General features: G+C 37.1%; 23 protein-coding genes and 1 non-coding gene across 40 annotated transcripts; 13 read left to right on the forward strand and 11 right to left on the reverse strand.

Moving 5' to 3' along the window:
* Nucleotides 1-24,713: 24,713 nt before the first annotated feature.
* Nucleotides 24,714-26,078, forward strand: LOC143186662 (uncharacterized). Its single transcript, XM_076390370.1, has 7 exons — nt 24,714-24,809; nt 24,874-24,971; nt 25,022-25,082; nt 25,139-25,197; nt 25,259-25,400; nt 25,515-25,593; nt 25,675-26,078. The coding sequence occupies exons 1-7, from the start codon at nt 24,714-24,716 to the stop codon at nt 25,992-25,994; spliced, it is 855 nt and encodes a 284-aa protein (XP_076246485.1). The 3' UTR covers nt 25,995-26,078.
* A 4,578-nt stretch (nt 26,079-30,656) lies between these two features.
* Nucleotides 30,657-35,778, forward strand: Pka-c3 (Protein kinase, cAMP-dependent, catalytic subunit 3). The gene is made up of 5 exons (XM_076390910.1): nt 30,657-30,790; nt 33,245-33,407; nt 34,153-34,416; nt 34,742-35,072; nt 35,148-35,778. Exons 1-5 carry the CDS (start codon nt 30,700-30,702, stop codon nt 35,292-35,294), a joined length of 996 nt encoding a protein of 331 aa, XP_076247025.1. The 5' UTR covers nt 30,657-30,699; the 3' UTR covers nt 35,295-35,778.
* Nucleotides 35,779-35,902: 124 nt separating this feature from the next.
* On the forward strand, nt 35,903-38,410 carry LOC143186663 (sodium channel protein Nach). The gene is made up of 8 exons (XM_076390371.1): nt 35,903-36,361; nt 36,427-36,643; nt 36,714-36,975; nt 37,056-37,196; nt 37,417-37,494; nt 37,579-37,806; nt 37,877-38,052; nt 38,183-38,410. The coding sequence occupies exons 1-8, from the start codon at nt 36,067-36,069 to the stop codon at nt 38,331-38,333; spliced, it is 1,548 nt and encodes a 515-aa protein (XP_076246486.1). The 5' UTR covers nt 35,903-36,066; the 3' UTR covers nt 38,334-38,410.
* Nucleotides 38,411-41,708: 3,298 nt separating this feature from the next.
* LOC143186880 (carbohydrate sulfotransferase 11) lies at nt 41,709-46,337 on the reverse strand. Its single transcript, XM_076390703.1, has 5 exons — nt 45,995-46,337; nt 43,579-43,959; nt 42,819-43,103; nt 42,473-42,708; nt 41,709-42,408 (listed from the first exon to the last, which is right to left on the reverse strand). Exons 2-5 carry the CDS (start codon nt 43,888-43,890, stop codon nt 42,243-42,245), a joined length of 999 nt encoding a protein of 332 aa, XP_076246818.1. The 5' UTR covers nt 43,891-43,959; nt 45,995-46,337; the 3' UTR covers nt 41,709-42,242.
* Nucleotides 46,338-47,629: 1,292 nt separating this feature from the next.
* On the forward strand, nt 47,630-51,713 carry LOC143186758 (inactive hydroxysteroid dehydrogenase-like protein 1). Of its 3 annotated transcripts, none has more exons than XM_076390511.1 (5): nt 47,630-47,922; nt 49,434-49,597; nt 49,697-49,933; nt 50,591-50,934; nt 51,282-51,713. In XM_076390511.1, the coding sequence occupies exons 2-5, from the start codon at nt 49,438-49,440 to the stop codon at nt 51,489-51,491; spliced, it is 951 nt and encodes a 316-aa protein (XP_076246626.1). In that variant the 5' UTR covers nt 47,630-47,922; nt 49,434-49,437; the 3' UTR covers nt 51,492-51,713. The 3 variants fall into 3 exon arrangements, with proteins under 3 accessions (XP_076246626.1, XP_076246625.1, XP_076246627.1); XM_076390510.1 differs by having other exon boundaries at nt 47,846-47,985; XM_076390512.1 differs by lacking the exon at nt 47,630-47,922 and adding an exon at nt 48,025-48,154.
* Nucleotides 51,714-52,864: 1,151 nt separating this feature from the next.
* Crc (bZIP transcription factor crc) lies at nt 52,865-58,631 on the forward strand. Of its 2 annotated transcripts, XM_076391632.1 has the most exons (3): nt 52,865-53,025; nt 53,650-53,967; nt 57,398-58,631. In XM_076391632.1, exons 2-3 carry the CDS (start codon nt 53,745-53,747, stop codon nt 58,246-58,248), a joined length of 1,074 nt encoding a protein of 357 aa, XP_076247747.1. In that variant the 5' UTR covers nt 52,865-53,025; nt 53,650-53,744; the 3' UTR covers nt 58,249-58,631. The 2 variants fall into 2 exon arrangements, with proteins under 2 accessions (XP_076247747.1, XP_076247748.1); XM_076391633.1 differs by lacking the exons at nt 52,865-53,025; nt 53,650-53,967 and adding an exon at nt 54,970-55,884.
* Nucleotides 58,632-60,572: 1,941 nt separating this feature from the next.
* Nucleotides 60,573-63,765, reverse strand: LOC143187400 (putative E3 ubiquitin-protein ligase RNF144A). 2 transcript variants are annotated; one of them, XM_076391630.1, is made up of 5 exons: nt 63,690-63,765; nt 61,758-62,327; nt 61,519-61,681; nt 61,125-61,447; nt 60,573-61,042 (listed from the first exon to the last, which is right to left on the reverse strand). In XM_076391630.1, exons 1-5 carry the CDS (start codon nt 63,717-63,719, stop codon nt 60,806-60,808), a joined length of 1,323 nt encoding a protein of 440 aa, XP_076247745.1. In that variant the 5' UTR covers nt 63,720-63,765; the 3' UTR covers nt 60,573-60,805. The 2 variants fall into 2 exon arrangements, with proteins under 2 accessions (XP_076247745.1, XP_076247746.1); XM_076391631.1 differs by lacking the exon at nt 63,690-63,765 and adding an exon at nt 63,058-63,149.
* Nucleotides 63,766-64,184: 419 nt separating this feature from the next.
* Nucleotides 64,185-73,929, reverse strand: Wde (Fibronectin-III type domain-containing protein windei). Of its 5 annotated transcripts, none has more exons than XM_076390812.1 (15): nt 70,971-71,207; nt 70,198-70,535; nt 70,012-70,122; nt 68,206-69,870; nt 67,636-68,000; nt 67,295-67,555; nt 66,793-67,122; nt 66,564-66,732; nt 66,308-66,498; nt 66,150-66,236; nt 66,004-66,061; nt 65,857-65,930; nt 65,645-65,744; nt 65,404-65,573; nt 64,185-65,326 (listed from the first exon to the last, which is right to left on the reverse strand). In XM_076390812.1, exons 2-15 carry the CDS (start codon nt 70,460-70,462, stop codon nt 65,231-65,233), a joined length of 3,942 nt encoding a protein of 1,313 aa, XP_076246927.1. In that variant the 5' UTR covers nt 70,463-70,535; nt 70,971-71,207; the 3' UTR covers nt 64,185-65,230. The 5 variants fall into 5 exon arrangements, with proteins under 5 accessions (XP_076246927.1, XP_076246926.1, XP_076246925.1 ...); XM_076390813.1 differs by having other exon boundaries at nt 64,191-65,326; nt 68,206-69,105; XM_076390811.1 differs by lacking the exon at nt 70,971-71,207 and adding an exon at nt 73,848-73,929 and having other exon boundaries at nt 68,206-70,122.
* Nucleotides 73,930-75,961: 2,032 nt separating this feature from the next.
* Nucleotides 75,962-80,559, forward strand: Cka (Connector of kinase to AP-1). Of its 2 annotated transcripts, none has more exons than XM_076390975.1 (11): nt 75,962-76,454; nt 76,976-77,079; nt 77,183-77,368; nt 77,458-77,647; nt 77,778-77,942; nt 78,022-78,151; nt 78,299-78,420; nt 78,542-78,720; nt 78,809-79,143; nt 79,239-79,550; nt 79,634-80,559. In XM_076390975.1, exons 1-11 carry the CDS (start codon nt 76,188-76,190, stop codon nt 79,801-79,803), a joined length of 2,160 nt encoding a protein of 719 aa, XP_076247090.1. In that variant the 5' UTR covers nt 75,962-76,187; the 3' UTR covers nt 79,804-80,559. The 2 variants fall into 2 exon arrangements, with proteins under 2 accessions (XP_076247090.1, XP_076247091.1); XM_076390976.1 differs by having other exon boundaries at nt 75,963-76,454; nt 77,458-77,626.
* Nucleotides 80,560-81,044: 485 nt separating this feature from the next.
* Red (LysM peptidoglycan-binding domain-containing protein red) lies at nt 81,045-82,598 on the forward strand. Its single transcript, XM_076390622.1, has 5 exons — nt 81,045-81,263; nt 81,367-81,636; nt 81,751-81,897; nt 81,975-82,102; nt 82,190-82,598. The coding sequence occupies exons 2-5, from the start codon at nt 81,460-81,462 to the stop codon at nt 82,428-82,430; spliced, it is 693 nt and encodes a 230-aa protein (XP_076246737.1). The 5' UTR covers nt 81,045-81,263; nt 81,367-81,459; the 3' UTR covers nt 82,431-82,598.
* A 1,380-nt stretch (nt 82,599-83,978) lies between these two features.
* On the reverse strand, nt 83,979-85,506 carry LOC143187057 (E3 ubiquitin-protein ligase RNF180-like). 2 transcript variants are annotated; one of them, XM_076391005.1, is made up of 3 exons: nt 84,900-85,009; nt 84,569-84,757; nt 83,979-84,421 (listed from the first exon to the last, which is right to left on the reverse strand). In XM_076391005.1, the coding sequence occupies exons 2-3, from the start codon at nt 84,752-84,754 to the stop codon at nt 84,263-84,265; spliced, it is 345 nt and encodes a 114-aa protein (XP_076247120.1). In that variant the 5' UTR covers nt 84,755-84,757; nt 84,900-85,009; the 3' UTR covers nt 83,979-84,262. The 2 variants fall into 2 exon arrangements, with proteins under 2 accessions (XP_076247120.1, XP_076247119.1); XM_076391004.1 differs by lacking the exon at nt 84,900-85,009 and adding an exon at nt 85,369-85,506 and having other exon boundaries at nt 83,986-84,421.
* Bet3 (blocked early in transport 3) lies at nt 85,410-86,238 on the reverse strand. The gene is made up of 2 exons (XM_076391003.1): nt 86,111-86,238; nt 85,410-85,907 (listed from the first exon to the last, which is right to left on the reverse strand). The coding sequence occupies exons 1-2, from the start codon at nt 86,147-86,149 to the stop codon at nt 85,410-85,412; spliced, it is 537 nt and encodes a 178-aa protein (XP_076247118.1). The 5' UTR covers nt 86,150-86,238.
* A 140-nt stretch (nt 86,239-86,378) lies between these two features.
* On the reverse strand, nt 86,379-94,932 carry Pdss2 (Decaprenyl diphosphate synthase subunit 2). 2 transcript variants are annotated; one of them, XM_076390997.1, is made up of 6 exons: nt 94,898-94,932; nt 87,904-88,258; nt 87,689-87,817; nt 87,421-87,622; nt 86,921-87,343; nt 86,379-86,841 (listed from the first exon to the last, which is right to left on the reverse strand). In XM_076390997.1, the coding sequence occupies exons 2-6, from the start codon at nt 88,239-88,241 to the stop codon at nt 86,686-86,688; spliced, it is 1,248 nt and encodes a 415-aa protein (XP_076247112.1). In that variant the 5' UTR covers nt 88,242-88,258; nt 94,898-94,932; the 3' UTR covers nt 86,379-86,685. The 2 variants fall into 2 exon arrangements, with proteins under 2 accessions (XP_076247112.1, XP_076247111.1); XM_076390996.1 differs by lacking the exon at nt 94,898-94,932 and having other exon boundaries at nt 87,904-88,579.
* On the forward strand, nt 89,348-94,564 carry LOC143187049 (iron-sulfur clusters transporter ABCB7, mitochondrial-like). Its single transcript, XM_076390992.1, has 11 exons — nt 89,348-89,604; nt 91,446-91,697; nt 91,761-91,968; nt 92,051-92,217; nt 92,283-92,561; nt 92,629-92,803; nt 92,891-93,048; nt 93,124-93,287; nt 93,356-93,485; nt 93,558-93,833; nt 93,900-94,564. Exons 1-11 carry the CDS (start codon nt 89,425-89,427, stop codon nt 94,149-94,151), a joined length of 2,241 nt encoding a protein of 746 aa, XP_076247107.1. The 5' UTR covers nt 89,348-89,424; the 3' UTR covers nt 94,152-94,564.
* Nucleotides 89,881-91,393, forward strand: LOC143187236 (SET domain-containing protein 4-like). The gene is made up of 3 exons (XM_076391328.1): nt 89,881-91,133; nt 91,194-91,258; nt 91,329-91,393. Exons 1-3 carry the CDS (start codon nt 89,881-89,883, stop codon nt 91,391-91,393), a joined length of 1,383 nt encoding a protein of 460 aa, XP_076247443.1.
* LOC143187058 (uncharacterized) lies at nt 94,814-95,869 on the forward strand. Its single transcript, XM_076391006.1, has 3 exons — nt 94,814-95,082; nt 95,257-95,439; nt 95,555-95,869. Exons 1-2 carry the CDS (start codon nt 94,965-94,967, stop codon nt 95,421-95,423), a joined length of 285 nt encoding a protein of 94 aa, XP_076247121.1. The 5' UTR covers nt 94,814-94,964; the 3' UTR covers nt 95,424-95,439; nt 95,555-95,869.
* Nucleotides 95,825-96,190, reverse strand: LOC143186664 (uncharacterized). Its single transcript, XM_076390372.1, has one exon. It carries the CDS (start codon nt 96,053-96,055, stop codon nt 95,825-95,827), a length of 231 nt encoding a protein of 76 aa, XP_076246487.1. The 5' UTR covers nt 96,056-96,190.
* Nucleotides 96,191-96,376: 186 nt separating this feature from the next.
* LOC143186665 (inosine-uridine preferring nucleoside hydrolase-like) lies at nt 96,377-97,022 on the reverse strand. The gene is made up of 3 exons (XM_076390373.1): nt 96,831-97,022; nt 96,461-96,749; nt 96,377-96,405 (listed from the first exon to the last, which is right to left on the reverse strand). The coding sequence occupies exons 1-3, from the start codon at nt 97,020-97,022 to the stop codon at nt 96,377-96,379; spliced, it is 510 nt and encodes a 169-aa protein (XP_076246488.1).
* A 785-nt stretch (nt 97,023-97,807) lies between these two features.
* Kap3 (kinesin associated protein 3) lies at nt 97,808-101,903 on the forward strand. Of its 3 annotated transcripts, none has more exons than XM_076390991.1 (16): nt 97,808-97,903; nt 98,022-98,139; nt 98,227-98,395; nt 98,473-98,676; nt 98,752-98,888; nt 98,958-99,285; nt 99,352-99,530; nt 99,608-99,877; nt 99,948-100,166; nt 100,240-100,405; nt 100,469-100,594; nt 100,657-100,755; nt 100,876-100,961; nt 101,038-101,224; nt 101,305-101,395; nt 101,476-101,903. In XM_076390991.1, the coding sequence occupies exons 1-16, from the start codon at nt 97,878-97,880 to the stop codon at nt 101,612-101,614; spliced, it is 2,544 nt and encodes an 847-aa protein (XP_076247106.1). In that variant the 5' UTR covers nt 97,808-97,877; the 3' UTR covers nt 101,615-101,903. The 3 variants fall into 3 exon arrangements, with proteins under 3 accessions (XP_076247106.1, XP_076247104.1, XP_076247103.1); XM_076390989.1 differs by having other exon boundaries at nt 97,809-97,903; nt 98,227-98,389; nt 100,657-100,761; nt 101,476-101,902; XM_076390988.1 differs by having other exon boundaries at nt 97,810-97,903; nt 100,657-100,761; nt 101,476-101,899.
* A 176-nt stretch (nt 101,904-102,079) lies between these two features.
* On the reverse strand, nt 102,080-105,912 carry LOC143187050 (ribonuclease P protein subunit p40). 2 transcript variants are annotated; one of them, XM_076390994.1, is made up of 6 exons: nt 105,784-105,912; nt 105,544-105,688; nt 105,081-105,245; nt 102,994-103,119; nt 102,728-102,911; nt 102,080-102,657 (listed from the first exon to the last, which is right to left on the reverse strand). In XM_076390994.1, exons 1-6 carry the CDS (start codon nt 105,901-105,903, stop codon nt 102,315-102,317), a joined length of 1,083 nt encoding a protein of 360 aa, XP_076247109.1. In that variant the 5' UTR covers nt 105,904-105,912; the 3' UTR covers nt 102,080-102,314. The 2 variants fall into 2 exon arrangements, with proteins under 2 accessions (XP_076247109.1, XP_076247108.1); XM_076390993.1 differs by lacking the exons at nt 102,080-102,657; nt 105,544-105,688; nt 105,784-105,912 and having other exon boundaries at nt 102,727-102,828; nt 102,994-105,194.
* Nucleotides 105,913-106,061: 149 nt separating this feature from the next.
* Nucleotides 106,062-106,134, forward strand: Trnam-cau (transfer RNA methionine (anticodon CAU)). The gene has a single exon. It is a non-coding gene; the product is annotated as a tRNA-Met (tRNA).
* Nucleotides 106,135-106,328: 194 nt separating this feature from the next.
* Nucleotides 106,329-108,370, reverse strand: LOC143187051 (RNA-binding protein NOB1). Its single transcript, XM_076390995.1, has 6 exons — nt 108,203-108,370; nt 107,933-108,065; nt 107,639-107,850; nt 107,076-107,541; nt 106,660-106,994; nt 106,329-106,589 (listed from the first exon to the last, which is right to left on the reverse strand). The coding sequence occupies exons 1-6, from the start codon at nt 108,272-108,274 to the stop codon at nt 106,329-106,331; spliced, it is 1,479 nt and encodes a 492-aa protein (XP_076247110.1). The 5' UTR covers nt 108,275-108,370.
* A 121-nt stretch (nt 108,371-108,491) lies between these two features.
* Fadd (fas-associated death domain protein) lies at nt 108,492-110,135 on the forward strand. Of its 3 annotated transcripts, XM_076391001.1 has the most exons (6): nt 108,492-108,771; nt 108,923-109,369; nt 109,452-109,586; nt 109,653-109,783; nt 109,852-109,969; nt 110,045-110,135. In XM_076391001.1, coding segments are annotated over exons 2-6 (717 nt in total). In that variant the 5' UTR covers nt 108,492-108,771; nt 108,923-109,038; the 3' UTR covers nt 110,047-110,135. The 3 variants fall into 3 exon arrangements, with proteins under 3 accessions (XP_076247116.1, XP_076247114.1, XP_076247115.1); XM_076390999.1 differs by lacking the exon at nt 110,045-110,135 and having other exon boundaries at nt 109,852-110,004; XM_076391000.1 differs by lacking the exon at nt 110,045-110,135 and having other exon boundaries at nt 109,455-109,586; nt 109,852-110,004.
* On the reverse strand, nt 110,068-111,893 carry Eif4e4 (eukaryotic translation initiation factor 4E4). The gene is made up of 4 exons (XM_076391002.1): nt 111,835-111,893; nt 111,261-111,439; nt 110,866-111,183; nt 110,068-110,790 (listed from the first exon to the last, which is right to left on the reverse strand). Exons 1-4 carry the CDS (start codon nt 111,862-111,864, stop codon nt 110,676-110,678), a joined length of 642 nt encoding a protein of 213 aa, XP_076247117.1. The 5' UTR covers nt 111,865-111,893; the 3' UTR covers nt 110,068-110,675.
* Between the last annotated feature and the right edge of the window lie 264 nt (nt 111,894-112,157).

A 112,157-nucleotide genomic window follows, 5' to 3' on the forward strand; every position in this document is an offset into this window, starting at 1 on the left:
TGGACCAGGGACTCCCTGTAAAGATTGAACAATAAAAACTAGTTATTTACACAAATTTAGGTGGACCATTTACCAACGACCGAATCTCTGCATTGAACCTTCATCAAAGGAATCATAAAAAGGAAAACCTGTTGAAAGGCTTTCTTACGTATTTGCAGAACTAACGAGTGCAATTTTCCGATAGTTGCGAGGAATTTAACTGCTGTTTGCTCAAGGAAGCAGTTTCCCTCCATCCTCAAGTTATTCCTACTGGCTTCCTTAATCGATCACGCTCGAATCGCTGCATATAAATCCATTATCCCCGACTGCTTCAGTTACTCAATTAAGTGCCGCCTGGCTTCTACGATAATACGATCACTTGAGACAACGTCGAGCGAGAAACGAATAGGAGCTCGCAGATGCTCGCGTGGATTCGCGCTTTTTCGCATCGGAGAGGAATAGACACCAGGGTCCAGGGATTGGCTCGAATTTCCGGCTCAGCGAGCCGGAAGTGATTTCTCTGGGCTACATCGGCCACGCGCCTCCACGTGGAAATGACCTGCAGAGTATGGCAGAACGTCATTTCCGGCGCTGTCGAGTTACGACGGTTCCCTGCGTTATGTAAATACACCTTCCCCCTACGAATTTCAGCCAAGTCCTTTCCCTTATCCCCCGGAAAAATAAGAATTTCACGGCAGCGCCTTCTTCCTGTCCTTTATTCTGTCGTCGTTACCTTCCACGACGAACGGGACGCAAGTAAAATACGCTTCACAAGGTTGTAAACCACGCAGCTCGGGCCTTGTTTGAAATTAGTTTGCAAAAGGTTGAAGTAAGAATGGGATTCTGGTGGCTTTGGTTCCTTGGGACATAAATGAGGATATATTTTAAGAAGAAAAACGAATTAAGAGCTAAGGGATTGGGAAATTGAGAAATGAAGAGATTAAAGAATTGAGGAATTCGAAAATTGAAAGTGGAGATATTGGAAAATTAGGAAATTAGAGAATTGAGGAGCTGGAAAAGTGGACACAGAGATATTTAGAATTTGAGGAAAAGGGAGATTGAGAATTTGAAATTTGGAGAAGAGGAAAACTGAGAAATTAATAATATTTAATATAATAATATTTCGATATTTGGAATTGAAGGAATCCCTTGACTGTGCCAGCTGCCAGGTGGTTACTCAATCTCGAAGCTACTTAAAACATCATTTCGGTCCCGGTTAAACAAGGGATTCAAAATTGACTGTAACAGGATCTCAATGAGAAGGATCCACCCTCAGCCCTCACTGAAACTACAAGAGATAATGAGAGTATTAACAAGGCAGCAGGTGCTCAAGGTATCATACACATTATCAATATCAGCCCATCAAGATCATAACAACTTCCAGATTCCTAAAACCCAGTCTTTCCTTCAACCCTCCTCCCCCCAAATTTAAAGACACAGACTCCTTTAAAGCCCCCAAGATCCCAACTTCAATCTGGAAGGAAATTCTTCCCAAACTTCGATCCAAAAACGGCGTTTAATGAAATTTCTATGATCCACTTGTCAATCGAGGAGCTTCGAGGGCCAGCTGAAAGGAGACCTCCACACAGAAGGATTCCACCTTTCACACGAAGGAACGCGGCGCGCTGGCAGCCTCAAAGGACCTCTGAGGCGAACAGCGGTGCCGTGACAGTACCTAAAACAGCGTTGTTCAGAGCTGTTCCTCTAGCCTATCTGCAGCGTCGAATCCCGCCTCTACCGTCTCTCGATTAACGGGCAAATTGGATCCTGGCCTCGAACCGCCCCGGGTACAGATGCATCGCTTCGATCCACTGCCATTAATTTCGTCTCGGCCTCTCCTGATTACCTTGCGCTCCGAGGATTACCTGGCTCTGTCGAGTTCACGGCTCTCCTGTCAGCCAGAAAGAATCCTCCAGGTCCAGCTGACCACAGACTTATTGTGACTACTCGAACCTCCCCCGCGACCTCATTAATGGAATTGCTCGCTCCTGGTTAACATTATCAATTTCCTTGCCAGTTGGCTACCTACGACTGACTCAGCTTCCTGGGCCATCTTTCCCCTTTTTGCTGGGGGGATTATGGGAGGAGAATGACTGGAGGAACAGGTTGCTGATTAAGCTATGGAAGCTTCTTTTTTGGGAGACTTTTTGTGGGGTGTTTGAGGTCTGAAAGGTTTTTGAGAGAAGTTTGTGGGTGGGGGTAGTGTGTTTTAGGGAAGTCTGGACTTTTGTGAGGCTGGACTGGTGTTGCCATCTGTGCTGAAGAAGACGTCGGTAGGGACTACGACTTTGGTAGTGTAGCGTGGTGATGGTAGACTGTTTTACCTAGCGCTTCGTGGTTAGCATTGGTCGAGATTATGTGATTTTATCGAAATTTTTGACTGTCTTAGCGAAATTTGAAAATGTGTGAAATGGTATAACATAGTTACCTTGTCAGGAACGAAGAATCGATCAGTCGTGGACTTGAAAGCAGCGTGATACACAGGACACTTCTTTTCTTCTTTTTCCTCTAAATCTGTATCGTAATCGTCATAATCATCGTCGACCAAGATGATTTTGTCAAAGAAAGTGTAATCCCCTGATTTTGCGAAAATTCGTTTGAATTTCTTCTGTGACTCGTAGGCTAAGTTACCGACGTCTGTATGATAATCACTGGGAGCTGAAGAGAAATTCTCGCTTGATACATCATTGACTCTACTCTTCCACTAAGCTTGAACAGTGAAAAAATTTCTAAACAATTTTACCTGGTCCCGTGTCTTCTGGAGTCTTCTCGAAGCGTCGTGCATAAGTACCAAAAGGCGCAGGTAAAATAGAACCAAAGCACTTTGTCTTATCCTGCGGCCTGTACGATGCAGGACCAGGTGCATCAGTCTCCACTTTGTCATCGAATCTCTAGAACACAGGCAACTAGAATCCTTCCTAAAGTATGCAAAAATTTTGTAGAAGTCCCACCTTAGCAGTACGTCCAAAGGGTGGTGGTTCCACAGCGTAAGGGTCACACTTGCAAGGAACCTTGAAGAACCTATCGAAAGGACCCTTCACGTGGTAGCTGTTCGGAGCTGGAAAATTCTACGCGTGAAGATTTCCACTCAACATCTTCAGTTAAAAACTTCGAGGAAAATACTTCTAGCCTCTGTCACAACTGGAACTTACTTCACGCATTTTTCTTCTATATAGAGCATCCAGAAAACGTAGCTGTCTGGAGGTCCCTCTTTTGGCTTCCCTTATTTTCTCGTCGCGAATCTGAGCAGGAGTTTTCTTCTTCTCGTGTTCGTAATCCCCTGGACCAGGGGTAAGAGAGGGTCGCGATGTGGTCCTGCCTGTCATCCTGCTCCAGAAGTTCCCCTTATACAGCAGAGTGGTTTGATTTGTTTCCTGGAGATTGAAGAAATTAGGAGAAGTTTGGTAATGAAGAAATAGTTTGATAAATTTCGTACCCCTCGACGAATATTGTAGAAAAAAGGTGGCTCGTGTTGTATGGGGGGATTTTTGATAAGCACTCCATGCTCGTTGATAGTGTAACCCCCATCGTCTTTAGCAGGGACTGAGACAGAGGAGGGTAAAATGGAACGAGGGGGATGAACTAGCCAGAGCTGTAATTTGTAATTAATGTTATATGATATTTCTACGTGCTACGAATTTTTGAGAAGTCAATATATGATATTGCAGTTCTATTTAAAACTGATTTAATGAGTAATAATACTGTAATTATAATATTGAGAGATTTACTTTCCCTGGGGGACCTCTCCAAGTACCAGGATGGGTTCTCTTCTTTGGGCACTCATGAATCACGTCTTCAGATAAGTCATACTTCGCTGGTCCTGGTCCTTCATGGATTTTATCCTTGAATCTGGCATCGGTGAAGTCGATACTGACGCCTCCCTAAAATTATTACTACTTTCGTTACTACTACTGTTTCTATAGCTTCTCTAGATTCAATATTAGGCGAAATTTTTGGAGACTACGTTCTGATATGTGTCGCTGTGGTTCCTTCAGGTTATAGCACCCAGGCCCAGGAAATCGCTCTGCATCCTTCGATATGGTTACGGTTTTCCTCTTTGCTCCGCATAGAAAGGGATAAACGTCAGCTGAAAACGAGTGACATTTAATATGTCATTAATACTGTAGGTTATAAGTATTTATACTCAAAAGTCTTGGAGGACAAGTTACGCCAGTGGCATCGTAAGTTCCTGGACCAATTTCAGGGGAAGTCTGAGTGATCAATTTTGGAAATCTCTCTGTCCTATCGTAAGCCATTCTCTACCTGTCTTAAGTGAAACCAAACGATATATAGGAAACTGTAGCTAAGTGTGAACTATGCTAATGAAGATGTAAAGACAATGGACAACCTCATGTCCCTACATCGAACGATGGTTCATTGTACTATAGTAATTAAAATAGTATGCTGCAGGCAAGTGCCCTCAAGCATTTCTGAGAAACTGACCGTCATTGATAATAAATCGATTCGTGATGAAAAAGATTACTTATTTGTGGCAATTGTTTTAGTTTAGAGTTGGACAATTTGCACTTGAATTTTAAACAAAGAAGAAAATTTATATAGGTACCTAATGGTCAAAGATGGAGCAGAAGGTAGACCAGAGAGCAAAGGGTAGGCTAGAGTGGAGTTCAGAAGTCAGGGAGTCCCTCCAGAGGATCGCCTGAACGATCCACACCCTCCCGAGACTCCAGAGCGAATGACCAGAAAAAGGAGAACCAGTCACTGTATTTCGAGATTAATCGAACGAATAATACTGTACGAGAAGTTAATAATTTCCACATTCGTTAATTAACAATTACAAATATCAATAATTTGCACATGCACACACTGTGTGTGATGTTATTAACAATATGTGTACCAGAAATTGTTGCTGAGACGATTATTTTATAAAAAATATCCATTTTTCGCGATATCGAAATTCCTACCACCCGAAGAATTTCTGTGATTGGTTCCCCATTTTTCCAGAGAGAATATAAATACCCCTGCAGGAGCATGAGTATCTCACTCGTCGTGGGTCCTCTGGCGGGTGAGGACCCTCCTCGGGATCCTGGAGGGACCCCTGGGCCTTGGACCATCATGGACCCTTGGACATCTGGACTCCCCTGACCAGTGGACAGCTTGACCAGTGGACAGCTTGACCAGTGGACAGCTTGACCAGTGGACAGCTTGACCAGTGGACAGCTTGACCAGTGGACAGCTTGACCAGTGGACAGCTTGACCAGTGGACAGCTTGACCAGTGGACAGCTTGACCAGTGGACAGCTTGACCAGTGGACAGCTTGACCAGTGGTCAACCTGGACTACTGGTAAGTTTTTCTCACATTTTAAATTTATTTTTTCTATTGCCCCAATTTTGTGTGTACCCTGGGCCCTCTCTTCTGTTTCCCTATTTTATATGTACTCTGCTCCACCCTATCCTCTAATGATAACTTTCCTTCTTTATTAGTGTTTATGGTTTAATATTTATTTATTATTTTATAACTTCATATGGTTTAGATAATCATCGAAAGAAGATATCAAGAAAAAATGAATCCTTCACTTGATTCCATCTATCTCCCTGTGCCTGTGGGTCTCCACTTACAGCAATCTCCTCGTGGTGAGACCTGGGCAACCGGTTCCATTCGAGCTAATAGCTGCGAATTGTAAATAACTATAAGATTCTAATTACAAAATAAGTTTCAGGTATTCTATGTAGTTGTAATCTATTATACATACATCCTATATCCTTTCTTAATTAAATTCTGTTCTATACGTTGTTAGTAGTTATCTTGCTTATATTAAACTCATGATGTAATTTTAATCTTTTTCATTCTGTACGTTAACTGTGTAACAGTTTCGTTAATATTCTCATGGAAAAATGAATATTGCAATTCTTTTTACATTCAAAATAGTTCCTGTAATATCTGATTTTAATTCCTACCACTTGTAACGCTGTAATCTTAGTTCAGACTGAATCGATAACGTCGGGTACGACAGGAAAATAACAGGAACAGTACTCGTGAAGTCGTGATTGTGAAAAGAGAATGCATTGTTCGTCGTTGCCTATATACTCGTCCGTCGGTGCTCTGAAATCCATTCTCAGCGAGTAACTTTATCATGTTCGAGTAATAGAGGGCACTACTTGGCGCCATAGCAACTTAGTTTTTCAAATACTGTATTTTTAACAAATATCTGTACGTACTCTAATTAATTAATACACGCTGAAGAAAATTTGTTACAAACAAATATTATAAAATCACTATAATAAAACTACATCACCAATAGCTATAATATAACATAGTCCTATAGTCCACATTTTACAATATTACTATTTATTTAATAATCTCAATACCAAAGCCATCTACTTACCTACTTGCCCATCAAAAACTATAGTATCAACCCATTACGACACAAATTAATTTTTCTCAGACGCAATTGAATGGTAGCCAAAACATCATACGCCACATTTCAAATGAAAGATTCTCTTTTCCTTATCACACAAACAACTTCACGATTCTTCCCAAACCACTCATTATTCCACCTAGCCTTGTCGACGAAAAAGGGTGAACCGAGACGTGAGAAAACGTGTTCTCGCGTCGGCGACGATCGAAGCGGTTTTAATTAAGAGCATCTCCATTCTCAGGTAGAAAAGCGTTCGCTTCTCTCTTCGGCCGAAGCCAGTACACCGTGGAAAGGAAGGATACTTAGGAAATCAGCGTTACGAAGTAAAAGTCAGCAGAGCGTGAACGGGGGGTCCTACGACACAGGATGTTCTCTCCTACCTTCCGTGTCTTTCGCGCTACCAAGCCCTCCTACCGTAATATCGTCTATTCGTGGAAAGATACCAGCAGTGCCGTTTGGAAACAATGCCACAAACTCGTAAATACGTGCGAACCACGCTATCTGCCTCGCCACCGTCAACCTCGCTTCTGCAGGCCGAACTCGCTAAGGCTAAGGCGTTAAAAGTAGCATTGTTCAAGCACCTACTTCCAATGTTCAAGTATTTAAAATTCAAAGCAAGACAAGACTCATTTTTCCAAACCAAGCCAAGTACTAGATTATCTTAATAGCTAGAATATTTAAACAAACTTGAAACCATTCAATCTACTCGAAGGTTTGAGTAGCTCGGTTGCATTCAAGCTTGAATGCAGTGATATTATATTTTCAATCTGTAGAATAAGTTTGACTTTGTCCAAGCTTCCTCAAATATTATCCAAGCAAACTTTATTACTAAAGTCTTATAATGTAAGAATACGTAGTTAAGTTTGTAGAGAGTATCAGGCTTGCTTAGATAATCAAGTTTAGTTGTATGATTAACTTTACTTAAACATTCAAGTGCCTACACGATTTGGTTCGACCGATTGAAATCTAGCTTAGCTCAGATTGTTTCCAAGAAACTTGGACAGCTCTAGTTAAAAGCCTCCAACGTCCACCTATTCATCTACCCATCTGGTTTCCACTTTTATGACTAAAATATCGTAAAAGCAGGAGATTATTATTTCGATGCGTTAAAGTAACAATTACCGCCTCGCTCGCACAATACCTCATTAAAGCTTTCCATCCGAGTTTTATTCCACGAGCCTCGTATTTGCGCCAGGTAACGGTACCCTCCAAATTAGGCGACCGTTGCTCTGTACACTCTAACAAACGCGCTTTTTGTTAATCGGCCGCTTCTTCATCTTCGACCGTGACTGTGCTCGCACCGACACGCTTTGCTGGTGCCCATTACCGGAAACGGTAAATCGTTTCCTCCTAAATTACGGAGGCGAGAAACCGCCAGCACCTCGATGCCATGGAATAGATTACGCGGAAGAATCGTCCATGATACTCTGACGCACTAGACGTTCGAGCACTGTCTGATCGCGGACTAATTCTACTGAATTATCGCGTGTTATTCGTGACCCACGAGAAGACCCCTGAAAAGGATTGTCTCTAGTGGTAAAGGAATGTTACTTTCTAATACTTCTTCAGCAAGTATTCAATCAAGTTTCAGTTTAACTTTGAGTATTAATGACATGTTGGTAACTCGAAGTACAGAAGATGAGTGTAATTTGGAATAGTTTACAGCTGTTGCTGCTACTTTTAATATTTTCCCTTAGCGAACTTCTAACAGAGGTCGAAAGCCCTCGAAGTTTTCTATAATTCCAAGTTCCTCTTACGGAAACGAGCTAGAAACAGCACAGAGCAAAAACCAACTAAGAATAAAGAGTAGACGAAAAGCAAGCAAAAGGAGTAAGGAAAGGCAAAAATACAAGAAGAAGAAAAGAGGAAGTAATGGCTAATTAAAATGAAATAAAATTAGCGTTACTGTTCACGTATCCAGACACCTACCTTACTTGTAAACCGCATAAAACAGCAGCTTAAGATCAAACACCTGAAAATATGGTTTGATACTCGCGCTGGCTTCAACTCACCGATTCAAATATACAATATAAATATACCATCGACTCTGTACAGAGACAGGGTTATAAAATCCCCGACCGGATGTTCTGGGAATAGAGTCAACAGAGTATAATACGAAAGTCGATAAAAAATCAGGCCCATCAAGGGGAGAGCCCTCAGGGGCAAGTGCATGCCGTGACAGAGCCGTGTTCGAGGCACGAGCTATCGCGAGTCGCTTCGGTACCCCCGAGTGGCTACGCGCGCTGCTCACCAGATAGAAGGAGGAAAAAGGGTCGGGGAAAAAAGGCAGGTGGCGGAGGACGGGACGAAGGAGCACGCAAAGACGTGGAAAGGAACAATGACTCGCGGTGGTGCCTGGCGTTTATAAGGCCGTATCGGCCGACTGCGGGGTGGGTTGAGCTCGTAATTAGTCATAGTGCGATGCGCTAACAGCGGCACTCTGCAAGAGTGAGCCTCGCTCGTTCGTTCGCTCGTTCCTTTCTTCGTGAGCTGCTAACCTCGGAAGCTCGGCTAAATCACCCAACGGGTGGCCCGAAAAGACGCTACCTGTTCCATGCTTCGTGGTGCTTCAATGAACTACAGGGCGATCGGTTTAACTGGACACCCTCCGAGCGGTGGCTGCATTTAATGGAAATACTGTTGGCATTGTAAGTGTAACGCTCATTAGAGAGTTTCTGGTTAAAGTGAAGAGGCTACAGGAGAATCTTGAACTTCTCTTGAGTGGATACTATCTCGATGAGAGCTCGACACTCCTATGCACTACTATGGAACTTGGAGCTTAGAAGTGTTCTTCCATTTTCGGTGACACTGATTTATGAAGAAACAAAATTGAAGACACTAATTGTTTCTTACATTTCCTCTGATTTCACCTTATGACGAAGCTTCTACAGAAGCTCAAACCATCATCTCATACTAAATTAAAATTGAAACTGTGTTACAATATCTATCTACTAAATTGAGCTGTCCATTAAAGTCAAATTAGTAGAAGCAATGTACAGGATTCAAGGAGCGAAGAAACGTATAATTTGAATGCTGCAGTACATGTGTAATGGTTCAAACGAAGATATTCAATTAGTCTGGGCATTCTACGCAGCCTAATTTTTCCGGGGATGCAGGTACCCAGAGACGTCATCCTGAAGTTCCCTTAACGACTTCACGTCACGACAGATGCTCGCTGGCAAAGCAACGATGCTATGATCAAAGAATTCGCGGTGCACGTGTAACGGGCCTCAGCAGTCGCATCTGTCGCGGACGACGACTTGATTTATGCTTATCCTAACTAACGGATCGCTGGAAACTTCATAATCAACCTTCATTTACGCGAATCATCGTTTTTTAGTCCGTCCTTCTTGCTATTTATAATGGACACCACTCCAGACGATTCTGGAGCTTATTTAAGCTTCTTATTCCTGTGATCACTATGAAGCTACAAAGAAATGTAGGAGCAGGGGCATTCACGAACCCTGATTCCCTCTTAATTTTCAAGACTTCAAAATGCTGAGTAAATTGAATATTAACTTAAAAACTTGAGTGCAGCTGGTGCATAATAGATCGTGCATCACACGTTGCAAAGTTATTCAAAATATCGACTGAAAAATAGTAAAAAGGAACCACCAATACCAAAAAGAAAAAATGATCGTAAAAATTCTCCTGACCCACATACTACTCATAAAGCTCTGACTATCCTAAACAAGAAACGTTTCTATCATCCCCTGCAACCCTGCACAGTGTACCTCCAATTCTGAGTCACCCTGTATGCCTCCAAAATATTAAATATGCCACCAGAGTCTTCCCATCGAAGGGGTGAACCTCTCCCAGAATCGTTAAAACGTTGAAAGCTTCTCCCTGCGACTGGTCACGGTGGCGTTCCAAGGACACCCCGTAGACATGCACCTGCAACGATGGAAGACGCACCACCTCCTCGGCGCTTGAGACAGCGAAGGGTTGCATCGAGGTGGTACGTTCGCGGTAGAATCCAAGGATCGGGGGGGAGGTGGTGATCGCGGGGTTAGGGGGAGAAAAGGGGGAGAGAAGGAGAAAAGAGGAGAGACGAAAAGCGGCAGAGCGAAGCCACAGGCGGCCAGCCGTGTCTCCGGCGAACTCGGTCGGCGGCTCTCTTGCCAATCCTGGCATTTCCACTTCTATGTGTGTTTATGCACCTTCCACCGTGCACCGTCCCATGCGCCCATCGGCCGTGGGGCTCCACTTACGTCGAGCACACATCACGCGCGATATGTGTGTTCTACAACGATGGCGAACAAACGACGGTGCGCTGACCTTTTCCCGCGCTGGATGCCGAAGCACGCGCGGAAAAATCCAGCCTCGTGACTTCCTCCGGCACCCTGACACGCTGGAAATTATCCGCAAATATTTTCAAACGAATACCGAGGGACCTGGTCTGTTGACTCTGCCTGGAGGTTAACGAGGAGAGCCTAGTGCTGCTTCGAGGCGAAGAATTGAAACCTGAATCGAAGTTAGGTAAACGTCCCAGTAGGTGATCTTGTTACGATATTTGAACGTTAACCCTAATTTCATTTCGAGCTTGAGAAATGGTGTCAGTAAATAGTAAGTACATTCAGCCACTGGGATACTATTTATGTATGGAGACACTTGTCCATTTTTTGGGACATTCGACAGAAGTGTTCAGGTGTTGAGGTGTTTCCTTGTCATGGTTTAATTTTCACGAATTTTTCTGCGATACAGAACGTAATAGAAACTTATTTAGAGGCTCTACGTTCACTTCGATCTCGAATTACAAGGAGGAAGTCACTCTTCAAGCAAATGGGGATATTAAGTCACTCCACTTCTACGATCCCTCAAGTATCGAAACGCATTTGAAAGTCACCTGAGTGGCAAGAAGATACTCGAGTGAAGATCCCAGCGAGTTGCAACGCTAGAAACAACTTGCAACGCAGGAGCTATTGGTCTGTGGCTCACCTCGCGTGGATCATCAATCGAAAACATCAACCGAGAGCCGGTTTACTGACAAGATTAAGATACGTAAGAGCCCCAGGCGTCGCAATTTGTACCGAGGAGCTGTGGACGTCTCGACTATGACGGTACACCTCAGATAGTTATCAGAAAGCTGGAAGGATCGGAATTATTCGTTTCGATGGACAGGTATACCGGTGAGCTATCATGAAACACGCTTAAGTAGATAGAGATTAAAACAAACGAGCCCTCTATAGAGAAGAGGATAGTAAGCATTTCGACGGTGGGTCGCTCGATTGAATCGGTTCAATACCACGGGAGGACAGCGTGTCAAATAAAGGCGATTTCTTTTCTGACCCTCTATCTCATTTCGCAGCTGCGGGCTTCACCTGCGAAACGGTCCGCTGCCTGTAAGCCATCGCTGCAGGTCTCTTACCTGTTGAAGCGAGCCAAACACTGCTCGTCGTCCAACACCTGTTACAAAGTTTCTTGGATGAGTCAAGTTTTCCGCTCACAAACGATCTACGAATATTGACATTAGGTGAATGTATCACAAGCCTTCCTATGCTGTCGTTCTCTGACTTAGAAGCTAGCCATTAAAGGTTATAGCTACTGTAGTAGAACTTTAGACCACTGTTTTAATGACTTAAAATTTAGGGGTAGGTACTCAAAACGATCATTTTAAAATTATTGCTAGAATATTTCAAATTTAGAGGTACGTAGGTACTCACAATAACCTCCTTCAAATTATTGCTAGAACATTACATTAGCTCAGTTCATGATGAAATCGATTGATCTTGAAGCCCTGCCTCCTTTCGAAACTAGCAATCAAGCGGAAATAGGCAATTGAGATAGTATCTGTGCATCCAATTCACTTTTAAAGACTTCACCTAATAACAGAAGCACAAGGTGTTTCCAAGCACTGTGAATGCTGTAAATCAGAAATGAATTTTCAAGCCTTAATAACACTCGTTCAGTTGGACTTTCAGCTGACAAGAGGAACACGTCGCCTCGAGCCACGGCATATTTGTCAAGGGATTTCAGGAGCACGATCGTTGGGTCAGGGTCGAGAGAACCGGCACGATAGTCGACTTCCGTCAGCCCGTACGGTCGACAAAGAGGAATTTGTAATGTGGCGGAAATGTTGTTCCCAGAGGGGTAAGCCGTAAACGTGGCCGTCACGTACGTACATCGCCGACACAAAGGAGACGCTTCCCTGAAGAGCGCGACGTACCGACGGCGACGGATTCGTTCGTTTCGATGAAAAGGTCGCTTCAGTTGCGCCCGTTTAGAATTCAGAACGTATCGCCTTAAGGTCATAAAGAAACGAACGACGAGGGCCAGCTCTGGCCACCGTGATCCAGCGAGGATACCAGAAGGACTGTGAGAGCTCGATATTATTTACAGATACGAGCATCTCTGTCGACTCGAAAATTAAATGGTAAGATGCGCGTCGCTGTTAAGCTATCTGCTTGCCACGCTGTTGCGCTACAGTTAATCAGAGGATGAAGCTGGGTGTCAGGGATCCTTATCTGACACCGTTAAAAGTTGCAGCTAAGAAACTCGACCATCGTCCCACCTGGTTTTCGTCGTTCACCGCGAGAGAATGCCCGACCGTTTTCGGGACCGCGGCCACGGGAGTATCAGATACAAGATAGTCGTTAGATAAAGCAGCCGCACACTGGGAAACCAGTTTTTCGTACGTAACGATTATAGGCCGACGAAGGAGATGACGTGAACTCGCGAAGATAACTCACACCTCAGCCTCCTTTTTCTACGTTTTCGTTGCGTGGTAGACGGGAACGTCCACTTTGCCCAGGATTCCGGGCATTGAGATCGTGCTCGTTTTGAACTTAAATACAGAACACATCAGGGAGATTAACACGCCCCTGAGGTGGCTGTTGGTTCTGAGGTAAATAGGGTGCACGTAATGTCTCTCGATCCTTACAGAAGAGAGCATTTTGACTTGCAGAAATATTATGCAAATGAAATGAAAGATTATGTGGTTAAGAAGATTGTCTTCTCTAAGTTGAATGGTGCAAATGCATTCTGCAGTTGGAGAAAAAGTACTGAAAAAAATTCTCTTGAAAATTGTGAAGAAATGAGAATCCATACAGCTTTATAGAAGCTTCGGTTTTATTGTTAATTTGTTGAGTGGGAATAAAGCTGTGAGTTGACCAGACTAGCTTACAATAATAGCGACTAGGCCTTATCAGCCAAACCCTCCAGTGACTCAGAGCTAACAAGACACCTCGCTCAAAGATATAGACGTGACCCAAAATTCTACAGAAATCCTAAAAACTACAAAGCCTTTGAGTCTATATGGTATACATAGCAAATTTGAAAAATCTCCTTGATCTTCCTTAACTTAAGAGTCCTACATAATCCACTCCCTCTGTTCCAAGATCCCAAAGAAAGAATAAACCAGTGTTAGAAGCTCCAGAAACATAGAACTTGCAATTAGAAATTGGAATCTCTTTCTGAGGACAATATTAGGATCTTCAAATCTTCTTATGAATAGAAGTGGATGAGTAGAATAAGACATTTCTTGCTTAAGGAGTTTTAACTAAGGCCTGACAGTCCCTGAAGACACAAGCTTCAGCGAGCACAAGTGACGAGCACAAGTTCATGAGCCAATTCAGCCTTCTCAATAAAAGAAAATCTGTACAGAGTCCTGCCATTGGGGGTACCTAAGACAAGGCCGCGTCTCGAATTGCATCCACGAGCATTAAATCCGCATTACCCGACTCCCGTGAGTACGTCGATGGTGTCCCAAGCGAGCCAAGGAGCTTTCTTCTCCGCGATACCGGGATCTCCACGGTGGCGCGATGAAAACCAGTTTCTCGTGAAAAGCGACTACGGGGAGGATGCGGAGTGTAGGCCAGGAGACTCGACCAGACGTAATATCGCGTCTCGAATTCCCCCGGCGGGGCTTTTTATTTATAACGTCAACGCTCGGTGCCATCGTCGCGAGGCATATGGTCGGATCGATCCCGAGGACCGTCCCAGGAGCACCTGTCCGAAAACACGGGGCAGCTTGCTTTTTCCCTCGACTTTGGCGCGTGGCCAAACTTTCTTGACGCTCCTCCGTCTGGCGAAGGTGCCGTTTTGGGGCAGCTCCAAACTCTCCTCGGTCTAATACGTTTCGAGCTTGTTGTTCCATTCGTTTTCGATGTTTCCATAAACCACTGTCGACGTGCATTGACGGCCTTGGGTCATTGTCAGAACAGTAACGCGTCGCGGTTTGACGTCACCGTGCTCGCGGTTTCGACCCAAGCTTAATCGCGGGATATAGAGTTACGCGTGAATCACCTACGCAGCTGCGATAGGCGCAGAACTTTGTGACGTGGGCTTGTTTACTTGGCTGTGGGCTTTTTGTGATTCGTTCTTGGTCTAGTGGCGGAGAGAATTGTACATTGGGAGTCATACTTTGAGGAGGGGGAGATAATGACGAAAACTGTCGGTGAAGTATCAGGAGAGATAAGTCTAATTTTTGTATCTATTATTTCAGTGGTTAGATGGCAAAGCCTGATATGCCATTTTTTTAGTTTTCAGTAGAGTAATTGAAAATTAAGTAGACCAATAGGTAAACCCACTTGGCATGAATGGCCACCTTCTTTTTTTCTTAAACTGTTTAACATTCAGGTATCATCTTTTATAGAGTAATAGATCTCATCTAGGTACACCTGTGAAGGTATGTAAATATCTCAGTAAAAAGTGATGTGTCAGGTTTCAAGGATTAGATCATCTTCAGAGTCCATCCATTTCCTCTTCCAGCCACTCCAATTCGATAACCCTCCCAGTTTTCCAAAGTCAAAATCCGAAGAATTCCACGAATAAACTTCATTATCCAAAGATCCGCGGTCGGGTCTAGGCTCGAGCCTCGCGTTTCAGAACGAAGGAATTCGAATCCCAACCATCTGCTCTAGCGAACTCTAGTGCTTCAGATGCCCCTCTCCTACTTCCATCCCTCTGCGCCTCCTCAGCTTCTCTCTCTGTCCCTCTTCCATCTTCTCGTCTCTAAGGCCAGCGTTACGGTGCTGAATGTCCGGTTAATGCACCTGCGTACTCCGCAGCTCGCGAGCGGAACACCGCGAAGAGGACGGAGGGAAGGAGCACGAAGAGTAGAACGCGGAGGACAATCGTGACGGTACAAGTTGCTTCCAACGAGACGAGCAAGGTGAAAACGCGAAACGAGGAGAAAATGGTCGACCACGTGGGCCAGCTCTTATCGTGTTGGAAACAGAAATGCGCGCATCGTCGACCGTGCACACTCAGTTAAATAAAAAAAAAACTTCGAATTATTCCTTCCTTATGAAACGCACTTACTGCCAACGTGGACCCATTTCGCCGAGCCGAGGATTGACAAGTCGTCGAGTTATCGAACCCTGCCTCAGCCGTGAGCCTTATCAGGCTTACTTCGATCCTTCTTTTCATAACTTCCTTAGTTTATGCGATGATATTATTGGATTCCTCCTGGTGGCTTTTAGCTGAAGATAGAGGAAAGATTCTTCGGCTAATTCCCCGCCGTTCTACCGCTTCTTCCTCGATTCTTCCTCCTTGCACCTCTGCCTGCACCATGCACCAATTCATAAAATCCCTGGAGCGAGCCTAAGCGCTCCACTAACTCCGTCGACGAGTCGCTGACCTCGGGATTCAGCCGTGCGCATCAGCTGCATTTCTCCATGCGCATAGACCAGTTGCGCTGCGATGGTCATGGTAATCTACGGGGGAAGCAAAGCGGTGCCGCGAAATAAGGAAACGCTGAGGGAAAAAAAAGACCAGAAAATAAACTCCTAGAATCTTCGAAGAGGATCACCTGAATCCCAGAACGTCTCAATCCGAAAAAGAGCCACCAGTTGACGCGAAGATTAATTACAGAAAAGATTAATCACGGGGACAAGTTCGCTAAACAGCGTAACTTATTCGTTAATAGCCAGACGCATTTATCATTCCAGCGCGGAACGATCTGGCATCGAGTAATTACAGGGATAATTGCAGCAGGTAATTTGGTGAAACGCGCGAGTGAATTCTCGCGCGAATCGAAGAAAGGATGTGCTCCTTTCGCAGTGCCTGACCTTTCTAAGATGATAGGCAGAAGCAAGGGAGGAACGACAGCCATGACCGCGGGAGGACAAATGGGGCCAAATGGGCTGTCCAGAAGGACACAAGGGGGGAAAAAACGTCTGAAGAATTGCCTGTCGTAATCCATGTCCATCGCGCGCTTCGGTTCGCAGAGGTTCTTGGCTTGTTCGAAGCCACCGTGTAAATTCTATCAAAGTCTATCTTACTCTACGAGCTGGGTACGATCATGCCCCACTCCAGCCACGACTACACGTGAAAAGTCACGCTCTGCTGGATCCAGGTATAGCCTAGCCTCCGATATACTGGGTGGCTCTTCCACGATTGCTCGCCAAGCCCTTCCAACTCGATCGTGAGATTCGTTATCACAGCCTCCCACGGAACGAGTGCTACCGATCCCGAGGAGACCCAAGAACCGCTTCGAAACGACTCGCCAAGGCGAGGCCTGTACATAGTTTAACTGCCCGGGCCTGAATCACGCGATCGACATTTTATTGGCGGCATAAACCGACTCGGGGTTGAACGTTATTAAATAAACCGTGGAAACGCATTCCCACGGGCCGCGCCGACTCGCTGGAGCGGTAAGTATGCTTCGGTGCACGTGAAATCGTCGGTGCCGCGTTAATTGTCCGCGATATTAATACCGAAGCAGAAATCCTGTTGCAATTAAAGAAAGACGAGCCTGGATCCACCGTTTGCTGGAGGATCCATCCTCATTCCTCTAACTAAAACTCTCCCCTCTATGCCCGCAGAGTGCGCAGAGGAACAGGAAGCTGAGAGCCAAAAACACAGCTCAGGGCCCGCTGTGCCACGTGCCCCAACATCGGCGCCGATCATGCTCGCTGGAAAACCATCGGGCCCTTATTTCTCGATCACTCTGTACAGGTCTGCGTGTGTATGCCTGGCACATGGACAGGTGGGCTTCGCTGTGTGCTCGTCCATTCCCGAGCTGAGTCACACACAAACACCGGCAGGTCTCTCCTCTTGTCTCTCCCACCTTGACTCTCCCCTCCTCGGTCCCCTCCCCTCTCGCCCCTGCTCGCTCCCTTCGTGTCTATCCCTCCCGAGATCGTTCCACACCCCTCCCCCGCGTTCCTCACCTGTGGCTCTGGTTCCTGCGGCCGCAGGGGCCGCAGGCTGACTCCCCAGGTCGACTGACTGAGCTGACTCTGTCTCTACGGCTGGCTGGCTCTCGGCGTAGCCACCCAGCCGGTCGACCAGCCGCCTTCCTTCTCCTGCGTGTGTACCGCAGGTCGGCTGGAGTTTACCTGGCGTTACCTGCCAGCCTGCAGCCTCAGTTCACTCACGTCACTTGGAGCAACCGGTTCGCGGAGTCCTCCCCGGCTGCGCTCCTACGACTTTAAAAGCCTCCGCTCGGCCCCTGCGTCCTTCTTCCCTTTGCACCGTAACCGCCGCGTCTTCCTCCTTCCACGGTCCCTTCTTCTCCCTCGGCGATCTCCCTTTTGCCTCGTACTCGCGTGACGTTTTCATCGGGACGAAACGATACCTCGTGGTGACTCGGAGCCAGAAAAAAAATCCGCGGGCCCGACTGGCGACTGGCTCGCGGAGAGGAGGGACTTCATTGTGGACGCTGGAACGGAGCAACAAGTGAAATGTTGATGGAACACGACGAGAGAAGGTATTACCGACAGTGAGGGAAGAGGGACCAATGGCGAGCGATCTTCCTCGGACCTGGACTCGACTTTCCGCAAGTATCACTGAGAGATTATTTCTTCCTGTAGAATCTAGAACCTAGGACCTAGAATCTGGAATGCCATTTGCTGGAATCTAGGCTCTGGGTTCTAGTTCTCGACGCAATTTGTCTTGCTATATCTTTAACACTTTGAGTACCATCGTAGCCTAGTGGAGTCTCAAAGGTATTTAAATTGCCCATTGTATGTATTAGGGTCTCAGAGATCTTTTACCTAGAGACCTGTCCGCGTTATCAAACAAGACCTCATGATCTTTACTCCATTCCATGATTCACAGGCTTTATTCTTCCTGATACCTACATCTGGGGCTCAAAATGTTAAGTGGTAGCAAAAATGTCACTCAGACGTCGCACCTCAGAGATCCATCGACTCTGCTCAACTAAAATCCCTTCGATATTCGAGTCCCTCAGAGTTTAGAGACCCAGTACCCCAGCTCGTCCACAGTTTCTTCTACCCATATTTTCCAGTTGCTCCCGCTAGCCAGGCACAATGTGGCTAGGATTTTATCGTCAGCGTCGACCGGGTGAAATCTATTTGGTTCGGGGCACGGTTCTCGGTTTCTCTTTCCTGTGTACCTAAGATTTTCATCGGGTCACTGTCCTCGCTACGGTCACCGTTATTCCCCGACTCCGACCTCGCCGCGAAAAAACACCGCCGCCCGCTGTAAGATTGCGCAACGAGGCCGTCGTCGCGCTCTGAACGAGACGTTTCGAAAGTCTCGAGCGATTTCGCGATCCCGAGAAGTGCAGGCCGATCGCGGCCATTATCGCGGAAGGGTCCTCAACCTTCCCGTGGCGATACAGCAGAGGACGAAGGAGGCCCGTCGTCGAACCTTGGCTAATGAAGAAATCGATAGTAACCGGTTATTTGCATACCATCGCGCGTTAGCTTTCACGCGTGCCCCGTATCCCGGAATGCGCGGAGAGCACGGATCTATCGATTTATCACTTCGCAGGAATTCACCCGCGTAACGCGAACCTCTGCGATCCCCGTGAGCGAATCTATGTCATGATTTAATATGGTTTCGAAAGTGGCGAGGCGCGAGGTATCCAGTTGCTCGAGGCTCCTTTGGTATTTTATTGTTTTCTGCCTGACTCCCTTCTCTCTACCCCCTCCTCCCGCCTCGATCGCCCTTTTCTTCGATTGCCTCATTTCCTCGGCCCAGATATCGGTTACCGTGAAATCCTTTTGTTGGCGCACCGAAAAGCGCCACGGCTTTTTCGTCAGAATCCAGCGCAGTTTCTTTCACAACCTGTCGGCGGATCGATAGTGCTCGATAAGATACCGGAAAGAGAGCCTGGTGCAAGCGTAGCAGAGCTATAAACCTAGTCTTTGGAAAAATGCTATGATTCATCTAGTGTCCGATCGTAAAACTCGTTTCCTGCTGTCATGGTAATTGGAAATGGTTAGGGATCGAAGGTAAGAGGATAGGAGCTGGGGAAAGCGTGGTCGTGAAATCTGCGGGGGTGTTGACATGGTTCAGGTGTCCAGAGAGATTTGACAGTATTTTTGTTGGGTTAAAGTCCCAGACCTTGCTCAACTCACTATATACTGCCTCTATTGCGAGTTAGTCTCTTTGGTTTGAAATTTCTAGGTGTAAAAAGCAGAAGAGAATTAGTAAATAGGGTACAGAATTTTCAACAAATTAGTCACAGTGTATATGACAAATGAAGTTTATTTTTAATTGACTTCCTCACTCAGCAATATTAGCTAGGATCACGTTACAGTGACTCACTGATAATTATGAGAACTCTTGTGTCGTATGTTTCTTGTAATCTCTATTCTAAATGACATATTCATTTTTATTCTCGTCACCATTGGTTGCCACCAAATTCTCTCCACATTCTAATACCAAAAAAGCATCAGTTGATATGTCAATGCCCTGCAGCAATCTATCTTTCTCTCTCTGCATTCTTTTTACCAGATTTCGAATATCATTAAGAATTATTTAATCAAAGTTCCGTGCATGCTCGTTGCGCAACAGAGACGAATAACAACGTCGAGGAATCGCGGCAGCTTGACGAAGGTCAGTAAAGAGCCGACCAGAAGCGTAATGGAACGAGTGGAGCGTGAGGGGCCATGGAAAATGCAGGCTAACGCTTCGCCTGCATATTCAGAGTTATTACCGACGCGATCGACGTCCCCGGTTTTTCTTCTCGATCACGTGCCATCGATTCGATCCGAGCCGTCTATCGGGAAACGTGCTGGAACGTGCGGCAAATCGCTAGAGTAGCGGGGGCCCCGAGAGGGGAGTTCGTGATCGATGCTTAACCCATTTAACCACTCGCTCCAATCGCCCTGAACATTCCAATTTTCCAATTTGCCTCCGCCAACGATTCCTGTCGCTCGTGAAATTGATGCAAATGTTTTCTCGAACAGATCCCGCGATCGCTGGGTGCTCTATGACCCCCCCGAGGATCTGGAATACTGGGTTAAGCGATGAATTACGAGCCTGAAGAGTTGTCGAGAGTTTTGAAAAATCTCGGCTAGCGAAACGCGAACGGAGAGCCTCGATTCTCTTGGGAACGACTCGGTGGATGGGGCACCAAGTGAAACCAGCGGTTTTCTATACGACTTCTATAACCAGTTTCGAACACGTATTTATTACGGCTTTTCCTTATTTGCTTTCAGTCACGGGAGCTAATCTTCGTTATAAACGTCGGTGGCCAAGATACTTCGCTTTTTGTCTCGGGTACGATCGTACAGGCTTCTGCTATCGTGTAATGAATGTAACTATGGTCGGGGCCCTTGAAGTAAGAGGAAAATATCGATGAATTGTCAGGTACAGATAAAATACTCCAAAAATTTTATCTAAGTAGAATCTCATTCATTTGGAGAGATATCATTCACTGTGATATCTATCACAGACAAAATTCCTGCTTGGGGAGGTCCTCCTACAAATTACTCATCCAGAACGAAGTAACTCTGAATAGAGCATTGAACCCATTACTCTGAAGTGTATTCATTAGCCACCAAAATGAAATTTAAGTAGAAACGCAATCTCAACTAATCCCTCTTAGATATGCCTCTCTCATGCCTTCAATATTTTAATAATATTCAAACCCCCACGGAAGAAATATCACTGAAAAGCCCACAGCAACAACAGTAAACCTTTTTCCATCCAAAACGTTCCGCTACGCGCTCCAGCTCGCCAATGTGCCTCGTAAAAAGCAGAAAAAACCACTGCACAGTGGAAATGATCGATAAAGCAACAGACCGCTACACATTTCACGCCGTTTCCCGTTTCCAAGATGATAGGACGTCTCCAATAAAAATAAACTACCTCAGTTTCTTTCTGTTCTCTGTAACCAGAAGCTCGAATACCTCTCGATCCCGTCGATTCTCTCCCAATGTAATTACTCGCCTCGCCTAGTCCCTTGGACGCTGTCGAAAGACTGTTATTTCCATGCCACGACTCTGTCTCGATGGATTCGAAACGCGGCGTGAGAACCGGAATGATAGCATGACCGGAAGAGCGGCTTGAGAACCCGCGGAGACGCTTAGATAGTCGCTGAAGAATCGCAGGTACGAACAGCGCACTGAGAAGATTCGAATCGTGAGAACCAGACGGGAAAACGCGGACGCCCGGGTTCCCTCGCATACCAGGCCCCGCCATCTTTATAATAAATCACTCCAGGCCGCGCTCTGATTGAATTAATGCTTGTAAATTAACTGGCTGACGAGAACGATTCAATTGGTGGCAGAAAAAAAAAGAAGGCAGTTCGATAGAAGCCTCTCGAGGCAGGTTTTTTCGTGAGTCCCTCCGCCATTCACCATCGATCTCTTAAAGGCGGTGACAGTGCACTGCTGGGATGGGCCTGACGAAGTGTGACCGTGGGAAATCGTGATTTATTTTACAGAGAGAGAAGAAATCTGGGAGACGTAACGGGAAGAGGATCGAAAATTGACGGAGGGAAATACAAAGACTCTAGTATGGGGGATTCTTTCAGAATGGGGGATTGAAAAATTCGTGGGCGCGGGAGAGAAAGGTGGGAAATCGTTGGAATCGGAGAACGAGCGTGGAGAACGATCGGAGAACGAATCGTGGCGGTAGATCCAGCGGACATTGGCTTCCGGGAAGGATCGTCGTTCCGTGACGGAAGAGCAAGAAAGGGGAAAGAAGTGGACGGAGCCGAGTCATGAATTATCACCCTGGAATCTGCTTCTTTTCGTCGAGTTCTTGCATACTCGGGCCCCGATGGCCCGCAAAGTGGCGCGGATTTTACCGACTCGCTAAGTTATAGCTCGACACGCTTCGCGAATCAAACGGTGGGGATGAAATTGCATAATCGAACCGGTCGTTGACCTTCGGCTGTCTGCCTGGTCGCGGCATTGGACAAAGGATACGATTCTCCACAGTCGCCGAGGGAGCGTCCAGGCTTGGATTCTGTAAATGGCACTGGAAGAATTCACGGGGGATTTCAGAAACGGGCCCGTGGAGCTCCCGTGTCATACACAGCGTCCGGCCACGCAACTGGCTCGAGAGGGCCCCTGGCCCACTGTCATCGCTTGCCAAACAATTTGTGTTTCACTTGCTGGGGTCTGGTGCACGCTGTTCCACTTTGGAGAACTAATGTTCCCTCGTTACGAGCTCCTGGGACAGTGGAGGATTTATTGTTAGGAGAAGGACATCTTTCTGGGGTTGACTCGGGTAGTAGCTTAATTTAGTGTCATGAGTGCAAGGTACTATAATAATCAAGAAAAATCTTATGGTCTATATCAGAGTTTCTCAAGGGGTTAATATATGGACCTCTAGGAATTCTAATATATATTGAGAGAAAAAATAGGAAGTAGAGATAGTATAAAAGACTGAAAACTCCTGCTCTGTATGTAAATACTATGCAGAAAAGTTCTAAGAAGAAGATAGGTAAAGGCAAGTACGTATATCATGGTTAATCTTCACACTTCTAGAGAGTCTGGAAAAACGATAGAGTAGAAGGTAAATTTACATAGGTATGTAATAAGAGGTAGGGACATTATTGAGACCCAGACCTAGGTACATAAAGTATCTGCACTCATAGTCAGACTTCCATTTCCACTTGCCACTTTACACCTCCATTAATCTGATCTCAATAATTCCTCAACTCTCTTATTCAAGATTACAGCTCCCGGGACCCGGAAGTATAGTCCACACAGGGATGCCAGATGCTGGGACAAAATATCTTCCAATCATGTCATAAAATAGAAGAGTGGAGGTACCACACCATATTTTCTTATTGTATTAAATCAATGCTTAGAATGTCTACACTCTATAAGCTAATATGCTCTGTAGAGTCCAAATAATTTAGACTCCTTTAGTGACATGATGATGACGTTTCCTGCAATACCCCACTCTTCTGCCCTATGACATCACTGGAAGACATTCTGTCCCAGTATCCGGCAACGCTGAGTCCACATTTCTGGAACCAGGAAACACAGACGAACCGAATTACCTCCAGAACCTAGTGATCGTTAAAATCGCCACATTCCACATTCTTCGATAGCGAGTAAGAACCGCGAACTGGCTGAATCGTGAATCAGCATCGGTCGGTGTAGCGAAACGCTTAACGACCGAGCAAAAACCAACTAACTTTTTAGCGATAACGTTTATGTTCATGGTTCGTTTCTCGCGAGCCACGGTGGCGAGATCTCGTGCACGTGGCGTAGTCCTCGGCCTGGCAACAGCCCGAACGACCTTCCAAGCATCCGTGGATGAGGGACGCGGTCAGAGGCGCATTTGTCCAGCGAAATGTCTGTCCAGAAAGGGGAGGAGAGAGGTCGAGGGGCAGGGACCGGAAGCGCAGCTCGCGCGTTGGCAAAAGAAGCAAGGTGTCCGAGGGAAAAAGGCTGCGACAGGATCGATTCGCGACGCGGCTCTGCAACACCTGTCGCGCGGTGACCAAGTAAGTGCATTCTTCCTTTCATTGCCGCTGAGGAAAGCACGGGGGACGTTTGAGGAATCCATTCCGAGCCTGTTTAGCTTGTCATCCCATTAACGGGGGGTTTAATAAGATGTTGAGGTAACGTGGATAATTGTGTCTTATTTAGTTCCTGAATTGGGTCTCCCTGGGGGAGCTGTTAACGATTGGGTGAATGCCTGTTTCCATTGAACCAGTCGATGCAGCAGGTTTTTGAGCGAGTTAAAGGATTCAAGGAAATTGCATTTCATTCTGTTGATTCTGCGTTCAATTTGTACGCTGGGGATTTGCTTTTTTTATATGTATAATAAATTCTTTTTTATAGACCCATTCGACTGGTTTATGGTTCACAAAAGTCATTGAGAATTCTTCGCGCTAGAACGTTAAGTGTCCTAGCAAATGAATCTAAAGCGGTCGATAGTCGAGCTACAACATGCCTGTCCAAGAACCAACGAATCATAATACCAACGTTTGATTACCTGTTGCATCACACCTGTTGCTGCCCGTGCTCGGACCACGTGACGACAGTGGCCGTGAAAAGATTTTCTCGATTGTCTTGGCGTCGTATCGATCGCAAGGGTCGAGCATAAACGACCGGAAATGGCGGTGTCAATGTATCGTGCCCACCGAAAGCAACCACGCAACGACCTGTTCTTTCATTTAAATGTATGCATGGGATCATGAGGGTAACACCGTTCCACCTCATAACTAAAATTACTACCACAACAGACACCATGGCGATGTTTTCCATCAACCAAGACGTCCTCATCGATTTTCCTAGTTCTACTTGGGGTTGCTTATCGCCATGCAGGTGGATTACCCTGAAACGTGTGATATCTCCCCCGTAAGCTGGCGATACTCCCTTTTTTCCACGCCATCGCACATGCTGGTAAGTCGGGACAACTGTCACGCTGTTTTATCGTGGATCGTTTAACTAAAAATATCTGTGACTGTCACATGTCACATTTCAAAAAAAAAAAAAAAAAACAGAAGTTGAGGCTTCCATTCAGAACTAAAATACAGAATTTATATTTCTAGAAAGAAAAATTTTGTCTCTTAATAAAAGGGGTTTAAGGGATTTAACAAAAGACTGTTCCTGCCTCGTGAGAAGTCCTCTGAACTACATTACCTCTGACACGTTTCAGAGGACTTCTCATAGGACACGAAGAGTCCTCAATACAGAAAAGGAATCGCTGAAGAGAGACTCCTAGGTTTCAGGCGACTCCAGGACCTCTGGCCCCAGAAAATCGACTCTTTTTCGATCCTCGTGTCGATAAAGCGCCTCGCCGATCGTGCTCGCGTCCTCGCAGGAATCTCTCGATCTCATTGTTCGTGGGCAGCAGGGCAGAAAGCGGCGCTTCCGGTTTCAAGTCGGCTTGCGCACGACAGACAGGCCCTGCTTGCATCCTGACTCCGTCCAGGTAAACACCTGCGCCCATATTTCACGGGTAAAAGGATCAAGGTCGAGAAACGAAATGCCTTCGCTCCGTTACTTTCCTCTCTGGCTCTCCTTCTAACCGTCGCCTGCTTTACAGGCGACCATTGTGCAACGAGGAACGATGCACGGGAAAACCAGCGAAAATAACGCCATTGAATGCTACCTGCGGTTGACGTGTGAGTAAGGAAAAATAACTGTTGCAGTTCGATAGAATAGAATCGCGCGGGAAAATGCGTAATTATGAATTACTTTTGCAGGTAACGGTATTGTTTGGGCCGATGGAAAATTGTCATGGCGCAGGAAGGGAACGAGCCTCGAAACCGGAAGTCACCGTGGGACCGCTCGGGAACTCGAAAATATCGTACAGTGGCTTCAGGTTCTGTGGGAACCATCGCTTGACACGCACGCGTGGATACTCGTGTCCCCTGTTGCGTGCAATATCCGCTATTTGAACGGTAAAGCTGCTGCTGGTAACTCGTTTGCATCGTTAGAAAAATCGCTGATCGGGAAATACGAGAGAGTTGTTTCGACAGTTTTATTAACATCAGAAGTTATTATCGTTAGAGTACAGCGATAAAGATATGAGATAGAGATTAACTATAATTAAACTACCAATTATGGAAATTGTAATGCTGACAGTATTAGTAAATACGTACTAGTGTTTCTACATTTCTGCTTCCTGTTGTATTAGTAATATCAGTGAGCCGTTACTCTTAACCTTTAACAGTGGTTACGGTAGCCAAGCAACAATTACATTGTAATTACAATACTGCCGGTAGTAAGAGACATTCAAATTAACTATTCACGAGTAGCACGCGTCTATCCGCTTCCGAGTACGTGTGCAACCTACACACAGGTACGCCCATGCCTCTGATGTGAGGATAGTTTTATGATTCACGAAAGTCATCTTTATGGGCAGGTGAGTAACGCCGCGGTAACAATGGGGAAAGGTGGACGACAGATGAATCCTTCACCCTTTTTACTCAGTTGAACGCGCTCGGCTACATTTTATCACGTACCGAAGATAACGAGTCACTCGTGCGGCCTTTCACCGACGATCGATCGTAACAGAACGCATTCAAACGCGATTCAAAAGAATCCTTGATTAACACGTTCGCCAGCAACGCTTGAGAATAAATGAGTTTGGTGGCAAAGAATACCAGAAACGAGGAAACTGGTTCTCGGCTTTCACTGTAAAATTAAATCCTAAGACTAAAATGAATCTTACGTGTGCGTGGTAAAAAATAGCGGAGCAGTCAGTAGATGATATCACAGCCTTTCGAAAGAAGTGTCACAAGTCGAAAACATAAAATTCTTGAAAAGAGCAAGAAAGAATTTCAGATAAACTTGAAATAGTATTTCTTAATACTGTAAGTGAGAGTAGGATTACAGAAGAGGTGTTGAACATTTTTATTTTATCTTGATTCTGCAAGCAAAAATAGGACAAAGATCAAGAAAAACAAAATTGTTAAAGGTACACTGAAGTGTGCCTGAAATGTGTCTGACTTATGACTAGGAGAATTCTACTTCCAGCGTGCAATAGCTCGAGGACTCGAAGACGCAGCAGTGTTAGTAGAATCAGACAGTAGAATATTCCTAGTCAGACACTTCAAGCGTTCCTTTAACAATTAATATCTCAGGAATGAAGCCTCGTACACAATTTTACTATTCTTCATTTCTGTCTTACTTTGACACGTAGAATCACTTTTTAAAATTCTTAACACCTATTGCTCAACACCATATATATATCTTCTAAAAAAATGAATATTCTCAAGTGTAAGAAAAGTCCTTCACGAATTTTATCCCAAGATTTCACACAGTTTCGTCACTATCTCTCCTATAAAAGCCTGACTCTCAGAATCCCACTAAAAACTTGAAGAAAGCATGTTAAGAAACATGACTCATGTGACTTCCCCGTCAGCAGAAAATAATCTACTAAAACGACTTCTGGACGCAGACAGGCGTCACAGAATCAATGTCTACACAGTTTCCAATTTCTAAGCTCATAGAAATGAAGGCTTGATTCACATCCAGAAGTCGTGGGCGAACGATGGACGTCATTGGAACCTGCAACTTCCTCGACGCACTGTCCTTGGACGGGAAGCGATATTTCTGCGGCGAGGGGAAGCGAATCGCCCTCTCTTCCGTCAGTGTCAATGCTAGGACAGTACGAAATTATTCGAAGTGGTCGAGAGCTGTCGCTGCTCCTCCAGACACGCCATATGTCCAAATGTAAAAATAATCGCAAAAGCATCGTCGTCTGCGTTGGCGTGTCTCCTCTTCGAGAACCTCCGTCACCCCGATTTTATGTATCCCCTAGTATCATTCGCGGATTTCCTTAGGGACATTAATCTTTGACTGACACGGTCGCAATGAAACAGATAAATATTGACTTGAGCGTGGAATTGAGAAAGTGGAGAATTTATTAGAGATACTGTGGCGCAGCGCTGTGGATGTTGGTTGTTTGCTGTAATAAAAAAGCAATCGTTTATTGTTGATATATGAAGGCTCGAGCAGAGGAATAAAAATCACTTTGCTGACGCGATGACTTAAACAATTGTAATTTGTAGAGAGTTAGAGACTAATCGATCGATATTTAATCAAAGTGTTTGCGAAACAATTATTAATCATGTAGAATAATTTATAAACAAAACAAATAGCGCATCAGGAAATACACCAAGTCGTAATTGGAGCGTCAGATCTTGGCAGCGCACGAGCCTATGAAATAGGCACCCGGAAGCTATTATTTTCATTTCGGCTGCTAATGACCGACCCGTCAGAGTGAAAACTCGCGTCATCCTCTGGACATGATAACACACTCTCATTGGTAATTGCAATGCTTCTCCAGTCGTGACTGATTTGTGGAAAATTGTTCTTCTAGCAACATAGAAATTATGTAATCAGGGATTTCACCACTAATAATCGCGATCCTGGTTTATTTGCATCTCGATCATACGCGACGGTTTATTATTATTAGAAACGTAAATATTAAAGTGTCCTGCATCATCGTTATTTATAGCTGTTGCACGATATTCGGAGCGGGAAGTACAAATTGGTATCGCGTGTCCTCCCTCGAGGTCGACTGGCCCACCAACAATTATAACCCTTAATTGGTGGGGTGGGGCTCTGTGGACATGAAAATTAGTTGTTTTCATTTATCACTAGTTCGTATGCAAAGATGTGGGATTAATCGACTGTGGATCTCTATACATTCGTGAGAATCTTAAATTTCTAGAAATATAGGAAGTATTTCTGACAATTGTCTGAGTAAAAAATCTTCTAAAAATTGAATTTATTACTTATTTCAGTGAAAGTAATAAATTCAATTCTTGTAGATTTTTACTTAGACCATGAGAGTGAAATCAATTTTTATTTAGGTTCCATTTCCTCAAGGTGGGTTTATGCAACACATTTGCTCGTTTCACATGCAGTCTAGTGTTTAAATTGCCATTTATTTAGCAATCTCATGCTGTCCCTAAAACCCTATTTCTCAAAATCAAGAGTTCTCCCAGAAGACCAGAGAAAAAGGGCCGATTTCGCTCTGCCAAATAATGCAGAAAGCAATTCCCCACAAAGAGTCAGAAAATTTGCAGGAACCGGCGACACGCGACGGTGATAGCAGACAGGAGTCGTCTTCCATCGCCAGGCGTTGGACGCCGACAGCGATATGCAGCTGGACGGTGGCCAGAGTCAAAAATAAGCCGAATTTCGACGGATTCGCCAATCATCTCGACCACTTCGCGCCTCTGTTCGAGAACACGCTGACTTATCGCCGATACGCGATTCTCGTAACAGAGTATCGGACCTGGTGCCGCGCTAGCTTACGATCCTCGAATTCCGCGAATCATCACTATTTCTGTGTTGGCAGCCAGAGTACCACGTGTGTCCCACGCCTCTGTCTCGACACCCCCGCCCCCCGAAATAAACATCGATGTCGAAGTAAAAAAAGAAACTGACAAGGTCCCCCCGAGAATCGAAGCCACGTCATCTGGCCCCTGATTCACCTGGAATCGATTCAATCGACCCTCCTGAATCCTCCTGTATAACGGGTCCACGCTGACGACACGATCTCTCCTTCGACCCCGTATTTTTAAATCCTCTTTTATCTCGCGCCGAACCGTGGATCTTCCGCGATCGCCGCCTATAAATCACTCTGCCTTCTCGTTGCTCCGAGGCTCTCTCTCCGCCAGAGAGATGCGAGTCCCGGTGAGAGTTCCCCCTCGACCGAAGGAAGACAGAGAGGCGAGGAGGTGGGAGTGAAACTGGTGAAAAGGGATGGAGGGGTGCAGGGAGGGGGTGGGGGCAAGAGAAGGATAGACAGGCTTTTGAGACCCCTCGATGGTGACCAGTTTAGTTCTGCTTGGCATTCGAACCGCACCGAGAGATCATGTGACAAGACACGAGGGTTCCCCGCATCTCGATCACCAGGATCATCAGGAGCGAGGCTGCAGTCCAGCGATCGAGTGGATCTTGACTAGGTGTCTCTGTGTACCTGTGCTCCGCCTCGTAGTTTATCAATCTGAATCGACACTTCCCCAACACCGTTCCTTCTTCTATTTATTTTTGATACTGTGGAATCAACGTTGCATTTGAACGCAGGGCCCAAAGTGCAGAGTGTTGAACCCGCAAAAAGTGGCCCAGGGTATCCACTGTCGCTCCTTTCACGTTCTCCGAGGAACCCACCAAGGATGACCGGTCGTAAACGGCAGCCTCGCCGCGGCACGTAACACGTGCGCTCGCATCAACAAACGTCACGGGTAAAAAACGCCAGCATAAATTAGCCCAGAAGAGGAAACGAGTAAAGACGCGGTTTCTGCGCCGCTGCGGCTAACGGGCGCGCTGCAAGTGACACTTGTGAAATCGACGCACACATTTTCACCGCTCCCAGCGAGAAGCAGAGGAGAAGAGGGTCGTTGACAGCGCGTCGCGCGACAAATATACCGGGACGCTCGACCGTGGTGGCATCGTTCGCGAAGACTCGAGGGAAGGAACACGTTTCTGACGAGCCAGCGACAGGCACCTGTCGCGGATCGAAGCCTCCTGGTTCGCGGCTCTGTCCTGGACGTCCGACGCTCTTCTGTGCTGTGGTTAATTCGAGAGGTAGACTTTGTCGGAAGGGTCAGGAAGAGCAGATATGAGGTCGCTCGGCCCGTTCGCGATCTAAGAATACCGCGAGAGTGGATCGTTGAACCAGGGCTTCCTTTCTTTCCACGTGTCGGCAGACCTCGGTGAAATAAATCAGAAACTTTCTCCTGACTCGACGCTGCAGTAGCGAGCGAACTATGTCGGGGGACACCACGTCGGATGAGGAAGGCTCGCAGGAGGACACTCCGCGGTATGACGTCGATGATTTGGAGATCATCAAGACCATTGGTGAGCGAGAATGTAACGAGAACACAGCTTTCAGCTTGGGAGAGTTTAACACAGTGGAGAGCGGGGTATTTTTGCTTGGACTGTCCTCAGTGGCTGACAATAGTCTTCTAAAGAGTGGCACAGGCTGGGAAACAGATCGTAAGAAATTTTATATCGACTGTCTTATCCATTAGATAGAAAAAGAAAGCTGTTGCTGTCATATGAGTGTTTCCAGTGATTGTATCCCAGTCTCTGTCGATATTAAATATAAAAATGTCTCGAGTCCTGTGCTGTTGATTAATAAAGAGATCTATCCTCTGATCGAAGTTGTGGGTCATGGATCTTCATTGTGTTAAGCTACTTTAGCTGAGCTTTCTATTCGCCTAGGGACTCAAGATAGCTTCGACTCGGATGTAGGTCCTCTAGAGGCTGCTATTTGTGTTTCCTGCGTGTACCATATTTCGGCCTAAATATTTATGCTTGCCCCTCGAAAATAGTGTGGACTAGTAGCTGTTTTAATTTAGATTCTGCTAGGTGCCGTTGTCTTTGAGAGCACATCAAAGAAGCGAACCACCCTCGATGCGAGGAAGTGGGCCACTGGAGAGTGAGAGGCCAGCGAGTGTATATTTAACTGCTCGTTAAGTCAGAGTTCCACGGGAGGCTGTGGCAGTAAACTACAGGTGTTTCGTTCAGAGATTTTCGAAGGTTCTTGCGAAAGAATCGTTCGAATGACTGACATTGGTCGATCGAAATACAAACCGAGCGTCGCCCATTTAAATCCCTGAAATTCCCGCGCCGATTTATTCGGGCCAGGCGAAGTTTCCATCGAGTGAAATCCAACACTGCCTTCTGACTATTACCACTAATATACGATATTGCGCAACGGGACGCGTACATCAAACGATCGGTAAATAAATCCGCGGGAACATTAATCCTTTATCGTTCCATTTGCCTCGGTCGCGCTTTGGATTAAATTCAGACCGTGGGGCTCGCGCGCGCGCGCGAAGATCGATCAGGACAGATGTGCAGACACCGCTTCCTTGAGACGTAAAACAAGTTTTGGACGCACACCAAAATCCTCTCGAGTGTCCATACGGGAAAAATGAGAGTATTAAGGGGAACGTCTGGCGTGGACGAAATTCGAGCGGCCTCTGCTAGGAGATGAATGGGCTATTCGGTTCCAAAATACCAAAAAGATGTGCACTAAATAATATTCACGCGTTGACTACTGTGGGAATCGTCCATGAACAGGAATGTAGACTTTACTAGTAGAAGAAGTGAATCTCAATATCTGTCATAAAATGCTTTTTTTTTTGTGGTATGATAGGTACATAAACAGTCATGGCATAATTACTCGTATCTATAATTTAATCCTTGGTCTAGAGCTTGATAAATGAATAATCGTACAGCCTCCTCATTAAAAATTCAAGGTTCACTGATAACTGACTTGTATCATGGGATACGGTTTTGAGGTCAACTCATGTAACTCACTTTGTCTTGTCAAAGCTGTGAATGAAAGTCCGTGAAAGCAAAACTCGTTTGGTGTAAATAATTCCATGGCACAGTGAATATAATAAGAAACTCTTAACGAGGGAATTGTATTAGCATAAAAGAAAGTGAGAAAAAAAAGTGGAAGACTCTCCTGCTAATTCAATAATTAACTAATTACAAACAAATCTAATTAAAAATGTTCTATTTCTTCTCAGTATTTCCCTCAATAATTTCTTAATTTTCTTAATAAACATTCACACAAAGTCTGTCCCTTTATCATTGCCACCTGTTCCCCTTTCTGGCATCCACTTCGAACACCCGAGAACGATTTCGCTCCTCACTCCCGCGGCTGTTGCCAATTTCCCGCAACGATGCTTTCGTATGCAAAGTACTGTCTCGTTTCTCGATAAAAAGTCTGGGTGAGGCAATTCAGCAGTTAATTTCGGCGCAGGACCAGTTAATTGGTCACGGTACGCCGAGCAGACCAACTTTGGTCACCTGCACACGTATCGTGGGAAAAGTATATTAAACAGAGCGAGCAGCACGCGGATCAGTCGCGCGACTAAAGAGAGCGTTGATAATTAACGACCACCTGAGTGATCGATAAGACGATGCAGCCACGTTTTCCCTTGCACGCCACTTCGAATCGTGGCGCGAGAGCTATCGATACTCGAGCAAACGAGACTGGCTAACGTGTGAATCGGAAATCTTAGCGAGCGAACGATTCATTTGAATTGCAAAACGCGGGGCACGACTGAAGGAAACGGTCTTGAAATGCAGCACCGCGAAGACAGGCGCGTCGTAAATGTCAGAGGCGTGAATAACGTTAATAACGTGATCGTTCGATGGCGTTATCTTTGCATTGAAAGGTTGCCTTCGTCGACGGTGTATTGTATTCTTGCCTCACATATATAATTAATGGACACGTTAGCTATGCAAAACACTGCTCCGATTTTTCTTTTAATTAACGAATATGATCGACAGGTACTGGTACCTTCGGGAGAGTGGTCCTCTGCAGGCACCAGGGCAGTCCACTAGCTCTGAAGATCCTCTCGATGGTAGATGTGATAAGGTTGAAGCAAGTGGAGCACGTGAGAAACGAGATCACGGTTCTGAAAGAAGTCAAGCATCCCTTCATCGTGAACATGTAAGTTCGCTTTCCCCTGTTTTTAATTCAATGTGAGGAATCTATGAAATTCTCTCGACCGCGATCCACGGTGTCTATGAACGGTAACAAGACTGTCAGGCGCGAGGAAGTGTATCAAATGCGTGTCCACAATTAAGAAAGTTAGTTTGTTGGTTGATCCAAAGAAATTACTGAAAAGAAAGCGTAACTAAGAAGAAAAGCAGTCGAGTTGTTTTCTTCCTATTTTTTTGTGTCTAATTTTACGTACAGTGATATAATATTGTACAGGTATTGAAGCAGTTTAGAATTTATACATGAAGACTCAGTGATATTAGGAATTAGGTAATACTGATACCTAGGTACTACTAGGGATTAGGTACTGCTAAGAAGTAGGTACTACTAGGAAGTAGGAGCTTTTAGAACCTGTAGGTAGCTAGAAAATATGAATTATTAGGAATGAAGCACTACTAGGGACTACTAGGGACTACTAGGGACTACTAGGGACTACTAGGGACTACTAGGGACTACTAGGGACTACTGGGGACTACTGGGGACTACTAGGGACTACTGAGGGCTACCAGGGACTACCAGGGTTCTGTCAGGAACCACTAGGGTTCTGCCAAGAACTACTAGGTACTACTAGGCACTACTAGGCACTACTAGGCACTACTAGGTACTACTAGGAATTTACCAGATTACCAAACTCTCAAAATAACTTCAATCTCCACATCAATAACACCTCTGCTAAACCTTGACCTCTTTCCAGGCTCTGGAGTGGAAGAGATGAAGCAAGAGTCTACATGCTGCTAGAATTCGTAGCTGGCGGTGAACTTTTCTCCTATTTGAGAGCGGCTGGTAGATTCTCCGGACCCACCAGCTGTTTCTACGCAGCTGAAATAGTCTGCGCGTTGGAGTATCTTCACAGCAAACACATAGTTTATAGGGATCTCAAACCAGAGAACCTCCTTTTGGATAGTCAGGGCCATCTCAAGATCACAGACTTCGGCTTCTCCAAGAAACTCACAGACAGGTAGAATACACGCTATCCTTTGACATTGCAAACAGAAGCAAACATGCTAATATTTTATTATCGTTTACATTTACACTCAACAAAGTAGTAGCTCTCCACGCGACACATAAATAAGTATATTTATTCTTTGAATCTCCAGCACACTTTTGATATCATCTCTCACAAACGCCTCGATAGTATCTCCATGTCACGTCGACAGCGTAGCCATTTAATTATAGAGAAGATGCATCGATAACTGCACACGATAAACGTTTTCCTCGTTCCTTGTGACATTGTAGCAGAACATTGCTTCATTTATTGTTATATAAGCATTTATTGTTTGTAGGACATGGACTTTGTGCGGGACGCCCGAATACTTGGCGCCAGAAATAATCCAGAGTAAAGGACACAATAAAGCAGTGGACTGGTGGGCACTTGGAGTCCTAATTTACGAAATGTTGGCTGGATTTCCGCCATTCTTCGACGACAACCCATTCGGGATTTATGAGAAGATTCTCAGTGGGAGGATAGAGTGGCCCAAGCATATGGACCCTATTGCCAAGGACCTGATTAAAAAGCTTCTGGTAGCTGACAGGACGAAGAGGCTAGGGAACATGAGGCAAGGAGCTGAGGATGTTAAAAGACATCGTTGGTTCAAACTAGTGGAGTGGCCATTGGTAATTAACTTAATAAATAAAGAAAATTTTATAGCTTTATTTACAGAGTGGCTTTAATGTTCTTTATGTTAATAGGTGCCCCAGAGGGCATTGACTCCCCCAATAAAGCCAAGAGTGAAGGCTCCAGGTGATCCCAGCTGCTTCGACGATTACCCTGAAACTGACTGGCGTTCGCAACCTCCATTGCCACCAGACCAACTGGCTCTGTTTCAAGATTTCTGAATGGGTCATTTTGCATATCTGCCTTTAGGGAATCGAATTTACTTGGAACGTGTATAAATCTCGATGAAGTATAAGTTCTCGCCCCCTCCCCTTGTAAATAGTTATCCTTTTGTATATCGTTGCGAACTATTTATTTATACGAGTTGTGTAGAATAGATATTTCACTGTTTTTTTTTGTTAACCTTTGACTAGTAGTGTCTGTTGTCGCAAATGACCCAGGCACCACTTTTTCGAGAGTTAATCGCTGCTTCATCGACAGGATTGTAAATAAAATAGAAAGTGAAGTCAAAGGGCGTATCAGGGTTTCGAGTGATAAGGGCCATGAAATGGTATTTGTGTGTTCCTGCGAGTACGTAAGAATAGAAAGTGTTTTTACAGAGAAGTGATATAAGTTTTTTCTAAGAGGATCTGTGTAAAATACTGTAACAACCTGTATGTGATATGAGTCAGATAGTAATTAAACTGTGCATTTTTTAAACCTCGAGTAGTATATGTGACCAAATCTATTGTTTAAGTAACATAAATCTTCTAAATATGGGAAAATCGATACTCCTCGTATCATTAATCGAGATGGAATCTGCGTACGTGTCAGCTACGCCTCCACGATTAATTTTAAATGGGAGAATAAATAATTGAAGCTAGTCCTAGACACGCGAGGCTATCCAACTTCGATAAAACGCAGCATTCTGCGTACAGAACAATCAGTACGACTTCTGGAACAAATTTGAAACGGTCTACATTTACTTAAAGTTCTTGTAAGTGATTCCCAACGATGTCCAAGCACTTCAGCACCAGAAATCAAGAATTCTTGTACTTCAATGACAGTAGCACTAAAATTCAGAAGCGATCAATCGGCAAAACGATTCAAGTCGTCAATGCGAAAGTTATTCCAGACCTGGTAGATTCTCCAAAGAAAAAGGAAAAGGTACCCACTGTTCAAGACGTTCTGAACGACTTTTTCGAAAGCACGTCAGTGCATGGACTGCAGTATTTTGGAAAAATTGACATCAAAGTTGGATTCTGTGGGAAAATCTTCTGGGCTTGCACCATTCTTACTGGATTCGTCTGTGCGCATTTTTTTGGATGCACGAGGATGTAAAAATACGTGAAGTTAATTCTAATAATATTTTAGGTTTAAGTCTAATGGTGATGCAGTTCCTGAATCGCTACAGTGACAATCCCACTAACACCTACATCAAATCGTTTTACCATCCCATTTTCAAGGCTCCCTTTCCAGCTATCACCATTTGTCCATCGACACCAATCCCTCTTCACAGACGTTTGGCGATTTTTGAGGGAATGAATTTACCAGATAATGTGAGCCAGGACCTTGCAATGAATATCTTAAAGTGTGTATTTAAAGCAAAGTTATTTTCAGAAGCTTGAATTTTTAAAAATTGATAAAAAAATTTAATTCAGATATGGTCACTACATAACACTCCCCTATTTATCGAATACATACGACATGATCTACACTCTGGAATCGATCCTGCAGGCGAATAAATGGTCTCTGACAAACTTTTTAAAGATTTTGAAACCCTGTGACGATATTGTTGAAAGTTGCTGGTGGAACAGCGAACATATTGATTGTGACGAGTCAATAAAGTTATCTTACACTTCCTATGGACTCTGCTGCTCCTTCAATTATCTTCTAGAGGAACTTGTTGGTCGAGAAAAGCGAGTATATTAATAACAGATGATTTATTAAGACGTTATAGAAATTTTACTGATTCTTTATTGGTTTTCTACTGGCTCAGAAAGCAACCAACACCAGAACCCTTGACTTCCGTTGACTTCGGTCGCAGAAGTGGCCTGAAACTTCTTATCAAGAAGGATGTTCTCACCGTTGAGGACGATTCTGATGAAATCAGTAAAGCTGTGTCCAACAACGATGGGATGGTGGTACGAAATAATTATGAGACTGCAAGCAATATTTGGTATCTAGATTCCTGGTAAACTCAGTGAAAAATAAAAAATTCAGCTATTAACAGTATTAATATTAATGTAATTTTTATATGATGAAAGGGTCACTCGAAAATTCAATAATTAGAGAATTGAATAATTCTCAAGATTAGAGAAAACAGAAAATTTGTATTCATTTCTTCATTCATTTCTTGAACAGTTACTCCTTCATCACAGCGTAGACTATCCAGGACTCAACACCAATTCCTATATTTTGCAAAAGGGTCGAGAATTACAGGTGACACGTTAAATATACTTTTAAATCAATAATTACTGCAATTCACATCAAGTACTTATATTATCTACTTTTAATTATCCACAGATCACTGTAAGGCCAGAGATGATCAAGAAACCAGCAGGCTTGTATCACCGCAACAAAAATAACGAAGTAGTTCCCGTGTGCATCCCAAATAACAAAAATATTCTAGATTACTTCCCCGTTTATCGATATTCAAATTGCTACGCGAATTGTAGAATCAAAAGCATGCTCTACTTCTGTGGATGTTTACCATTTATCTACGATTACTTAACTGATTTCTATCCCGTCAAAGTAGGTTGAGTGTCCTCCTGTGTCTGCTCATTCAGATTTTTAAATGATTATCAATATTATACAATTTTAGCGTTGCAACATAAATGGTCTAGTCTGTATCCAGAAACACTCGAAAATGATAGGCATTGTTCGAGACATCCAGTTCGAGAATTTTACTTGCTCTTGTCGTGCACCTTGCGAGGAACTTGTTTACGAGGGCTCTCTGAACTCCATCAATTTGAGGAAGACTCACTTGGCAGCGAGCTAGTGAGTTTGTCTTTAGAATTTTAGAAATTCTTTTTAGAATTGCAAAACTAAAATTAAAACTTGTAAATATATTAGACAGTCGAATTGCAATTGAGTTTAGTAAATCTTGAATTTACTTTCAATTTCCCAGCTCAAACGTAACTACCGATCACGCTGTTCTGCGGCTCTACATGAGCTCTCAGGTCTACCAAGTCATTGAGACAATACCAGCAGCTGACGAGTTCTATCTACTAGGTAAATTGAACAAATATCCTTTTTTAAAAATCTACAAGTTCAATTAGATAAATATCTATCACCCTTTCTTTATTTTTCAGCATCCATAGGAGGAATATTCAGCCTCTTCCTCGGCTGCAGCTTCCTGAGCGTCGTGGAGATCCTCTACTTCATCAGCTTGATGTGTCGCGCGGTTTTCCAGAGTCGAAAAATCGAATCTCCACCCAAACCGAAAACAACACGCCACGACAATTTTATAAACCCTCGTCCAGCTTTCTACTAATCACCAAGAAGTTTATGTGAACATTTTCTTAGCTATTAAACGTCTCCTTCTCTCCTCCACCGAGTTTTCCTAACCATTTTCCCCTCACGCAAGAAAATACAGGTCAATTGATTTTTCTGCGGCCATAATTCACTCAATTTCGGACAGTCTATTGTGTAACAAGCCCCCACGTACACAGAGCAGCGAGAATCTGGAGCAATTAGATCTATTTCGAGCGCTCACTGGAACGCCACCGTGACGTTTACACCTCTGCTCGTAAAAACATTTACTACAGCGAGTTTTGCTTTGAAGTTCCCTCTGTGAGTGTCGTACAGCAAAAAGCTTTTCGATGCAAATCGTAAAGCAGTCGGTGACAGAGTCGCTTAATCGTCACGTGTCTTTGACGCGTAGGTCGCCCACGTTGATGCAGGAAGTCCTCCTTCATGTAGCACAGTTGTAAAAGAAACTTTACTGTGCCTCGATAATTAAATGCTCGATGTTTTAACATGAAGCTACAAGACAAAGCGTGGGAGGGACGAAACAAGCGATCTTTATTGCGAACAGGTTCCAAAAAGAGGAAAAGAATGACGATACATCTAGAACAGACGTTGAACGTTCCCCACGAGTTCTATTTATAAAGTAAAAATGTTCGAAACTTTCGCGAATCGAATAAATCGGTAACTCGATCCACGATAAACGCCAGCTGCTTACGCAACCACCAGGGAAAAACTTCGGTTTTGCTCAGACGAGGGCTGTACACGCTAGGATAGAGATGCTCGTACATATAACGTCTATTTTCGGAAGTGGCTATCGAAAATACCGATTTAGTTCATCTGCACCGCCTGTACCCTGTACATCGTTGTGGAAAAGAGCTGGAAGCACCTCGAGAAGCTATTTTCGACTAAACGCCCACGTGTTAGCGCCCATCGCACCGTGTACCGAAATGTTTTCTATCTTCGAACATCGAGTGTCCATTTTTCTTTTCTCGCCCTCGAATGAGGTCTTTCTGCTTCACTACTCGCCTGACAGACGCCACAGAGGAATTCTGAAGTTGACAGAGAGGCACAAGCCATTATAATTTTTCTTTATAATGATATCTTCTATACATGATAATGAGGTATAAGAGATCTTTATAAATGTCTCTTTGACCATTTTCCTCGCCTTCGTCTCGAATCAGACTTCATTTAGGAATAAAGCTACTTCGTCTCTAGCTATCATGGAAAAGTAAATGCATGAGATGTGAACCAGGTGGAAAGACAATAACAAGAAATTTCTACAGGGTACACTTGTTTCGTTCATTTTGGAGCTTTCGTACAAAATTGTGGGAGAGAGTAACAATTAATCGGATGAAGAAACTGGCGTGTATCCTGAGCGATGGATCGAGAGGATGTCTGTTCTATCGATGTGTTCCCTTCGTGGTTACTTCACTCCTGAAACCGACACAGGAAGCAGACTGTATAATAGAAAAGATAATGAAGATCTGTCGTGCGAACGAGAAGTCGCTTTTGTCTCGGAGACTTCAACGATGACTACAATAAGAAGCAAACTCTGAAGTAGCCATTGTTATCTGACAGAGAAAACAAACTTACCATGCTGAGGAATGTATCCTGTGGCTAAAAAAGTCCCGAGTAAAGCAGCCAAAGGCAAATCAGTAGAAGGATCAGGATGAAGTACGTGGTCAGGATGTTCTTCGTCTCGTGGGCTGGCTGTGGCATTTTTTAGGCTTCAGGGAAAATTCACTGCACTAGAGGGACCAAGAAAATTTCAACTTTTTAATATCCACATTCTACAAAAAAGTGTCATCTTAAGATTGTCTTTACTCACGAGCCCTATTAATACTGATTTTTGTATTTTATGTTTTGGATCGACTGGTCAAGCAGCCAGCAACAATTGTCAAATCAATTTCTTCTCAGATTCGAAGACTGTCGTTCTAAAGCTAGCTTATCACTGTAATCCACAGAAGCTAGAGTCAGGGGTAAATAAGCACCGAGCCACTTTGCGTTCAACCGTCGACTAGCCTTCTCGACGCAGGACTCGAAGAATCCCGAAATTCCTCCAGGAACCGTGTCGAGTCCCCACCAGTCTCGACCACGTTGCACCTTCCCTTGTAACTTCTGCTCCAGGATTGGTAGCCCAGGTCCCACCACCATCCACTGGTGCGAAACCGACGAATTCCGCCACCTCGAGTTATATTAAGCATCGTGAATATCCGATACAGCTTCGGTGGAAAAAGCTGCGTATCGATTCTCGATCTTCGACAAAACGCTGGTTCAAGGTCACTCGAATGACAACACTTTAAAACAGAGTTCATCGACCCTTGGTAAGCTTCCAGTAGGAAGCACAGTTTGTGTCTGACTTAAAAATTTCAGAACGAAAGTCTGATAATTACTATAATCACGCAGCTTATATTGTATATTCATAAGTGTCATGGTCGATGAAGCACAAGTCAGCCAGGCGCCATCATTAGCGTTAATTTAATTCTAACGAGGCACAACAGGCGCCCAACTTTTATTTTCGCTCGACGCTTCCGACGCCGACGCACGCGTCCTCACGTGCAACGCCACGATATTTCACACGTGAGGGAATTCCACGAAATCGAGGGCGCACCTTCAAGGACGCGTCAGTGGTTCGCTAAAATTGGAAGTATAAACCGATAAACGTGGGATGTAAATCGTTACCCCGAATAACACACTCGAAGTCCTTCGACGTGATTGATGGCCAGGCCTATTTTCGTCCTCGCCACTCGCTGAGCTTTTACGTTCGATTAAGCCGTAGTCTGCTCCTCTTTAACTAATACGCGCTATCGTCGTCCATCATTTCCAGGCCTGCGTCTAATTTTAACGTGTGAACCGAACCATCTCGATGGACAGTGCTTAAAGGCGTTACGTCATTTGTCAAGGGACACGTGACTTCAATGCCTGTACAGGCGAGTATTTATAGTCCCATACTTTGTTGAAGTTGAAGACAAAGAAGAAGTTTCGCAAGATTAGTACTCTATGGTATATAAACTTCTCGATGGACGAGTGGAACGGAGCCAAGATTGTGTGAAAATGGTGATGATTATCAAGAGTGATTTATTATACGTATGTACTTTGTATGACTAGCAAAGCTCTAAGAATGTTTATACTTTGGTCTTTTATGACAGGATTTTAAGGGAATGTTTATTTCTCAGAACTGCAGCTCCTATATAAAATAGTTCTTTATTATAATTACAGATGCAAAAAGACTGGTAACTTACAGTGTAGAGGACTATTGGATAGTTAAAGGACTCGTACACGTTTCTACGATATAGGTACTGAAATATGGCATGTCTCAGGAAGTATGACTTACGAGGCACTCGACTGGTCCAATCAGTGCCAAGAATAAAGAGTCCACGTTCTGGAGACAATTATTCCATTGGCATCGAAAGCGATCCATGCAGGCGTTTTTATATCCCTACATTCTTGGCACCAGATTCGCTTTAAAAATAAAAAGTAGCAACGATAAAGAATCCATGGAATGACTGACCACGGAACGCTGGAAATTAATTTTATTCCACTAGTCTATACTAGACTCCTCTAGGTTCCAGGAAGTAACTCAGAGAAGCATCTCTTAAAAACAAGATTCTCGACAAATATCGCAGTCACAGGAAAACCTAACTCTATTTGCTATGTACAGAGACTCCGCTGTTTGCAGATCGAAGCGTATTTTTCTGAGGAATTTAATGAAAGGAAAATCATGCTAAGGAGAAACCCAACACGTCCTCCAGCGAGTAGTCAAACAGCCTTAAGTCTAGTTTGTACAAGTTGGCTAACTTCCTCAGCTGCTTGTATGTCAGTGTGGAATAATATTTCTCCAGCTTCTTCGCTGTTGGCTCTCTGCTGGGTGGCTTGGCTGGAAAACTGAAAGAAAAACGATATTAATAGTCTGTCTTAGATTAATAGGTTTTTTTATGGGAGTACCTACTTGACGAATTCGACGCCCATTCGTTCCAACACCTCTGTCGCGTCCTCCACCAGGCTCTCGTACTTGCTGACGAGGTTGTAATTGACTAAGCATGGCTGGCACAGCTCTGATATGGGATTCCAGTGTTCGTTTCGGGTCTCGTTTGAAGAAGTGTCAGTCACAAATTCGACGAACTCTCGAAAAGTCACGTCGTCGCCATTTTTTAGAGACTCCTCGGTTGCGTTCTTCCTGTACCTCTTTAAAAAGAATTTCTCTGTTTAATATAGAATAGAAAATGGATAAAATACAAATTGAAATACGAAATAACAATATTGTAAAATATTTGGACGTTATCCAAAAAATGTACCTTAATGATTTTTTTGCCAAAACGAGTCTGAAAGTACTTCGAGCTCTTCTGCTTTGCCTCCAGCTTGTTCCTGTATGCTGACAGCAGCCTTTCCAGAGGGTGCCTCACTACTATCAGCTTATCATAGGTAGCCAACATTCGTTCGATCTCAGGTAAAGAGTAGTTGCTCAGCCTCTGAAAGGTGCCTGAAGAGTGAGCTTGGTCAGCTGGTATCTCCAGGGGATCATTACCTGGCCATTTACCTGTGGCCACCATCAGCACTCGCTTCCAGTTTGTGCAGGCAACCTGAAGACAAAGGAGCACATAAGAATCCACAGAAATCCAATAAAAATTAAGTGAACTATCTCTGCTCCCAAAAACAAAAATTAAGAAATACTGCAAGAGTTTTCCAGTCTCATAAACACCCACATTTTATTCAATTCTATCCCAAAATTCCCTTCCAGTTGTTTCATCATATACCATTTTTAAACTACTCTATATTCAGAGACCAAAACAACCATTAAGACGGAAAAATCAATATTTATTATGCACATGAAAAATGCATCATCAATCAAAAGACCTGGCATTAACATCTAAAAAAATTAAAAAATAAAGTTAATTGCTTTGGCCTGTGAACGAGTCAGTTAATGGCCAAGTAATAAACCCCTCCTTCCGCGAAAAAACGGTAACAAGTGAAGCTTGGTCACTGAAAAAGTCGTAATATTTGCCCTTCCATCAATTCTGATCGACGCACTCTCAGACAGCTCATTCTTGTTTTCACCTTCGGCACGTAGCAGTAGAGCAACTCGTGCTGCTCGTCCACGAGGATATTCCTAAAGGACTCTGCGCTGGAGACCTCGTTTTGGACATCGCCGAGGACCTCCTCGCAATTGTACTGCAGCCTCTCTTGACGTTCGACCAGAGCTGACCTAGCCAGAGCGTTTGGCCCCGTCCAGGAGTACTTGAAGTTTTCCGCCTCGAAGAGTCTTCTTTTCTCATCGTTCGTCAAGGTACGATCTCCTGCTGTGTTCCCATTTGCAGAGGAAACAATGAGGAGAAGCAGCACTGCCCCCCAAACACGGCATTCTGTCATCGTCCTCCCTGTCCACCCGGGACATTGAATTGTTCTCGCGAGGAATGCGATTTCTCACGAAGGCTTCCTCTGAAACGAGGAGGTACAACATGAGAGTGAGATAAGTGGTCCTATTTTGGTAGCGTGTTCTACACTTCTTGAGAATGGAATAAGGTCATGGATTGTGAAACAAAGTTACCTAAGACATGTTTTTAGCTTCAATATTACCTCGTGGGTTTGTGTTTTCTTCAAACCTTGTTCTTCAGAGAAATCACTCTTTTAATGGCTTTACTTTTTCCTGAGAATATAAGTTCTATGTTCTAGAGCTCGATCAAGGCTTCAGATAGAGTTCCCGCACTAATTCCTTCCTTGGGTATAGTGGAGCAAATTGGGAGGTGAAAGAAGAAAGAATGGTAGTCCTATTGTTCCTAGACGTATACTAATAAGACACCCATTATTTCTTCCCTTATCTCTCAATTTTCCCCGCTATATCCAAGGAGGGAATTAATGCAGCAAATTTCTTAAGTCGAATTTTTTTGAAGACATGATTTACAATTGCAGGTATATTTATAGAACCTTTTTCCATTTTCAGCAATTATAGAACACCTATTTTGTGTCACTATATGTGTAAAACAGAATATCAAAAGCTTCTGAGAAATCTCAATAGGAATATCTTCCTATTGAGACCTGGATATTTCTTCTACTTCTTCCACAGAAATAACGCTATGAAATAACAGAACTTGAGTAGGTGCTATTAACTCTGTTTTGCACGCCTAAAAGAGGTCTTCGAATTTAGGTCTGTGGAGATTGACAGCGCAAGAAACGAAGCTATGCACAACAATTTTATTCAACCGCTAGTTCGTTTGATTAACCGTTATTGGTATCGATTCCCTCGCTTATCAATGTTACCCTAATAAAATGGACATTTGTTAGCTTGCAAATACTCAAAGATTAATTTGAAGTAAATAGAAGAATATTGATGACACTATTCGAGCACAGTGGAACGTTTTGCATGGCGAACGGAAAGGCAGAGGTCTAATAATCAGGTCGAGCGTCTTCGTTTCATATGCTGTTCCAATTGAAGTCCTTTAAAGCCTGTTCTGAATGGACAGTGCACGGTACGTTTGACATCTGGATATGTAGAGCATGCCTTTCCTTTAATGCAGCTGTAAACTGGACGACATCCAAGTCGACCACTAATTTAAGGTCAGCATATTCGCGAAAGTAGAATCGAACGATCTTCAGAGATTCGTAAATTCCTCTGTTCCCAGAAAAACAGTAGTCAAAAATATGAGTCATTTTTCTTGGACTCTGTGGGCCATGTCATCGACGAAACAGTCTGACAAGATAGAAGGCGAATTGTGATAACACTATCAGTTTCTGTTGCGAAAGTAGCCAGTGTGTTGATAGTCATGAGGGGACACGAGACACTTAATGTTTATATGTAGTTATTATCATCACCAGATGTACTGTGCTCGAATATTTTGGCAGAAATTTATAATTTTGTATTTTGTTATTCGCCAAAGCTATCTTATATCTTTCAGTGAGATATTCAAATTTTTATATTGAATTTCGTTCGTGGAGGTATCAGTGGCACTCAGCACATCCTGTTCACAAAATTCTCAATTGCAATCACGAGAGAGCGATCATCGAATGAAAACTGTTTGAGTAGTTTCAAACGACCATTGATATTCTCTCGGCAATTAAATAATCGATTGTAGAGCTCACTTGAATGCTGACCTTGTCACTGAATGGAACAATCAACGAGGCATTAGCGAGTCCTATCGTAGCCCCACGCAAAAATGAATCATTTCTTTGCACAAGGCATCCTTCATTCACTATCTCGAATCACGAAGAGCCACAAAATCGTATTAAAAATTCCACAAGCATTCAAGCAACGACCAAAACTGCCTAATCGAAAATACTCCACATTGTGAAATGGAATTTCGATCATGCAATCTCCACTTCACCTTGAGCCTCGATGATAATCAAATAGGGAAGGGACTTATCGATATCGCCAAACACAATCAAACTATGGCTGTATAATAATCACTGATCAGTCAGCACTATTCACCCAGAAAGTCACAAGACACCACACTGTCCTCAAAAGATGAAAGAAACTCACCAGTTTGGAGCACGAAACTTGGTCCACAGGCTGTCAAAATCTACGTGGCATGGAGTGAACGATGGAGCTCCAGACACGCGATGCCCAGCGACTCGACGCTCCCCAAAAATACATGGAGACCCCAGCGATGGTTGGATGTGGTGAGCAGTGTTCCAGAAGCGAGCAGGTCATTTGCCCGAGTTTCTGTTTGCCCCGAATCCCGCTCAGTTCCTCGTTGTCAGGCGGTGAGGAAGTTGGTCAACGAAAATTCACCAAAAACGCCAGGGACTCGAAGGTGAACGCACACTGCGAAGACTTGAGTCGTTCGAGCCGATGGCCACTCGGCTATTGCCTCAGAGACCTTCTGACATAAGAATGGAACGTGGTACCAGTTTGTGGAAGTGAAAGAAGCTGCGCGCGCCTCCGTGCATTTTATCTTCGTTTCTTCAGCAGCGACCACTGCCGACCTTCCTTTCTCACCTGTTCTCTGGCTGCTCCACATACTCCGAGACTTCAGAGACCAGGTGTGCGAGGCACTTTTGGCAGATTCTCGCGAGAGATGATTTTTCGCTTTGACAGATGGGGAAAGTGTTTCGAGTATCCAGAAGCAGCTATTGTTAAAGAGAATTTTGACAGCGGTGGTTTAATAGAAGGTGGAAGCAGGTAGCTAAGAGTTCTGTGGAGGGAGCTCATTGACAGCAGAATTTATGCAACTAATTATGTATTTCTGCATGATGACATCAATGGAAAAGGGGAATTAAATTATCTTCCAATTTCGTGGAAGTTCTGCGTTCAATAGCGAGGATTGGGATTCTTGTGAACTATTAATTATCACCTTTACAGAGTCTGCAGAAAGATCCGCCGCATCAGCACCTGAAGTAACGCAATCAATTGTGTTGCCAAATCAGTGGAAAGGCACAATCGAATAACCTTCTACTGTACTTTATTTTATAAATCTACACTTTCAACAGCGAGCAGTTAAAAATACTTCAGCACTTTAGACTTCACTTTTTCTTCAATTTTTGTCTGCCTCAAATTATTTACTTAATGTATTAAATTATTAAAGAGACAATTTTGTTTTGGGTATTAGGATTTGAGAATTGAGAAAATGACAAGACTTCAAATTTTTGAAAATCTGAACATTAGAAAATTTTCATATCCAAATGTTAGACAACTCGAAAATTAAAAAACTTCAATAGGTATTTGAATACTGAGTATTAAATTTATAGATTTGAATATTTGAACATTTGAAAATTTGAATATTTGAATATTTGAATATTTGAATATTTGAATATTTGAATATTTGAATATTTGAATATTTGAATATTTGAATATTTGAATATTTGAATATTTGAATATTTGAAAATTTGAAAATTTGAATATTTAAAAATTTGAATACTCTCCCCTACCTATTTTCCCCACATTAAAAACTTTCTTCCTACCCCCTCATGAAATCTCAACCTCCTGAAATTCCTCGACTGCCAACTGCCAGCGCAAAAAATCCACCTCGTCAGCACGTGCAGACCACGCAACCATTCAAGCATTCCCACATTCCTGCCCCAGCGAAGAGGGACATCGTGCAGTCTATTGGATCATGCAAAGTTGGATCGTGCGGCAAGAAGCCAATTGGCCAAGAATTACAGCTGAACCATCACAGAGGGAACGATTCGGTCTTTTTGCATAGCTCCTCGCGCGCGTAAAGTCTCTCCACCGAATCGTCGTCGCCTGTAGGTCCGTCCAGCCGGCAGAGAAAGTGCCTCACCTTCGATCGCCGTTCGTATACCGTCCACCAGCAGTGGGTTCCTTTAGTCTCGCTTTGGCCTTCGACCGCTGACCATCCGTCGAAAATAAGCGACAGGCGAAGTGAGCCAGCGAAGCGGCAGATAGGTGCCAAGGGGCCAGGGGATCGAACAGGTGGCGGAAGATCGAGAAATGTGACAGTGCCTTTGGTACGCTCCCGCGACATCGCATCTCTTTCGTCAACGTCAGAGGAAAGCTTTTCGAGAACTTAGGTAACGCGCTTTCACTCTGCCACGGGCGTTTGACGTCCTCTGATGGCTGGCAGATTGTCAGATTGTCAGGGTGCCATTTACACTGTTGATTCCGCGTGGGAAAATGGGAATCGTGAAAGTTTAGTTGGTCTCGAGAGTACTGTTTATTTGTTTTCCAGAGTTTCTGACAGTAAGTAAATCTGTTGACTGTATAGAGTTAGCGAATCTTGTTATTTTTGCTTCTGATGTTGGTAAATGTGTAGATATTGGAGTTTGTATTCTCGCTGATATGTTAAACTTATCGACGCGACTTTTTTCATTCTTATCGTTTCAGTGAGATTAGTTAGGAAATAAGTATGCACAATATAAGAATATTATAACAGTGAAGTGGATATTCTTTGGTGACAATCGCCCTGTATCGAAAGAGAGGTGTGAGTAATTGTTTAATATTCAGAATTCATTTTTACGCGTAGAATGAACTTGATTCGCTTGAAGAAACACTCTACAGTCACACTAAATATAGTTAAAACGATAGAAACTCTCGTAAATGAGTCTAGAATGTTTCTACCAGCGAGCAGTACATAAAATGTTGCAATTACTTATCGTATTCGGTTAGACAAAAATGTGGAGAACGGAGGGAGATAATATCGGTTATTTCGTTAGCATAAATTTCTTCGTTTGAAATACGCATATCGACGCGTGATCGCTCCTGCATTGACCATGGTCCATTTTGATAACGTTATACATGCAAGGGAATTCTGTAATATATATTCAAATAAAGATATTTTCATAAAATAGAAATTATTTATGAGATCCCAGTGCTACAAGTTGCATTAGAGGGTTTCGCAATAGATGTAAAAGAAAACATATTCGAGGATGTGTTTCGAAATTGCAGTAAAGAGAAAACCGCTGTTGTATTGAAAGGAGCTAATAGGAAGTACTAACACTGGGCAAGAACATGAAAGGATCTAATGCGTATCTATTTAATTAGGATGGGTCAGAATTCCTAGAGTGTCTTATGACTCGAGAATATTGAGATTTCTGAAAATTTCTGAAACACCTTGGAGATAGAAAGTCCAAGACTCTAGAAATTTTTGGGACTCTCTGTACTCTTGGGAACCTCGACAATTTTCGAATATTCTGGAGAGAGATACTTTGGAGAATCTGACCCAAATCTGAGAAAAATTCTTGAATCAACTCGACCCAACATTTTGAAGATTTATTATATAATAATCTCTCAAATCTCCTTCAAAACATCAATGACCCAAAAATTACCTATCTTTTCCAATTGAAAAAAACCATATCTCCACAAATTCAACCTAAAACAGAACTCACAGACGTAGCACTCCTATCGAAAAACAATTCTGCCAAATATATGATTACACAAAATATCGTAACATGATGCAAACAAGTTTTCTCAAGCTTATCCCAAAACGGGACATAAAACAAACATCGTGTCAATGTTGAAGGACAATGATGCTGCAAATAGCTCTGTGGCTGCTGGTCGGGCTGATCTTGTCCTGGTTGCTCCTGAATTACGTAAGCAGAATTGCAATCGCGATATGGGAGATCCTAATGCCGCTGCTCGACAGGAAACCCCTCGATTTGCGAACGAAATTCGGCGAATGGGCAGGTAAGCTTGATTAACATTCAAGGAAAATACACTTGCACTGCCTTTGTTTCCTGTTTCCTCTCTCGATTCCCATAACGGACATGTTGTTGCTAATTCCAGTCGTGACTGGCTCCACCGATGGAATCGGCAAGGCTTACGCAAAGGAATTGGCCACGAGGGGTATTAACCTGGTACTGATCAGTCGTAACCTGGAGAAACTGGAGAAAACGAGGAACGAGATCCTCCAGGACAATCCGAAAATCGAGGTGAAGGTCCTTGTGGCAGATTTCAGTAAAGGGAAGGAGGCGTTTGAGAAGCTGGCTGAGCAGCTGAAGGATGTACCTGTGGGAATATTAGGTAATTTGTTTATTTTTTGGGTGAGGTGTTTTGGAAATGTGTGGGTGGAATTGAGATTATGGAGTTTAGAGTTTGTGGAATAGAAGCACCTAGGTTTTATAGATAAAAGAGAACCTCGTTCGTGAGGTGTTGTATTTTTCGATATAAGCTCGTTGCTAGTACCATTATTTTATTAAATTATTCAGGATAGAAGTAGCTTTCAAGTTTCTTCATTCAAAATTTCAATAAATTAATCGTTAGCTAGAAATTTACAACTGATTCCAAGACTGGCTCTCTTAGGTGCTGCAAGATCCCTCAGTTAGCTAATCTTCAGGAGAAAGTACCCATAGTAGAACCTCGACTAAGACTTGAACTATGATTTAACAACAGGCTACTAAAAATAATAAAAGTTAGCCATCAGGAGAGTAACTCAGTAAGACAAGTCTTTGCAGTTTCTACATTAAATACCATTTCTCCAATATTGTGCATAAAAATAGAAATTTATATAAACATCCGCAATCTACAATGAGTCTCAGATTAATCTGAGGTCCTATCGTGCTATTTCTTCTTAGAACAATCCATATTCGGAGTAGCAAGCGAACAATTCACGTCGAATACGTACTATTGTCTCCAAATCCTCCACCGACAGTTATTAATCATCTCGTGGACATTTTCCAGTGAACAATGTGGGAATTCAGTACAGCTACCCGATGTACCTTGGAGAGGTCCCAGAGAACGAGCTGTGGGACATCATCAACGTGAACGTGGGTGCAACGACGATGATGACGCGGCTGCTGATAGGGCAAATGCAGAAGCGTGGAAAAGGTGCCATCGTGAACGTGTCCTCTGGCTCGGAACTGCAACCACTGCCGCTGATGACAGTCTACGCCGCGACGAAACTGTACATCAGGAGCTTCTCTGATGCGCTCAGAGCCGAATACTCGAGATTCGGGCTGACTGTGCAGCACCTGACGCCATTCTTCGTGAACACCAAGATGAACGCCTTCAGCAACAGGCTGCAGGTGAGGCCAGGAGGAATCTATGAAGGGTGGCTGCGAAACAGGTGGCCCTTTGGTAGCTTTGGACTCTAGATTCTAAACTTCTCAGAAATGAGAGATCATTAGACAGATTCTTTTTAGATATAAACAGTCTTTCTTTATGATAGAGTATTTAAAAAATGCTTAAGACTTGCTTAAAAAGATTGTGAATTTTGTCACCCATATTAATTATTTGGTGTTTGAGGGTTTGTATATTCTTTTCCAATTTTTAGGAAGAATAAAGTACGCTATTAAAGAGGGACCACTTATCTTGATATCACTCTCTATAAATCGATTTTCAATTCCTCTTACTTTCTTTTTTGGTGTTAAAGGTATCCAGTGTCTTCCTGCCTGACCCAGTGACCTATGCGAAGAATGCTGTCGCCACACTTGGGAAAATAGATTCCAGCACGGGCTACTGGGGTCATGGGATTCAGAAGATGTTGACGATAATCCCCCCTGTGCAGATCAGAACGAAGATCGGGCAGTTCCTGAATGAGGGTTTCAGGCAGGACTATTTCAAACAGCAGAAGAGCAAGTAGTAATTGGTTGTGGAAGTGATTGTTGAGAAACACCGTGGAATATTGGCCAGTTCAGGAGCTGATAAACTCTATAGGAATTGTTATTAAAAGCTAGGAAAGAGTATTATGAATGGAATCGTTCGTGAAGTACATGGAGATGGAGAAATGAGAAGAAAATGCATGGGGGCAAAGTGTATGCTGTAGAAAGTGTATCATTCTGTTTATTAAAGTTTATTTTGTACATACCGTGTGTGTTAAATGGGAGTCCTGAGGAACGAAGTTCATTTTACACGATATTCTTGATGCAGTTTTTAAGTTTAATTCAAATTAAAATTGAAATTGATCTAGCAGTGGCGCCTAAAATGCAAAAATTGAAAATTCGGTTATTTATTCATTTATGAGTAATCTGATGACGTAAAATCGTTGTGGGGGCCCTATATATTCTTATGCAACGACAGAAGTCTATGGAAATTGTTTAATTATTGTAAAAACAGCATTTAAAAATATTACTTGGAAACAGTATTGGCGGCGCCATCTAGCGGTGGCGCTAAGGAACTAACGCTAAATATTTGACATAGAAACAGTAATTTATTTATTTATTTATCGACAATTTTGCATTATAGAGTAATTATAGAGATTTTACACCTTATTATACAACAATATCGGGCAGCAGAACTACTTATTTATTGCAAAAAATAATATTTATGGTAGTTTGTTAATTGAATGTTTAAAGTTGTTTTTTATAATGAATAAGCAATTCTGCTAGTCAATATTGCTGTAGAAAAAACAATAGAGTCTCTATAACCACCTTACAATGCAAAATTGTCAATAAATAAGTGAAAAAACCATTTTTTATATTGTTTATATTTTGAACATTAGTTTCTTGGCGCCAACGCTAGATGGCGCCACTGGTACCATTTCAGACGCAGTAGTTCCTAGACATCACCACTAGACGGCACTAGCGGTACCATTTTTTAAAGTCTAATTTTTCAAATATTATTTTTGCAATAAGCAAAGAATTCGAAGGGTTTCTTTATCATTGTTTCGGTATGTGTAAAGTCTCTACAATGATTCTACATCATCAAATTGCTAATAAATTAATGAAAACATATTTCACAATAAGCTAACGATATTACATGGGAATTACGAAGCAGTCCTCATAATTTATTCATGACAAGGGAATTATTTTCTACTACCTAAGTAACAAGATAACTTAATGGTGCTACTAAACAAAAAAGTAGGGTCTGTATACGTAAATATTTCCATTAGAAAGTAGAACTAAATGAGAACAGGAACGAATTACGGATCATGTACAAGTCCTGCGCAGAAGATCCACAAAAAGTGATTGTACCGAGCACCGTTGCGTGCGCATTCCAGGTCATGTGACCTACGCGGTCAAACTGCCAGAGGAAGGAGACGCTCACTCTCCATCCATGAACCGCCGAAGGAAGACGTTTAAATATTCTAAACGCTTCGCTAGAGTGGCAAGATGAATCAGTAGTTCACCCAGCTGCTTGCACACGCAAGTGTGCCGACACAACAAATTAATCATGGAGTAAGTAATCATTTTCTATTTTAATCATTTTTTTAAGTGATTTTTTTACACGCTTCAGCAATCGTACGGTACTAGGTCTGCCATTTTGTGACTCATCAGCCTACCGTGACCTAGCAATTGTATGACGTTCACATCGAACGATATATTTCGTTTTATTATATGTGACCATGCTTCGATCTATATATTGCGTTAGAATAGCGCCTCGTGGCATATGCAAATTACAAGATAGGTCCGAATTATTTGACCAGATGATAGACTTTGGCGTTGCGTCATGAAGATTAGAGTGACATTGCGATCCTATTTTGCAACTAATCGCCATGGTTAGAAGCTGATTTTTCGTTATATAATACAATTAATGCGCGAAGCATGTATTTAAAGCATTCATAAATTTTTAAATAACCTATTTCATTTACAACCATTTAGTTCATGAATGTTTGATAAATAATTCATTTTTTATTTAAAAACTCCTTTTCCCTAGTTCTATCATGTTTAGTTAAATGAAGTGTTTAGATTTGCAAACATTAACAACCATATTACAATTATTTCACATGACAATAGAATAGCTTTTTCGTTGCATTTATGCTCATTCATTTTGTATTTAATGGTTCTCTTTATTATTTTCAGAGCCAATATGGCGCTCACTTCGAGCTACGTCGCACAGACGACACAAATTTCTTTTCACCATTTTTTAATACCTCTTGATCGGGCCTACATCAACAATGTCATCCGATCAGGGCCAGGAGATGTGGTTGTGGAAGTTCGAGCCAGCATCCCCTAGTGGGACGCTGTCCACAGATGTAGAAGATGATTGGCTTTTATTTGATGATAAGTCTGTAGAGCCTACTAAGAATGCTACTGAACCTCTTCTTGATAAAGAACACCCTACCCGTGCACAAGTTGCCACCAAACTTTTAGAGGAGCTGGATGAATGGATTAAAGAAGGTAAGTGTCTGATCGCAAACTGCACCAATAACTTATGATATAAACTGGTTACACATTAACTTAAGTAGCACTTATCCTTCCATTTCATATGCATTAATTTTTTATCATGGGTAGACTCATCTTTATTTCATACTTCAGTTTAACTTAGTATTTGAATTATTACCCATTTAAAGAAGTAATAAAACTGCAAATTAGTATAAAAATAAAAGAGTGTATGAACTCTAAGACATACGATTGAAATTAATTGACCGAATTAGCTCTAAAGTTACATAGATAAACTTCAGATTAGCTCAAATATTTTCCCAACTGAAGAAAATATACACACGTACGAAACTACTCATTTGCCAAATAAATTAACTCCAAAAAAGCAGAATATCTATTTTCAATATAAAAAATGTAGTACATATCGATCAAGCGTTTTGGCGCCAAAATGTTCAAAAATTGTAGAAAAGAATGGAGTTGATTACTTTGGCTCGTGTGTACCTTGAGGGCGCTTTACACGATGTTTACATCAACTTGGCGATTATGATTAGACGCAGCGTCTACAAGGAAAGCTAAACAGATACCGGGAAGTCGGTGCATATCTTAAAATATCAAGTTTACAGTAAGAGTAGGCGTGCTAGCGTCGCGTTCATTCGTATGCATGCATCCATTAAAACCAGCCACGTCCCCCAGTTTCAAAGCTCGAACGCGTACGGTAGAGAAACTAACGTTAAACGTGTTCGGTCGCGCTGCATTCTCGATATTCCTATCGCTTTCGTTCTTCTCGCTTCCGCCGCCGCGCGTCTCATTTTTCTTTCTCTTTTTTCTGGAAAGGAGAGTGGGACAAACTGGTTAACCTCTATACAAACTGCTTTGGTTGAAGGCCGATAGGGGAATGACGTGCGTGTCTAGTTAGCGTCGGAGTAGGGGCGACAGAGGGGAAAGTCCAAAGATAAGCAGGAGTGGTCTCACAGTATTGCAAACTGATCCGAACGATTCTGTCGATTAAGCTTCCTCGCCACCGTGCTTCCCTACGATACCACATCTGTTTTCCGTGTTAGATACCACTTGTCGTAAATCGACGAGCAGCCCAATCGAGCACGCTCCGCTCGAACGAGAAAGGAACTCGGCGTCTCTTTGTCTGATAAAAATCTGTCACGTTCTCGCGTGTGTCGACGACCGTGTCAGTGATCCGAACGCCAGAAAATCGAACGGACGTCCAATTGCTCGGTGAATCATATACTCTACCCGGTATTTTCGTTCTCAAACGCGTCACGAGCACGCTGCACGCTTCCACGAGCCGCATCGTCCATCTGAGGACCATGGTTTTTCAGTAACATACGTTAGTGCGTTCCCCCCACGTGATACTGGGATCTGTTTTGGTCACCGTGAAGATTTAAAGAGCATCGTGCCTTGGGAGTAGATCTCGATTCGCTCGCGAGTGATCTTTAATTGGATCGCTGTTCGGCAATCGATGAGAAGTGATTGGTGAAGTGCGTAGTATCCATGAGCGGCTGAGTTGAAATCGTGTCGCGAGACGAATTCGAGCGTGTGTAGACGGAGTAATTTAACGATACTGGCAACTTCAAAAGTGACCCGAGGAAACCACGTACCTTCTCGATGCCCGAGCGTGCTAATGTATGATAGCATGCAGTTCGCATATCGTTACACGTGGAACCGAGAGATCATTGTCAATTCCCAGAAGCTGGTAAAAAGACGTTGAACCCGGGGATACTTGTGTCCCTGCAGGTGGGACTTGGCTGCTTCGCAAAAGAATCGCGCACCGTACATCAAGAACGATACTTTTTACATTTATTATACGCCTACTCCCTATCCCCGTTCCCTTTTCTATTTCTTTTTTTTTTTTTTTTTTTTTTAAATAAAGGCTCACGCGAAAACAGTGGCACGTGATAATGGCTGCTATATGTTACAGCGGTACGTTTCCTTTCGCTAGCTTGATTCTCTCTCTCTCTTTCTCTCTCGCTCCCCTTTAAACTCTTTCTAGCGCACACTTCGATGGAAAAATATCTTCATTACGCATATCAGAACACTGTTGCCATATTGTTCATATTATCATCACGGAGCGGAATTGGTTCGAACCGTCTCCGAAAGTACTTCTTATCGAATTATTGTTTTCACTAAATCTTACTCGGTTCATTGTATTTTAGTTGACTATCAGGCGCGACGAATTATCTGTGTAATTATCGATAAATATCTCGCACTCGATTGTATTCGTCATTTTCTATTTAAAGGATCTGCATAAATTGACTCTTTATGCAGTATTTTTATTGATTGATCGATGGCAACATTGTTGGATATCGTTTATGATTTATGTTATCGCTATCATAGAAAATTAAGAAATTGAACGTAATAGTTTGTCAAATTTCGAAAGTAATGTTGATGAATGTTACTTGTTAAAATTTCAATGTACTTTTGATTCATGTTAAAATTACATTACATACGAATACGTATGTTTGTAATTAAAAAAAATTCTTATCTAACCCCCATGCCCTCTGCATTTAAATGAAGATAACTTGAACGTTTCGAGTGAATTCTGATCAAAGTTTCACGAAGAAATAGGTTAGGGCTCACTTGTTACATTTTAACGAATCTTACACATACAAGAATAATGTTATAAACAAAACTCGTACAAAAAGTATATTTTTAAAGTCAAAAATTCACACAAAACAGACAATGTTGATGAAACAATAATTTCTTATAAAATTCGAAACTTTGCATTTTTATGACACAGTTTCTGTTTTCTTGTTTTAAATTCCAATGAAGAAGTTCACAAATTCAAACTATAAATTTAAATTATAAACTCTTTTCTTTCTCTTGAAGTAAAAAAAATTGGGTCCCTAACAAAAAGTTCTCACTGCTAACACAGAAAATTGTGATCTGAATAATAGACTGTACTAATACCGATCATCGTAAACGTGTTAGAAACCAAAGAAATTGCAAATCAAGAACTTGTTTTTCTAGTTGAACTAGTAACGTCCATGAAATTATATATACATCAATAGTACCACTCCTACTTATTGTTCATGCAAGACCTGAGTAAAAGTTGACTGTTAGATATACAGGGTGTACCGGAAAATGTGAAACATTTTTGGAAATTCTATACATGTAGACAATGAAAAAAATTGATATGGAAATATATCTGAAAGTGTTCCACTTTTTAATTACACACTATTTTGCATTGCTCAAGGTGTATTATTCAGTTTAAGAGTCGATGAAATCTTTTTGGAACGCTCAAAAAACATCCTCCGTTTTTTGAAACACCCTGTATATAAATAAAATACATGTAACATTTCAAAATATTGACTATAATCTTAATAACGACATAATAAATACATACAATAACATAATTAATTCTACTTCTATTTTCTTTTTTTAATATGAAGTCTATGGGTATCTGTATACATAGAGAATTATTTTTTGCTTACAGAACCCTTTTCAGATTGGTTGGAGGAAAAGATAGAACTTCCCATTTTTGAAGAATTACCAGTTCCTGAAAATGGACACCTGAAAGCAACATCATACAATGAAGTTATAAAGATTCCTCAACAAGACAATACTCAAACCTTACTACAAGAGTTTGAAACTGTTTTGGGAGATGTGGAAGCTTGTCATCAAATAGTCCCTTCATCCAGTTCTACACTTACTCCTCCTCAGTCACCCCCACCACATAAACCATTCAGTGTGGATACCCAATTACTTGTTACTTTGCAACCTGTACAGCCATTATATCCTAATCACCAGTCTATGTATAGTGTTGTAATCCCAGAGGAAAAATCATATGTTAACGAAGTACCTGTACAATGGAACACGAAAAATATCCCATTGGATCCCCTCAACACAGACGTTGCGCATGATCTAGCTGTGGTAGATGAATATGTACGTTTACATACTGAAGATATACCACCATCTAGTCCGTGCACCAGTTCTGGTGGCAGTTACACTTCATCTGAAGATTCTGTCGACGATCCGGATTGGCTTTTAGAGTCGGGAAGGAAAAGCACGAAGCAATCTTCGTACACTTCCAAAAGTCGTCAGAAACCTTATTCTCGGCCGTCCGTCGAAGATAAAAAAGTGCGGAAAAAGGAACAAAACAAAAACGCGGCGACGCGATATAGGCAAAAGAAAAAGCAAGAAATAAAAGAAATATTGGGCGAGGAACGCGAGCTCACCGATCACAATGAGAAATTGAAAAATCAAGTGAAAGATCTACAACGAGAAATTGGGTACTTAAAGGGTTTGATGAGAGACTTATTTAAAGCTAAGGGTCTGATTAAATAATTCATTTATCCAACTACCGTTATGTTATTTTTATGAAATTTATTACTCATATTTTTTGACACTAACTACTTTACAATAATACTAATATCATACTATAGAATATATAAACGTAGATTAGCAACGATTATTCTCATATTCTTTAAACTAGCTGCATGTATATTTGAACATAAATTTTGAATCTATCACAGCTTCTTAGTAGGGCTACAGAACTGTTATCATATAATTTATAAAGTATACATCATCTTCTGATGCACTGGCTTTCTGTTAAGATTAGCACACGAGATGCATTAGATTGTGATAGAATTTGTGAAGTAATCAGCCCTATGAAGCTCTGTCCGGGTGGAAACTTGCTGTTACTCAAGATTCCATAAATGATCTAATGCATCTTAATGATGCAAGTCTTTTCATTCCAAACAATGTTAACCCAATCAAGTTTCGAGTTTTCTTACAAAAAAAATATTGTATTAGAAAAATAATAAATGGGTTATTGTGTAACAATGACATAATTATAAAATATTTCGTTGTTTTCTACCTTCCCAATGTACAATTTAAAATATCTTACAATATATCAAAATTGGATGTTACAGACGGAAATGCATTGATTCTACATGAAAACAGAAGTAAAAAATATTTATATATCGCGGTTCGGTTTCGAGATAATTGACCTTCTATTTGGTCTGGGTACAAATGCACCGAAGTATAGTTTTAGGGGCTCGAGGGACGTTCGGGCGGAAGAGGACAGTTGTCAGACTGCTTCAACTCTGTCTACAGTCTACAGTAAGCAAAAGGCATTCCTCTCACCTCCTTGTACCCTTCGAGTGCTCAAAACTAGTTCAGTGCACGTGTACTCGGCAAAACTTCAAAGTGAATTTCGAAAATGCAACAGGATATCAAGAAATTGAATTCCACATCTATGGATACTGTAAGAAATTTGAATATTTATGACATAATAATTTTACTATATATTTCAGTTCCAATTGAACTCTAATTAAATAGACAATCAATTACTTATTGGTAAAAAAATTAATTCCTATTGAATTATTCGTTTTTGTAACGTAAATACCGCAGTATATACATGTAGCGACCCCTATATCGTTTCAACGAAACAAAATTGAAAGATTTCGATTTTATCAATATTTTACGTGCAATAATTCTTCTTTCTTTACATAGATGAAGTTCTTTATCTGTATTTTAAATTAAGAAAAGTTTATTCTAACTTAATATTTCATTCAGTGTTTTATCGTAGAAGAAATCAGGAAAAAAATATATTTACACTAATTGGAGTGTAAGTGGATGATAATAGAATTTTTTTGAACAGAAGGGAATATTCTATGAAGAGTACATATCTATTCATCAGTAATAAAATAATAATACGGTTTGTAATTATTTAATTTTATTCATTATGCATTATTAACATACTGCTCTTTTGCTATCTGTAATCTACATTCTATTCAACTCGAAAAATTGAATTTCGATAGCATTACAACATGTACAGAACAATGTTCTTTTAAATCAAGAAATCGTATTTATAATAAGTATATCATTAACAGTAAATATATTAAGTATGCATTAGTGACGAAATTTACAGATATTCTAAGTTTGAGATTTTTCACAATTTTGGTAAAACTTACATGCCACTTAATTATTCGTACGTATCTATAATAATGTACATGTAATATACACCCGATATTTCTGCTATCTAAACAGAGGAGCGCTGGTAAATATATTACAAGAAACTTGTGCAATTCAACAAATAATATTTATAATTCTCCAATAAATATTCAAACAAGACGCATATGTAGTCTATATTTCGTAATTATATTACTCTCTTGCATTCTGGTGTGCATTCGGGAAATTTCAATTTTAGATGTACATAAAAGAACATTAAAAGTACATGAAAATAATATTGAGTATCGTTGAAAACTGCCATATAAATATGTAGAAAACAGATTATTTACTTCTTAAAAAGAAAAAAGTTAAGGTCAATTTGGATGAGACAGTACATCTAATGCAATGTAAACATAATTTTCTGGAATGTTGTAAACGCAGATCATGAGTATTTGATTTTGTATGTAAAACAAGTCTACACATAGATGCCATTAACGTTTGGTAACAATAAAAACAAAACGAACATTCTTTTTGAAATCTATAACTATCAAGGAGCAGATCGGTATTAAGTAGCTTTTGATAAACGTTGTAAGTTTCTTACTTAAAATAATCACACTATAAATACATACAAATACATAAAAATATTACTTTCTTAGACTCAATGATTTACAAGTAATACCTTAACACAGTCAAAATACCCTTTGATTACAAATAACATCTTTAGATAACATAAAGTAGAATGTTAACCCTCTCTCACAATGTAAAATTGTCTTAAAAATGTATTAAAAGATTTTACGGAATTATATGTGTATGAGTCATAAATGTTATATCTTTCACATTCTTCACGATGCAATATACAAGTCACCGATTGCATCCGCGGATTGAATAATCTAACTGTGTATCATACTAGAAAGAAATAACAGGAATATTGAAAGACTTTTAAAAGTTTCTACGTTGTAGTATCACCTTCGTCTTGTTCAAGTCTAGACGAACCACACACACGACATTTACAACAAACGATACAAGGCGCAGCTAGTAAAAGTAACGGTGATGCAACGAGCAAAAGTAATCCAAATCCAGCAAAAATTCCAATAACTTGTGTTCTATGCCAAATAACAGATGCACGTGAGTGACCCAATTTATTTTTACAAGGTCCTTTGTCGTAATGTCGTAATAAAAAGTCGTCCTGTAGTATTGATACAAATGGAAAATTAAAAAATGAATGCTGTCATTACATTATCGTTATCACAACAAATAATTATACTTACATCTAAGGAAGCTAAGCAATACCAGCAGAAAACATGTCTGCATCTCTTACACATCATTTGAGCACATCCTTCATCTTTCTCAATAGGTACAGAACACATAGGACAGCATTTGATATGATCACCATCAAATGGTATGCCCAGTGAGAGGTCAGAACAAGGACCACTATGCCAAGATTCTCGACATATAGAGCAAAAATCTGTAGAACAGTTAGGACAATGGACAGGTCCAACAGCAGTTCCATTTGAACCAGTAGTATTTACTGTACATATTGTTTCACAACCTGCACGAGGACACCAGGCACGTGCTTTATCCATAGATACATCTGCACATTTCAGATAAAATTATTAGATTACAAAGTAATATTATCAAATTTATAGATTAAAATCTACACACCTCTATTCAAACGGTATTTGTGATGCTTTTCCAAAAGTTCAGGACTAACAAGACTTGCTATTTCCTTCATGGAAAGTATTGCTCCAAGCTCACATTGTGCATCAGGGCAACTAATTTCGTATGCACCTTCTTCAATTTCAAATTCAACATAATCTTTCATACACTAAAATATTGAGATACATTTAATAATCTTTGTAATAGCTTGCCACAAAGTAAAGAAAGGAAAAATTTACACATACATCTTTACAATAGGAACAACCACAGCCTTCTATTTTAAATGTTTTGGAAAGAGACGTATCAACAAGACATAATTTACAAAAAATGCGTCCAAGCGTTTGTTGAGAACTCGCAGGAACAAAATTTCCTGCTGCTAAACTGTAGCGTGAACTAGAGGCCAATGACAACAAACTAGAGCAGCGAGAACAGACTCGACTGCGATTTATAGGTCTGCCTTCTGGAGCAGAGGTGCTTAAACCCACTGCAGTTTCACATTTTCGTAGTACTCCTGGGCCTAAGCTCAGCCAGCTACTACCACGGGCTTCCAAGCTTGCGCTACTTTCAGGCCTAAGGAGAGGGGCATCCACTCCTTTTCCCAATGCAGTTCTTTCCGTCAAAGAAAGATTAACAACACTTGCTTCCTTACGCAACAAAGGTAATCTAACTCCAGTAAGTTTATTAGACTTATCGACTTTTTTCTGATTAGTGGCAATTTTGGTAGAAGGATTAACGGACGTCACAGAGCTGGTGGCAGTACCCATATCCATTAGTGGAGCTCGTCGTATGACGAGCGAATGTAGGCTGGGCATCCCCTAATTATCAATGTAGATTTTACTACCAGTCCCAGACAAGAGCTGTGCTCACTGACTTCTCGTGGATAGCTTGCAACAGCACTTGCCACATAATATAAGACATATGTAAACCATGAAAATTGGAACTGTCACACCCGTAAAATGACTTGTTTTTGCATATTTCACTCCATTCATACTGATACAGCTTCGCACTACTCGTCATATTTCATTATTTTGTCTAACAATTCTTCAACTCTTTCTCGTATAATTATATTATGAAAATAATCACAAAAAAATATTGATCTCAAATGAAAAGTTGCAACACTATACACACGTAAGGTATTCGTATTTTGATATGAAGTTTACTTAATTTGAGCAAAACATATGATCAACGACAGTTGACTGGAGAAACAAAATAATAATCGAACAATAATACGTACGCTAACGAATTCTTTATAATAGATCGTAAGTCGCTAATGAAACGGTTGGCAAAATATCATTCTCGAACAATATTTATGTTTTGTTTGTCAGTTCGAGATACATCGCGAAAGTAAGAAAATTGCTACGTAATATTTTACGCATATTCATTATTCGATAGTATGCGTATTCATTGACACCTTGACAGATCAAACTTTGTAAACGTACGATCATTCCATTCGGATGATTCTTCGGATTTACAATTTTCCTCTAATTTCACGGGCTTTTCACGTTCTATGTCATGAAGTATCAGCAAACAGTATACACAAATTACCGACTAACTACTTCCGCCCTCACTTTAAGCTTGCACTTTTTTGTACGGTATCGAGAAAAAACGATTATTATTGCGTCCGTGCTGCAATATCTTCGGAAAAATTGCAACTGTTTTATGCTGAACATAACACTGCATCCTTGTGACTCACTTAACGTGCACGAAGAATTGAGGTGCAGCAGTGGAAATATTGCACGACACGAATTAGGAATTCTATCGAGCCAGAATTTTGTCCGCTAATCAATTTCTCAGATAACATTTTTCATATTATTTCACGTTCCACTTAACGTTAGGAGTAAGTGATAACTCGTCAATACAATGTTTTTTCCCCCTTTTTTTTTGGTTATTCTCTATCGATATAATTATGTTTTTTTACTATGTGGAAGCGTGTATGTATGTATGCAGGTAATGGGTTAAAGATAAGACGACACATTTTTTTAATGGTTTTATAATATTTCGTTATCTTTTAAATTATTCAATACTGATGTTTTTCTATCAACTGACCAATACAGGAGTTATCGTAACAGTATATTTTTACGTATCTTCAAAGTTGTGAGATCTACGTGCGATTGACAAACGAAATTCGAACACTATTTCTGTCTAATAGTATTTGAAAACAATTGAAAGTTTCTCACCGATTCATGTTTCATGTTCGCTTTGCACATTGCGGTTCTGTGATTAATTACGACGAAATTGAAGGTATAAACTCCATATGCATGTACATATGCACTATAAGAAAATTCACAGAACTTGACATTCCAGTTACTTAAGGAAAAATTATGCCGAGAAGAGCGGGAAATTTAATTGAAACGCGTATTGGCAATATCAGATTTTTCTATCATATTTTCCAGTTATTTCATTTGAATATTTCGTAACAGAATATTTGTAATCTAAAGAAATCAGATCTCCCTTCATATAAACTAAACAAACTTGAATAACTTTTTTGAAACTTATTCATGACTAATTTTAGTATCACTTTATTCTAAGTGCTAATGAAATAGTCTATAAAATACATACAATATTCGTTTACTTCATTCAAGATTGAGAAAGGTCTTAAAAATTATTTTTTGTTAGACGTTTGTATAAAAAATGAACAATCACTTTATTATACATTTTATCACACAGAAATGAGTGAAACTTAAGAGTAATGTATTGAATAATTATACTATCAATTATATACATTCTGATTGTAAATATTAAAAGTCAGAACATATACAAGAGGCATCAATATTTACAGACACAAATTCATTTTCTTTTCCTATGTAATTGAAATCTACGGAATATGTTATTTTTTAACATCTAAAATTTATTACAATTGTATCAAAATTGAGCAAATTATGTATCAGCAATACTCGTCGATGAAGTAATAATGACAGTAAATCAAATTTAATGAAGAAAATGAAAACCGGTTTTACTTAATGAGTAATTATAGGGAAGCAACGTGTATGAACACCTTCAGTGAACGGCAATATCACTATCAGACTTTTAAGCAATTGCATAATTCTTTTTAATTGTAACAGTCTTCATGAAATGTGAATATCAAAATAATTGCTAAGTAAAATTCTTTTTTTTTTGACTAGAATATATGTTGTGTGCTTTTATACAGACGTGAAATTTCTGTCATTAATTTTGTATGCATCATTTCAGACGTATAGAACTTCGAGACACTATTTTCTAATTAAATCATTCTTGACCGTCGGGTGACACATAAATAATATTATGCTAAATATGGCACGAAAATTTTATAAAATTCTTATATTGCAATTTTTATAAAAACAATGACAGAATGTAAACTATACATTGTCAGAATTAATATTTATATTTTTTGAGTTTATAAATTAAGGGGCATATAAAAAAGAACGGAAAGATATGTTGGCTATAGTCGTATCATAGATACCAGCAAGTGTATGAACAATACTTATCCTTAAACAAGTACTTACTATTATACAACAAATTCATTTGTATGCGTATTCTATACAGCATACCTCAATCATTACAAATATTTCTGTAACTTTCGTTAAATGTATTTTACATACAATGAACGAGATAAATTAGATGATAATTTAGAAAACTGCAAGGAATTTGTTGCTACATGAGTCATGACTTGTTATATTGTGCGTTAAAAGTAAAATTAAAATATCGATTTTTAAATTAACTTAATATCCACCGTATATTCTTATAAAGAAATATTGCCAGGTATACTATACTGTCCTTTTCGGGAATGTGTATCAACAGCTCGAACTGCGAAGTAATAGTTATTGCCTTCGGAAAACTGAAAAAAATAGCAATGTTATAAATATCAACTGTAATAATTTCTCCTAATTATAAAATAACGATCATTCAAATTACTTGTGTAAGAGTGCATGCCATAGGGAGTGGTAAAGCTCGAACATCTCCCACTTTTTTCCACAGTGACGTGTTAGGAGGAATACCAGCAACTTCTTGATACGCATACAATTGATAACTAGCGATATCCGCATATTTATCAGATAAGTTCATGTTCCAGGACAGTACAATACCTACATCATAACAATGACCATTTTATTTTGGAATATATTTAATCTTTTTTGTTTAATTATATCTATCATACCATTTGCAACCTTCGAAATTTTCAATGATGGAGCCGGTGGAGGAAGTTTCCAAAGAGGATTTACAGCATAATTTCGAGTATCTGGTAAAGGAGCAGGATGCTAAAAAAGGTAAACATAACAAAAGTATTTATGTGTATTTATCGGAGGAAATAATTAAAATTGATTAACTGACAAAATAATCAATACAATATATAAGTTAAAGACACAGTACCTTGTGAAATTGTACATTTGAAGTAGCTGATGTCGTTAAAACTCTAACTGTCCCGTTTGCAATTGTTGATATTCCTACAAATTGAATTTAATGAAACCTGTTGCTTTTACTATTTTTAATGTTATGTGTTTTTGTACAAATACGTACCAGTTTTATAAGTTAGAGTTGAAAACGAGGCTCTAGTGCAAGAAGTCACTGGCCGCATCTAGAATAATAAATATTTATCGCTAAATTATAGAAACAAATGCAGCTGAAATGTTTTACATGCATTTTCAATGGATTTTTAATCTCACCGGCGTGGAATTCGGTGCTATTAACAACTGCCTCGCAGGACCAACACCACTTTGCATCACATATGCTAATCGAGCATTCATATTATTCTAAACCAAATAAGGGAAAATAAATATTTGCGATACTTTTTAGGAATCCGTATAATTTCTGTTTAACTCACCACTAAGGCAGTAGGTGTCGGTTGGCTAGCTGGTTGTACTACTCTTATACTAGGAGGTTGACTCGTTATAGCTACGTTTCCTCCCGGTATGGTTTGGATTACCCTTTGGAAACAAGGCTGCGTTGTTTTCTGCGTTATATTTATTTGCTGATCGGTTACCGTAGTAGTAACGACTGGTACAGTGGTGGCAGCTGTAAATTAAAGTTTTAGTTAAAATACTTCTTTATAAAAAATATTAAAAAATAATGTTGCATACCTTTACTTTTCTCCTCTTCGTCTGTAAGATCGATGAGATCGTTTGGTTTTGATTTCGCAATATTTATTGGAGTACTTTGACGATTCATTTGATTCGGAAATTTTCCGTTTAGAACGATAGTTTGCTGCGGCTGTTGCGGTTGTGATTGTGGTTGCGCTTGTGGTTGTTGCTGCAATAATTACCAATATATTTATTTGTGTCAAATAAGATAATCATTGAAATTGCTTACATTTGATATTATCTGTTGAATATTAGATTGGTTAGGTATTGTTAACGTGTGTTGCGTTTCCATAGGTTTAGCCACAACCAAAGCTGCCGGAGTTATAGTAGACATTATATTTGGAGATTGAGTATGACTTTGGGAAACTACGGCAGTTTGTCCAGTCGCTGGTTCAATTCGTCTAGGTGATCTTACTTTAATTCCCCTTCTCGGACTGGTAGCATTATTTTTCTCATTAGTAGGAGTACTTGGTGAACTATTGGTATTATTATTTGTAACCTGTACAGACTTCATATTAGAATTCTGTTGCAATTGACGCAAATTTTGCATTCCATGATCCTATATAAAAATATAGACATAAATATAATGACATTTAATATAGACATAAAATATAGACATAAATATAATGACATTTAATATAGACATAAAATATAGACATAAATATAATGACAGTATAAACATAATGACAATACGTTTTATCAAATACTAATATAGCTGTTGAGATATGTACCGAAATAAAGTTAACTTGTAATCCAACAGATCTATTAATCTTAATCGGTGGGGTAGGCTTATCATTATTCGCACGCCTATCCGCAGCATTACGAATCAAAACCATTTCAAAATCTTTAATTTGCTTCGCCAGTTGTTGACATTTCGCGCGCGTCACTTCCTGGTTTCTTTCTGATATACGTGCTTGTTCTCTCAGTTTGCCAATTTCACCACGCATCGTGATTGTTTCAACAATTTTTTGTATGAGAAGTTCTTCTAATTCCTTAAAGAAATGTTTAATATTAATTATCGTGGAATATTTATTATCTATGTTTTCCTGAAATATTCTGGATTTTAACATACTTCCTGTTTCAATTTTGGTAGTTTCTCCTTTAGATCTCTTTGGAAAAACTTGCGAACATAATCAAGCTTTTTAATGTTTTGAGAATCGTTTTGCTTTATTGATAATTCGTCAGATAATGTTGCAGGATTTATTTTGAGTTTTTTAGTACCCCCATTCATTGTAACGGTGTCAGCGTCGGGACAATTACGTTTCAGAGAGGGTGGAGATAAAGGACGCGCATCTTGATTCATTCTATGGTTTACAATTACAAACTTTTCCGAACCATCGCTTGATTCTAAGTCGCTATCGTGATTAAGGAATTTTTTCCTTATTATCTCTTCTGCATTCTTAGCTGTCCTTCTCTTCTGCCTTCCACCTTCTCTTGCTGAAACAGAAAATGTTTTCAAACAGTCAGTAAAGTCACACAGACGAAAAGTATTTTATCTGTACATGGTAGTAAATAGCTATGTGAAAGCGATTAGACTATCTCAGTTTGAAAAGTATTGAAATACGAAGTATAATATTTAGGAAGCCATATTGCAGCTCATAACTATTATCAATTACCATAACATAGGTCCTACCTTGCTTACCTTCTTCAGAAATAATATTTTCATGTGCTGCAGCAAGCATCATCATTTTTTTCGTTCGCCTTCTTCTTCTTACTGTAGTTACTGGAACTTCAACATTTTTTTTATCACTATCATCATTACTATCTTTTATGTCTGTAACAACCATTAATGAACCATTTTGCGATTTTGCATCCGATAAATTACTCTTATTTAATGAAGACCCAACATTTTCGGTTACTTCTGATGTTTTATTATCAGAATTTATCGGCAAACTTTCATTTTTTATTGGTTCTGCATTTTTATCAACAGGTTGTGATTTTTGTTCCTGAATTTCGATTTGAGGTTTTGTCGATTGATCTTCAGGAACAATTAAATTAGTTAATTCAGTAGAATTTGTACTATTATCATTATTATTTATTTTATTTTTATCACATTCTGCACTATAAACAAGTGGTTCATCTAGTGCATCACTTTGCATTACATCAACTTCCATGTCACTTTCTTTATGGATTGAATTATTCACTACATCATTTCCCTCGAGAACATTAATTTCATTACTTTCACTTAATGTCATGTTTTGTACAGTACGATCTTCTTTCTTATTACTAACAATTTCTTCTACATTATGATTTTCTAATTCTTTATTTACTGTTGATTTATTGTTCGCTAGTTTTTCCTCCTCTAAATTATTTGAAACAGTTTCACAATTGCTTTCAGTTGTTTCTATCCTTTGATTTACATCTACAGATTGTTGATTTGTATCAAGTTCATGTTCTTCAGGCTTATTTATCTGTTCAACATGTTCACTTTCATTCACATCCAAATCAATTGTAATTGTTTCACTCTGCATTTCATTATTTACATTATCTTTCTTGATGCATTCTGCAACCTCATCATTGTCGGATTTACTTCTTGTGCCTTCTGTAAGCAATTTTTCCAATATCTTAGAATTATTAGTGCCAGAAATATCACTGCAATCAGAATCTACGTTATTTGTACTAATTTTATCTTCATTCATTTCTTTACTATTTTCGTGACAATTCGTTAAAGAATTTGCAATTGTTTCCCTGGAGGATTCATTAAAAACATTATTTTCAACAATTATAACATCTTTACATTCAGTATCATTAGATAGTGATATCATTTCTGAACTCTCTTCTATTGATTTTACTTCAGGCTGCGATTTGGAAGAATTATCTACACAAACAGTATTTGTAAGACTTTCATTGTTACAGTCTTCAATCGGTGTATCTTCCACACTTTCGCTCAATACCTGATTTGCATCAACATTTTTTTCGTTACTGATGGAATGATCACTATCTAATGTATTGTTTTCGTCAATAGTCTTATCAACATTAACGTTTACACTGTCGACATTTTTGTCAAATTCAGATCTTGAAGATACATTTGTGTTTGAAGGAGATACATGGTTTTGGTCAGACTTTTTTGTAGCATTTATTTTTTTCATAGCAGCATGTTGAAAAGGTTTATTCTGCTGCCTATAACCATAGATAGGGCTGCAATGCGAATTAAATTTTCCGCTACGTCTTCCTTGCTCAAAAGGAAGAAATGTATTATAAAATCTATGACTGTAATCATGTGTTCGATTTTTGTAGTATCCTCTAGGTTGCCTGGTGCGAAAAACATGATTGCTGCTACTAGGAAACGGACGATAATAAAAACTACCTGGAAACCTCCATTGAAAGTCATAATTGGGCCATGGATAACGAGGCGCACTATTTAATTGAGGCCTCATAAATCCATTTTCATATCTTTTGGTATCCTTTTTACGATGGGTTACTATTGTGTCATCCATGGAAACATTACCTGAACATTGTTCCTCTTCACTTATTTCCCTTGCAGTTGTGTCATTCCCCCCTACACTTTTTTCTGGAACAGTAGAAGCTTGTTCATCTTCTTTCTCTCCAGACGTCACTTCTGTCACCCAAATGAAACAATAAAATAAATTTACCAATGTCACAGAATACCAATTATACAAAATACAAAGCTTACCACTTCCTAATCGTTTGGAGTCATTTTGTTGCTCATCTAGAATAGATGTTAATACATCATCTGATTCTGGTTCATCATCATCAGATAGCCTTAAACGCATGCTATCATCTGACAGTGCATCTTCTTCATCACCATCATCACCAGTACCATATAATAACTCATCCTCCTTTTCTTTTGATATTTCATCAATATGATGTGTATTGATACAGGACAAAGAATGTATAGAGTCAGTTGTATGCACTGTATCAGTTCTCAAAGTCTCCATTGTAGAAAGGATGAGATATATAATGAAATGTTATAAGTCCCCCATTTATCTTCAAAGTCTAATATTCATCAATCTGTAAGTGATATTGTATTTGAATAATTATCATACTAATTACATAATTATTCATTCCTTATTCAACTTCTTAATTAACTAGAAATAATAACTAAAGTACTGTGCAAATTATCATTATCATTCACATTTGTTTTTTTCCAAATCTTTATTGTTGTTAATTTACAAGCATAATATAACATAATGTATTCCACAAGTTATATCATATAATTAAATAAACTGATCTAATATTTAAAAAATAATCAATTTTGTTTATAATCCTAAACTTAGATAATTACTCAAGCATAACAAGATTATAATCAAACAACATTATTTCACAAATCGTCAAATATTGTACAAAATTAGAACTACACAGTTTTTAGTAGTGTTAAATAAATTGCTGTATTTATTCAATCAAAATAAACCGGTACAAAAAGCACTCCGAAAATGAAAGACCCACGTATTTTCCGGATCAATATCTCCAACTGCTGTCACTATTTCTTTATATCTACAACTGTTGCGGAAAATGAATAAACGACATTAATCGCGACTTTTAACACTCCAGCACACATGCCAGAGGATTCAATTTTCCTAAACACAAGTGGAAGATAATGCAATATGGGCCCCTCGATGACGCGCCACATGTGTCGTCCCTGGCCCATAAGTACTCAACTAACAAAAATGGCGGGTGGAAGCTACAATCTTAATAACTATTATTGTATTTCAAGTAATATATATGTACCGTGTCATCACAGAGATACATATTTTCGTTTTAAGATCATTAAAACTGTACGAGAGCTTCGTGTTAACGTTGCACCAAGGAGATTTATGATCTGGTAACTAATTCGTACAATTCGTCCCACCAGTGTAACAGTTTCAGAGATCAAATAAAGAATATCTTCATATTGAATCGAGTAATGGTACACAACACAAAAATCAATTGTGGTAATCACGCCAAAGTATGTTGAAATAAATGCAATTTGAACCGCAGAAGTGTATGTTCAGAAAGGCGGGATTTCCGATAGTCTGGTCTATTGAACGAGTACTGCTGAACATAGGCCCCGACATGCGTCCGCACGAAAATCAACGACTGCACACGAAGTCGTCCAATATGGCGTAATAATTCGTTCCCAGGAAAATTATTTCCTAACAAAATGGTATAAATAAATTCTAATGAATAAACATCTCCGTTGAAATTTGATACATAGAACGGAAAGTTCCATGTAAAAATCTTGACCTTGAACTCTATACCAAAGAAGACTTCAAAGTCAGAAAATAGTCACACTTACAATTCCCCCACTCCTTTCCATCTCCACACTACTCAGCGATACTTAATGCTCTTATACTACTATAATAATATTAACTTCAATATATACTTCTAATTGTGTATATATTTGGCGTTGTGTCTTTATTATCCAGTTATATTTGTAAACTAAATGGGAATTTAATTAGGTTTTTAAAATTAATATAGGTTCTAAAATTTAAGTTACTAAATTTTTGTATGACCGAATTTATTTTTAGATATTGTGAGTAGTAAAGTCTTACGATATTGATAGTAAACAGTTTTCGCGATTAATTGATTTAATGGTATTACTCTATTTTTATGCCAAAGCCAAGGGACAAGTGTTTATAGCATTTAAAATTTGCTAGTGCTCTTATATTGAACGTTTGATACGCAGCCCCACCCCTTTTCTTTCCACACTCACCAACGAGGCCGATCGGTCAACGTGCGTCACACTGGTAATACAACGCTGTGTTCGTCGAGTGGGAGAACTATGATACTTTCATAACCCGTCACGTATCGATCAATTGTACGGATTTATCTGCGATTCAGAAAATTAATCGTTTAATTCGAATTGATCATTCGAATCATCCGATTTTTTGTCTTTGACTCTGCTAATTTTAACCAGAAGAAAAAACTTTCCTTCGTTGTAATTTCTTGAAATTTTTCAATTGGGACTACAGTAAGGTATTATGAAATTATAAGGGATTTTTCTCGTTTAACAATGCCATTCGGTTTTCTATGTACTTTTTATTTAGGAATATATTATTTTTTATAGTTTATACGACATAAATTTGTATGGTTACATTAATTTATTCTTATCTGTTTTTTGGAATAAAATATTGATCTGAACGGATTAAAGGAACTCATCTAATAATTTAAGTAGACTAAAAATTTTATATATTGGAAATCGATAAAGTCATATTTATAATATTTCATTTATGACTATATATACGTTTTGTAAAAAAAATTAGAATAATTATGGAATATATGTATGGAAGGGTTAGATTTATTTGAGAAAAGTTTTGATACTTTTTTTATTCACGTCATGCCTTGCGATTGCGCAGAAAAGTATTATACGTTCTGTTAAAAAATTATTAATTAAAGTTGCGTTTCAAAGATAAATACGATACAAAAACGCTGTATAGGAGAGTTCATTTAATAAAAACAACGCAAAAACCGTATTGCTACATATTATATAATTATTTCATGTCACTGTAAGTGAAATTTCATATTATCGGAAATCAATAATTTCAGTTTCAAAATAATGCTTATCGAAACTAAAGTGAAAAAAAAGTTATTTTCGATTTACGCTTATTCTTACATAAAGATTAATTTTGTTCATAGTTGTGTACAACTATGTTTAGTATGTACTAAACACTTTAAGTCAAACCGACTTGCTTTAATTCATGGTCCATTTAATTTTTATCTAATCCGAAATTAAATATAAATTTTTTTTCAAGAAAAAAAAATATAAATTTTTAAAATTGCTTTTATGCACGTCATGATGTTATATAACATTATGCAAAAATATTTGATGTCTTTTAACATGCTTGTTTTTAATTATTATCGTACATCGCGATTCAAATGTTATATGTTTAAATACATGAATACAAATTTATCAGCTTTCATTTTGTAAAGGACAACAAAATGGCGTACTTATAATGTACAAAATGGCAGCTTTTCATACATAGTATGACATCTACAATGGCCTCAATCATTACGTTTGGGACTGAAGACCCAAAATATTGTACGTAAAACAAATTGTATCAAGTTATTTATCTCATTGTTTTAACTGTTTCTTAATCATTCAAAACGAAATATATTTAACGTGATAGTAACAATACCTTTATAGTCGAGTGAAATAACGATATTAATTTGTCATTTTTATTTTTTTTGCAATATTTACCGCAGAATCGTTTAACGCCGACTTTTCCCACGATTTTGAACAAATGTGTACGACCAAATGTTTGGATCTTAACAACTCGGACCAAGAAATCGGAATGACCCAGTCCTAAATTGACATGTGAGTATGTGTACAATTGATGAACTTACGTTATATCATAATGCAGATAGTCTTCAATGATGCACATGTTCTCTATTTTACAAAAATACGTTATATTTGCGATAAATGCCAGAAACGAAGATACACTGTGATACCCGTTCATCGAGTATCTGCAACACCGCAACCTAAACAAGCGACGAGCAACGTTGCCACATTTATTCATAACCGTTAGTATACAGTGTCCCCTTAGTCAAAGTGGAAATTCGATTTGTAGGGAAAAAAACATTTTCGTTTCTTGCTCAAACTGTGCGTGTGCAGTTATGAACCTTCTGATTATGTGTGTTAAAAAGTATATCTAAGGAACTATCGACCTATATAAGCAATGCAGTTCGCACTTCAGAAAATTTCAGCAACGCATGCGCCGTAATGCCAAATACTTTGAGGACTTATAATATTAGCCGAAGTATGCAAAATACTTTTGTTTAGGGGTCAGGATTTGGTTTTTCCCATAAAAATATCCACCGATACACGAAATCAATATTGATTAAGTATGGGTAAGGTGTTCTTCAATATTTGGACACAGTCTTCTACTCGGGAGAACTGTTCCTCCTTTTTTTTTCGGTATGTAAACAATGACTATGCTACATTGTAGTATTTTCTACAGAAATCTCGGAGTAAAGTGATTATTAGTTATTGGAAAAAATTGGGAAAGTGATTCTTAAAATGTTACTCAAGTGTAAGCAGTTCTAAACATCTGTAGCAGTTGGATTTTCAGGATTAGACCATGTTAGTGTTAGAACAATTGAGATTAGAGACAGATACATTTATGCAGAATAGTACATACAATCTACATTGACCTTTACATTGTATCTTTTTTTTTATTTGAACATTACTATAATTTTGACTATTTGTTAATATTAATTTTGAATCCTTTGTATTTAACATGTATTATATAATGTATGTATAAGAATATTTCATGTTTAGTAAAAAAATATAATATATAAGGCATGTATTACAACTGAAAATAAATATTTTATTGTTTCATTGTATTTACACATCCCTGATAGAATATAGTAGATATGTGGGTATGTATACATAAAGATTAATACGTACATTTCAATTTCCTAATAATCAAGAGGAAAGGAATGTATGAACAATAAGAATTTATCCAAGACAATAATAAAGACTACAAAGTGTGAAAACAACATCATAAGTAGAATGTAAAAACAAGAATGACTATTTTAGTGATGAGTCAGAGAAGGTGGTTGCACATAGTTTAAAAGTATACTATCCTCACTGAAAATATCATACTGTTTATTTATTTAAACATGTATTAATGTGTTAATGTTACATATTAAAATATTCGTTAACAATCAACTTGTATTTCTAATCATACAACTGATTGGAACAATAATTTTTTTTGTGTTATGGGCGTATTCTGTCAAGCAATTATTCGGTGTATAGAGGGCGGCACTTACAAGCCTACATACATTTTTTCTTTTTTTTATATATAAATCTAATCATTTAAGTAGAAAACATATCAAAATTTCATGAAAAAGAAGATTCTATTCACGAAATAACTACATTTACTTAGTGACAATAACTTTTCTGTATAAAAGTTAAAAAAATGAAAATGAAATAATATATAACATTGTATGTATAACATATGTTTATATTTAGAACACTTTAATGGTAAATTATAGTATTAATGCTTATCAATTTTCAATATAATATCACACACATTATTGTATGTTTATAGATTCTGAACTGAGAGTTTTGTAAATCAGCCTTGCAACACATGAAAATAAAAATCATCTGTTCTTAAATAAATGACATAAATAAGAAAGAATTCATTGTTCTGTTAATATTAATAAATAAATCTTCCATAAAAAAGTATTTGTCGAATGTATCTTCCTGATTAATTGAATTTCCAATTACATGCATTACTCCAAATACATACTATTAACGTTTAAAAATCAAAACAACTTGACATTTTTTATACATATAATAATGTATGATTAAGCATCAACGAGTAATTGTTCATTCCGCAATAATACTAAAGCATAATCGACGCTCATAGAAAGCCGGTATGAAGCTTCGGTGGAATACACCTGAATACATTACAAGAATGGTGGATGTAAGTAAAGAAGGAAATAGTACTTTTCTGCTGCTCGGAACTAGTTAAACAATTGATCGGATTGTACAGTAAATAAGTTAACAAATGATAATATTTCCTCGTAAAGCATATCGGTTCCATTGAAATCTAATACGCCCGCATGCGTATTAATTACTTCTTTTCGCGACTCGATCGAAATACATTATCCGACGGGAGAGCACTCTTTGGGCTCCAGAGGAAAGAAAAGTTGTTGTAATGGCTGCCGTGTCATGAAATGAAGGTACCGAGCCAGCTTTGTGCTTGCACGATGGAGGATAACTCCAGTTCTACATCTCAAAATCATAATGGACAGTTATCCAGTGGTGCGAACGTTTCGTTGACGAACAATAAACATCAGGGCAGTGACAACGGTAGTAATGGCGATGCCAAGGATCAAATACCACAATACTCTATGCCTGGCATTCTACACTTTATTCAGCATGAATGGGCTCGTTTCGAGCTCGAACGATCGCAATGGGAACTCGATAGAGCAGAATTTCAGGTATAGCTTATTTATTTTGCGAACTTCTTCAACGTATTTACTTGCGCTTCCTGAAGGTACTCGCTCATTGTCACTTCACCTGTCATGTGACAGAAACATTGTAAAAACACTACTAGCTTGAAGATACGGAAAATATGAAATAGCGTAATGTAATTCACATGGACATGTTCAATCAGACAATTACTGTAACTTAAATTAATATTTATCTCATGGCTGTATTTCTTTACTTTGTGTCCGTTAAAGCTTTGTGGAGTAAATGTCACCTTGTTATTTTAAAAGTTGTTATGCCGTAATTGAAACATATACTAACATACAGTTATGTACACAGTCTATATCATTTGTATGGTGACAAAGACTGTAATTTTTTATTAAACTATGTATATATGGAAATTTATAAGACTTTCTTTTTTGTTTTATTATATTTGTATAAAAAATATAGAATAATAAATTATTACTTTTTTTTGTTAAGATAATTATAAAATTTATGTATATGTAAAAAGTATAATAATGTGTATTTGTAGGCTAGGATAGCTTTTTTACAAGGTGAAAGGAAAGGTCAAGAAAAATTAAAAAATGATTTAGTAAGAAGAATAAAGATGTTAGAATATGCACTTAAGCAAGAACGGTAAGGGTTCCTTCAATTAAAATTATGAATAAGACATCAAGCTTAGCTATAACAATATGTATACATATTTGATAATTGTGCAATCTTCTGATCACTTTTACAGAGCAAGGTATCACAAGTTAAAATATGGTACTGATTTGGTAATTCAAGGAGATATGAAACCTCCTGTGTATGAAGAAGGTAGTAGTACTTGTGCAAATTCAGAAGAGGAAGGAGGTGGTGATGGGGAAGCTCCATTTACTTCTGTTAGCAACATCAGTTGGAGAAGAGGTCGCCAGATTTTGAGACAGTAAGTAAAAGATGATATTCATTCATGTTTCTTATATACAATGAATAATTTTATTCTTGCTAGTAACTTATTTACATTTCATCTTTTAGATACTTACAAGAAATTGGTTACACTGATACTATAATAGATGTACGGTCGAACAGAGTGAAATCTCTACTTGGCTTGAACAATAACACGGACTCAGAAGATATGAATACTCCTGCACTGAATGGGAATGAACCATCGAAGAAAGAAGCAAAACCTTTTGAATACTCAGGGGTCGGGTTCACAAAATGGCTTGTTTGTGTTTATTTATTTTTTCGCATAATTTCAGTATACAACGGGAACTTATATAAATAAGATCTATTTAGTATACAATACTATTAAATATGAACACCTTGTGGTAACAATGCTTTATTTTTCATGTTAGAAGCGGCAAGAATCTTTTGTACCGGAAGCAATAATATTAGATACGGAAGCAGCTGTTATGGCAAATTTTGAGTTTCTGGCTCATACAGATATGGATATGGAAGAAGAAGAAGGAGACGTCGAGGACGATACTTTTGATACAAATATGGATCCCAAGCCAAATAAGGTACTTAATTTTTCCTTTTTTTTAACATTACTGTATAATAAATTTTATTACACGTTTTTTTAAATGATTTTACTTTCAGACATCTATGCTCTTACCGGATGATGTTGATGCAGAAGCAGAAGAAGTATTAAATGAATTAAATCTTCTCACAGCAATTGAAGAGTCACCGCCAGGTTCCATTCATTTAGAAATGGATTCAACTGAATGGAGTTAGTATTAACCTCATCTAAGATTTCATTGAAGAATTTAAATTATATGAGTATTGCAATATTATTGAAAATTGTTTATTTGTAATGATAAGTTGCATCGATTGCTATTACCACTATTTAGGGATCTACAGTTTTACAAATTTTCAGATGCATTACATAGAGGATTACAGCAAGATCCTAGACATCCAAACAAAGAAGGTGATTCCACATTGGAGTTGGGTGAATTAGAACAATTGTGTGTGAACAATGAAGCAGAAACATCATATGATGTAAGTTACGTTATAAATTGTAAATCTATTTAACAATTGTAACAAAGTAATTGTAACAAATTGTAACAAAACTATGTAACAAATACATCTTAAATGACATGTCTGTTATTCATTTGTCTAGATGGAGGCCACGATGAAGGAAACCTTCAGGAAAACATGGAATGCAAAATATACATTACGATCTCATTTCGATGCCGTTCGAGCTCTCGTCTTCCATCCCACTGAAGCTCTTCTCATAACTGCAAGCGATGATCATACGCTGAAACTATGGAATCTTCATAAGACCCTACCAGCCAAAAAGTAAATTAAATATTCAAAAAATTAGAAGTACTGTTTTTTAGGATCAACGTTAAAAAATAATTCTTGTATTTTATTTACTTTGTTTCAGATCAGCTTCATTAGACGTAGAACCAATATGCACGTACAGATCGCATACTGGTCCTGTACTATGTTTAGCTATGTCTAGTACAGGGAATCAATGCTTCAGTGGTGGTTTAGACGGCATGATTTATTGTTGGACAATTCTATCACCTAACTTAGATCCCTATAACTCATACGAACCAAGTGTCCTTTGTCAAGTATTAAAAGGACATACAGATGCAGTTTGGGGTTTAAGTATGTATCAATCGCAATTATTGTCGATTAGTGCTGATGGAACTGTAAAATTATGGAGTCCGCAAAATAAATCATCTCCGCTATTGCGCACATATGTCTCTGAACAAGGTACATTTCTAATTGCGTAAAATATTTTGAAGGAAAGTAAAGATGTTGCACACGGTGAAATTTAACATAAACGCTTTCTCCTGATTTTCTCGTAGATGGCATACCAACTTCAGTAGATTTCGTAAGATATGAGCCACGTAAGTTAGTTGTAGCTTACGAAGGGGCTTGCGTGGTATTTGATACCGAAACTGGTGAAAGTGTAGCACGTCTTGAGGCCAATGAAACAAAGGGCGTGAACCGTGTTGTGACACACCCGACATTGCCGCTTGTTGTCGCGGCCCACGAAGATCGACACATTCGTTTTTATGATCATCGATCAGCTACTCTTGCTCATGCCATGGTTGCTCACTTGGATGCAGTTACTAGTCTCGCTGTAGATCCCCATGGTTTATATCTACTTTCAGGAAGTGAGTAATCAAATATGACGTAAACGTGCATATCATCGATATCTCAGTTATTACAAGTCATTGAACTATTAATATGCTTTCAGGTCACGATTGCAGTATAAGATTATGGAACATGGATAATAAGACTTGTGTTCAAGAAATAACAGCACATCGTAAGAAGTTTGACGAAAGTATTTTAGATGTAGCATTTCATCCAACGCGACCTTTTATAGCGAGCGCAGGAGCCGACGCTCTTGCCAAAGTATATGTGTGAGATGTAAATTAAGTACTATACATTTCTACTATCAAACATACATCAGGTGGAACAGATTTTGTACTCATTCTTTCTACATAGTTTTACCCTGTACGTGTTACACTTCCAATTTCGTTGTAACCTGTAACGTTCTACCTTCGAAATACCATTTTAGAGAAATCAAATTGGGACGTATAGATATTCATGTTTAAAAACAAATGAAGATTTGCACATAACCCTTGTCCGCGACAAGTTATCGAAACAAGTAATTTCAAATATAAATGCTGCTTATTGACGGAATCTTCATTAAGTAGCTACATTATTTGGGATAGCGGAAGGGGTCTGACTTGTAGAATATTAGTCGATATAGTTCCGATACCTAGACAAAGAAAATACCCCTACCCAGAATCCAGGAAGCACACTGCCGCAGTAGCATAATATTTATCCCTATGTTAACTATTTATTACCAATATTACAGTTACTGTTGCACAGCTACTGGAGATTAATACGTACTATGTGAGGATAAAATTGTCCTAAATAAAATGCATCAATTAGTCTCCCATTATATAATTTTCATGCTACCTTATATATACCTATCAAGGTTGGCATATAGTAACAACAGAAAAAGCAGCAACAATACAATAAAATAATAATAAAATAATAATCATAAGTTAATTATAACATAAGAGACATAATATTAATAACAGTAAATTATAACTGTGTGTTTCTCTGTAATATATTGTATTTAAAAATAGATGAATTGTGTAACGTACTATACTTAACATGTTTTTATTAAAATTTAATTCCATTTTTATTATTTTCTTTCTTTCTTTTTTTTTTTCAAAAAAAAATTCTAATTATAAGGGTATATATAACAAACTTAAAATTTTAACAGTGAAAATACATTCGTAAATAAAAATATCATCCATTACGTTCTGTGAACAGAAATGATTGCGTTCTTTTAAGATAAATCCGTTATGTAACAAGATTAAGCAATAAAACATTGTTCCTGTTAGAAAGCAAAATGTATAAAAAGATGTGTTAACATAGTATAATTACAAAAAGATATACATAATATCAAAGTTTTAGGAGTACTTTGCCGATATTTTTTCGAGTTTCTTTCATGTTCTAACTTTTATTTAAATATTTGCATCATCATGTGCGTGTATATGTGTGTAACGCCCTTTAACTGTCCAATCAAAACGCAGCAAGCACTATCATTCAGGTTAAAGGCTTTTACAAACTATTATCACGTTGGATCAGCTGAGCAGGCATTTTGAGTGCGTCTGTCGTAAAGTTCTCGTGACTAAAATTCTAAGGTTCTAAAATACAGTTATAAAAAAAAAGAGAGAAAAATACATTAAAATAAAATGTATAGCTTTTTATAGCTCGAAATGCAATTCTATTTTAGAAGTTCTTACAATTTGTTGATTAGATTTTAATTCATGTTCAATTCATAATCGTCTTGCATTATAATCAGTGTATGTAAGATTTTTCTATATCTATTTATATGTTATCAATGATAAGTTTTATCTCTGAAACACTAATTAGGTGCAACTTAAATCCTCTTATGCATTTTAATAGGTTATGTGATTATGTTGCTTGAAGTGTGTCCGAGTTTCTTTCCCATAAATATCAAGGAGAAATACAGGCGTCGATATTGTTTGTGAATTAAGGATGGAACGAAATGGCGCGAGAGAAATGGAAGAACGAATGTGTATAAGGGATACTGGAAAAACATTAAAAAAGTATGGTAGTACAGCAAAACATATTACAAGAACTGAGAACTTAGTGAAACATACTGTATCAGCAACTGATACGCTTCAAGGAATTGCTCTAAAATATGGAGTTACAGTATGAATCCATTATTTTATTCTACACATTGCTAGTTGACAACTAAGGAAATAGGTGATAAAAGTCGCTATAATATATGTTCCTATATGTTTCTTTTATTTTCCATTTTTACAGACTGAACAGATAAGAAGGGTAAATAGATTATGGGCCTCTGATAGTCTATTTTTAAGGGAACATTTGCTTATTCCAATTAGCTCAGAAAGTCCTTTGACATTATCTGTTGATAGTACCAATGAAACTGATCATAGTACAGTTCAAAGTGTAAGCATGTTTCTAAATAAACCTTTGTTTTATTGAATCATTAATTTGTTTTATATAAAGTTGAAATATGCTTTTAGGTTTCTAGTCCATCTTCAATAGCATCATCCATAGATGATGATAGTTCAGTGAATGATTTTTTAGCTAAAATGGATTCTTCTATAGCTAATGCTAAGAGGGAAGTCAAACGTACTCAGGGGAATAGTGAGTAAGTTGCTCACTAGTAATTAATGTATGTGTAATATAATCACTTTTATTCATCTTAATGTGAGTTTACTAATAATTTGTACTTCAGATTTTGCACTGAAGATAACAGTATGTACGTACAACGACATAGAGCATCTTCTAAGTTACGTAATTCATTTCCAATGACTTCAAGTGCACATACAATCTCATCTACTTCAGAGCCATTAAGACCATCATCTTCTAGTGATATGCATAACTTTCCAACTGCTGTAGTTATGACTCAGGGTAGAAAAGTGAAGACATCATTGCAAAGACTTCAGCAACAACAAGATGAAATATTCCAGTTGTAGCAACTAAACTTAATTGGACTATAATATATTCAGAATTGACAGTGTCATTAAAGAGCTTGTGGATAAAATATACTGGATACTGAGTAACATATTGGAAATAATAGGAGATTATTTTATATTTAAAATTGGTTGATCCAGTACTAATGTAAGTTATACTCATTCTTCCTTATAAATTTTCTGCAATAATTTGAATTATCTCTCTTTCTTTTTCTCTTTCTCTCTCTCTCTCTCTCTTTCTCTCTCTGACTGAAGATTCTTGCAAACAATAACACTGACCATTTGTATTCTTGTAGTTTCAATACTATCAACAATGGATCAACTAGCTCTCATATTGTCCAAGCATATTTTTGAAATATTTTCAATATTTCTTAGTGGACCATATGTGCCTTTAACTCAAATCTATTCTGCAATAATTCTGTTATGGTTCTTTTAAGATTTTTTCACTATTTATGAAAATTTCTATATAATCTTTGGAAATTAAATTTTGTTTGATACTTTCATGGACAATAATATAGAAGTTCATGTACTTAGGATTTTTTTTTCTTAGAATTTATTTCAGCTGTTTCCTTAGTGACTATAATACGAAAAACCTTCGTGCGATAGTACATATAAAAACTACGATTTAGTGTAATATTATATAGTATGATATTTTCGTTTGTCTTCCCAGTAAAGTGCTATCAATATAATATATTTTCTCCTTAGGATATTAAACGTTAAGTAGATAAAGTAAATGCAGCTTGGATAATGAATCACTTGTTCCATTTGCTTCTTTGAAAAACTTAAATTCTTCCAACAACTTCTCACGAACAACAAATGCATTCTAACAAATGATTATTGCAATGCCAGTACTCAATGATCATTTACAATTTCATGATAAACGATTTTGTAATGCAATATTAACAATTTTAATTGTAGAATTTAATATGAAAAAAACTACGAGTATCTGAACATCATTTTTACATATTGCACAAATTATTTTAATACAAATAATATTGATAAAATATTTACGAAAGTAATTTTTGTAAAACGAAATACCTTGTTCTTGAATTTACTCAACTCTTTAAATTTCTGTAAAAGTTAGTTTCATAAAAATGGTGGTTGAATTCTTAAAAATAGATAGTGAATTTACATTCAATAATTTCAATTGTTTGTAATTACATTTGAAGCTATATAAACTTACTGTTAATGCAATGAATAAAGATTTTATCGAAGAAGAAATGGTACCTGTTAGTGTTGTCTATATTTAATATTTTTTCATTGTTATATGTTTAATGTTATTTACTGATAATATTTATGATCTATTTCATTATTGTTCTATTTCTTATGTTATAGATATATACATATATATGTAAAAAGAGGCAGTTACAAGAAACATGTAATACGGTCTAAGTTATTTTTTCACTTTGTTATGGATTCATAACAATTAATTCATGTTACTTTTAATGCTGTGCATTAATAATTAACTGTAAATATTTTAGAAAGGAAATGTTTTATGTACATGCTGTAGTTTATTACTTGTATTTTAGTGTAAATTAGTAACTGTTGAGTATGTAAGGTGTACACAATTTTTATATACTTTAGCATATGTATAACTTTAAGGAGTATTCAAACTGTTATGTACACATGTAAAATAAATATTAATTGTTGATAAAATCATCTATATCTAAACATGCAATAAAGAATATTCAAAATCTAATTGAATCTACTGAAAATAATTAACTTATGAGTAAGGGATTTGATCTATTAAGCACCTTTTTTTAGGTACAAATTAAGTGATTAAAATTGATGTTAAAATCTTAAAATATAAAGTTTTTGATTTATTTCCTACAGTTTCATTTTATATCAAATAAAATATCTACTTTGCTATTTGTTATTCTGATTGGGGGTGTTATGAATTGTCCACAATCACATTTCAATTCATTTACAAAGTTAAATGAACCTATACGGTTGTTGCAATGGGGACAGTGCAGTCTACCCTTTGTCCAAGATTCCTGTAACAAATGCATATTGCCTTATATGGGTTCTACAATATTGATATGTCTTATTTTCATTGAAATAACATTTATTCTTTATATAGTACTGCATATTTTGATTGCTACCATACAATTATATAAGTATTCAACAAAATATAACTTTACTTGATTTATAATACATTCGATCCATTCGGGAATGTTATCTGCAGGTAGATACGAACAAGATTCTAAATCATGTACTCCACACCCTACATCCATAAGACTCTTTTTTATTTCACCGTGAGAAGTTAATAGCCACGTTGATACCTCATTGAAGAGATCCTTTCTACAATGTTTACACTTTACTTCCATTACCTACGATATTTTATAAAACATTTATGATAAATATCTTGAAAAAATATTTACGGAATAATTGTGTACGAAATTTTGAAGGTTATAAACATGCGAGAAAACTCTAAAGTTAAATACGTTCATTTCACAAGATTAATATACATACATAAAATACGAAACATGTAAAGATTAACACAAAAGTATTATCGACATTACTATATATGTATATGAGATTTTACCCACTCTTTCTATGTTAATTATTACAACTATAGCAAGCGTATGACGTGATTATCTATTATGAGCAATGTATCGCGAAATAAAACGTATTAAATAACATGTGCATGACTTGAATTTTATATATGTATTTATTATATAAATTGAAAATAAAATGTATAATTTTATGTAATACAATAAAAGATTAACATATTACAGCTCTTTATGTACTTTGAAATATAACATAGAACTTAAATTATACCGAAGTTTCTATGTTAACTTTCACATAAAAATTTAAATTATTACAATTAATAATTACAAAAAATAGGTAATATTTGAAGAAAAGAACTATACAATAAATTATAAATAATGAAATATGTTCATGAAAAATAAGGTCATAAGATTACTTTAATTATATCTACCTTAATTTTTGTATAGTGTAATATAATATACATTAAGTTACTTAGTCTTCACCCGCTGGAATGGCATCCTCTAATCTTTTAATAAACTTCACACGTAGTTCATTTACATTATCATTTTTAAGTTGATCTTGTACAAACCAACAAGCAATCTCCATTTGTACCATTTCACAAGCTCCTCTTAACACTCCAATTAATATATTGCAATATTTTAGATTTAAACAATGATCTGGCAGCTCTACAAACTCTGTCAATGGATTGGCTTCGAAACACAAAGAGAACTCATCACCAGCTGCACTCCAGTTTGTGATCGTGGGTGTTATACCCAAAAATATTTTAAAGCCAGTCTGTATCTTTTCTGCTGTGTCTCGAAAGTCGTAACACCGACCAGACCCAGTTCGTGCAAGAAAATCCTCTATCAAGCGTATGCCCATGTTGTAGCCCATCCTTTCCAATTGTTTGTTTACATCCTCTACATTTTCGTAATCTTTTAGCAATTGAGCCACCAATGCACCATAGGTCAGTGTAAATAATTCGGAATTCTGAAAGTCATAATTCTATTTAGATTCTAATCGTACACCATAAATCCTTTCGCAATGAAACTGTTGACATAAATACACTTCGTGTTAACCTTAATTGCAGTTTAATATGCATTTGGTGATATTTGTTCTGAGTAGTACAGTATGAATGAATAATGAATATAATCATTTTATAAACATTAACAGCTTATTAATCGTATACTTACAACTTTTTTCGAATCAAGTTTCGTGCCTGCCCGTGACATTTTTACGTGTGCTTTCTTTACCGTTCGAAAATGACACTATCGTGTATTTCCGACCTCGTCGATAACTTTATTTCATTTGGAAAGATTGTTTCGATTTATAATTACGTCATTTTAGACGTATATTTCTATATTTAAAGATATAATCCATTGACATATGTCAGGTCATAATTGTACTTACATATACATATATATGTAAAATTGTTTATAATAAAAAAATCAAGATTCAATGTTCAGTAAGGTTTATATAAACATTCTTTATTATAAAATTCAACAGTTTATAATATCAACGTACAAACAATTAATAAGGGTTTTTTTAAAAGATAGAAAACCCTTTATTTCAATTGTGCAGTATAAGGTACAAATTATTTACTTAAATACTTGTTTATAATTATACAGTTTGTATATAAACTTTATATGTCTGTTTATAGTTTATGTTAAAACTGAAAACTCAACAGAGGACGGAGTCCTTGAACTGATCTTTGGGCAGTCATATGAAATATACATGTTAGTGTTTTTTTTTTTTTTGAGTCATTTTTTTAGAAGTCTCCCATAGCTGCTATGATATTGGATAATGCTGTCCTTGCATCACTTTTTTCAAACACGCTTAAAACTTCCATTGCCCTTTGTGAATGTCTTTTTTGCAACTGTTTTGATAATTCAATTCCAGGTCCTTTTGTAACCATATTGTGAACCTGTACAGTAAATTGTTTAAATTATATTCTATTTAAAAAAAAAATTACTTTTATTATAAATAACAGTTAATATATCTACCTTAGTGTAATCTACATTGTTTACAGATTCTAAACCTTTATCAATTTCTGTTAGAATTGAAGGATCATGTTCAATATGAAACATAACTGGTGCAGAACATAGACTAAAGGGTACAATCTGATCTTTGGCAATAAATGGACCTAAATCCAAACAAGCTTGCCAAGCTAATGCTAAATGTTTCCCAAAGTTATAGCCTTGTTCTTGTATTTCATTACTATGCCCAGCTAATTTTAATGTGCCTTTGCAAGACTTTCCAAGTAAGGAGCCAGCACTCAACACATTCCTTAGAGTCCACTCTTTCACTGCATAATCTGTACGATCTTCAGGTGGTACAGAAGGCAAAGGATTATTTTGACTATCTCTACGTCCTATAAATTCTGCTTCTGTCAAATCTCGTATAGCACTTGACATTAATTCTACAATCTAAATAGAATTATGATAGAACGGTTAATCCACACAGTTAAAATCTATATATACTGATATATAGTGTTTATACGTACATCTTGATTACGTAGATTTGCTAATTCCACGCAAGAATTGGCTAATAAATAATCTCCACTTAATAATGCAATTTTGTTACCAACATTCATATCATTTAATTCTGAGGTCTCTAAGTGTGCATCAGCTCCTATGTTTATTAAACCTTTATGAACAAGATGACTGGTCCTTATCATTTCAGTAACTTCCGCCAATGCTCGCTGACTAAATAACAAATTCATTTACAAATTTTATTTTTCTGTACATGTTTTATGTAATTTATATTCATACCTATGCAACACCCCAGCTGCTTTATCTTCTTCTATATCATCTACATTTAAATGACCAGCAGCTTTTGATATCAACAATACTATAAGACCCCATGCTTGCATATTATTGCGTCCATTATAAATAACACTCCTGCAATAAGCAAAAACAACAAAACTCAGTATACAAAGGTTGAAGTACTTCTAAGCACAAAGAAGATGCATCAGTGAAATACTTACTTGGCTGTTTTCAACAGAGGGTGATTAGATCCTACTAATTTTCTCAAATGTAATGCCACATTTGCTATTTCATCACTTAGAAGCCATCGTAGGCTCAAAAATGATGTAGGATATCCAACAATCTTCTCTGCCTCTGAAACAGCTCTGTTCCAATCTGGCTTTTGATTTCCCGCGAGTTTCGCCTCCACTTTGTTGAACTCGTACAAACGAAATTTATTTTCCGCGGACGTGTACACATTTCTGCATTCTTTGTAGTGCACATTGTATTCGCTACAGAGAACCGACCTTGGCAGACATCCGTTTCTCAGCAAGGTAGAAACAATTTTGCTCGTAGACATTTTTCTACTGAACGCACCTGTGGAATTCGTTTTCTCTCAACATTAACATCGGTCACGCATTCAACAGGTATAACGGACATGATTGACGTTTCAAAACTTTCACTTTTGACCTTATTCTTGCTCTCAACTTATGTGATCCAACCTCACTAACAAAATTATTTATTTGCAGATCGTAAGACTATTCTCGCGAAGTTACATATGTACTTCACCATATACTAATGTGCCTTTTTACGTAATTAATTTTAAATTCAGTCACCAAAGTATATGGTAATTCACGTGCATTTTTTTGTTTTTTAATTAAAGGCATGTAAGGCTACATCAGCTACATCGGTAACCTGAAAAGCGGTTGCAAAGATAATTTGTCGGTATTTATCTGCATTGTGCGCATTCCTATGAAGTTTAAGCTCGTGCACAATTGCTATTTATAGGCAAAAGTTATTGTGAAGTTTTGAAAATTAAGTTTCCCAACTGGTTTATAAATATCAATTGATAGCGTAATTTTTGTTGGTATCGGTGTATTTCCAAGATTGAGTAAAGCAAGGGACCTAGTCGAAATAATCTGTAAATTTGAAAGATTTTGTAGTTTATTCATTTTAATGTACCATTTTTAACATTTTATCTCAAGCTGCCCAAGCATTTTTCTTCACAATAGTTGAATAATATTAAACAAAGGTCTTTGAACCAGCATTGAGTAGAATAATAAAATATGGAATAATTTCGTTATATGAAAGCTAGTTTTCATGTCGATGAAATTTATCGCGTTGTGAATTGCCTTTCAAATATTTGTGCGGGAATTTCAAATTTCATTTCTTATTTTTATTCGGTCCTCAACTGCCTAACAAATATTAAAATTTATCAAAAGATTATTCAAGGTATTAAACTACGTATATCTGTGTAAAATTTATACGAGTATTATTTATTATAAAAAAGTATTACAAACGTTAAGTAAGATCGAATAATTTTAATAAAAATAATCCTCTGGAGGCAAATGTAGGGTAGTTGACATATGAATACACGTGACTGAGATTTGCAATAGTCTATGTATAGCATTGCAAATTACATTTATATTTTGAAGTACAGTATGTAGTGCGGATGGATGAGTTAAGTGTGCCCGTACAATGATCCAATAACCTAATTTGTGAATTTATCGTTTTTGTATAATCCTTTGTGAATAATTATTTCTATGATGTTAAGCATTATTTTATGCCGCCGTCTTCCACAAGTTGGACAGAATGAAAGGAAATTTTGGATTAAGTCGTTTACAACAGGCTCCCATAGATCTCGAAGACAGATAAATTATTCTGACGGAGGTTTCTTTCACATTTCAACGCGAAATCCCAAATTTTCAGCTGTTGGAGTTAGGGTAATATTTCTATTTCATGTAGTCTTTCATAATTTGTAGAATATTGTAAATTTTTATTAACAATTTTTAAAAACAACGAAACTAAACGTTTACTAGCTTTTCATATTTCTGTCATTATTTTAGTATATATTTTTATGTTACGAAAATAATAACGATGATATTGAAGTAATGAATACTTATTGACACAGATATTACAATAAATGTTTAAGCAACAATAGTTAAATAGCCATTATATATCAAGATATTTGTTGCTTCTACAGATATAACATATACATAATGGGTAGAACATCAAGAAAACGTCGTCAAAAGAAGAAGTTATGTGTTAAAGAAATAGCAGAAAATGAAGAAGAAAATCTGATGCGTCTAAAATCTTGGTTATTAACAAATAATTGCTTGTCAATTCGTAATTTAGTTCCATCAAACTTTTCTATTACGGGTAGAGGTTTGAAAACATTACAAAATATTAAACCCAATGATACAATAATCCAAATTCCATATACAATGTTAATAACATCATCTACCATATCTCAAAGCAATATTAAAGTTATATTTTCAAAAAATGAATATTATAATGCTCAGTGTATATTATCAGTGTTTCTTATATATGAATCACATTTAGGAAGCATGTCAAAATGGTATCATTACATTAATACTCTTCCTAGAACTTTAACAAACCCAGATTTTTGCACACAGAAAGAAAAGAATCTCTTACCAACATTTATCTTGGATTTTATGTATGAATTTCATAAAATACAAAAAGACTACCAATTCATAATTAGATCTATGAATGCTTTGAATTTAAATGTAAAGTGCCCTCACTGTAATGTACATTTTAACAAAATAATTACATTTGAAAGATATAAATGGGCATATTACATTGTTAATACAAGATCTGTCTATATAGATACATATCATATAGAAAAAAATCGAGGTATATTTATTAATGTTAAGCATCCTAATAATATAGCTTTAGCTCCTTTTTTAGATTTGTTTAATCATGATATTCATGCCACCATACATGCATCAGTGGTTACTGACAAAAGTGGTAATAAATTTTATGAAATTACTACATTAAATTCTTTTAATGCAGGATCACAAGTTTTTATCAATTATGGTGCACATAATAGCCTTAAATTATATGTTCACTATGGGTTTTTCATACAGAATAATCCATTAGATGAAATTTATTTTGATATTAATGATATACAAACTTGTTTTAACATTCCAAAATTTAAATTAGATTTTATTGTGGATAATAATTTACAAAAAGATATGGCATTTACAAGAGAAGGCTTAAATTATAATGCAAAGGCAACATTATTTATATTAAATACAAACTTACAAAAAGAACAGTGGTGTACAAAAATATATGGGGATTCCCTTTCTATGGAAGATATATTCAACACATATAATGCAGCAAAAAAAATTTTAAACTTAAAAAAGAGTGAAATGACAAATTATCTTAGAAATATGAAAAGCCTTGAACATTATACTCAGTGTTATTTAATTGCAATAAATCTTGTGGAAGAGTATGTTACAATATTAAATGAATCCTATAATAATATGTGTATAGTTCATTAATTTTTAAGAATATATATAATTAAAAAAACAGTAATCATTTGTAACACACATATAAAAAAATGTTTGTACTATTGTAATAAAAAACTATTAATTGTTGATCAAATTTTGTTTAATTCTCATTATTTAAATGCAAATATTTAAAGCATTAACAGAATTATGTTATGCTATCAATAAAGAATACTCATTTTTATATGAATTACTTATGTAATTGTTATTAAAATTTATAGAAATATCAATATTCTGAAAAAATATTTTTACAGTGTTGCAGTGGAAATGTCATTGATCGTGCACAGAAGAAAAAAAGCTTACTACAATCAAAATCTATTGTGCCTCCCATTAAGATTCCATCAATACTTTCTGGATTTATTGGAGGAAAATGGGGTCAACCAAAAAGAGATTGCTTTCATCCTGGTGTAACCAGTCTAAGTCGGGAATCGATTGATATAAAAGACAGAGAACCAGTTAATAGCTCAGATATGATCAAAGCAATGCTTAGGTACATTTGGCCAAAAGTAAGTTATATCAAACGATTAATTTATATTATAATATTTCGTATTTATTATGTTTATTTTCAGGATGATGTAGAAATAAGAAAAAGGGTCAAAATAGCTGTTGGTTTACTCATAGGTGCCAAAGTTTTGAATGTCGGCGTCCCTTTTATTTTCAAATATGCAGTAGATACTCTTAATGCTCAAAGTATAGCAGCTGGAAGCAGCGCAGTTCTAAGTGTAGGGACTGCACCGGAAACGGCTGCAACACTAGCAACATCCTTACTTATTGGATGTATGTATAGTGCAATCTTTTGCAAGCATTTCTTATACATGAATCATTAACAATAACTTATATTTTGTTTTAATAATTACAGATGGTATAGCACGTGCTGGTGCAGCTGGTTTTAGCGAATTACGAAATGCAGTGTTTGCGAAAGTTGCGCAACATTCTATTCGAAAAATAGCCAAGAACGTTTTTTTACATTTACACAATTTGGATATGGCTTTTCATCTGTCTAGACAAACTGGAGCATTGTCTAAAGTAAGATAAATTTTGTACATTTTGTTATTGCTACTTATAATTATTGTATTTGAATTTTTTTATAGATGATAGACAGAGGAAGTCGTGGCATAAATTTTGTGTTAAACGCCATGGTATTTAATATTATACCCACTGTTTTCGAGTTGGGTCTAGTCAGCACAATATTGTATCTAAAATGCGGTGGGGAATATGCATCCATCGCACTTGGTTGTGTTGGGATTTATGCTATATTTACACTAGCTGTCACGCAGTGGCGAACGAAATTCAGAATTTTTATGAACCAAGCAGAAAATGAAGCAGGAAACAAAGCAATAGACTCGCTTATTAATTATGAAACTGTAAAGGTAAGGTAAATATTTATTGTCTGTTGTTAAAATCATTTATGATTCAGTGTTGCACTTTTTTTCTTAGTACTTCAATAATGAAAAATTTGAGGCGGAAAGGTACGACGAGTCATTGAAAAAATATGAAGCTGCGTCGCTTAAAACGAGTACAAGTTTGGCGATGTTAAACTTCGGACAGAATGCTATATTTAGTGCTGCCTTAAGTTTAATAATGGTATTAGCATCAAAGGATATTATGCAAGGTAAAGTAATCTTTGTTATATTTAAAATACGTGTTAATATTAAATGATAAGTAATTTTAATATTAATTTGAAATGAAATGAATTTAGGTACTATGACAGTTGGAGACTTAGTAATGGTTAATGCACTTCTATTCCAATTGTCAGTTCCTTTGGGATTTTTGGGTTCAGTATATCGCGAAGTTCGACAAGCTTTTATCGACATGCAAACTATGTTTACGTTAATGACAATGGACACAGCTATTAAGGTATTTCTACTTTGTCTTAACATTGTTAAACGTTTGTTAATACAATACTGATTATTTTTTTATGTATTTGAATAGACTAAAGAGAATGCAGTGTACTTCAACATAACACCAAAGAATTCAAACATTGAGTTCAAAAATGTTAATTTTCAATATGTTGAAGGCAAACCTATTTTTAAAGATATCAGTTTTACCATTCCATGTGGAAAAAAGATTGCCATTGTTGGAGGATCTGGTTGTGGGTAAGACACTAATGTGATATATACTATTAAGTAAAAGTAGTATAATAATTATTACCACATATTTTCAGTAAAACGACGATAGTAAGATTATTATATCGATTCTTTGAACCACAATCCGGAGGTGTCTTTATTAGTGGATATAATGTTCAAGATATAGATTTAGATACTCTAAGAAAGTCGATTGCAATTGTACCACAGGTAAGTAGAGTAAACAATAAAAAACGAGCTTACAAAAATCTGTTTACTATAATAATTTTAACGAATGATTAGGACACTGTGCTCTTCCATGAAAGTATTTTCTACAATCTCCAGTATGGAAATTTGAGTAAATCGAAAGAAGAAGTTTATGAAGCCGCAAAAATGGCGAATATACATGACTCTATTCTGAAGTGGCCAAAAGGATACGATACACCTGTTGGCGAACGTGGTTTGAAATTAAGTGGCGGTGAAAAACAGCGAGTAGCAATTGCTAGAGCAATTTTAAAGAATAGTCCAATACTGATTTTCGATGAAGCCACATCATCTCTAGATTCTATTACAGAACACGTAAGTCTGCATTAATGCTGAAATAATATAAGAAAAATAATATTTATACAAGTAATATGTTTACAGAATATTCTTGAAGCATTACGTAGAGCGACTACAGGACGAACGTCGATCGTTATAGCGCATCGTTTGTCCACTGTTATGGATTCAGATGAAATTTTAGTATTAAACAATGGAACTTTAGTAGAAAGAGGAACACATGAGTGTTTGCTAGCTACATCAAATTCATTCTATAGTAAATTATGGAGAACCCAACACATAGGAATGCTTAAGTCTAAGCATGAAAATGATAATACTTGTGGAATTCCAGGAGCTTAGAACTATAAATCGTGTAATATACAGGTAATAAAATGTCTGTACAGTGTTGACATTCAGAATGTGTTATTAAGGAACAATGCATACATTTTAAACATGTTTAAATGAATTCATTTTCATTTATCTGAACAACTCCTTTCAACTATGAAATAATTGTTATATGTGATGTATTAATATGAAACACACTTGAATACAGGATTTTATTTCAAGGTTTTAGAAACGTAACATTAATTAAAATAGACTTTCTAATCTGAATGTAACAACAGTAATAAATATCAAAAATAATTTAAAGAATAATAATATATTTTAATGTGACATTATCAGAGTATATGTATTTAAGATTGTTTCATATTTGTATTATTTAAAACTTGTATTATAGTGATGCACGTGCAGTGCGCGTGTTTATTTATATGTGAATAAAATGTATATTATTAATATTTATGGAATTGTTCAGCTACTTTCCATTAATTTAAGTTTTTTACACTATTCCCACTTAGAATTGTCACGTTTGAATAAATAAAAACAAAATTTATTTCAATTTCTGTATATCTTGAAGGTGGATGTCGTATCGTTTTATTAATAAACGATATAGGTATGTATCGAGCGAGAATAAAATAAATTTAGAACATAATCTAACAATAACGTGAAAGCAATGAATTTCCTTAATATTTTATAACCATGGAATTTTTCTATCACCCTTGAAAAACAAAGTAAAATTATTCATTCTGGCTTATAAGCCGATGAAATACCTTATGAAATTGTTGCTATGTAATCATATGACACGCCTTGAACCAGTCTCAATGTCGGTATCAGTCGATGCAAATGGCAGAAGAAAATATGGTCTATAACGCAGTAAAGCCGGAAGAAAATCATCGTAACGATGACGGGAGTGACTGGGAAAACGAGGAAGATGAAAAAAATTGTAATGATGCTGGTAACGATACATTTCTTCACGAAAAACTTTATGACAATGTCCACACCCTCATTTTATTTAATGTTTGACAAAACTTGTGCACAGCCTACCATAAATTTTCTTCGATTAAAACACGTTTAAATGTGTATATCTGTTATCCTGTAAAATATTTACGTAAAAATGTTTTATTTACAGAATTCGAGGCATTAAACGCTCAGTTGGATCAACTGAATTCTGTTCTGGATAACCTTGAACAGAAGAATGATGACATACACGCAAAATTAATTGAATTGTTGCAATCAAATAGAGAGGCGAGAAGGCAGTTTCAAGAATGTCAGAATTTAGTGAAACCACAATTATAAAGTATCTTCTATGAAGGTACATAACCTAGTGTGCTTTTTATATACACGTTCGCTGCCGGACACGCGATATCGCGGGCTTTGTTGTTAAGGGTTTAGACATATTGTTTATGGTTAATATTGTATTGTTCCAGGTCATGGAATGTAAATATATTTATGAATATAACAGATAACAAGGTACTACATTTGTGTTATGTAGTACAATATAATGCATTGTTTTAATAGTTGAAGATTAAACATTCCTATTGAAGATAACACAATGGTACATAAAATTATACTTTGTCTTATGCTTTTGTAGCATAATATAGATAAAATATAAAAATGCATATGTACATATTTATATCATGTATGTAGATATGTGATTCTATGTAGTATTCTATACTGTTATTAATTTTATTATTCTACTATGTTGTTGTATCATCATATATATTGACAGAAGAGATTAAAACCTCTTTAAATATTTCTGAATCAAAATTTTGAATTAGAAACACATTAGGTTCATTGGATAATAAATGATCAAGAACTACTTGACCCCTTGTTCTGTTACCACTTAACTCAATATCAGCATGATATGATACTATATCGTTAGCAATTTCAGGTCTCAATAAAATCCCTGCTAAAATCGCGTCGCACATAATATAAGTAGGAAAACGCTTCTTTCGGATTTTCTTACAGCCGTTTTCAATATCATTCAGAAGTTGAACACAGGGCTTATTTATTTGGCCTAATGTATTTTCTCTCCATTCCTGCAAAGCAGAGAATTCAATTAATTTGTGTATAGTTGTTAAATGTTGCAATTATATTACATGTTATACTTACATGTGAAATACGAGATTTCAAACATGTTTCCCATGGTAATAACCATAGTGGCTTTTTATTATTATTGAAAACTATGTGCACACTTTCTGGATCAGTATAAAAGTTGAATTCTGCTTGTGGTGTTATGTTACCCTGTGCTAATAATAAGTTTCTTGAACACTTATGTCTGAATCAATTTTGTACAATGAAATAAATGAAGAAAAAAAAAGAAGAAAAATTACCTGTTGCATTTCCACCCATAATGTAAAATTCTTGTACATTATGAACAAATTGGGGATACAGCTTTATGGCTAGTGCTATGTTTGTTAATGGACCCAGACATATAATACTAACTTTATTTGGGTCTTCTGATACAATTCTATGCATAGCACACACAGCATGTTCTTCTTGCAATTTATTTATCTCTACTTTAGTAGTATATACGTCTCCAAAACCATCACTGCCATGATATTGATCATTAGCATTTTGCATTGGAAGTAAAGGTGCATGAGCTCCTTGAAAGACTGGTATCTAGAAAGCAATTTATAAAAAAGAAGATTTAATTAATATTTCATTGAAAGTTTAATAGAATATTCATAATATAAAACTTACATCTGTTACTTGGCAAACATTTAGTGTTCTAAACACATTATTGACCACATTCTCAACTGTTGTGTTTCCATTGACACAAGTAATTGCTTTAATTTGTATCTGTTTCTTTTTATGAGCAGCAATTAATATTATTAATGCTAATGCATCATCTACGCCAGCATCACAGTCAATAATGAAGCTTCTTTCTGTCATTATAGCTGAGAAATATTTTAACTTTTATGGTACATAAAAATGATGTATCACTTGCACTTGTAAATGTTTCCAAATAAAAATCCTAAAATAAATTTCAAGTTCAATGGTATTTTCTTCAAGTAGTACGCAAAGAATAATTAATTCATAATCTAATTTATTCGATCCGACAATTTTATGTACTAGATACGTATTAATATTCTATTCAGTGTTTAATTGCTTTTTATATCGTCTGATAATAGTTATGTACACTTGATTATAAAAGAGGATTAAGTAATAATTGATAAGAGGCAAGTGTTTTCGATACAGAAGCGACTATATCTGAATCGGGTGCTACAAACATTTTCAACCAAGAAGAATATTAATTACGTTAGAGGTTTTAACTTTAAAATGAAATTAAATACAATACATGCACTAACATGTAACGTCCAAATAAGGGTAGACTGCGTACTACATGCCTATTCAATTACATATTTTAAATACAGGTCGTTTACGCAAAAGTTTTTTCATTATTTCTAATACGTTTATTCTTAAATTCATATTTTTAAATAAATTCAATATGAAATCGATAATATTTTTTTCTGTTACTAAAATTTTTCAAATATAATTCATATTTAGGATATTTTATGAAGTTGAACCTTAGAGAAGAACTTGTGAGAAATAGTTATTTTACGTAGCCCTCTAATAGTAAGTTCACGAAGCAGTAGGACAGTCGAAAATAGGGTGGGGGTGGGGTTCTCGTTTGAATCGTAGTTAATGGCTGTCCATAGTTTGCTGCCCATGGAGATGAAATAATTTCTAAAAAAATTGACAAGACAGGCGTGCTTTCATAATTTAAATCACAAATAAAACGTCAAAATGGACGAAGCAAAGTTTCTGAAGCGGTAAGCATTGTCATTGATTGTGTTTTTTACAACTGTCATTTGGAGTTGACGTAAGTTTCGAAACATTTTGTATTTATCTTTCGATTACATATAATTCAAAAGTATTTTTCCTATTTAGAAAAGTACGATCTGGTAATCTGGATGTGCATCCGACAGAAAAAGCTTTGGTAGTGAATTACGATGTTGAAGCGTTAATTTTGGGCGAATTGGGAGATCCTATGCTGGGAGATCGTAAAGTAAGATTTGTAAATACTCTATTATTGATTATAATGTAAACTCTATTCGAAGGAATTTCTGTGATCATGAATTATTTGTGTATACAGGAATGTCAAAAAATAATTAGATTGAAAAGTTTAAATGCAGACACAAATGTATCACTTTTAGCTAAAGAAGTGATTGAGAAGTGTTCCTTGATACATGAATCAAAACTTCGGGAAGTGGAACAACTGATTTACTACCTTCAAAATCGGCGAACAAATGAAAGCTGTACAAGTCAGTTAAATAATATCTCTTAAAAGTAAGCCTGCTACTGTGTTCAATAACTTAACACATACTATCTGCTGTTATAGGTGACAATAATTCTCAACCTTCAAGACCAGCATCATCAAACTCTGTATCTGCAGATAATGGGGAAACAGAACGTGCTGTCATTAGTAATGTTGATAGCTACATTGAATTGTTGTATGAAGAAATACCAGGAAAAATTAAAGGTTCATCATTGATCTTACAGTTAGCAAGGGTACCTGATAATCTCCATGAGTTAACAAAAAATGGTACTGAATGTTTCATTTTAACATAATTATCATATGTATTAGTTTGTACTGTATAATTGGTGTCTGTGCTTTTAGAATCTCTGTTAAGTGCTTTAGCCAGAGTTTTGAGAGAAGATTGGAAGCGTAGCATGGAACTTTCTACAAATATTGTCTACATATTCTTCTGTTTTTCAACATACAGCCAATTTCATAATATTATTCTTGAATATAGAGTAAGTAGATGAATAGAAAATATACATAAAAAATATATTGTATACTGAACAATTTATTTTTAAACCTAGATTGGATCTTTATGTATGGACATTATTGATTCTGAATTAAGACGTTATGATCAGTGGAAAGAGGATATGGAAAAACGTCGACGTCATTTTGAAAATACTACCGGTTTAACATTTTTTTCAAGCGGAAATGATAATTCTGACAAGAAAACAAAAGTTATTGATGATATCTGGAATACTGATAGCCCTTTAGATTATGAAATTAAAAAACGATCAAATGAGTTAGCTAATACTGTGACTGAAGGAGATATAAAAAAATTAAAAGAAGAACTCGAAAGAAATCGCAAAAAATTCAAAAGTTTAACAAAAAAGCAAGAACAATTATTACGAGGTAAAATAATTTTACATTTTTGCCTTATTAATGTACTTCATGTGTCATAAAAAATTTGTATTACAGTGGCCTTTTATTTGTTACTAAATATCGCTGAAAATATGGAAGTTGAGAGAAAAATGCGTAAAAAAAATGTAATTGGTATGCTAATTAAAACACTGGACAGAACAAATATTGATTTGTTAATACTTGTAATTGCTTTTCTAAAGAAATTGTCTATATTCCGTGAAAATAAAGATCTTATGGTAAGAATTTACACAAAATTTGTTTTATAAACAATTCTCGGAATATTTTTATCTATTAATATACATTGTATTTTTAGGCAGAAGGAAATGTCATTGAAAAAATACCAAGACTCTTACAAAGTAACAATTCAGATCTTGTTTTGAGTACTTTGAAGTTGCTGTTTAATCTTTCTTTTGATGCAAAGCTTAGAGCAAAAATGATACGAGTTGGTTTACTACCAAAGCTAATTAAACTACTTGGTCAAAGTGATATTAAGAATAAAACGACAATTTTGGGATTATTGTATCATGCCAGTATGGATGATAAAGTAAAAGCTATGTTTACAAATACTGAATGTATTCAAATGGTAAGAATCACAATAATTTTATGTATAACCTTTGTGAATAATTCTATTTAATGCACAAATGTTTCATAAGGTAATAAACATGATTTTGAATACTGAAGATGAGCAACCGAAATTGGAATTAATAGCACTTGGCATAAACTTAGCAGTCAATAGTAGAAACGCTCAACTGATGGTTGAAAATAATCGTTTGCAAGGTCTCATAAAAAAAGCATTTAGAAACCAGGATCCTTTGATAATGAAAATGATTCGAAATATTTCTCAACATGACTCCACTAAAGAAAGCTTTGTTGTATGTAACTATTTTACTGTTAAAGGATACAGATTTTTAATTAAGATTATTACAAGTTTTTATCGAATTTCAGGAATTTGTGGGTGATTTTGCAATGGCCTTAAATCAATCAGACTCTCAAGATTTTGTGTTGGAAGTTGTAGGTGTCTTGGGCAATTTAGAATTGCCTGACTTGGATTACTCACAAATACTCCACCGTTGTGATTTGATACCTTGGATACGCAGTAATCTCGTTCCAGGTATTTATTCGGCATATAAATAAAATTTGATTCGACTTTTCTAATAATTTTTTATTTTAATAGGTAAAGCACCCGATGACTTAGTGCTTGAAATTGTTATATTTTTGGGAACAGCAGCTCATGATGAAGATTGTGCACGTTTGTTATGTAAAGCTGATATATTGTTGTCTCTCATTGAACTCCTTAAAGGTATGTATTACATTGAAAATCTAAAACAACTATCAATATTTTAATTAATATAATTTTTACAGCAAAACAAGAGGATGATGAAATGGTGTTGCAAATAATCTATGTGTTTTATCAAATATCTAAACATGATTCAACAAGAGACTATTTAATACGTGAGACTGGTAATGGTAATAATCGAATTTTTTATTTCATTCTCATAAATAACTTCAATAAAATGTCCTGTGTATAAACGATACGAAAATATTTGTATTATGAGTACTAAAGTATTTACGTACTTGTAGAAGCACCTGGATATTTAATAGATCTGATGCATGATAAAAATCCTGCAATTAGGAAAGTATGTGATGCATGTTTGGATGTCATTGCTGTAAGTATATTTTTTAAGTAATTTCAGTGATCAATTGTTAATATAATATGAAACCGAATTAATGATGAAATTTTAGATGTGCGATAAGAATTGGGCAGCTCGTATAAAAGTAGAAAAATTTAGATCACACAACCAACAATGGTTAGAAATGGTTGAATCTATAGCAAACGATAATACTAATCATTTGTTACAAGAAGAAGATGACAGTCTTTCCCCATTCATGAATGGTGATCTTTTAAAACATACAATGTTATTTCCATCTGGTAATTATTTGTAACTATATGTATATCATTACGCATAGTTATTATTCGTTCTTTTTTTAACAATATTAAATTTATTATAGGTAACGTAATGTCATTTGGTACGGATGATAGGTTTTCAGTTATGAAAAACTCATCAGAATCATCTGAAAATCAAAGTCGTCCAGTTAGCAGGTATATTTACACTCTATAAGATTTTAATTATATTTCCATAATTTGTATAATAAATTCATTTTTTAATATTTTTATTTCAGATACAAAGATTTTGATGATCTTGGTGAACTTGTAGCACGTTCGAAATCTCGGATGTCTGTTGGTTCTGGCATCGAAGATCTCTATTATAATTCGAAAGTTAAATTTGCTGAATCAGACAGTTCACATGTATTGATATGAAAGGTAATTTGCATCAACTAGTCTTGCAACAACCCTTACATGAATCACTGTATATTTATTTATTTACAAAAGTATCTTAGAAAGCTTTAACACAATTGTGTACGTGATAAGTTACTCTGATCTCATAATGTAGAATATTCTATATTTTATTTTTCTTAAAATAATTTAATTTATACATAAACGTTCGATTTAAATTGATTTCTAGTCGCATAATTTTACAAATTAATTCAAATGATCATGTGATATTTTTTCTCATTCTACAATCTCATAATAAGAATGTGCAATAATATAACTCTATTATGTAATTGATATTAATGTGACTTTGGTATAATATGTATATTATACAAATGCTTTTGTAGCACAACATTTAATAACAAGAAATTAGTAGGGTAACAAGAGAATAATTTAAAAACCCCATAATGAAAGCTAATTTATGAAATCTATTTTATACTAAAATAATTTATAAACTCTTGAAGAACGCTTTGTTTTAGTTAATTACTTAATACACATTCCATTTATTTTCTGCTTCTTTACAGTGTAACGATATTGATGTAAAATGTTGTATCAATAGAATATGTTATTCAAAATGTTTATTATTCTCTATATTATAATAAACAACACATAAATAGCAAATTGTGATTCTTTTTTTCGCATATAAAACTTTTATTTGTAATATTAAATTAAGCACAACAAAGTTTAATCACTGGAAAATTCTTGGTTTATTATTTGAACTTAGACTTTTTCGTATAATACTATTGGCATTTGGTTTAAACACAATAGTGTAACTATTATCACCATCAGTGTAAAATGTATGTTCTTTTAAATCCCAGCTGACAGGACTATCTGAAAAACCTTGCACATGTAAAGCACTCCATGGTACAGTGTCATGATTAGATACATATTTTCTCATGGCATTATACAAATTTATCATTTGTTTCCTTGTAAAGAACCCAGTCCACTGTAAGTATTGTATTTGACCTGTATTTATCGATGGTGATGGGCATATGTATGTATTAACATAGTCATCTTTCTTATCATTTTTCCTGAAGAAATTAATTTAATATTACAAATTTGATTTCCACCTTAAATACGTTTCTAAAATCTTGTACATACAAATCACCAGATATACTAAAAACGCCAAGCCATTCAAAGAATTTTTCATAATCGGAATCGTCCGAAACTATTGGTACTTTTAAGGAATACTCAATTCTTCGCTGAAAAGTTTGATGGCAAAGAGAAACATTGTACTGATGTTTGTAAAACCATGCTGCTATTGATGATGGACATAGATTTTCCTCTTAAGCAACGAAATGAATTGAATTACATAAAGGTATTCACATAAATTAGATTGAATTTAAAAAAGGAGAGAAGTAAATTACCTGGTGGATTCCATATTACGATTACATCAAATGTCTGCTTAAGGCGCTCCTTTAGCGATGTTAGAACATGTTCATAATTCTTCTTGCCAGGTGTAAAACTTTCAGATTTTAAATCAATAGTCACGACTTTTGATTCACGTTACCGGTAAAAAAAATAAACGAAAAACATAAATCGTACAACGTGACTTTACTAATACAAATATAGAGAGCATATGTAATGTTATTTATAAACTTCAAGTAGAATCCATGTTAGTAAACTTAAAATTTTTCATTACTAATAAATATACATTTTTTATGAAAATACTTTTCTAAGGAAGTACATAAATATTGTCTTTATTTGTTTTCTTTCTCAGTTTTCTTACTCTACAAACATATATACAACCATTATAGTATTATTTAGTCATTCTAGATGTAATTATATTTTATTCAGTTATATAAAAATATATTTTCTATTAATAATTAATTGCTTTCGATATTTCACTTATGCAAAAGATAAACTTGGACTTGTATCCAAATTTATATTAGTTCTTCTCAGTTCTTCTCTGAAAATATTTAATTCTGCAGGTGATATTCCTTGCCAACCTTCTAGTTCTGAGAGACGTCGTAGATTATCACAGTTTTGCATTAATAATTGTATAGTTTTCATTGATAAATCATGACTGTATAATATTTTCAGCTCTTCTAACTTGCTCAATGGATTTTGTGAAAATATTTTTCTCATTGTTTCATCTCCAATGCCAGTAGATGAACCCAGTTGTATGAACTTAATATTTATGCAATGGGAAAGCAAAAATTCTAAGTGCATGCTTGCACACTCTGCCACACACTTGATTCTTTCTAAAGAGCGAAATGGTGGAATTGCTAATTTCCTTGAATAAGCTGGTGCATGTTCCAAAAACTCACAGTTGTAAAACACTAAACTTTTTATGTCGGGACAAAACTGACTTATCGATATAAGCGCATTCAAATCGATTTCTTCTACATGCTCCAAGTGCAAACTTGTAAGTGCACAACCTTTTATTTCCAATAACATTTTTAGTCCATGCGCATAAAAGTCGCAAGATAAAAGCTTTAATTCCTTTAAACAATCAAGAGTAGCTAGAACTGTTAAGTCAACAATCCTTTCATCGCGTAATAAGCAAAGACTTGTAATATATGGACACATATCAACTAAGAGATATAAATGTTCCATGCTGAAATTTCGACTCTCAAACGTTCTTATATGAAAAGATTTCTTAACTTCATTTTCTTTTTGCTGAATATATTCTAAAACATATCCAAATTCGTCGCATCTGCCGATATCTTCTATGTTTAAATGTTCTAAAAAGATATCTGCATAACCAGATACACTCATAGAAGTTCTACATAATTTAATTTGTTTTAAATATTTACAGGAAAGCAAAGGTCCAACACTACGCTCTGTTACAAATCTAGATGCAGTTACATCTAATTTCTGTAGCCTTTTACAGTTTTGAGCTAGAGCTGATATAATGTCGTCTGTACAATCAAAGCACAAAGTAAAAGATACTAAATTTGGCATAGTAAATACTCCATTAACAATAATTTTTTCAATATCTGATGTTCTCCAACCAGCTGAACCTGAGCCCAAATCCAGAACTTCAAGTCCAACCATATCGTGTAGTTTATTATAAAGAACATGTCTCATAATTTTAGGCCAAGCAGAAAATTCAATTGCTTTCAAGTGTGCACCTACAGCAACTTCTGTTAAGTGAAGAGCAACTGTCATTTCTGACAGAAAGGCTGTGGTTAAAGCATAATCATTGTATGTACCTCTAGTTTCTTTAACTAAATTCACAATTGCAGTTAATACTGCTTGAGACATTTTATCATATAAATGTCTAGGTATACTGGAGCTCAACAAATGTCTCATAAATTCTAGCATTGATTGCAACTTAATACGTCCATGTTCTCGATTACTTTTGGAGATGGTGCTAATAAGTTCTGTCATGTATCTACCAAAACTAGTCACATATTGCCCAACAGAATATAATGCTAAATCGACTAGTGTAGGTATTTCGTGCTTTCTTGGCATTTTGATTATTTTTATTTTCCTTGTTAGGACTTACCATAACGCGTATGCACTTTACGATCAAAGAAGGAAGCTTTGCCTTCTAAACCAAGTTTCTGAAAGTCTTCTGTTAATAATGACAGCACCAAGTGTCCATTTGGTGTAATGGCAATGGAATTATCCAAATCTATTTGATTTCCTATTGCTAGAAGATTCAATTCTCCTAAAAAAAAGTATCAAAGTATATATATCATAGCAAAAATTTGTTTGTATGTGTTTAGCATGCAACACATCAACAAGATGTTACTTCCTAAAGTAAAAATGTTGGCACCAATCCATATGGATTTCCATTTATAATTTGAAGACAGAAATTACCATTTAAAACGTAATTAATGTTGTCATTATAATTATTATGCAGAAACGAAGAAATTAAAAGCTTTATTTGTTTGCAAAGTAAGGAATAATAGAAAGGTAAATATAAAGTAGTATCATGAATAATTTCTTTTCGTGTCTTTGTTTACCTGTTTTGACAAATGCCTCAATAAATTCTTTGTTTATTAAATCAAATACATTCACTGCGTTGATTCGATAATAATCGCTATCTTCCGAAATGCAAGCCAGCAATTCATCTGGAATTCTGACTGTGTCAGGAAGCACCAAAGATACCTGGCGTGAAGCCAACAGTAATTGCGAATTATACAAATTTCTCAAAACATAACCTTTGTGAAATCGGAATTAATTATAATCGATTTGTTACTTACCGAGTGGTTAAAATAATGCGATTCAACTGTGTTCGGTACATCAGCCTTCTTGTAGTCTCTCTTTTCTATAGAGAAATGATGTTTAGGTGGCTTGAAGTTCCAAACTTCTGGACTAAGCATTTTAATACCAAAAGATTATTTTCAATTTTCAAATTTAATGTTGCTGCTCGAAATATTCACGTGTAATGTGCATAAGGGCATTTTGAAAGTACAAACATACTACACGTGCGTATATTAACTTCCGCGTAAAGTGTATTTATTGAAAAAGTGTACCAGAAGCCTCGGTAGCGCAGTAGGCAGCGCGTAAGTCTCATAATCTTAAGGTCGTGAGTTCGATCCTCACCCGGGGCAAATTTCTTTTTTCTTTATACAACAAATTAAATAACTTTTTAAAAGCGTAATTGAACAGTGCACTTTAAAACAATTAAAATAGTATCATTTTTACAGAAAATAAGTAAGTTGATTTGAGGGAACAATATTTAATTTATCTTAGAAAATCTATTTTTATAATGTATCATGTATAAAACTATAAATTAGTACAATTCTTATTTTCGTTTCCTCCTTGATTCGTTTGGATTCTTCCTCATCCAATATTTAGTAGTACCCCCGGGTCGTATACCTAGTATTGCTGACTTAGAATATACATCGCGCATAACGAAGGGAGAATATCCAGCTATGTAATCGTCTTGCAAAGGATCATTTTTGGTACGTGCTAGTCTCGAAGGTCTTTGATCGGGTACCGGCTGATCTTCACAAAGAATAGGATTGTTTGCATGTTTTCCCCCTTTCGGCATTGGCAAAGAAAACTAAAAATTCGTTGATTATTATGTAAAATATCTTTAGGAACATATAATCTACAGGAGAATAAAACCTTACTCTTTTTCCTTTTTTCGAAATTGGTTTTCGAAAGTTGATATGAATCTGTTGCTTTCCTTCTTCGTTCAACGTCACTGCAACCTTTTTAAGTGTTTTATTTCCACAGCTAGGACAGAAAACTTTTGTCATGATACTTGTAGTCTTAAAACACGCGTAACACCTGAAGACGAATGTTCTCATTTGTTTGATTAATCTCCCATCTAGTGAGACTACATTCAATCCAATCTGCTTCAAAACGTTTTGCATCGCAAAATCCATTGTTAGACACGCGACAGTCGCAGGCTTTTGTTCGAGCAGGTCTGAGTCTATTTCTTTTTTGACCTTGTAGATATTGCCTGCAATAGAAAAAAATTAATACTGTAAAATTAAAATATTCTAAATGGTCATGTTGTGCACAAAGTATTGAAGTGTCTTACTAGGTGTAATCCAACCACTATCATCATCCTCATCATCATCTTCATCCTCATCCTCATCCTCATCCTCATTCTCATTTTCATCATCTTCATATTCATTATATTCAGTATTGCTTTGTTTATTATTGAAGTTATTTTTAACAGGAGCAAGAATATCATCAACATTATGCTGGCAATTATCTTCATCTTGGACTACTAATTCTGTTGGTTCACAGTTTAACTTTGAAAATTTAGCAGATAAATCTTCTGCTTCATTATGATCTATATCAGAATCTGCAGTTTCATAATCTGATTCAATATTACTAGAAGATTCACTGAAATAAATTTCTGAATCCTCTTCTTCTTCATCATCAGCCTTTACATTATCTTCCAAGTTTATTTCTATTTTTTTATTGCAATCTTCTACATATTCCTTATCTTCAGATTTTTCCAAATCATTTTCCTCTTTCTTTTCCGTTTTCTTCCCTTTCTGTACATATAGGAATGTTTAATTACTATGTTAATTATCTAATTATATTAATTATTATTTAGAAAATATTATACTATTATATCAAATAAGCATTTACTTTATTTTCAGGCACATAGAAACCAGCTACAGGTGTACGAAGATCCTCAGTTTGATTCACACTTGAATCAACTGTTTTTATTACTACTGGATCATCTTTTAAATGATCTGTTCCTACTTTTTCTTTTTCCAGTTGATAGGTTAATGCAATCACTTTTATATCAGTTGCAGATAAACTTGCATAGTCACCAGTTTTCTTGGCAAATTCTGTAACTGTACATATAATGACAAATTAGCTATTTTTTAAAGCATAAGAGTATTACTGCAAGACAAATAGGAGTTTAAATTATATTACCAAATTTAATGTCCTCTGTATGTGCAGTATGTACTTTTAAGTCATATGGTAAGACAACTAGCCTTCTCAGTTGTCTTTTGTTTGTTACTTCATTTACTACATCTTGTTCTGTTAATATATTGACACCAATATCCTAAACAAATATTAATAATCATTATTTATACTTTGAACATGTACAAACTAAATATTAAGCAAATATTCTCAACTTTATCAGTGTAAAATTCATATTAAAAAAAATATATTAATGTACCTATTTAGAAAACACTTCACCTGTAAGGCAGCATTCCTGATGAATGCACTCGTGTCGACAATTAAATATTGTACTTTCTGACTTTCATTCATGTTTATCAATTTTTGTTAAAGAATAACTAAAAATGCATTTACACACGTGCTTTTAGCCAAGGCAACAATTGTCAACTTTAATGCGTATTTTTATGAACATCACATGTGACAGTAGAGATGATCTCTATTTTTGGTGACAGATATGAGATGTAAAATGTATTTTAATTTTATAGTTTACAAATTACTTTTATTGCATTTTTATATCTCTGTTGCATAAATACAAGTTGATGAAAATCGAGCAATAAATATGAACATAAACATATCACCTTATGCAACACAGTTTTTACATCGAATGAACGGTACATGAAAACTTAGCTTTATATGAAAATCTGAAATCTGAAACATTAAACCATGAAACGTTACCAAACACTCAGGTATTCTACGTACCGATAACATTTATTATTTTGAAGATAACTTAACAAATGCATATTCCAGATATACGCAAAAGATTTCAATAAAATGTATGCAATTACTTTCTAAAAAATATGTGAAGAAAGGTACGTATACCCATTTACCAACTTTGAGAGAAAAGATATTGAAATCCTTTAAGAATTTTATAGTTAAAATATTGGAAGAATTTAGTGGTATTAAATTTGATTAATCTTGAATTTTTTGTAATTTATACATTTTAAAAATATCTGTTTACAGTATCAGATTACATTTGAAAGTGCTCACACAGATTGATCAAAATCTTGACTCAAAAAAGTAATCCCCTGTATGTAAGGGGAATTCCCTGAAAAGAAGGCAAAGGATTATACAAGAACATGACAACTTTAATGAAATACAATTGGTTATGTGAGGTGGTTTTATCGGCTGCTCAGTTACATGTTGATGAAAGTGTATTAAGGATACTTAAAGAATACTATGCAAATTATATAAATTCAAATCGTAAACTAAGTCAGATTAGAGATTTAAGAACACTATTAAAAGTTCTAGAAAAGAGAGATATTCTTAGTTACAGTAATGTGGATCCACTTTATCATATTTCAAATTATTTAAATGATCTTCAAGTGCAACAGCATATACAAGATTATAAACTTTATCTGCAAAACACTGCGCATTCCTCATTCTGTGATATGTATAAAAAAACAAATGGTAACTTTTTTATTTAAAATTATGTAGGTATTATTTTTTTACAGCTTAGAACAAATTATGTAATTTTTTAGCAATTTTTTAGAAGGACATGAAACAAAAATTAAAAATTCTACATCACAGTCAAAAGTAGAAGACATTGAACTTAAAGATCAATCAGTGTACGAAGAGAAAAAACAAGCAACATGTTCTGAGCAAGAAGAAATGTTACAGCAAATGAGTAAACATTTATTTTTAATTATTGATATTAATTATTCCAATAATGCTCACATGTATCTTTTTTCAGTCTTATTACAAGTCAGTGAAAGAATAGGACGTTCTTGGAGGGATACTGTTAGATTCTTGGGTATTCCAGAATATCAAATTGATGTCATTCAAAATAAATATCCTTTTGATTTGAAGGAGCAGAGTTATGAAGTAAGATGTGACTTATTTATTGTATACAAAATTTTTTACATACAGATATAACATGGACAATTTTTTAGGCTTTAAAATTATGTATATCTCAATACAGTACTGATAATTGGAAACTAAGTTTATTGCAAGCATTGGAGAAGGCAAGACGCAGAGATCTTAAAGAACTTGTTGAAAAGTTAATAATATGTAAGAGAACAGAATATAATTTTTAGTAGCCTTTTAAAAAATAAATATTTAATATTTGTATAATTTTTTTTAAAGGAAAACTAAAATAAAATGTGACATGCAGAGATAAGAATTTATATTTTTAAGAAAACTTAAATATAAACATTTTTTTCAAACAATCGTAAGAACATTATTAAATATTACTAAGTAAGTAGGTTGCTGTACTTTCTTATTTCATGGGTTATAATAATAACCTAGTTTTTATAGGTTCTTTAAGAAATTCTGTGTAGCAGTCTTTGTTGTTTTGTATGAATTATATAATGCACATTTGAGAAAGGTATGTATAAATTGTTCGATTATATACATTTATGTAACAATTACAACTGTATGATTTACGGCGTTTCTTGAAAAATACAGCAGCCTGTGCGTATCTTTCATTCACTAATCCTAGATTATGCATTATATTAGTGTAAATTTTTATGTCAACGCAAAATACATCTGTTCCAGTGCGTAATAGAATAAATTTTTTTAACGACTTTTGTTAGGAAAATACTTAGCTACAATGAAAATGTAACTTTCAAAAATTTTACACCGAATTCCCATTTAATTCGTTTGGTGCAGAAATCCAACTTTATTTTGTAAAACATCTATTTTGTTAATGCATGTCTAACTTTGTTTGCTAAATTTTAATGAATAATGATGACATTAACATAGTAGAAACAGATTTTTAAATAACATAGGCGTTTTTTGTTTGATTTCCTGATTTCACCATAATATCTTTATGTATTTGGTATCCTATAGAAATTTTTGATGAAATTTTTAATCTCTCTCTCAACTTTCGCCTGTGAAAAAACCAAGTTAAACATTTAAAAAGTGAACAAACATTTTACACATAAGATACACATTATCCATCTTACCCAATTTCCATGACACTGTCTTCGCTGTTAGCATTTGCTGTCCACACACCAATTTTATCTACTTTTTGTCTTATATTTACTACTGCTCCACAAACATCATCAGAATATCCATTAAAAGCTTCACCAATCATACATAAAAGGGTTTCTAACCAAAAGTGATCTAAATCTGTAGCTCTTTGCTTCTTATCTAAGTTTATAAGCCATCTTCCACCACATTTATTAGCCTCATCTTCCCACATAGGTCTGATTCCTTGCTTGAACATACTATAGTCACAACCTTGTCTCAATTCTGATGCAGCTTTTATGTGATTGTATAAACTAAGAACAAGACATATTATTTTCATTATTTAATACGTTTTAATAATATATTACTCTAATATTCCAAACAAAAATACCTCCAAAAATCTTCTGCTGTGTCGAAACTTGTTATTTCTCTTTGACTTTCTTCCCATGTTTTATTCCTATCAGGTTCATAGTACCAAAGAGTCCAAGTATGTTGGAGTGGATGTTTAATTAAAACCTCCGGTGGAAACTCATCGAAATTTGCTATCTCTTGCTCCTTTCGTTCCACTTCCTGCAAAGTATCTTAGCTTTTTTAACCTGTACACGTTGTCTATTACGTGCACCGCTCTCACACGATTTTTAATCATTTTTTAACGAATTAATGTCTACGATATTTCTGAAACGATATCAACAAAATTTCTTTAGAATTCTAATGTCAGTGTACACTATAGATTAAATTATTTTATTGAAGTAATGTAATATGTCTTTTTTAAGCTCATTAGACAGTTTTCACCATGCATGGGAACAGATGGGAGGGGTGAAGAGTGTCGAAAACGACCACGCTGTTTCGCAGAAAAACTTATACAAGTTTTCTTCTATCACTTGAAACGCAGGTGCGCTTGAGCGAAGCGTTGCATTAACTTTACGATATTTATGGTATCACAAAAATTATTTAATGAAAAATACCTCAATTTCTTCGTTATTACTCGTAGCCATCGCACACCGACTACACGCACAATATGTTTGCTCGCTGAACTAACAGTAGGGGCATCTGACGGCGAAATTTTTATATTGAAATTTCCTTTCCCCGAAACAGAGATACGTGAAATTGTATCGTTAATGTAAATGGTCGTTAATTGAATTAGATTATTATTATTATATAACCAAGAACAACACGAAGAACTATTAAAAAAGGCACAGTTTTGAGAACAATGTTAGGTCTATGTTTTCACTGTTTCCTCCTGTCGAGAACCGAAATTATTTTAGTGCTGTGAGAATTTTTTAAACTA

Source organism: Calliopsis andreniformis, unplaced genomic scaffold, assembly GCF_051401765.1.
Source record: "Calliopsis andreniformis isolate RMS-2024a unplaced genomic scaffold, iyCalAndr_principal scaffold0022, whole genome shotgun sequence".
Lineage (NCBI taxonomy): Eukaryota > Metazoa > Arthropoda > Insecta > Hymenoptera > Andrenidae > Calliopsis > Calliopsis andreniformis.

What these genes read in the sequence shown, in the direction of transcription:
- LOC143186662 (XM_076390370.1), top strand. Translation starts at nt 24,714, where the DNA reads ATGGCGATGTTTTCCATCAACCAAGACGTCCTCATCGATTTTCCTAGT. An exon ending in GGTGGATTACCCTGAAACGT is followed by an intron (nt 24,810 to 24,873) that starts GTGATATCTCCC and finishes CATGCTGGTAAG; the next exon opens with TCGGGACAACTGTCACGCTG. An exon ending in CAAAAGACTGTTCCTGCCTC is followed by an intron (nt 25,083 to 25,138) that starts GTGAGAAGTCCT and finishes GACTTCTCATAG; the next exon opens with GACACGAAGAGTCCTCAATA.
- Pka-c3 (XM_076390910.1), top strand. Translation starts at nt 30,700, where the DNA reads ATGTCGGGGGACACCACGTCGGATGAGGAAGGCTCGCAGGAGGACACT. An exon ending in CATCCCTTCATCGTGAACAT is followed by an intron (nt 33,408 to 34,152) that starts GTAAGTTCGCTT and finishes ACCTCTTTCCAG; the next exon opens with GCTCTGGAGTGGAAGAGATG. An exon ending in TCCAAGAAACTCACAGACAG is followed by an intron (nt 34,417 to 34,741) that starts GTAGAATACACG and finishes TATTGTTTGTAG; the next exon opens with GACATGGACTTTGTGCGGGA.
- LOC143186663 (XM_076390371.1), top strand. Translation starts at nt 36,067, where the DNA reads ATGTCCAAGCACTTCAGCACCAGAAATCAAGAATTCTTGTACTTCAAT. An exon ending in TTGTTGGTCGAGAAAAGCGA is followed by an intron (nt 36,976 to 37,055) that starts GTATATTAATAA and finishes TGGCTCAGAAAG; the next exon opens with CAACCAACACCAGAACCCTT. An exon ending in ACTCACTTGGCAGCGAGCTA is followed by an intron (nt 38,053 to 38,182) that starts GTGAGTTTGTCT and finishes TCAATTTCCCAG; the next exon opens with CTCAAACGTAACTACCGATC.
- LOC143186880 (XM_076390703.1), bottom strand. Translation starts at nt 43,890, where the DNA reads ATGACAGAATGCCGTGTTTGGGGGGCAGTGCTGCTTCTCCTCATTGTT. An exon ending in TTGGCAAAAAAATCATTAAG is followed by an intron (nt 42,709 to 42,818) that starts GTACATTTTTTG and finishes TTCTTTTTAAAG; the next exon opens with AGGTACAGGAAGAACGCAAC. An exon ending in ATGGGCGTCGAATTCGTCAA is followed by an intron (nt 42,409 to 42,472) that starts GTAGGTACTCCC and finishes TTTTTCTTTCAG; the next exon opens with TTTTCCAGCCAAGCCACCCA.
- LOC143186758 (XM_076390511.1), top strand. Translation starts at nt 49,438, where the DNA reads ATGATGCTGCAAATAGCTCTGTGGCTGCTGGTCGGGCTGATCTTGTCC. An exon ending in GAAATTCGGCGAATGGGCAG is followed by an intron (nt 49,598 to 49,696) that starts GTAAGCTTGATT and finishes TGCTAATTCCAG; the next exon opens with TCGTGACTGGCTCCACCGAT. An exon ending in TGTACCTGTGGGAATATTAG is followed by an intron (nt 49,934 to 50,590) that starts GTAATTTGTTTA and finishes GACATTTTCCAG; the next exon opens with TGAACAATGTGGGAATTCAG.
- Crc (XM_076391632.1), top strand. Translation starts at nt 53,745, where the DNA reads ATGTCATCCGATCAGGGCCAGGAGATGTGGTTGTGGAAGTTCGAGCCA. An exon ending in GGATGAATGGATTAAAGAAG is followed by an intron (nt 53,968 to 57,397) that starts GTAAGTGTCTGA and finishes TTTTGCTTACAG; the next exon opens with AACCCTTTTCAGATTGGTTG.
- LOC143187400 (XM_076391630.1), bottom strand. Translation starts at nt 63,719, where the DNA reads ATGTGCAAAGCGAACATGAAACATGAATCG. An exon ending in CGAACATGAAACATGAATCG is followed by an intron (nt 62,328 to 63,689) that starts GTGAGAAACTTT and finishes ATTGATAATTAG; the next exon opens with GGGATGCCCAGCCTACATTC. An exon ending in ATTGCTTAGCTTCCTTAGAT is followed by an intron (nt 61,043 to 61,124) that starts GTAAGTATAATT and finishes TCAATACTACAG; the next exon opens with GACGACTTTTTATTACGACA.
- Wde (XM_076390811.1), bottom strand. Translation starts at nt 70,462, where the DNA reads ATGGAGACTTTGAGAACTGATACAGTGCATACAACTGACTCTATACAT. An exon ending in TACCAAAATTGAAACAGGAA is followed by an intron (nt 67,556 to 67,635) that starts GTATGTTAAAAT and finishes CATTTCTTTAAG; the next exon opens with GAATTAGAAGAACTTCTCAT. An exon ending in AACTCTAACTTATAAAACTG is followed by an intron (nt 65,931 to 66,003) that starts GTACGTATTTGT and finishes TTCAATTTGTAG; the next exon opens with GAATATCAACAATTGCAAAC.
- Cka (XM_076390975.1), top strand. Translation starts at nt 76,188, where the DNA reads ATGAAGGTACCGAGCCAGCTTTGTGCTTGCACGATGGAGGATAACTCC. An exon ending in GGTCGCCAGATTTTGAGACA is followed by an intron (nt 77,369 to 77,457) that starts GTAAGTAAAAGA and finishes TTCATCTTTTAG; the next exon opens with ATACTTACAAGAAATTGGTT. An exon ending in TTTATATCTACTTTCAGGAA is followed by an intron (nt 79,551 to 79,633) that starts GTGAGTAATCAA and finishes ATATGCTTTCAG; the next exon opens with GTCACGATTGCAGTATAAGA.
- Red (XM_076390622.1), top strand. Translation starts at nt 81,460, where the DNA reads ATGGAACGAAATGGCGCGAGAGAAATGGAAGAACGAATGTGTATAAGG. An exon ending in ATCATAGTACAGTTCAAAGT is followed by an intron (nt 81,898 to 81,974) that starts GTAAGCATGTTT and finishes ATATGCTTTTAG; the next exon opens with GTTTCTAGTCCATCTTCAAT. An exon ending in CGTACTCAGGGGAATAGTGA is followed by an intron (nt 82,103 to 82,189) that starts GTAAGTTGCTCA and finishes TTTGTACTTCAG; the next exon opens with ATTTTGCACTGAAGATAACA.
- LOC143187057 (XM_076391004.1), bottom strand. Translation starts at nt 85,401, where the DNA reads ATGTATATTATATTACACTATACAAAAATTAAG. An exon ending in TACACTATACAAAAATTAAG is followed by an intron (nt 84,758 to 85,368) that starts GTAGATATAATT and finishes AAAATATCGTAG; the next exon opens with GTAATGGAAGTAAAGTGTAA. An exon ending in TCGAATGTATTATAAATCAA is followed by an intron (nt 84,422 to 84,568) that starts GTAAAGTTATAT and finishes CATTTGTTACAG; the next exon opens with GAATCTTGGACAAAGGGTAG.
- Bet3 (XM_076391003.1), bottom strand. Translation starts at nt 86,149, where the DNA reads ATGTCACGGGCAGGCACGAAACTTGATTCGAAAAAAGTT. An exon ending in AACTTGATTCGAAAAAAGTT is followed by an intron (nt 85,908 to 86,110) that starts GTAAGTATACGA and finishes TATGACTTTCAG; the next exon opens with AATTCCGAATTATTTACACT.
- Pdss2 (XM_076390997.1), bottom strand. Translation starts at nt 88,241, where the DNA reads ATGTCTACGAGCAAAATTGTTTCTACCTTGCTGAGAAACGGATGTCTG. An exon ending in CCTCTGTTGAAAACAGCCAA is followed by an intron (nt 87,818 to 87,903) that starts GTAAGTATTTCA and finishes TGCTTATTGCAG; the next exon opens with GAGTGTTATTTATAATGGAC. An exon ending in GCAGCTGGGGTGTTGCATAG is followed by an intron (nt 87,623 to 87,688) that starts GTATGAATATAA and finishes TTTGTTATTTAG; the next exon opens with TCAGCGAGCATTGGCGGAAG.
- LOC143187049 (XM_076390992.1), top strand. Translation starts at nt 89,425, where the DNA reads ATGATGTTAAGCATTATTTTATGCCGCCGTCTTCCACAAGTTGGACAG. An exon ending in TTTCAGCTGTTGGAGTTAGG is followed by an intron (nt 89,605 to 91,445) that starts GTAATATTTCTA and finishes ATATTTTTACAG; the next exon opens with TGTTGCAGTGGAAATGTCAT. An exon ending in ATCAAAGGATATTATGCAAG is followed by an intron (nt 92,804 to 92,890) that starts GTAAAGTAATCT and finishes AAATGAATTTAG; the next exon opens with GTACTATGACAGTTGGAGAC.
- LOC143187236 (XM_076391328.1), top strand. Translation starts at nt 89,881, where the DNA reads ATGGGTAGAACATCAAGAAAACGTCGTCAAAAGAAGAAGTTATGTGTT. An exon ending in GCAATAAATCTTGTGGAAGA is followed by an intron (nt 91,134 to 91,193) that starts GTATGTTACAAT and finishes TTAATTTTTAAG; the next exon opens with AATATATATAATTAAAAAAA. An exon ending in AAAAAAATGTTTGTACTATT is followed by an intron (nt 91,259 to 91,328) that starts GTAATAAAAAAC and finishes AAATATTTAAAG; the next exon opens with CATTAACAGAATTATGTTAT.
- LOC143187058 (XM_076391006.1), top strand. Translation starts at nt 94,965, where the DNA reads ATGCAAATGGCAGAAGAAAATATGGTCTATAACGCAGTAAAGCCGGAA. An exon ending in AAAAAATTGTAATGATGCTG is followed by an intron (nt 95,083 to 95,256) that starts GTAACGATACAT and finishes TTTTATTTACAG; the next exon opens with AATTCGAGGCATTAAACGCT.
- LOC143186664 (XM_076390372.1), bottom strand. Translation starts at nt 96,055, where the DNA reads ATGTGCGACGCGATTTTAGCAGGGATTTTATTGAGACCTGAAATTGCT.
- LOC143186665 (XM_076390373.1), bottom strand. Translation starts at nt 97,022, where the DNA reads ATGACAGAAAGAAGCTTCATTATTGACTGTGATGCTGGCGTAGATGAT. An exon ending in ATGTTTGCCAAGTAACAGAT is followed by an intron (nt 96,750 to 96,830) that starts GTAAGTTTTATA and finishes ATTGCTTTCTAG; the next exon opens with ATACCAGTCTTTCAAGGAGC. An exon ending in TATGGGTGGAAATGCAACAG is followed by an intron (nt 96,406 to 96,460) that starts GTAATTTTTCTT and finishes AAATTGATTCAG; the next exon opens with ACATAAGTGTTCAAGAAACT.
- Kap3 (XM_076390988.1), top strand. Translation starts at nt 97,878, where the DNA reads ATGGACGAAGCAAAGTTTCTGAAGCG. An exon ending in CATGTTTGGATGTCATTGCT is followed by an intron (nt 100,962 to 101,037) that starts GTAAGTATATTT and finishes ATGAAATTTTAG; the next exon opens with ATGTGCGATAAGAATTGGGC. An exon ending in TACAATGTTATTTCCATCTG is followed by an intron (nt 101,225 to 101,304) that starts GTAATTATTTGT and finishes AATTTATTATAG; the next exon opens with GTAACGTAATGTCATTTGGT.
- LOC143187050 (XM_076390993.1), bottom strand. Translation starts at nt 105,046, where the DNA reads ATGCCAAGAAAGCACGAAATACCTACACTAGTCGATTTAGCATTATAT.
- LOC143187051 (XM_076390995.1), bottom strand. Translation starts at nt 108,274, where the DNA reads ATGAATGAAAGTCAGAAAGTACAATATTTAATTGTCGACACGAGTGCA. An exon ending in TCTATGTGCCTGAAAATAAA is followed by an intron (nt 107,542 to 107,638) that starts GTAAATGCTTAT and finishes CTATATGTACAG; the next exon opens with AAAGGGAAGAAAACGGAAAA. An exon ending in TAGTGGTTGGATTACACCTA is followed by an intron (nt 106,995 to 107,075) that starts GTAAGACACTTC and finishes TTTCTATTGCAG; the next exon opens with GCAATATCTACAAGGTCAAA.
- Fadd (XM_076390999.1), top strand. Translation starts at nt 109,039, where the DNA reads ATGACAACTTTAATGAAATACAATTGGTTATGTGAGGTGGTTTTATCG. An exon ending in TATGTATAAAAAAACAAATG is followed by an intron (nt 109,370 to 109,451) that starts GTAACTTTTTTA and finishes GCAATTTTTTAG; the next exon opens with AAGGACATGAAACAAAAATT. An exon ending in TGAAGGAGCAGAGTTATGAA is followed by an intron (nt 109,784 to 109,851) that starts GTAAGATGTGAC and finishes ACAATTTTTTAG; the next exon opens with GCTTTAAAATTATGTATATC.
- Eif4e4 (XM_076391002.1), bottom strand. Translation starts at nt 111,864, where the DNA reads ATGGCTACGAGTAATAACGAAGAAATTGAG. An exon ending in GTAATAACGAAGAAATTGAG is followed by an intron (nt 111,440 to 111,834) that starts GTATTTTTCATT and finishes GATACTTTGCAG; the next exon opens with GAAGTGGAACGAAAGGAGCA. An exon ending in ACAGCAGAAGATTTTTGGAG is followed by an intron (nt 111,184 to 111,260) that starts GTATTTTTGTTT and finishes TCTTGTTCTTAG; the next exon opens with TTTATACAATCACATAAAAG.